The following is a 136,902-nucleotide window of genomic DNA, read 5'->3' as shown; positions in this document are numbered from 1 at the left end:
GTAACGTATGAAGACATCTTACTTCTAAGAAAAGATCTTTGAGATTAGCTGATCTCTTAAGACCCTCGGCTAGCAATTCGGCATAGTAGCAATCACAAAGAACCAACTTCAATTGCTTGAGATCAGAGCCATAGCAACCATTCTCTGTAGTATTAAAATCTTCGTCGTTGAAGTCTAAAGAGGTAACAGAAGTCCATACGTTCTTCCATCTTCGAGACAAAACGGTGGTCCTCACTCCCCACAGCATATTTTGTTCGTAGGAACGAAAGGATGTGACAGAGGACTGCACCTGGTAATGCGCCGATCCTCTCTTTAACCATTGCTTGATGCTTTGATACCGAACCCATTCGTACCCCTAATCCCTTGTTAACAAAAAATGACCTAATTAATTGCAAAAACTGGTTAAAAGAGGCTTTTATACCCAAGCACATGATGGAAAACTATCATTCATCTCTATTTTAGTTACACACCATCTAAAGTGGAGAAAGAGAAATAATTTCCGCATACTCATTTTCATCTTTTGCAATGTTCACTAGAAACATGGCGTGCAGACAGAAAACTGGTGTGTGGAAATTACTTTCCTTGGAGAAATACATAAATTTTTTAATACCTTTATGTATGAGGTATCAATCAATAGTGGAAAAACAAATATAAACTCACCTTCAGAGATAAAATGGAACAAAATCAAAGAAAATATATTCCTTGTTTTACACTTCTCATAGATGGAATTCAAAACATTAGGGTTTAGTAAGAGAAAGTACATGATGACTGAGCCCAGAAAAACACTAATGTTATCAGTAAAAGCTGTGATTAGTTGCTCAAAAATGGTGGGAAAAGCTATGAAAACGACAACCACGGCCTCAGTCTTAACGACGGCGGCTTCACCATCTCTGCCACTTTGCAATAACCGCCGGGTTTTTTATATTAGATTTATAGGAAAGGGATCATTTCCTCCCTCCTAATCCACAAAATTAAGGGATTCGTACAGTTAAAATTTGGTTAAATGACTACAAATGGGGGTACATTTTAAAAGTTATAATAACTTTAACTATTGAATCAAATTTCAACGGTACAGATCTTTCGATTTGATAGATTAGGAGGAAGAGATTAAAAAATGATCTATTTTTCTTTGGCATTAGATGTTAAATTAAACACTAAAAAATTTGAATTCACAACATCATGCAAATACTCTATCCCTTTTCACCGTTATAATAAATGGTCACTTGCTTCTCGCTCCAGTTGAGTGAGAGAGGGGGAGAGAGAAAGTTGGAGCGGAAGTCTTTTACTGTTTATAATTAGAGTCTGAGTTGTCAAACGGGCCGGTTCGATCTGGCCCATTGAAAGTTGGTACGTGTTGGTTTGGGTTGTTTTTGAGGTAGCCCACTTGATAAACCAATCCCGGTCCTAGCCCATAAAGACCAGGGCCGTGTGGGGCCGAATCATTAAACGGGCTGACTTTTGCAAAACAAAATTTAATTATTTTAAAATAAATAAAAAAACTTATTTGAACATGTTATAAAATACCCGAAATTTTGGCACTATCAAAACACCCGATTTCCGTCGTCACTCTCAGTGGCGACTGTGACTTTCTCCGCCACTGCGCGCTTCCACCATGGCCTCTGCAACTGCAATCCGAACTTCTTATCTCACTCTCTCCCGAGACCGAAACGTTCCAAAACCTGAATCGCCGAAATTCCAGCTCCCTCCGCGTTTCGTCGACTCGCAGAACCGAAACACCCGATTCCGAGACTTTTCGTCGGCGAGCTCACTGCAGAGAATTCGACTGCAGCATGGCTCAGCCGAGCTCCGCCTCGTTCTCCCGCACCGATTTAGGGTTTCTTCCAACGACGCTCAGTTCGGCTCGTTTTCGGAGGAGAACGAAGTTCAGGCGCCGAGTTTCGCCGAGTTTATCACCTCGGAGCGGGTCAAAGTTGTGGCGATGCTTGCTTTGGCTCTGGCTCTCTGTAATGCCGACCGTGTTGTGATGTCGGTGGCGATTGTGCCGTTATCGCTTTCTAATGGCTGGAGCCGATCGTTTGCTGGTATTGTTCAGGTAGTTTTCTCTCCTCATCTCTCTTTTCTTTTTATTTTTGTATTTTAATTTCGGTTGAATTAATTTTCTTTGAATTTAAGAAGTTTATGACCGCATAAATTTTTGAAATTTGTAATGCCTTCAGCTGAGGGAATGCTCCCAAACACCAAAGAGTTGAACTTGATCCAAATAATTGGTGATTATATTGAAATTTTTTTTTTTTTTTTTTATAAATATTTTAGCAAGTCCTATAAATAGGTCTCTTATGAAGAAGCAGTTTAGATGTATAACTCGTTTGGAATTGTTTTTAAAAGCACTTAAACTGCTTCATGCAAAAGCACCAAGTGTCATAGTGGTGTGCTTCTTGCATGAAGCACTTTAAGTACTTGTCTGGCCTGACGATTGATTCCAAAAACAAAATGAGCCCGTGAATGTTCAATCTATGGACTCCATTTCTCATTATTACTATGGAAAGTGATTTCCGCAAGCGCATTTTCTCCCCTTGCACACCCATGTTTATTTTTGCCTGGACTGAATAAATCAATTGAGAATCAAGGGACGTAATAAACATGGTGTGCAAAAGGAGGGAACGGATGTGCAGAAATGATTTCTTTATTATTATTTTTTTAAGCTAAAACAGTTGAACTCCTGGGTTTTCAACAAAATCGCTCTAGAAATTGTTTTTGTTGATAGTAGGGAATCTGAAATACTCATTTGAAAAAACATTTGGCAGTCATCTTTCCTTTGGGGTTACCTCGTTTCTCCCATAGCTGGAGGGACTCTTGTGGACTATTATGGTGGTAAGGTAGTCATGGCCTGGGGAGTGGCTTTGTGGTCTTTAGCAACCTTTCTTACTCCGTGGGCTGCGGAAAATTCTCTATGGGCCCTCCTTGCGATGCGTGCTCTCCTTGGAATTGCAGAAGGAGTGGCTCTTCCATGCATGAACAACATGGTAGCGAGGTGACGGTGGTCTCCAAACTTCCTTTATGGATTTACCAATCACATTAAAGCCACTTTAATGATGTTCTTACTGGTGTTTTTTGGTTAAATTGTTGGTGGAGCTAAAATGTTGACCACGGTATGAACTTTTTGTTTCAGGTGGTTTCCTCAAACAGAACGAGCCAGGGCTGTTGGACTTGCAATGGCCGGATTTCAGCTTGGAAGTGCAGTAGGACTCATGCTTTCTCCAATCCTCATGTCACAAGGTGGTATATTTGTACCATTCGCGATATTTGGTTTATCTGGATTTCTTTAGGTTTTGGTGTGGTTATCTGCAACATCAAGTACTCCTGACCGAAATCCTCAAATATCAAAATATGAATTGGATTACATATCAAACAAGCGGCAGAAGTCCTTTTTCGTGGAGAATAAACCTAAGACAGCCAAAGTGATCCCTCCATTCAGGCGCTTGCTCTCTAAAATGCCAACCTGGTCCATAATAGTTGCAAATGCCATGCACAGTTGGGTAATGCATATACATCTCATGCCAGGTTATTCTACTCTGAGAATCATATTGTTAATGTCCTTTAAATGCGTTGAATATAACAAGATCTAACGGGCAAAATCCCTATAGATAGCTTTTTGTGAATTCATATTTACTTTGTATCCTTGTATGGAAATTGTATATGTCAGCACAGACTGATTATTTTTATTTCATTTTTCAAATTTCGCAGGGTTTTTTCATATTTCTTTCCTGGATGCCCATTTACTTCAACTCTGTAAGGCCTAATGTTTGGCTATAATTTCATTTTCGCTTCCTATCGTGAGTGTTGTGTAGCTTATGTATGATTCTTGATCTACTTCAGGTGTACCATGTTGACCTCAGACAGGCAGCTTGGTTTAGTGCTGTTCCATGGAGTGTCATGGCAGTCATGGGATATGTTGGTGGTTTGTGGTCAGATATATTGATACGAAATGGTACGAGTGTCACTTTGACTCAAAAGATCATGCAGGTATGTGCTGCAGTTCTGTATACTAGTTTTTTACTGTTTCGAGGCCTTAAACTAAGATGGGTAATCCATAATCTGGAGATCCTCACTTCAAATATGGTTTGAATGATCAATAAAATAGATGGGAAGGAAACGTCTATATTTTGAGCTTATTTGCAGAAGTTGTACTGTATACTTGTAATCTTGAAGTTTAGTACTACCAAAAGTTTCTCACCACCAGGGATGGTTAAATTTCTAGTCAAAGTGGATCTTTGTTAAAGAAAAATTTATATCCTATATGAATTGAATTTCTAGTCGCTTATTGAATGTGAATATTGTTCCTTCTCTGCAGTCAATCGGTTTCATTGGTCCTGGGATAGCTCTTATGGGTTTAATTACAGCAAAAAGTCCAGCAGTTGCATCTGCTTGGCTTACGTTAGCAGTCGGGCTGAAATCTTTTAGTCACTCTGGTTTTCTTGTGAATCTCCAGGTTGGCATTAGAGAATGTTATTAAAGTCAACTATTTGATGGTAGTTAGTACCTCGAATTAATTCTTTATTTGTTTGGTGTGACTTAATTAATATTTTTTTCTTTAACCAGGAGATCGCTCCACAGTACTCCGGTGTTTTACATGGTATGTAAAATTAGAATAAATTTTCAGTATATTAATGCTTCCAAGGCGTAGTGAAATAACTTGTTGATTTGGTAAAATTTGATGATATCCCGTTATTTATTGTGTTAGGAATTTCAAATACTGCTGGAACATTTGCTGCCATTTTGGGAACAGTTGGAGCTGGTTTCTTTGTTGAACTCGCGGGTTCTTTCCAAGGATTTCTATTGCTTACATCGCTCTTATATATTCTTGCTGCCCTTTTCTACGTCGTCTTTTCTACTGGAGAGAGAGTAAATTTCGATGAACCTGGTAAGTATCATCGTTATCGATTCTTCAAATTTGATTTTCCTTCCAAGCCCCTGCCCCGCTTTTAAACTTCCATTAGGAATTGTGGAGATTTGACATAATGACCAATTTGTTGCTTTGTTATACTGTTTAAACATTTACACGGTTTTAAATTCCTAACGTGTTGGCAGTTTTATATCCCTAATGAAATTGGATTGTGCATTGACGTTTGCTTGACAGTTCATGAATGATATTTAAAGGCTGCTGGCGAAAGCATCGATTGATGATGACGATGATGATGCGTTTTCAACTGTAACTAACGGAGCAGTCATGGAATTGGACAGAACGTTGGAAGGCGGACTTGACGAATTGTACAGATCGTTCGGAGTCATCCGTTGTATTAATAAATATCCTGTTTGTTCATCGTATGAATCTGAAGTGTGTACAGTGGATTTTCTGGTAGTGTTCCTTTTCCTCCTGCATCAATAGTTTGTTTCAGGCGCATATGGGGATCCTGATTACCAAATTTTGTAAAAGATATGTGTAAATACGTTCCAGAGGTACGATGCCAGATTCTTTGTTCTTGCTTCCTCATTGATTGATTGCGGTTCATACGATTCATACATGCATGAGCGACTAGCGGAAGCATTTCCGTCAGGTAATAGCCAAATGTAAGTCAATATCATTCTTTGTCTTTTTGATATAAAGTAAAAAGTTGAAAGGTCAGAAGCACATGCTGAAAATGAAGAGTTGAGCAAAAGGAAAATGATTTTAAGTAAGGACCCGGCTTCTCTGCTTTCTCAGTTCTCATACACTTTTATCCTCTTCTATTTTGTGCGATCACGGTTAAGCTACGTTAACATTTTATATTGATTTTTTTATACAAATAATAAGACAAAAAGTAATAGTGATATAAAATGTTGATGTAATTTATCCGTGACCGCATAAATAGGAGAGGATGATAGTGTATGAGAATTGGAAAGGCAGAGTAGCCGGGTCCTTTTAAGTAAATCCCATTTTCCCCTTTTTGCATTCAGTCCATTTATTTATATCTCTTAATCCTTTTTTAATTTATTTAATCCTGCAATTAGAAAAAGAAAGGACAGTACATAAGAGGAGAAAAAGGAAGTGCGGAAATAACTTCTTTGGATCGAAAGAGGGATGCAATCATGCAACAAGGCAAAAGCTCTCAATCAATTCATGTGATGTAACCCGCCCTGCAACTTGGCTTGCCACTATAATCTGCAGCCTATTAAAATATCCTCCAATTTTGACCAAATATTATTTTCTTCTTCTTTTTTAGGATTAACACATACAATTTTTCTACTGACCAAATCATAACATTTGATTAGGAGCAAATTCTAGACACGTATCGCATCTTGAATTAAATTTTTAACATTGGTGAATTACACGATGGTAGTTAAAGTGAGGCTTTTTGTGTGAGTCTTTTCGATCTCTGGAAGAGTGAATTGTAATGATGAAGCCACTAACGAATTCCTTTTTAAAATATTTAACTGAAAATGCTGTTGCTGATTTGTCCTCCATCAAAACTTGGGATGGCGACTAATCCACAAAATCACTTGAATTAGTCTTACAAAACATAAACATTAGTGGGAAAATCCAAAATTTAAGACTTTAGTAAACATTCAATTATTTTATTAAATAAAAATATTATAGGTAAGAATCATAAATGCAAGAAAGCTACTTGTAAACAACAAAGCCAAATGTTGATCAAAATTGCATCAGACGGCCAAAAACTCCATATCTTCTGGCAATGAAGAGAACACCAAGTCCTCATAATCCGCAGGCAAATCAGAGAAAGCAAATCGCCAGTTTCCGGTATGAAGATGGTAACAAGAACAAAGCTGAGCACAAAAGTCTTCCTGTCCTGAGGCATATCAAGGTTGCCATGAAGAAAGTTGCCGGGATTTTCACAGCTCTTTTCGGACAGCGAAAGGCCGCCTCAAAGGCTGCTGCTTTGATTGAAACAAGAAGAAATGATTCTCGAATCCGGGGGATTTCGTGTAAGTTTTTACTTCCATATTGGTTCTGCACAGATCTACAATAAACATGTTCAGAAGTGCTTTTGGAAGAGCTAAAAGCATTTTCGGATACAATTGCATTTTTATTGAAAATTTTGGATGTAATTTGAATAAAAGCGCCTTTGAGTATAAGTGCTTTCCATTGAAGCATTTCCAAATGGACTTATAATCATGTGTTTTGCAGCTTGGTAAATACCATATGCAGATGCATAGAAATTTTCAGCTCGGTAGATACTGGGTTCGTTTGACAAGTTCTTTTTAAACGACTAAAATGCTTTTAGATAAAATATTTTTGAAACCAAACCTTAATAAAAATGCAAGTTAATTCTGGAAAAGCACTCGAAGTGCTTTTAGCATGCTTTTAGTAGGAAGCACTTCAAGGGCTTTTAGAATCCAAAACATTTTCTTCAGTCATTTAAAAGCACTTGCCAAACGAGCAGTGCTTTCAAAAATCAAAGATTGAGAAGTTAGTTTTGTTAATATTTTCCTATGCCCTGCAGCTTCAACTGATCGTTCGTCAGTGAGTGATACTAGGAGTAAGAGCTCGTCAAAGTTAAAGCTCTCTCAGTCCATCAGTTTTTCCAGTGGATTAATTGAGACGACGAACTTCTCTTACGAAGAGATTCTCAAAGCAACCGAAAAATTCTCTCCAGCAAATAAGATTGGTGAGGGTGCATTTGGAACGGTGTACAAGGGAAGGCTTGCAGATGGATCTCTTGTTGCTGTAAAGCGTGCTCGGAAGGTATAGAAATTTATGCCTCGTAATTGATTGTAGTACCTTATACATTGAGAAACAAGCGGAATCCTTTTAATTGGTAAAGCATTGTTCCGACAATAGTTAATCTCATTTTCTATTAGCTTGCATAACGACTTAAAATTTGTGCAGGCTGCATCTGACAAGATCTTAGAAACGGCGTTTAAGAATGAAATACTTACCTTGTCAACGATCGAGCATCTGAATTTGGTAAGGTTATATGGATATCTGGAGCATGGAGATGAGCGGATTATTGTGGTTGAATATGTTGCAAATGGAACGCTTCGCGAGCATTTGGATGGTAAGTCTTATGAAAACTTAGTTATGAAACTCAATAGGGTTAGTCAGTAGAAGTCGGAGAGCATAAACAAATGTCAACTTTAAGTAACAAAAAGAGTTAGATAAATCGAACTAGAATGAAAAGTGATGGAAAATTTATGGTAAAGATATGATTCTGCTATTAAAAGAAGAGAGTATTCGATCTGGTTCGCCTTACCATGACTAGGGAAGGATCATTGGCAGTGTCCTGTTTCCTTTTTCCTTCAGTTGAAAAAATTAGCTTTTTAGTTGTCTGGTTGTGTTTTACATGAAGCTCGGAACACTTTTCCCGCCATGGAAGCTCTGTATTTTTCTTCTTTTCTGTGATAATTAGATAATCCGAATATCATCAGAAATAACATACTACTAATCCAGAAATGTATATAAAAATAGTCCTCTTTTCATGAAGGTACAAATGGAAATGAACTTGAAACCGGAGAACGTTTGGACATTGCTATTGATGTGGCTCATGCAATCACCTATCTTCACATGTATACAGGTGTGTACATCATTTTCAATCCAAATTACTCGACCGATAAAGATGTTTTCATCTTGCTTCCCATTTAATTTGATTAGGCTATTATTGTTAAGGCATTTGACAACCTGAATCGTCTCATGTATTTGACAGATCCTCCGATAATCCACAGAGACGTAAAATCTTTAAACATCCTCATCACAGAGAAACTTCGGGCTAAAGTGGCGGACTTTGGGTTTGCACGATCGTCTGCAGACCCAAATGCAACTCACATTTCAACTCAAATCAAAGGAACGGCAGGATACTTGGACCCCGAGTACCTCAAAACTTATCAACTCACCGTAAAGAGCGATGTTTACTCCTTTGGTGTCGTGCTTGTAGAACTTATGACAGGAAGACGACCCATCGAACCAAAGAAGCCAACCAATGAAAGAATTACAACAAGATGGGTAAGAGTATACTCATTTCAGGGTTATTATACAAAATGGTTCCTGAGATTTGCATGATCAATAGAAATGGTCTCTAAGTGTCCACCATCCATGATTTTGGTCCTTCTGTTAAAAACTCTTTGGGCAATTTTCAAAGTTTCGTAACTCAATCGATTCTTAAACAAATTCGACCCGTAATATATCAAAATGAAGATAAGAAAGTGTAGAACAAGATTATACATATTTGGAAACCCAATGATTGCCGGAGATGGCCGGAAAATAGCCTGAAAGGTGACTAGTCCGAGGGAAAACTGGAAAACTTGCCGGAAACTGGGTAAACTTAAACGTTCATAATTTTTTCAATACTCAATGAAATCGAGTAATTCAAAAACGAAAATCATACCTCTCGATGAGACGAAAAGAATGGTATCTTTCTTTACTGCTAAATCGCCGTGGTTTGGACAGAAAACTGCTCGAAAGTGGCTAACTGGAAAATGGTTAGCCACTTTCGAGCCATTGTCCGACCAAACCACGGCGAGTTAGCCTTCGAAAAAAGGTATCATTCTCTTCGTCTTGTCAAGAAGTATTATTTTCGTTTTGAATCACTTGATTTGGTTGAGTATTGAAGAAGTTATGAACGTTTAAAGTTACCCAGTTTTCGGCAAGTTTTTCAGTTTTCCTGCGGACCATTAACCTTTCCGGCCATCTCCGGCAACCATTGGGCTTCCAAATAAGTATAATCTTATTCTACACTTTCCTATCTTCATTTTGATATATTATGGGTCAAATTTGGTTAAGAAACGATTGAGTTACAAAGTTTTGAACATTGCTCAAAATCGTTTTTAACGGAATGACCAAAATCATGGATGGTGGACAATCTCAGGGACCATTTCTATTGATTTTGAATCTCAGGGACCATTTCTATTGATCATGCAAATTTCAGGGACCATTTTGTATAATAACCCCTCATTTTAAGCATCTTGACATTACTAAACCGACACGAAACTGGAAATTTGTTGGGATGTCTGTTTCTATATGTTGCTTCGCGGTAAAATCTGCCCAGAGTTCCACCTTACATGATTAATTAGTCATTGCTCAAGTTTTGTTTTACTCTAAATCTCCCCGATTTATTGTAGTTCCGACATTCATCACATGTTTCTGTTAAACTTTAGACAATCTGTCACTCATGACATATTTCTATAGAGCATAAAGGCAAACCACATGAGTCTAGCTCTTGTAACATCCACCTTATTCCTCATTGCATTTACATGTGAAACATTCATCAAATGAAACCGCTACAGTTGCGGTGGATCATTTCATCCTTATTCCTCATTGCATTTACATGTGAAACATTCATCAAATGAAACCGCTACAGTTGCGGTAGATCATTTCATCCTCCTCTGCAGATGTCCTGTTCCCATGTGTTATAGACAAACATTCATGAAATGAAACATTAGCCTAACCATGTTTACATCCGCAGGCAATCCAAATGTTGAAACGAGGAGACGCGATACTTGTCATGGATCCAAGGCTACGGAGAAACCCGGCATCAACGATGGTTTTGGAGAAAGTCCTCCTGCTAGCTCAGGAATGCCTTGCACCTCAAAGAAATTCAAGACCCTCCATGAAAAAATGTGCTGAAGTGTTATGGGAAATTCGAAAGGACTTTCGAGAAAAATCCCTCCCTTCTTCCTCTGATGTTCATTTTTCTGCGAATTATCCCGTCAGAGATGCAAAGATGACTCGGCAGACATCGTTTGGGATTCAAGATGATGAATGGCAGAAATTTATCTCTGCCTAACTTATAAGAATTTTGAGTGAAATTATTTACAGAAAATTGTTTTCTTCTTCTATCCAAGTGTTTAGTTAGTACATCTATGTAAAAAAGAAACGTCTTTTTGTATATAACCCAATATTCAAATATTAAATTTCAATGGCAATCGGATTTTATTACGAACCAAAGTTGGCGTCTAACTAACAACTAATGCAAGATAAATTAACTTTTTAAGTTAAATTTATAAACTATATAATATATCATCAATAAAAATAAATACGTTAATCACGGAAAACCACTTTTTATGCTTCCTAAACCGTTGGCGGACTTTTGGAAAAAGCATTTCACATACAACAGTGTTGTATTGTACCACATCATTATTTTTTTTCGGTTACATCATATCATTATTCCATCGTAGTAAAATCATAACAGTGACATAATAAAATAGTGAAACTGTACTATTATCTCATTTTATCTTCTTGACTCTCTTTGTCATCTTGCAATTAAGAAAGTCAATAGCAACCTTTTATTTAAATATAAAAAAATAGTGTACATTATTTTTCATACATAAACTCATTTGAAAGTACATTTAAAATAGTTGAAACCGTTTTTGATGAAAATATTTTTTAGATCAATCCTTAATAAAAATGCAAGTAAATATGGAAAGACACTTGAAGTGCTTCAGACAAGAAGCACCATTTTTATGTGCTTCTTGCAAGAAACACTTCAAGTATTTTTGGAACCCAAATTTTTTTTTTTTCAAAAACTCTTTCATTTTAAAAACATTTCCAAACGAGCTTATAAATGCAAAAGACGTTGCTTTGCTCATTAACATGCAAAAAATCTCATATTACATCAAATACGTGTGCGTGAGCGATTGTCATTAGCATAGCTTAACTTTGTTGAGCTTTGTCCCTAACCTCATGGAAGAGTTCTTATAGGTACCGTTTGGTACGTGGGACGGGACGGAACAGAGTGGGACAAGGCGTTCCGTCCCACGTTTGGTGCGCCTAAAACGGGTGGAACGAGCTGTTCCACGGGACGAGTTTTGGGTGAATTTTCGTTCCACCTCACCCCCCTGGAACGACTCGTTCCACATCCGTGGAACACAAAATTATAACCTCTCCGTCTCCTTCTTCTTCCTCCTTGTTTCCATCCGAGGGCATCTTTGCTCCCGCTCCGTTCCGTTCCGTCCTGTCTCGTCCCGTCCCATTCCGTTCCGTCCCGTCCCGTCTGCATACCAAACGATACCATAATGCACACGTGATCCAAGGCACCTTGGATCAAACGAAGCCACGTGGCGTCCCTAACTCAAGCATAGGAAAGGCAAAAGAAACCATCAAAATCTGATCTCCAATTGAAGCAAAGCTTGTCATGTGATTGTGCACCTTTCACCCGCTGCCACACACACACACACCCGCCCTCTTTTGGCTCCATTTTCATGTGACCGTTCACGTTCACGTTCACTTCACTCCACCAAAACAAATCACGAAAAAGAAAGCAAAATATATGAAAATTTAGGACCTCCCTCCTACAGTCTTCTTCTTCTCCTCCTTCTCCTTCCTCCTCTCTCTCTCTCTCTCTCCTCTCTCCCTCTCTGATATTTTTAGTTTACCTACAAAACACACACACACACACACACTCTCTCTCTCTCTCTCTCACTTTTGGCCTTTATATGAAAATATCTGCTCCCCTACACTCAGATTCTCTTTTAAATTCCTTTATGCTAATAATTTTCAGCTGATCATTTCATCACTCTTAAGAACCTCACACTCCCAAAAACCAAAAACCCACTTCAAAGATGTAATCTTTTCTCTCTTCCTCTTCTGGGTTTCTGTTTACAGTGTGAGTTCGACACTAATTTGGTAATTTTGCTTTGATTTTTCAGATACTATTGAGGATTGAGAAGCTGCTGGAAGCTCAGCCATGGCGCCTACTGCGAAATCGAACGGGAAAACCATCACAGACTCCGCCATTTCATCCAAGATTCCGGCAACCGCAAACCCTTTAGCCGAAGAGCCGTCGCAGATTGCTTCCAACATCAATTACCACGCCAAATTCAGCCCCCACTTCTCGCCGTTCAAGTTCGAGCCGGAGCAAGCCTACTACGCCACCGCCGACAGCGTCCGCGATCGCCTGATCCAAGTACTGTACCGCCGTTTCTCAGCCTCCGGGTTCAATCTTGGTCGATTTCCATTTTTTTAATTTTGTTTGGTTTTCTTTTTTTGTAGCAATGGAACGAGACGTACCTGCATTTCCACAAGGAGAATCCCAAGCAGACTTACTACTTGTCCATGGAATATCTTCAAGGACGAGCCTTGACCAATGCGATTGGGAATTTGAATGTTCAGAGTGCTTATGCTGAGGCTTTGAACAAGTTGGGGCATCAGCTGGAGGAAATAACGGAGCAGGTAATCTCCAAAAGATACTATTTTTGTTCAATTATATTGTAAAGATTGAGTTTTTGTTCTTTCACATAATTAGAATTTGTGCGTGTACTTTTATACTATGTTTGGGTGAAGAAATTTAAGATTACTAAGAAATTTAAAAATGACGGAAATTGAAATGACGAGATTTTATTTTCTAGAATTTGTAAATTTTCTTGTTTGGTTAACCTAAAAGAACAATGGAATTGAATACGGAATTTGTTATTTTTAAACTCTCAATCATAGAAATTGAGAAATGACAGCTATTTACATGGAATTTGAACTTGGGATTTGGAGGTCCCAAATTCCAAGTTTTTTTTCCATGCGGAAATTCTAAATTTCTATGTTTATGAATCCAAACAAGAGAATTGGTGCCTGTCAATTTATAAATTCTAACTTTTAACAAAATTCCATGTTTATTTCCCTCCAAAGGAATGTTAATCATTTGAAATGGATTCTTAATTGGTTTTCGTTATATGAATTCAACGTACAATCTGTTGATGGATGATTTGTAGAAATGAATCTTTGTAGGAGAAAGATGCAGCACTCGGAAATGGTGGGCTGGGAAGGCTTGCTTCGTGCTTTCTAGACTCCATGGCAACATTGAATTTGCCTGCATGGGGGTATGGTTTGAGGTACAGGTACGGGCTGTTCAAGCAACGGATTGCCAAGGATGGCCAGGAAGAAACTGCTGAGGATTGGCTAGAGGTTCTGTATCACCTCAAGTTCTGTAAAATTTTATGTTTTTCATGAGTTCTTACTGATATGTTTTTTGATGGAATTTGTGCAGAAATTTAGTCCTTGGGAAGTTGTCAGGCATGATGTTGTGTACCCTGTCAGATTTTTTGGTCGTGTTCATGTCAATCCTGATGGATCGTAAGTGTCAATACTGATAAAAGAATTGATTATTACACTTTTCTAAAACAAAAAAACAAAAAACTATTTATCAATCATCAATGTCATAAATTCACGTGCAACTTGGTTGGTTGCTTGAAATATAAGTACACTAACTCAGCAATTATTCTTGTGATTGTATTATAGCCGAAAGTGGGTTGAGGGAGAGGTTTTGCAAGCTCTGGCTTATGATGTGCCAATTCCAGGATACAAAACCAAGAACACTATTAGTCTCCGTCTATGGGAAGCCAAAGCATCTGCTGAGGATTTTAACCTATTTCAGTTTAATGATGGACAGTATGAATCTGCTGCGCAGCTTCATTCTCGAGCTCAACAGGTTGGTTATTTATATCCTAATGGCAAGTTAGTCTTGGAACCACTTGCCAGTATTTCAAATCTTCAATAGACATTCAATCAAAAGCCTTTTAAGTTTACTATATCCACATATGTGTATTTGTATTACTGTGTGTGTGTGTGTGTACACACATAATACTAAGCTAAGTCTTTTTCTATAACTACTGTTCTCCCTTTCAATAATGTGTGTCACTACGTCTTCATGTTTTAAATGTTTTCTTGAACCACATTGTGATATGTGCTTTTTGCAGATTTGTGCTGTTCTATATCCTGGAGATGCCACAGAGGAGGGGAAACTTTTAAGGCTGAAGCAACAATTCTTCCTCTGCAGTGCATCGCTTCAGGTTGGTTAATTATCGTCTTATCCTTCATTGTTTTGTTGGTGTAAGCATCACCATTATTTTATTTCTTTCATTTGCTGTTTCAGATGACCATTTAATTTCCACATGTCATTAGAGAAGGTCAAAAGAATCTCACACCTTTAGAAAAATGTTTTCACATTGACATGTCCCCTCAAAGTGATGCTTGGGTTTAGCATTTCAGATTTTTATCTTCAACATGCAAAAATACATATCCAATCTTATCGTAAAGAGGCATTTTCAGTTGCTAATTTTTCATCTCAGTCCTTTTAAGATGTTTTGATCCTCAATCTTATAATCTTGAAATTACAGGACATTATTTTTAGATTCAAGGAGAGGAAACAGGGGACAGACACATTGCAATGGTCAGAGTTCCCAAAAAAGGTTGCTGTCCAAATGAACGATACTCATCCTACGCTGACAATTCCGGAGCTGATGCGACTGCTATTGGATGAGGAAGGTCTTGGGTGGGATGAGGCATGGGAAGTGACAACAAGGTCAATTATATTTCATGTTGTTTTTAGGATTTCTTCCTGAAGTTGGCATACATTCTTTTTTCTTCTATGGCTACTCAGCTCGTTTGTAATGCTTCTTGCACAAGGAGCTATAAAGTACTAACACATAATAATTGAACCAGGACGGTTGCTTATACTAATCACACAGTCCTTCCTGAAGCACTTGAGAAATGGTCACAAGCCCTAATGTGGAAGCTTCTCCCTCGCCATATGCAAATAATAGAAGAAATTGACAAAAGAGTAATATTTCTCACCTTTTTGATTTGTTCTGTTTATGCTAAAGTTGTTATCTTCTAATGTAAATTATTGCATCCTGGCAGTTCATTGCTATGGTACATGCTACACGAAGTGATCTTGAGAGCAAAATTCCCAGCTTGTGCGTCTTGGATAACAATCCCCAAAAGCCTGTAGTGCGAATGGCAAATTTATGTGTGGTGTCTGCACATACGGTAAGACATCTATTTGGGGAAATTTACAAGCATCTCCTATAGCTTATTTTGAGCTGTCTTCAACGTAAACATATGGTAACCTGATATGGTTATTAGAAATCTTCCAGCTTCCTTCAATAAACTATTATGAAAGGCAACTTACTCCGTTTTCCCCAAAGAAAAAGGGGTTAGGAAGAGATTGTATGCAATAGTGAATACAGAGTCTAAGACTGTAAGGTACAGTCCACCATGTACGTTGGTGAGACTTGAACTCAAGCTTTGAACGAGCAAGTTCTTCCCAGGAAGACACCCAATGGCAGTCTGCATAAGTGCATATTTTGACTATTCTATTTTATATCTGAGTCCTATCTTTATTAGTAAAATTTAACAAGGCTTGAATATATATATATGTTCTGCTTTCCTTTTCTTTTTCCCTCCCACAATATAAGAACCCCTTATTTCCACATTTGAGCTGTTGAGTGTTGACTTCGAGAATCTCATTGCTTTCCGTGTCATTGTAGGTTAATGGTGTTGCCCAATTGCACAGTGATATTTTAAAAAATGAGTTATTTGTAGATTATGTCTCCATATGGCCAACAAAGTTCCAAAACAAAACCAATGGGATTACTCCTCGCCGGTGGCTTCGGTTTTGCAGTCCTGAGCTCAGTAATATAATCACCAAATGGTTAAAAACGGATGAATGGGTTACCAACCTGGACCTACTTGTAGGTCTTCGAAAGGTATGCATCTCACATATATATGGAATTGTTTGTCCTTGTCAGATCGTTCCTGCAGTTGAAATATTAAAAGTCAGTATGTTTACTCCAACAGTTTGCTGATGATTCAAAATTACAAGAAGAATGGGCGTCTGCCAAGATGGCCAATAAGAAGCGTTTGGCACAGTACATAGAGCATGTGGCAGGTGTCAAGATTGATCCAAACACTCTATTTGACATACAAGTGAAGCGTATCCATGAATATAAGAGACAGTTGCTGAATATTCTGGGTGCAGTTTATCGGTACAAGAAGTTAAAGGTATAAAAGGCTTCTCCTTGTTACTTGACTATTTAGTTATATGAAACAATCAACATTGCTTAGTGATACTACCCATTAGATGAACCTTCATGCTCCTTGAACTTGGATTTCTGTGTACATCTCTGTCAATTTGTTCGTAATGGTGTTGCACCCGCTAAGTTCATCAAATAAATAATAAATTTTCAATCAATTTCTTTCTGCTTTTGGTTGTTATTCTCGAGCCTTAAAATTATAATTTGCAATTAGTGTTCAACGGATTTCTTTTTTAAGGTTATATATCGTTTTTTCAAGTTTATGCATGATTTTGAGAACTTGCTTGGAACTGAACTGTGGCAGGAGATGAGCCCTGAAGATCGGAAGAAGATAACTCCACGCACTATCATGGTTGGAGGAAAAGCATTTGCAACATATACAAATGCAAAAAGAATAGTCAAGCTGGTAGACGATGTCGGTGCTGTGGTCAACAATGATCCTGATGTCAATAGTTACTTGAAGGTTAGTTAATATTTTTCAAGCGTGCTTGCTTCAATTGGTTGATTCTGGCCTAATAACCATTAATGTTCAGGTTGTATTTGTTCCAAACTACAATGTATCTGTGGCCGAGATACTTATCCCAGGAAGTGAGCTGTCACAACATATCAGTACTGCAGGCATGGAGGCAAGTGGCACAAGCAACATGAAATTTGCTCTGAACGGTTGCCTCATAATCGGCACACTGGATGGGGCTAATGTGGAAATCCGTGAGGAAATTGGGGAGGACAACTTTTTTCTCTTTGGTGCAACAGCTGATGAAGTCCCTAAGCTGCGCAAGGACAGAGAGAACGGCCTGGTATGAGGCTTCATTTTCTCTTTATTATATGTGTCACTTAGATCAATGCAAGTAGTATGAAAGCTCTGCACTCAATGTTCTTAATGGTAGATGGCTTCTTATCGTCGTTACAAAATGCTAATGAATCATGAAGCTTTTTCGGGAGAACTTGCCAAAGCCTGAGCAATATTAGTTCTAAGTTGGAGCAACAGGCTATCAGGATTTCGATAAAAAACTAGTTATAATAAGTTTCTAAATTTATGGATACCAAATAGTTCGATGACTGTTAATTGTCTAATCAAGGTATCCAATATGATAGTTATTAGATCTCCCAGAAAGGGGTTCCTTAAACTAATCAATGATGTGAATTTCTTACATCCAGCTGAAAGTTAAATTTACCTTTTGTGCATACTGGTGAACGAGCACAAGTCTTTCTTATCTGACCTTTTTCTCTTCTTGTAAATCACGCAGTTCAAACCCGATCCTCGGTTTGAAGAAGCCAAGCAGTTTGTTAGGAGTGGAGCATTTGGGAGCTACGATTACAATCCACTTCTTGACTCTCTGGAGGGGAACACTGGTTATGGTCGTGGTGATTATTTTCTTGTTGGCCATGACTTCGCACAGTATATGGATGCTCAGGCAAAAGTAGATGAAGCTTACAAGTAAGATGTCAAACCTTCTAACCTTTACAATATAGATTTCTTGAATTGCAAGTATATACTCCGACTAGAAAAAGAAAATCCGCAACATTTACCCTTGTGTTGACTGTTGTCATGAATCTCGCTGCTTGAAATACTTGAGTCCATCGCCACAATATAACTACTTCCACCTTTGACACGAGGTGCCATTTTTCACCTGCAGGGATAGGAAAAGGTGGCTGAAGATGTCCATACTAAGCACTGCAGGGTCTGGCAAGTTCAGCAGCGACCGGACAATTGCTCAGTACGCCAAGGAAATCTGGAACATAGAGGAGTGCCGCGTACCATAGATCCCTTCACGGTGCTGGTTCTGATGCTTATTTGAGTGTCATGACTATGCCACGAAAAGCTTAAGGTAAAGAATAAAAGAAGCCAACAGAAGTAGCAACCGCTGTTATATGTTCCATTTTATTTCTTCACTTTTTTGTTCAATTATATGCTTCCTTCTAGAATTATTCTGCACACATTTGTTTTTGTACCTCGATTGGCCTTTGATTTATAGGATCCAAAAATATACTACATAAACCGAGGAGTTTTCTCAACTCTTTCACAAAGAGTGGGCCAAGACCGCGGCATGTGAGGGAGTTGAGATAAGAGTTTGGACAACTCTTGAAGCTTGTTATTGGGTTGGATTTTATAACTCACTAGATTCTTCAAACTTGTACGATAACAAAATTTAAAAGAAACATCCATTTCTCCATTCACAATTCGGTAAGTTATTAAATAAAATCCAATCATAGACACCAAACGAGTGCTTGGCATCTTGCGGTTGAATGAGATTAACATGAATTGATAGACACCAGACACTGCCTCCTGTAACTCCTCCCACGCCTGGGAGTGTGTGTAGCTCCTCCTTGAGCTCCTCCCGTCTCACTGGCGACCTGCTGTTGGGGGAGCGAGACGGAGAGTAAGATCTACCCCGACTGCACTCAGGAGAGTATGACCTCCTTGTACGGTAGGGCGGAGAGTACGCCCTGCTCCTGCTTCGGTCAGATGAATGGGGGCGACCGGCCATAGCTCCTCCGATGAGTAGGTAGGAGATCGACGAGGGGGGGAGTAGATTGGGGATGTGGTGAGCCTAAAAATCAAGGGGGCGGTGTTTTGTGTCTCTAGAGTCTCCAAGGACATGTGATTCAAATGCCGAACCTCAAAATTTCTCGTTAAAGTGGCAGTGTTCCTTCCATGTAGACAGTGGCGAAGCCAGGAATTGTCGGAGAGCGGGGCGAAATTTTTTTTTTTTTTTTTGAACAAACGATATTATCTACACTAAGGGGGTAGAAAAATGGATAATGTGGTTCAAATTTGACTTTAGCGATAATCAAACTTAAGTCCTTTCACTTACAAGTAAGGAGAAATACCACTAGACCATAGGACTAAGTGGCAGGTTAGGGCAAACTTAAAGAGTGCAAGGTTAAAAAAGATTAGCCAATATTTCATCCAACTCAACTCAGTGTCATCACTTTGTTGGGAACTACCCGGAATAGTCGAAGATGACTACCTGAAATATTTGAAGGATGATCACTTGGAATATTTGGAGGAAGGTTTAAGCATTGTTTCATATAGTATCATTTCATTACGTAATTGTATACTATGGCAAAAAAAAGTCTTCGATTCTTAATCAATACCAATATCATATAAATGATTCATTAAACAAAATTCAATTCAATTAATCAATATCAATGAAAATAATCAAGAATTCAATTTTTACTTTAAATAACAAGTTTATTCATCAATAATTATGAGATTTCATATTCATATTCAATAATTAATAACCATATTGATTAATTACTCTATGATTCTATGTCAAATAAACAAAATTTTAAATTAAATAAGCAATTAGGGTTAAGGCTAACATAAATTTGGAAATTAAAAACTTCATCTAAGAGAAAAGGGGCCAAGAATGGCGGCTGGAGGCTGGCTGCTTGCGGCTTGGATGGCTTAAAAGCTTGAAGTTGAAGCCTTAATGTCTGGTAGTAGGGGAATGAGGGGGCCAATGAGATCTGTTCTGCTGCCATCTGATTAATTTTATTTTTCAATTCTATACCTAAACAACGTCGTTGCATTAAAGAAAATTTTTTAACTAGGACTAAACGGTGTCGTTTGGCCTGGCTTTTGAAAAAAAAATATAAAACCAAACGCAGCGAAGCTGCACACAAGCAACAAACCTAGATCTAGATGAACACAGACGGAACCACCGCACTAACATGCACTTTTGACAGGACCAGAGGGGCGAAACCACCGCTCCTAGACTTGTTTTCCGATGAGGGGAGTGGTGGCCGCCACTCCTCGCCCTCACGTGGCTTCGCCATTGCATGTAGATATGTACAAACTTATCAAAAATTAGAAAGAATATATTTATCTTATATAAATCGATGACCATAAAGTTATAATATTTTGAACTAATCATGTGACACTATTAGAAAAACCAAAAACATGAAGGCCGTGTAGGTATGTCCCAAGAGTTGTTCGCTCGTTAAAACGGTGCGTGAGCTGAGTTCAATATCGTGAGATAGTTCGGTGCATATCGGGATGTCACAGTGGCATCTATAACGGAGGTCTTTTTGTTTGGGCTTAAAGAACAAACAGTTGGGTCTAAATAGACTAGATACGGTAAATATGATAAATTGCGTAATCTCTATTAATTAATAAAACTCTCTTTGCCAACTAAAAGATGATGAAATGACAACTTTATCTTCTATCACATAAAAAATGATGAGCAATAATGTAATTTCACATATCCAAATTTTATTATTTTTTATTGAAGCCTCACGGTAATGTTAAAATAATAAAATTAAAAAAAAAAACCAAAAACAAAAACCTCCCTCCCCGTGTTCTCTCTCTCCCTCTCTTCTTCTCATTTTCTAAAAAAAATATGTTCATTAAATGAGTTAGTAATAATGTGATTCAAATTATTTTAACGAGAATCAAACATAAAATTTCCCACTTATAAATTGTGTAATTAAAAACAACGCACAACGAAATCAAATTAAATTATAATAAAAACTAAAAAAAAAATTACAACCTCTGGATTAATAACTCGGATTCCCCGACTGGTAATCCGAGTTGATAGCAAGGGCAGTGAAGCAGTGACAACGACGGCACTTCTTTCCACAACCCATCAAACAAAACCCGCGAAAATCAAACACTCGGAATCGGAATAAAAAACCAAGGGTGTTCGAAAGGTTTCTGAACCCCTGAAACGCTCCAATCCTGGAGCCCGAAAAATGGATCCCGTAGAAGCCGCGAACGGGCTCTCGTTCCGGGTCGGGGTCTCCGGCCACAGTGGCCACCTCCGGCTCGAGCCCCTCTCCACCGTCGAGAGCTCCGACCCCGTCAAGTCTCTCCCTGATTTCATTCTGGTCAGTTCTCTCTTTCCACTTTGCAATTCCGCTGCAAATTTTATTAATTTGGATTCTAGGGTTTGGCTTCGCAAAGTCCCTCCCGTTTTCTTCTTAATTGTCTTCCATTATGTCAAGTGTCGAATTGCTGTGTTGGTTTTTTAGTTTAAGTGCATTTGGGAGCTGAATTGTTGTGTAGGGAGTGTAAATTTGAAAGCTTGAATGCTTCATTGGCAAGCAAACGAGATTGGTTTCGAAATTGCTCAACATGAATGTGACTCGTAATTCAAGTATTAATGTTTGCATTGTTATGTGTGTATCAGCCGCCTGCATTTCCTAGGGAGACGCCCGAATCAATAAAAGAGTATATAGAGGAGAAGTATCTATCGCCAAGATTGGACGACGAAGTATTTGCACCTGAAAATGTTGGGAGGCAGTGGGATTTCGACTGGTTTGATAAGGCAAATGTACCCTTGGAGCCATCACTGCCGCGCTGCGTTGTGGTTCCCATGTGGGAATTGCCGTTTCGGCGCCAGAAGAGTGGGTCAGCCGAATGTCAATGGGAACCTAAATCTGTGGAGGTATGTGGTTCACTCAGTGTTTGTGTTTGCCCACACATGTTGATTAGCTTAGCATGTGAAGTCAAAAACACAATGAGGTGATATGATTCTTTTATCGTTCTAGATGCTATTAGCATATAGATCACCAGTAGTTTTTGTTCTTTAGGGATTTTTGCGTATTTTAGTGCTGCATTTGTTATCATTGTGTTTCTAAGTGTGTCCCAGAGTTTGCTTTTATATTGGTTTAGGTGGATGTCTCAGAACTTATAGTAGGAGCTCAAGAGTCTGGTTCATTGCCACGTTTGGCTGGACCAGCTAAGGATTTTGTACGGGGAAGCATCAACAACCGCCCTTTTCGTCCGGGAGGCTTGGATGATTCCCAATCTCTAGAAAGAGTTCTTCCTGTTGGTGCTTCTAATGGCGAATGGGTACGCGAACTTCTTGTTGGTGGCTCTCCTCAGGCTGTACCTCCAAGCTTTAAGCAAGGAATGGACCTTGGTGATCTGAAGGTTAATTTAATTGTCATCTAGATTGAAAGTTGTAAAAATATATATTGTGCAAAACATAATATTGATGGAATAGCTTTTTTGGAAGGCCTATCCATGCTCGTGGAATGTATATAAGGATCAAAGTTCCCTGGAGAGCGCATCAGATGAAAAACCGGTCAGTTTTGCTTCTCTCTCTCTCTCTCTCTCTCTCTCTCTCTCTCTCTCTCTCTCTCTCTATCTCTACTGAGTCATTGTTTAAAAACTCAGTGGTTCTTCCTATAGTTTTTATACTTCTATCCTGTATGTATAATAATTGTCTCTTATCTTAAGTTGACAAATGATTTGTTTTTATTTGTATGTGTTGCTAGTCTTTGCAGAGTGGGTTGTCTGTACAGTTTGATGACCTGTTCAAGAAGGCTTGGGAAGAGGATGTTGTTGAATTTGAAGGAGATGGTATGTATAAACTGCTAACTGGATACAATTTGTTTATAGTTTTTATAGTTTTATGGATTAAGAGCTGTAACTTAATTCACTGGGCCTTGATGCTTAGGCTTATAAAATTGGGGCAGTCATAGGTCAGATTTAGAATATGTCTGCTTTCAAATCAGCGGCAGATAAGTTGGCTCTATTAGGTTGAGATTGCTTTGATGTTTGTTCTTGACTAAGCATAGAAAGTAGATTTATGCAGAACTATGATACATTCCAAGGTCATGTATCCACATTGGATTTCAGCTTCTAATAGTTGCAGGGTTAATAAACCATGCATCTATAATAATTCATAAAGTGAAAAGTTAACTCTTTTGTCCCCTGCCTATCAAACATTAACTAGGTTTATGAATCATGTTGGATGAATGAATGTGTAATAGGGATGAGAGCCCATATTGTTGTCAACTATTCACTGAGTAACTTTGAACAAAGGACAAAATTTCTGTGAGCAGTCTCTCAGAGTCTTAAGTGTTTTGCTTTCACTATTTTTGGGCTAATCTGGATGCCATCCACAAAGGTCAATTATCAGGATCAGAATCTGTTAAGTCAGAGGATGAAGCAAAGGAGGTTGATGTTGCCATCGATACTTCTGAGCCTGAATTGTCTTTGTTGGATGAGATTTTGTCGGTTGCGGCAGGAGAATCAAAGTCAAGATCTAATGGACTTGGTGAAGATGATGAACAAAATCCGAAGAAGGTATTTATTTGTGAAGTAACTGTTTACAGAAACTTTCTAACATTTGCACATGTCATGTTTCGTGCTTTTAACTGAATTTTGCTCACTGCTGTATTTTTATTTTTTAACTAGTTCGCCATTGGCAGGCTTGGGCTATTAGTGGAGGTACTGAATATATTGCAGAGAACTTTGGTGATCTTGTTCCCGACAAAGCACTTGATTTTCCTTTTGAATTGGACAAATTCCAGAAGGAGGTATCGGTCAATCCAAACTCTCTTCTACTATGTTTCCATTAGAAGATTGATTTCTTTTTAGTTACTAAGCTTGGTTTTCCTTGGCTTGTAGTTGGGTTTGTATCCCTTTAACTAATATAATTTAATTATATGATGAAAAAAATTAAGATCAGTAGTTGATTTATGCACATACATAGTACACTCTCAGTCATTTTCAAGAGTGGGATGTTGCTGATGTCCCACAGACATTGTTTGTATTGACTACATAACGAAGTCAACATGGGTAAGTTTGTTGTACATTGTTGTCATGCAGAGAACAGGGCTAGATATATGTTGTTGTTGGGTGAGTTATACTTTTAGCGCTCTTGAGAAGGTTAAAAGTTTATTAGTTGTGTAGCTACTTAATTTATTATCCAACTTGTCTTGTTGAAACAGTCATTAGACTTTTCATGTGACAGTAAATTGCAGGATTCATGGACAAAAAAAATGACACTTAGAAATTCTTAATGTAATTTATTTGACTTTCCTCCTTTTCTCTCACTATTATAGATTACAAATTATTTAACATTTGTTATCTTTAGGATTGCTTTGAGAATTCTGTTTTTAATATCCTAAATAAACTTTCCTCTGCATTGTGATGTTTACAGGCTATTTATTATCTTGAAAAGGGGGACTCAGTATTTGTGGCTGCTCACACATCAGCTGGAAAGACAGTTGTTGCAGAATATGCATTTGCTTTAGCATCAAAAGTACAGCTTGAATCCTTGAGCTCGCAGTTACTTCTAATCATATATATTTAATTTTTCGTCAATTCTGACCCTTATGTTAATTTTGTGCAGCATTGCACCAGAGCTGTGTATACTGCTCCTATCAAAACCATTAGCAATCAAAAATATAGAGATTTGTGTGGAAAATTTGATGTTGGACTTCTCACTGGTGATGTTAGCTTGAGGCCAGAGGCTTCTTGTCTTATTATGACCACCGAAATATTAAGGTCAATGCTTTATCGTGGTGCTGACATAATACGTGATATTGAATGGGTAAAAGGCTCATTTTTTTGTGATATTCTTTTGAACATTAATTTCCCACTATTTTCTTGGTTAATATTGTATTTGTTTTCCCCAGTTTTTTTACAAGTAAGTTATTAATATATTTTTGTTACTCTTTCTGCATGTTTGTGGATATAGGTTATCTTTGATGAAGTGCACTATGTCAATGATGTTGAAAGAGGTGTTGTTTGGGAAGAAGTTATTATAATGCTTCCAAGACACATCAATATTGTTCTCCTTTCAGCTACGGTATTTACTTTTTGCTGGTACCATTGCCAATGTCCACATGAAACAAATATGAAAATATGAAGTATGATTATCTATAAAAAGAAAGGTATGAGGATTTAGGTTTGTTGACCACTATTTTTTTTTTTTTTTGACAAAATAATTTTTTTTTTAGTAGAAACAAGAGAATTTTATTAAAACAATAAGGAATTACAACAAGTGGATAAGAAATCCACCAACTTGCCAAACTAGCTAAGGCCTCTCAAGTATGACTACCTTACAAGTAACTAAGGCTGAACCAAATACATTTTACTGCTGCTAACATATCCATCAGGACCATCACCATATAAGAAAGATAACCCCTGAACTAATTCGAAACTGATGCCCAGTATCTTACTCTACCCATAATTCCTCAACTCCCACTCCCTTATAATCCTCAAAAATTCTTCCATCACGCTCCAACCAAATGTTCCAAAAATCTGCCAACACCAAACTGCCCCACAAAGCTTTAGCTTTCTTCCCCTTTCCTAAAGCCTTGAACTTGGTGCTTAGAAGCTCGAAACAATCCTTTGGAATAACCCAACTAGCTCTAACTTCCGTGAACAATGTCAACCCCAGCTGTATCAAGTAAGAGCAATGGTGAAAAACATGATTAACCATGCAAGAACTTTTGACTTTTGGAGGAGATTTTGTTTTTCAAATCCGAGAATAGGGTGGATATGTTGCACAGTTCCAATGTTGCACAAGAAAGACTGAAAGAGCTATAGGATTTGCAAGTGAACAATCGTGACCCATCTAGTTTCCACCTATTATCATCAAACAAACATTTTCCACCTTCTCTAACAACCCAGCTGCCTTTGCTATCGCCAACTCATTCAAATTTCTTCTGAAATCAAAATTCCAACTCATTGACTGAAGAGAAGAATCCACAAAACTTGAAATTCTCTGGTCGTGCATTCCCCTGCCTCTGTATTATTATTTTTGTTTGCGGCACAAGATGCATTGCATTACAAATTAGTTATGAATTTGTAGGTACCAAACAAAGTTGAGTTTGCTGACTGGATTGGACGGACAAAGCAAAAGCAAATCCGTGTTACTGGGTAAGCATGAATCTTTGTGGCATATGGATTTATTTTATAGTTATGTCATCTTGGTTTTCTTGTGACAGTTCATATTATTTAAAACTCTCTTTGTCTCTTTTTGTCATTGCTCATTCTTATTTTTATAAGGATGTGGCTTAAAGGAAGTTTGAATTACATTGTTGTGAACTTATTTACACTATTTTCACATTTGAGAATATAATTGTGATATCAGGACTACAAAAAGACCAGTCCCATTGGAGCACTGTCTATTTTACTCCGGAGAACTTTACAAAATATGTGAAAGCGAAATCTTCATTCCCCAGGGGTTCAAAGCTGCAAAAGATGCATTTAAGAAAAAGAATATGAGTGCCACTACTGGTGGTAGTGGATCACAGGCACCAGCTTCCGCTTCTCACGATGGGACTCGATCTCAAAAACAAAGTTCAAACTGGGGCGGAAAACAGAAGAAGCAATCTGGTTCCCAAAATTCAGGGATTTTCTCCCGAACTGGAGGAGCAAATCAAAACAATGGAAATGGCATGAACAGTTGGGGTTTAAGAAGATCAGATGCTTATTTGTGGTTGTCACTTATTAACAAGCTCTCAAAGATGTCGCTGTTACCTGTATGTTTGAATATAACCCCTGTGCCACACGTCCGTTGCTTTAAATTCATTTGATTCTAGTCAATCATGGAAAGAATACAACCACCACCTGTGAGGATTGTGTAGTGTTTTTTTTCTTTATATGGAACAAAATATGTGGAAATGTCAAAATATAAAAATAAGAAATAGTTTTTTTCTACTGAAATAGAGTAGTTTTAGATAAATAAGAGGAAGGCACCACGAAATGTGTTTTCTGCATCAGTTTCTTATTTAACAGGGCAAAAAACGTTGATTCCCTCCATGGCAAGATTGGAATTTCTACTCAGTATGTAGGAACCAGAGAGTTGTTGCATTATTCTTGTTAATGCCTGTGTTAGGAACTTAGAGTTACCTTCTCTTATAGTAAATAATAATTTACCTTCTCTTATAGTAATTAATAATTATGTAATATTGGTGTCAATGTGTGCCTAGGTGGTTGTATTTTGTTTCTCAAAGAATCGCTGTGATAAGTCAGCTGATAGTATGTATGGGACTGACCTTACAAGTAGTTCTGAGAAAAGTGAGATTCGTGTTTTCTGTGACAAAGCATTTTCCCGCCTAAAGGGATCTGACAGGACTTTACCACAGGTTCAGTTGCACGCTAATTATTTCTTTATACTTAACCGGAAAACCTTGAGACTTGGACATAATATGTTTGATATACAGGTTGTCAGAGTTCAAAGCCTTCTCCATAGAGGAATTGGCGTCCATCATGCTGGACTACTTCCAATTGTTAAGGAAGTAGTGGAAATGCTTTTTTGTCGTGGAGTGATCAAGGTATTTTACTTCTGTGTCGTGGCATTCGTGTTTCGATTTTCAAAATGATACACCAGTTACCTTTGATGATCTTTAGAGGTTAACAAAAATATTGCAAATAGTTTGTATGTGTGTTAATAAGGACCATTTGAGTTCAGGTTTCACCATTGTTTCCCATTTGATTGAGTTGTCAGGGTCATATTTTATCTGTAGTGTTTTAGTGCTTTATCTCTGTTGTTGTAGGTTTTGTTCTCAACAGAGACATTTGCAATGGGGGTTAATGCACCAGCTAGAACGGTGAGTTGTGTTTATGTGGTTTTCTCAAAATGGGAAGTATAATTCTGCTACACATATAAAAATAATAATTTAATTTATGTTATTTTTTCCTTTCACACATATTCTTTATATCTGACTTCCTTTGTTGAATTGATTTTCTACTTTTTAATTTTGAATTGATTAACATCAATCAATCTTACAAACCTTCAATGAAATAGTTGTACAAGTTTACAAATAGTCCTGTTGGCACAATAGTTTACAAATTTGTTGACTGAACTAATTATTTTCATAATTTGAGGCTACTTCTGTAAGATTTTCTATTTTTTACATCTTATAACGTGGTCATGTAGAAGAGTCTTTGATTCAATTCCACCATTAAACTGATTCGCTTGATGGTTTTGACTTCATAATTGAGTTCTATAGTCTTAATCATTACTTCATTAAAACAAGAAAGAACATAGTCTCTGACACCTAAATGTATTTTAATTTTCTGCAGAGCCACTTCATGTCCTGTACTAGTTCTGGTTTATCTGTATTGATGAAACTTCAATTTTGACAAACATTTCTGATTTGCCAATAGAATATCTTGAGTTCTATACCTGTTTGCTTTTTGTTGGTTGCATTCTAACATTCTTCAAGGTGTTTTGCAGGTTGTTTTTGATACGTTAAGGAAATTTGATGGCAAGGAATTTAGACAATTACTTCCAGGAGAATACACTCAAATGGCAGGCCGTGCGGGCAGAAGAGGACTTGATAAAATTGGTACAGTTATTGTAATGTGCCGTGATGAAATCCTAGAAGAGAGTGATTTGAAGCATGTCATAGTTGGAAGTGCAACCAGGCTTGAATCTCAGTTTCGGCTTACCTATATCATGATCCTGCATCTCCTTCGTGTTGAGGAACTGAAGGTACCTGGTTACTTAATTCATACAAAAAGGGAAGGAAAAGGATTGCAGATCAGTATTTTACCAAAATTGAAGTAACATTCCAAGTTCTAGGTGCTAAAGATAAAGCCTGCATCTTGGTACATCTAGCTTTGCATAAATATAGAGACATGCTTCCCATAACTTATGCAACTTTATGGGGGTAAACAAATATGTGCCTCTTATAAATAGAGTGGCCCAGAATCACTAATATTTCATTGAGGCTCTCTAGGAGGGGAAAGAAAACCTGGTAGGTGTGTCTCAGGCTGCGTTTAAAGTAACGCCCATTGTGGCCCCACTGGGTGAAGGAATAGCTTCTGGATTTAACCTCATTCTCACAGTATTTTATCAGCAAAAGCTTATTTTTCGTAAAGTTATAATGATTGTCCCTTTCAGTTAATTCTTTGTTTATGGAGAATACAAGTCTTCTTTTCATATCATAAGTCCGTAATGTTTTAGCTCAGGCTGCACTTAAAGTAGAACCATCTTTGGTCTATTGGGTAAAGGAATGGCTTCTGCATGTTAACCCGAGTCTCACAGTATTCTATCACCTCATATGGATTGTCCCTTCTAATTAATTCTGTGTTTTTGAAGAATACAAGTCTGGTTTCCATATCTTTTAGTGACTCCATTTTACTACTATTGGTTGGGACTATCACTGCAGGTGGAGGACATGCTGAAAAGAAGTTTTGCTGAGTTCCATGCTCAGAAGAAACTACCAGAACAGCAGCAACTTCTGATGCGAAAGCTTGCTCAGCCTACAAAAACTATTGAGTATGTTTATGGCAGAGTCATTGTTACTTATTTGTATAATCTTTACATGGGCATGTACAGGTTTTGTATGTGACGTCATATGCTACTTCTTACATGATATTTATGCTTGTTTTACTCAATTCAGTGGTAACCTACTAAATGTGGGTGCAGTTCATTCCCATGCATGTAAGCTTTAAAAGATTAAAAGACTGCTAGACAAGTGATATGTAAAAATGGTTATGTATAAATCTTGGTGATTTCAGCTTAGGCTTATATGTCATTATCTCATAATGACCACATTTTCTGCTATTAGTAAGCATATTAATCTAATTTGTGGACTTGTAATGGCATATCATTTAACAATATGAAAAAATGATTCTTTTTTAAAACAATGGTCGATGGGTTGTCCTTATTAATCAGTCTAGTAAATGTGTAAGGTGGGCATCTCTATGATACTAATCGTCAAAGCTTCATCTATGCAATATGAGCAACTTAGATGCTGCAGTTCATTTCTTCATGTTTTTTTTTTTTGCCTTTCATCACGTACAAACCTTTATGTGAGTGTCACTTGGTTATTTTGCATGTAGATGTATAAAATGTGAATCAGCTATTGAGGAGTATTATGACATGTACTCAGAAGCTGCGAAGTATAGCAAGGAAATATCGGAGGCCGTTATGCAGTCTTCTATTGCCAAACAATTTCTTACAACTGGGAGAGTGGTAGTCATGGGATCACACTCAGTGAGTTCCTTACATATCTATTCCTTACATAGTTACACATCTATTACGGTCATAACCTAAACCTCTTTTTTTTTTTTCTTTTTTTTTTTCTTTTTTTTTCTTTCATAAATTCCCCTTGTCCTCCCTCAGGATCAAATTGTAGTATTACTCTTCTGAGTAGTGCATGCAATATGTTACTAGATATGATTCTTTTCATGCATGACTTTTGGTGATTCTTAAAGTGATTTGTGGTTACTGATATTATGCTGACATCTGATGTATATCTATCAAAAAATAATTTAAAAGAAGAAAGAGTGCTGTCTTCTGGTGGTGAGTTGGTTGGAAATGTGTTTTAGAAGAATGAAATATTTGTAATTAGAATAAGATTTGGACTTAATTATTTTCTATCTCTGAGTATAATTTAGCTGTGACTTAAATAAACAACCCAATTTAACTCCCTTAAACACCCCAAAGCTGGAGTCTTCACGGACCACTCTTTTGCAAAAGTTGGGAGACATGATCCTACATCCTGGAGGGAAGATCAACATAGATTCTAGGGAGTTTGAGTTACCTTACCTTAAACCTAAAAAAAAAATTGGTAATCGAGTTTCAGAACTTATTATTTTTACTCTGGAAATGATTGATAATAGAAAATGGCATGTATTAAACCTCGAAGGTCAATTGATAATCTGAGATATTGCTCTGTGATATCTCACTCTCCCTTCCTTCGCCTTTGAAACTGAAGTCAAAGGGGATCATGTTTGTTCATATCATTTTCCCTGATCATATGGTTGATTGCATCTATTCTGCTGTTTCTCTTTCTCATATTAAACTGCATTAGTAAACTCTTCTGATTTGCCATTGATATTTCTTTATTTCTATCTGGTTCTTTGTTAGATAGTGATTGGTATGCTAATACTGTATCATGCTTTACCAACAGGCACAGGACCACTTGCTTGGAGTCGTCGTGAAAGCACCTAGTGCTAATAATAAACAGTACATCGTTTTGGTGCTGAAACCTGAATTATTGCCCCAGACTCCACTGGGTAGTGGTAACTTGCAAGACAGTAAAAACACAAATTTTCCACAAGGTTATTTTGTGGTACCAAAATCTAAACGTGCTCTTGATGAAGAGTATCGTTCTGGTGTCACACCTCGGAAAGCATCGGGTGTCATCAAGATAAAATTACCACACCAGGGTTCTGCTGCTGGGGTGAGCTTTGAGGTTAAAGAAGTTGACAGCAAAGATTTTCTATGCATATGCAATTGCAAGATAAAAATTGACCAAGTTGGGCTTCTTGAAGACAATAGCAATGCTGCTTACTCCAAGACAGTTCAACAGCTGTTGGACACAAAATCCGACGGAAAGACGTACCCTCCAGCCTTGGATCCATATAAAGGTACATATTTGTCAATTTTTTTTTTTTTTTGAACAATCAATATTATCTACACTAAGGGGAGGGGGTGGGCTTATCCTCACACATATTTGTCGATTTTAAATAAGAAATAAGATCAAGTAAATGCAGTTGTATCATTACAAAGTTGCATTCATCCCAGATATATATACACTTTAATGTAACTATAGAATTGTGATGCATGCCTTTTTGGTTTTATGTCGTTGGAAATCTGAATTCCCGACTATGCACTCCTTGGTTTGATATTCGTTTGTCCCCTTTGCTTTCTCTTTTCTGTTCAATTGTTTCTGTTTGGTTCAAAATTCAATTGTTGAGAAAGCCTACTAGCCTGCTTATATAATATCTGGCATGTGCTCATTAAAACGTGCCTAACACTTGGGATAAATTGAGAATTTTTAGAGCTTAACTCGCCCTTAAAGCTGACTTTCATGGTGGTGACTCTGGTTCAGATCTGAATTTGAGAGATGTAAATCTTGTCGGAACATACCATAAGTGGATTAACTTATTGCAAAAGATGGCAATGAACAAGTGCCATGGGTGTATAAAGTTGGACGAGCACATTAAGTTGGCAAGAGAGATAAAGAGACACAGTGAGGAAGTCGATGCTCTTAAGTTTCAAATGTCAGATGAAGCACTTCAACAAATGCCAGACTTTCAAGGCCGGGTACTTTTCTACGATCCACATATTTTTTTCTTAGTTGCTGTGGCTTGTGCTAATTGTCTCAACACTTGTGATTCATCTTCGTAGTTTAATTTTGTATTTTCACTATTTTCAGATAGATGTTCTGAAGGAAATTGGATGTATAGATGCTGATCTTGTGGTTCAAATAAAAGGCCGTGTAGCATGCGAAATGAATTCTGGGGAGGAGTTGATATCCACAGAGTGTTTGTTTGAAAACCAACTGGATGACCTGGAACCAGAAGAAGCGGTGGCGTTGATGTCTGCCTTTGTGTTTCAGCAGAGGAATACTTCAGAACCTTCTCTTACTCCAAAACTGTCTCAGGCCAAACAGAGGTCATTCACTCCCATCATCTGCATACAAATTTTCTTCTGTGCCAAGTTCCATGCTTAAATATCGTGTTTAATACAAAATATATGCATAAGGTTTTGGTAGTATACTTTATACTTACATTTAGAGGCTGCAATCGACCACCAGATCTGGCCGGATTTGTTACATAGAATTCTTACTTCTCGGTGTCCTTAAGCAGAGACTTGTTACCAGATATGAGATGCTTATGAAGTTCTGGCTTGTGTACTGATAATCAAAACTTCGATTACATCATGCTGCATATACCTTAATTTCCATCGAAAATTGTGTTCTGTATTATTCCCGTTCCCGAGTAAACTCATTTTATATAATTATTCATTTCAGATTGTACGATACAGCAATAAGACTTGGCCAGCTTCAAGCCCACTTCAATGTTCAAATAAATCCAGAGGAGTATGCTCGAGAGAATCTCAAGTTTGGTCTTGTTGAAGTCGTTTATGAGTGGGCAAAGGTATTTATCTGAGAATTTCATCAACTCCTCGTATGATTTTAGAGTGGTTGGTCTTACATGCCCTTGTTATCGCAGGGCACTCCGTTTGCAGACATTTGCGAACTTACAGATGTTCCCGAAGGCATGATAGTTCGAACCATTGTCAGACTTGATGAGACGTGCCGTGAGTTCAAAAATGCTGCATCTATTATGGGCAATTCTGCTCTGTACAAGAAAATGGAAACAGCATCAAATGCGATAAAGCGTGACATTGTATTTGCCGCTAGCTTATATGTCACCGGAGTCTAACTGCGTCGCAACCTGAAGGTGTACCACTCCAGTTCATCCCTGTAAGTACTGAGTGGGAGGATCTGGAGAAGCATACCGCATTCATACCCGTTTGCTGTATATTACCATACGCTCAATTTCCGCAAAGTTCCTCAATCTTCGGTCATAGAATTTGTTTATTGTACCGTAATAGATTCGTTCTGCTAACAATTTTAGATGTAGAACAACAGCAGGATTTCAATGTGCAATTTTAGTTCAGAAACAGAAAGCTAACAAGTGACATTTTCTTTTTTCGCTCGAGCCAAATTTTTCACCGAAGAAGAGATTTCATTAGCATCGAAAGCCGTAATCTTAGGATTAGTTTTGGTCATTTATCTTCCTCACCATTCATGTAAATCGAACCTGAGACTTCCATCCTCTCCAAGACAAATACAACCGAAGGCTAGTTGGCAGCTAACATGCAATTTGTGCAGCAGATAGAGTTTGCTCAAGTGGAATAATAAAGATTGAACTTCCTTTCATAGAAGCAACATATTTATTTTTATTTTTAAAAATTTATTATAAATAAGGGCATGAGAGAGTTCGAAGTTATTACATTAATTTAGAGAGGAGGAATTTCGAACCCAAAACTCATACATTGAAATTCTCAAATTGCAGAGAAACAATAATATGCAGACAAAAATCTGCAATGTAATTACTTCTCGTTTAATCCTAACTTTCACTCCTCCTTGGCTTCCCTGAATCAAAACCCACCTGGAACAAAAGCAAATCAAATCAAATAACCAAATTTTAAAAACATTAGCAAATCTCTGAATCAAAAGACAGTAGCACGTAATGCCATTTTTGAAGCGCCAGTAACAGTTCCCTCGTAAAAAACGAGCGGTTAAGTTTAACCTACAGCATTGCCAGCAGAAGCGTCTGGGATCCAGTCATTAGTTGCTGGGTTGCACTGGCAAGAAGCGTGGACGTCGGTGTCGGAATCCGGTGCTAAATTGTAACTGTTGTTACCTTTGTTTTGCACTTTGATGAACCCAGTTCCTGTGGTGTGGTGTTGCTTGTCAATGTCGTTCAGGTCCTTGTAGTAGTCTGTCTCCACAAACTCCTCACCAACCTCACTTCCATTCACCACTATTTTCTGCTCAAAAAAATAAATAAATAATAAGAGGAAATAAAATAAACAAGCAAGCGTTTGTAGTCCAACGGTTAGGATAATTGCCTTCCAAGCAATAGACCCGGGTTCGACTCCCGGCAAACGCATTTTATTTTTATTTTTAAGAGAACTTTAATGAAAAACTTTATTTTAACAAAAAAAATAAAAAACCATATTTTTATACTACTCAATTTTCAAACTATTTTCATTATTTTTCTTATTTTTAAACTACAAAAGTTAAGTGCAGAAACTACATGGATCAAAACCATCAAAGACCAAAACCATCATAAAACTAACCTGCGAATCGTTTTCGAGACGATGGAACTCAACGAGTTCAGGAATTTGGTCTTCATTTTTCAAATCATCCACATACTTTGACGAATACTCACTGCGTTGAGGTTTGGAGTGACGCTTGGGAGTCACTCCGTCGAAGTACTCTCTCGTCTTCGACTCGATCTCTGCCTCTTCCTCGCTCGACAAATGAACGTCACTCCTGTTTGGCCTCCCACAGCACTCCATTTTCTTCTTCTTCCTCTTCTCTAATCTCTTCTGTATTTTCCTACAAACTCTCTCTGTTAATTGGGTTTTATACAAGAGAGAGAGAGAGAGATTTTTTCTTACCTAATTAGTTGTTGACTTTATGACATTGTGGTGGGAAGTTTTGGGATCCATAAGTATTCAACTTTTTTGAGAGAAAATATCTCAGTGATCTTATCCATTTGTCCTTTGCTTACCTGGCATGGTTTGATGGCAAAATCAACAGAAATGTCCCTGAGATTGTTCATCATCCATCATTTTGGTTATTCCGTTAAAAACTCTTTGGGTAATTTTCAAAGCTTCTTAACTCAATCGTTTCTTAACCAAATTGCCCAAATAGTTTTTAATGGAATGACCAAAATGATGGATGGTGGACAACCATTTGTAACATTCCACATCGTCCAGGGGAGTGGATCATATAAGCCTTATATGTATATTCTAATCTCCACCTAGCACAGCTCACTGGCTTCAAGTTCCATTGGAACTCTGAAGTTAAGCGGTTCGCGCGAGAGCAATCCCAGGATGGGTGACCCATTGGGAAGTTCTCGTGTTCCCAGACACAAAACCGTGAGGGCGTAGTAAGGGCCCAAAGCGAACAATATCGTGCTACGGTGGAGTCAAACCCGAGATGTAGTGGGGGCCCGGGCCGGGATGTGACACCATTTCTATTGATTTTCAATCTTATGGACCAAAGTGATATGTTATGCAAATGCTAAAGTCTATTTTGACTATTTAGCCTTTCAAGTTGGGTTCTCTTTTTTTCCTAGATTTTTATAAATCTTTTATTATTATCAAGGAGATGTAAGAGGATTTAAAATTATTATAATACTTTAGAGTAGGAGTTTCGAACTCGGAATACATGAATATAAACCAAACGTTCTATCAACTAAGATATTGGACTATCTCTTCTAGATTTTGATTATTTGATGTTCTATTGTCTTTAATTTTATTTACATAAACATTTGGGGTGGGCTAGAGAGCTTATACGCTCACAATTTTTATGCAAATTTGAACTAGTTTTATGGTGCAATGGTAATGCGAATCATTTAGATTGTCTTTATATTGCCAAGGTGAAAGCAAGAATTCTTACAACTCAACGACATTTGTTACATATGTACTAAAATTAGTGAGAAATGAGAGATTTGAACTCCTACTGTGAATCTAAGAGTAAACTACTTTATAATTGAAACTGTAAGCCTACAGAAAGTTAGTTGGGAAAGAGAAAAAAGAAGAAACGTGTTTGGTTTCTACCTAAGTTATAATGTGTTTCACGTTGTTTAGTTTGGGCCAGTGGCAAAGTCAGAAATAGTCGGGGGAGGGACGAACTATAAAAGGGTAAAAGGTTCCAAAAAAATATGGACATCCAGGTTTGCAAGAAGATTATGTGAACTACCCAGAATATTCGAAGGAGAATTTGGATAACCGAAATATCTGAAGGAGGATTTGAACTACCCCAAATATTCGAAGAAGGATTTGAACTAACATCATTATTTAAATGAGGATTTAAGCATTGTTTCTTGTTGTATCATTCCATTACATAATTGTATAATGAGCAAAGTTCTAAAAGACGCTAAACGCTAGTTGGGCGGCAACATGGCCTAATGCTCAGGCGAGAATCTAGATGGATTTAAATAAATTTATTACATATCGTATAAATAAGTGCCCATTTATTATATAGCATATAACATCTAAAAATATTAATAAATTTTATGTATTACTTTGTTGAATTTGGTTGTAAAAGAAACAAATTCAAATGATTACGAGTTTGTAACACTTTACGGAATATTTTTTGAAGCTTGTAAGGGTTTATAATGAATTTTAAGAGAAATAATGGTGTCAAACACGTGGCTTAAAAAACATTGGAGAATAATTAAAAAACAAAACAAATCCAATATAAATCAGCACATCTAACTAGTAAACTAGGTGACGCAAATTGATTGGACAATAGTTCAAAAACCAAAACAAATTGGGTGAATTTTGAAAGGGCATGTGGGGTGAGATGGGGGAGAGAGAAAGTCTCTCTTCTTGTTGGTTGGAACCCAAAACATAAGCTCTATTTCCAGAAGCTACAAAATGTAGCTCTCTATTCCTCCTTTCTTTGGCCGGAGTATTTTAAAAAAAAAAAAAAAAAAAGAGAGCGCAGCAACCTACGATGCGCAGTAGCAGGGACTTCTCACGGAGTTACAAGCTTTCCGACGAGATCAGAGGGGCTGACCAATGCTCCTTGACATGCTTTTTAACGAGGGAAGGTACGGCCGCACCTCTTTGCACCTCTATAGCTTCGCCGCAGGCTCGGGCATACTCATCTTGCAAGAAAGAAATATGGTGATGATGCCCAAAAAAATGTTAAATGGGCTCAGGCCCACAACTTGGTGCAAATCGAATCAAACTGGAACCAGACCAATCTAGTTTGGGTCCAATTTGGTTCGATTTTCATGACATTTTTTGGATTTGTTGCATTAGTCGGCAACCGTCAAAAATCAATTTGGAGCATTCTTCTATCTATATTCTTTGTACTTTAATTCTTGTTCGATCTTTTCTTTTCGATTTGTTGAAATACTTTAGTACAAAACTGGATCCTCGCCTGAGCTCATGATGGGGATCCTCCTGAGCAGCCCATTTGGGCTATTGAAATTTGATCCAACGGCTCCAAACATGGGGCCTTTCTAAAAGTTATAATAATTGCAGCCGTTGGATCAAGTTTGAACGCCCTGGATAGGCTGCTCATGAAGATCTCCATCCTGAGCTCATGAGAGGATCCAGTTCCCTCTAGTACTTCCTGTGACATCCCACATCGTTCAGGGGAGTGATCCTTATATGTATATTCTCATCTCTACCTAGCACGAGGCCTTTTGGGAGCTCACTGGCTTCGGGTTCCGTAGGAACTCCGAAGTTAAGCGAGAAGGGGGCTAGAGCAATCCTATGATGGGTGACCCACTGGGAAGTTGCTTGTGAGTTCCCAAAAACAAACCGTGAGGGAATGGTAAGCCCAAAGCGAACAATATCGTGCTACGGTGGTGGAGCGGGCCCGGCAAGTGATTCGCCCCGGGCCGGGATGTGACACTTCCAACCCAAGAGTAAAAAAAAGGGTCTCGTAACAAATATAATGCATGTGCAAGGACTGTAGCAATGAGATTACAACTTATAAGTAAAATCCTTGTGAGGATCCTCTCCGGATCCTCGAGGATGAGGATCCTAGGGATCCTCAAATCGTGTCCATTTATCATATATCGTGTGGTCAGAAATTATTTAAATATTTATATTTAAAATTAAACATGAACAATACATGACGAAAACTGGCTACACGATATACGATGAATGGACATGATTTGAGGATTCCCAGAATACTCATAAAGAGGATCTAGAGAGGATCGTCATTCCTAAAATCCATCATACCATCAAGTCTCTAAAATCACATACCACTTTGCCGGGGTACATATTACAACTTATAACTAAAATCCACCAATAACTTCGTCAATTACGTCACTTGATTTGAGTGGTCTTACAATCGTAATATGACTAAAACAATACGGTTTGAACTTTGATTAACCAATTACATAATTCTTATTTGGTAAGACATATCATGATGCGGTATAAAATATATAATTGTTATTATGAGCATCTCTCATTTAATAATAGGCTTGATCGAGAGATGTTCTGGCAACTATATAAGGACTGTTCCTGTTCTCACAATATATACGTTCCATTCTGAACAAACCCTATTATTACTATAACACTTTCATCTATTGAGAGTAAAAAACTTTATTGCCATCCCCAAGAGCCATGTCATCCTCTTCATACGTATTTCGTGCACATTGATCTTTGAGAATCAAGTCAAAGTGCCTATGATCTATTATTGATGTTGGTTCCAGCTTTTATACTATCACATGCATAACATGATAGAAATGGGGTATACAACCCAAAGCTAACTTATAACACCAGAGGCAACAAAGCCAGTTCAAAAGACTCCAACAGTATCGTCCATGAGCGATGGTCCAATCCAAACAGGAGGAATTTTTTCTCCACTTTGACATCTTTTCAAGTTTATTGTCTACTTGATATGTCAAATTAAATTATTACATTAAACTATTAAAATAAATGTTTTTAAAACAAAAAACAAAAATAAGATTAATAAAATACATTTAATAATTAATTTAAAAAAAAATTCAAGCTACTGTTAATTTTAATAACAAAAGTAAAAACTGCTAATTCATGTCATGTCACGTTAAATTTGACTTTTCGATTGAAAATCATTGTTGTTGGATAAAATAAAATAACATGAACATGGGCAAAAAGAAGAAATGGAACCCCCCCCCCCCCCCCCCCCCCCCCCCCCCCCCGAAAAAGAAAAAAATAATAAAAATCCCCTATACGCTATTAACCCCTAGACCGACAACTAACATATGCTCATGGCTCCACATCATAATATTATATTCTCATGATTAAATTTTTTAATTTCTGAGTCGGAAGTCTGTAATTACCAACGCACTTGCACTCGTTCATCAACATATCTCATCTATCCATCTTCCAACTTAGAACTAAATACTTGAGCTCTCAGCTCTCTCTGGGATTGAAACCATCATCATCATGTTCCTTCATATGTTTACTTGTTGCACCAATGAAGCAAGGTAACCTACCTACATACATACATACATACATACATACATCGTATCAAACCCTTTAAGAGAAGAGATTCATATGTTATTTAAAAAATGGGGTTAGTTATGAGATCCACTCTACATCGAACTTCAACGATCTGAATGTTTATTTTGTAAGTTTCAATTCATAGATCATCCTTACAAAAATTCAATTAAATCAAAAAAATTTAAAGTTTTTCTTAGAACAAAGTGTTCGTCAATTTCTTTGACCTGAATTAAATGCTTCAAATATTTTCGGTTTGGCTAATATTTTGCAATGATAGTTTATGAGGTACAACTAGAAAAATAAATAATTCAGATCGTTAAAGTTTGATTTGGTGTGAACTCTATAACTACTCCTCATTTAAAAAAAAAAAAATAGAAATCCCTCCCATGAAATTAAGGCCTCATATTTCATAAGTTACAATTTCTTGGTTACATTTTGAGCTGTTTTAGGCTGCATATGAGTCTCATTCAATAGAATTATTGTCAACCATCATAATTAGTCGACGGTGAGCATCACCATCACATATGTATAATTTACCAGTTAACAAAATTATAAAATTAAACTCATTCAACGATTAATGTATTGGCAGTGGTTCTTAGCATGAACCGAGTGTTTTGCCGAACATGATTGATATGACCGACATTTTTTTTCATTGTCCGCACACGCTTATTGTTGCCTCTCTATTCAAGACGATAAAATTGTGTATGAAAATAAATTTCTTTGTGCATTGTCAGATGAGTTTAATTTAAATTACTATTCTTGTTCGACAGCTAATCCGGTGGTGATCACGGATCTTAGCAGTGAGCAAATCTTTTGCTCAAGTCCAAGATCTTGCATAAAGTTTTGGAAACTCTTTTTTCGCATTCTGCAAATTCTCATTTATTTTTTACCTTGTTTATCTTTCTTTTCATTTTCAAACTTTAATTTATATTTCCCATTTTTGGACTAACCATGACTCGATGTCAGTCACCTCTTTATAAAATTATGGTTTATTTTTAATTACGTCTTTTGAAACTCAATTTTGATTTCATTTTACCATCTATAACTTAAAAGGCATTACTTTACTTTCTGGAACTTAAAATTTGTTCTATTTTGACTTGTGGACTTTCTCTTCTTTCTGAAACTTATAGGTCACCTCCTAAAACATATGTGGGATCTAACACCCAATAAAACTATGCCACATCTGCAATAAAATTTGATTATAAATCTTCATTATGCATTAACATCGAATAATCAAAGAAATTGATTAGCCTGGCGTACCCAAATCAAACTCATATAAGAAATTAACAAATCTAAGAAAATATGAAGTGAGTTTTGAGTTTTATAGAAATGACTTTCAAGTTTCAAATGATAAAATGAGATCAAAATCAAATTTTAAGGCTAAAATGAAACAAACTTTGAGTTTCAAAGTAAAATAAAAACTTTTGAATTACTAAGAGAAAATAAGGATTAAAATCGAGTTTGAAAAAAATGTAGCTAAAAATATGCCTAGAATTAGAAAGTGAATCTTTCCATTGTCAACTGTAACTCCAAATCCTGAACGTACACGTGTAGGATAAGCAGACATATCAGCCTTTACACTCTCTTTCTTCACATGCACATGCCCTCCCCGTAGGATCAGGATCCTCTCCTGATCTAAGGATGAGGATTCTCATGATTAAGGAGTGTGGATCGTTGGATGAAAATCCAACGGCTACAAATAGAGGAATTTTTTAAAGTTATAATAATTATAACCGTTAGATTTTCATCCAACGGTCCATACTCTTTGATCATGAGGATGCTCATCCTTAGATCAGGAGAGGATCCTGATCCCTCCCCGTCCTCCACAGTCCACTCACTAGTCACTACTGTGCCCATAACTCCAGATAGCCTTCCACCTTTGAGGCCGTAACACCAACTAACCCCGTTAATTTTCCGCTCACTCAGAAAGAAGAAGGTCGCTGCCGTCAACGGCAGCCGGGTCAACCCGTTCACCGTTCCGTACCACGGTAATCCGTTGCCATTTGGGAAGCTTCAGCAAACACGATTGTCTCTTGAGCTCCGAGGTCAGTCTAACTCAGAATTTTCATTTATTTTATTTTAATAATTCATCAATTAATTTAATATGCTATCTTAAACGGTAAATTTTCTTATCCTGCGCACCCACCCCTCACTCAAAGATCAAAGCCACTGGTCTGCGAATCTGATCTACCTTGTTTTTCTCAGAGGCGGAGAAGTACTCGAGGCAAAGAAGAAAGGGGAGAAAATGGCGGGAAAGGTTTCGAATTTCTCGGATCTGATTCAACGAGTGGCAGCTTCTTGCTTGCTCCACCCACTCGCCGCCGGGCGCCACGATTCCTGCGATTCCCCCGTGCATCGACGCACCGGCGACGAGGACGACGAATTGTACGAGCACGAGACCGGCGATGAGCATGACGAGGACGATGGAGATGAGGAAGACGAAGACGATGAAGTGATCGACGGTGGAGGTTTAAGGTTTAAGGCTGGGGAGGATCGGGGGTCGACGAAGACGAATAAGGAGGTTGTGGAGATGGAGATGGCAATGCGGGAGGTTTTCGACGCCGTTGGGGCGATGAAGAAGGCGTACGTCAGCCTCCAGGAGGCCCACATCCCGTGGGACCCGGAGAAGCTCAGGGTGGCTGACGCTGCCGTGGTCGGTGAGCTGAGAAAAATCGGGGTGCTGAGAGAGAGGTTTCGAAGAAGGCATTTTACCGGCGGGGGAGAGCGAGTGATGGCGGGGAGTACGTTGAGAGAGGTAGTGGCGCCGTACGAAGCGGCAGTGGACGAGCTGAAGAGAGAGGTGAAGTGCAGAGAGTTCGAGATCCAGAACCTCAAGGAGAAGCTAAACGGCGTCGCTAACGTGTCCCACTCGAAGAAGGGCAGGTCCGTGTCCAGAAGAAAAGTCGGTTCCATAGGTCTGACTGAAGGTAAACATTAAAGTCTCTCTCCCAACTTTGTCTTACACTACGTAATGACAATTCTACCCCTTAATGGCTTCTAATTACAGTTGCAGCGGCTCCAGCGCCGGAGCTGTTCGAGGCGACGATGAGCCAGGTGAGAGAGGCATCCAAGTCTTTCACGTCGCTCCTCCTCTCCCTAATGCGCGCAGCCCACTGGGACATCGCCGCCGCAGTCCGGTCAATTGAAGCCGCCACCGCGACCACCGTCGGGACCAACACGACGTCTTCGACCATCGCTACACAGAACGGCGACGCCAAGTACGCGCTGCAGTCCTACATTTCGCGGAAGCTCTTCCAGGGATTCGATCACGAGACGTTCTACATGGACGGCAGCCTCTCGTCGCTGCTCAACCCGGACCAGCACCGCCGCGACTGTTTCGCCCGGTACCGCGACTTCAAGGCCATGGACCCCACCGAGCTGCTCGGGATTCTGCCCACGTGTCAGTTCGGGAAGTTCTGCTCCGCCAAGTACCTGGCCGTCGTCCATCCCAAGATGGAGGAGTCGTTGTTTGGGCACTTGGAGCAGCGACGACATGTCGTAGAAGGGGGGCACCCGAGGAGCGAGTTTTACGGGGAGTTTTTGGGGCTGGCGAAGGCGGTGTGGCTGCTGCACTTGCTGGCTTTTTCGCTTGACCCGCCGCCGAGTCAGTTCGAGGCGAGTCGAGGAGCGGAGTTTCATCCGGGTTATATGGAGAGTGTTGTGAGGTTTGCGGGCGGGCGAGTTCCGATGGGTCAGATTGTCGGGTTTCCGGTTTTTCCCGGGTTTAAGCTTGGGAATGGGTCGGTTATTAAGGCCAGGGTTTATCTGGTAAATAGGAATTAGAGGGGTTTATGCGGTGGGTTTGCTAGTGAGTAGTCTGCCTAATGTTACTAGACTTGTAGGCCTCCTATACTTTTGAGGATAATTTTTTAGAATATGGAACATAGGGCGCACCGCCAGTATTTCGGGCACACTGAAATTTCTTAGTTTTGAGACTGTAAACGTTATTGCACTGTTTAATTTAAACAATAAATCTCTCATTAAATTAGAAATGGTTTAGCCCCTTGATCATTGTTGTGACTATTTTATTGTTTATCGACAATTGGCAACAGTCAATATGTTTCTCTATTTATCATGTCATATTTAGATACCTAAGCATCTTTTGATTTTGGCGAATTATTGTAAAGATGATTTCTCAATAGTAGCCTAAAATGGTCAGTTCAGATTACGAGAGATACTGTGAAGCTGACTCAAACGACTGCAATAATTAACATATAAACGTTTTAGGCAGTTCAATCAACAGCACCTCCATTTAGCTGATGCCACAAGAAAAATAATTAAGAATAAGATATCCGAGATAAAGTGGAAGCAACTACAACTAGAGAAAAGATGAGAGAAATGTTGAGAATGAGTCCGACATTGATGAGAGGAGAAATCTTGCATGGACGTATAAGTAGCTATGCTACTTTCTATATTACCAATTGGTTTTATGGTAGAACATCAACTTTCTTTAAGAAATTCGGTTACGGTGGTTTTGACATATGAACCGAAGATCTATAGATGCGATTATAAGACAGAGGCTCAAAGAGGTGGAAAAAAACTTGAAAAGATAGTTTAAGAAAAGACATGGAATACTTGGAGTTAATATAAGACTTGACGCAAAACTGAGCGCAATAACGTTCTAAAATTCATACAGCTGACCTCACTTAGTAGGATAATGTTTTATTATTGTTGTTGTATATTAATTCAAATGGCAATGCAAATATAAATAACAATATTTATATAGTTGTCTAGTATAGTTGAAGGGAAGTAGCTTCCCAAAGAAGGGTACAAAGATATGATTCCCTTTCAAACTCTCTCCAACGATACAAAGATATAAGGATTTTATGCCTAAAATGGAAAAGCGGAAGAAATTTGGGGGAAAAAAAATTGAATCTTTAAATGCCATTCCAAAGCAAAAGCTGCGTCTTCGTGCTTTGTGGTGACTGAAATCCGAAGAGCGTATTTATACCCGAAAAACATTTTTCGCCTGCCATGGAAAACATACAAAGCGAAAAGGAATCGTTACGATTTACAAGCAGGTTACTGGAATTAAACATGAACTGCCTGTGCAATTGAAAATCCCACATTAATGCAAATCTTACTTGCTCTAGCATTAGAAACATAAGCACATTCCATGATCCTAGCCGACCGAAGTTTGGGAGGAACCCTTTATAGAAGGCCAAAAATCCCTGCAGTATGTCATGAGTTGCAAAACAATGGAGTCACAAAAACCCATTTAGATATTGGCCTTTTAGTATTCAAAAACTTCGAAGGCGAATGGCTTACAGAATCAGAGTGCACGCACAGATTAAAACTGATTATAAAGCATACCTCATACTTCAACGTTTTGACGAAGCAATCCAACGTGTTTTTGTAAGTTGAATCTCCCATCATTCTGGATTTCACCTAGAACATAACAAGGAAGGCATCCAAGCCAACATTTTCCTTACTAACTCATCCACTCAAAAACTAAATAAAATTGTTTTGTACAATTAGAAAATGTCATCACAATCTTTCACTGGCACACCGTTGTTACAGCCTGCAACGAATAATATGCAATGCAGGTCGGTGCTACCATCACAAAACCAGCATTCAATGATGATTAAAATTTGTGAACAAATATAGCAAGCGCTTATCATTTCTGTTTTACTTTCTTAGGTTGGAATATAGCACACCGAGAAGGCATATGGTTATCATATGATCACTTTTCTTTAAATTTTGTTTAATGTTTACAGATCTGTTGGAGTTTCCATATGTTGCAAGCATGCAACCTAGAAAACCACGGAACTTAATGTCACAACTAAAAGGTTGCAGAGTGCATACCATGTCAACAGGAGAGCCAATCGAAACTGCAAAGAAACCGGCACCCAGACCAGCTAGGATATGAGTTAAAATATTGTCCGTGGACCCTGGAATTTTCAAAATTGTCTGCATAAGTATGAAGAATCAGGAATCACTGGGATAATTATCCTAGTTATAGCAGATTATATCAACTTTCAAATTAGAAAGATAACTGCACTTCCGAGAAGGAATGTTATGAGAATACCTCCTTCACTTGATCATAACTGGCTAGTTCGGCAGCATTTACAATAGCATTCCGTGCTACATTTGGCACCAGCCCAGTCCATAGGGCCCCTAATCCTTCCTAAGTGTTAACAAATATTCAACAACTAAGCTGGTCTGCAAACAATATTTAGGAACGCAGAACAAAGAAAAACACTGTTCTACTTTGAAAAAAAGCTAACCTGTCTTACTATAGTGGAATAAGCATCTAAGGCTCCAGCATATCGCCTAGGAACTCCAGCTGGCAATTTTCCTTCAGATTGAAGTCGAACCTTCACAAGGTCAGTTGGATTAGCCACTATGATTGCCAGAGCACCTGTCAACATAGAAGTTAACAAAAGAGTATGCTGTTAAATTTACTTTTTTAGATCAAACGGCAGGGAAGATAATGGCAATAGTTTCGGCGCCTTCAGATGATAAAATATGTTAGTGAACAGCACAAGTTGCATAAATCTAGTCTCGCAATATAGTTGCCAAGTACACTTACCAGTGAATAGAGCTGCAAGTATTTTGTGGAATAGAGGAATATCTCCAACAATAGCACTGCCAACAAGGAAAATTTTGACCTGTTCAACATTCAGTTTATAGATATACAGAATGTGTCACAAAGAAAGCATTAAATAGGTAATTCATAATTTTATTTATGAAAGAAAACGTATTTAGAACTCACAGGATCATATAATCCAATTCTCAAGCCTCCGTAAATACATTGGCGTTGTAATCCTGGAATTATGCCATTCCAAAGTGCTGCTAAACCTTCTTCCCTAGCGATTGTAGCCATAGTACCCAATAGGCCCCTATATTTTGGTGCACCAGCATCATCCCCCGCGACTGCTTTCTTTTGGAGCTGAAGCCTGACTTTAGCAGTGTCTAAAGGAATGGTACAAAACTGCAGAATATTCATGCATACACCATTATACACCAAGCTTCGATTTTTATGCACACGCACACAAACACACAAATGAAGTTGAGACCTTGTAGTTGTAAGACCGTCAAATCATAATTCAAGTGCTTAAATTGTTCAACACCAAGATAAAATAATTAAACCGTTTCGACTTTAGCCTAGCATTCGCCATTTAACCTAATTTGCTCCAATTTTCGATCCTAACCTATCAGTTTGTTCACATTAAGCCACATTATGCAAATCTCTGAACCATCATACCAGGACCAACTGTCAAGCACAAAAGAGCAGCAGCTACCCTCAAATTTCAACTTCATATATCCACATTCATTCCCACAAACAGGAGATCAAAATTCAGCACTGAACTCAATCAGAAACTTACAAAACCCAAGTAAGAAATTACACTAATTAAGCTAAAAACACAGAAATTAAAGCTAAATTATTATCAAATCCACCGACCCAGTAAACCAAATTTCACAACTAAGCAGTAAAAAACTATCATTTACGCTGAAATTTTGAGCAAGAACACAAACAGATGAAGTATCATCGATTACCTCAGCGAAGCAGGCGGCGAAAGCACTGCAGATGAAAGTTTGCAAGAAGGAGATCTCAGACCTGGGGCTGAGATCTGCCATTGGAAGGCGCAAAACGAAAGCTTCAAAAGCAAGGAATTTGGGGAAATGGGGAGGGAAATTCAGAGGGAATGGGGGGATTAAGGTTATATAAAGAAGGTGGTTAATGATTAGTTACGAAGGAAAGGTACATGGAAAAAGATCAAGAAGAAGGAAGCTTTTGCAATCGCAATCGCCTTTTTATCACAACTTTGCCATTTCTTGTCGGTTGTCGACGTCGACGTCGTCGTCGTTTTTAATTGTTTTAGTTTTGGGGGGTTAGGTTAGGTGGACTTGTATTAGTTAAATTGGGATTTGCTGCTTAATTTGATTTGTTGGCATTGTGATTTTGAAAGTTATAGCCTCTCAACTCGTATAACAAATCATGTTATCTGTAATTCAACTAGTGTGGATGAAAACTCTACTAATCATCTCAATGCGTGTTTAATTGGATCTAAACAACATGTGACGATGATTTTCTCAGCAACATAACTTATCCTCGTGCTGCTAAGCTCGATGACGAACACTTGTGATTTGAGGAGTGAAAGGAAATATGACTTCTATTTTTAGCTTTATTTGCTTAACTTACATTTTACAAGATTTTCACTCTTAGCATTTTATTTAAAAAGGAGTATTTGTTGATTTTTCGACGTTTAGTTTGATGATAAAATGCATTTAAAAGAGAAAATAATTCACTATGATATGTTATTTTCTGTCTAAAAGGGATTGATTGAAGTTCATCAACAGAAAAAAAATGTGGTGGGAGAAGGGTTCGGTGTCAATACTAAATGCAAAAAGTTTGACACCAAATATTCCCAAAAAGAGGTTTCAATTGAATCTTAGATGTTAACTCTAAACATAGAAGAAAATTAATTGGTATGCAAAAGAAAATTAATTGTTACAAATTCTAACGAGAAAATATTGTGATGTATCGTGAGATAAAAGAGGCAACAAATGAGATTGAGCATAATCCATTCACCATATAAAATTTCAGCTTATGTTTGACTTCTTTATACTTTGTGCTACCATGCCATTACTTCAAACAAGAGTTGTGAACAAACTTTGGCTAAAAATTCACTAGAATTACGAAGCTACTTTAACTTACACGGTCTAATTTGTTCAAGTGTCATCAACTTTAACAGTATTGTAAATGTATAACTGAGTGACAAACGCAAGCGTAGAAATTAGTGTTGTTTTTCTTTAACTTAGACGAGAGGCATGCCAATCAAGTGTTTAAGAGTATTTGATTTAACCCACCTTGAGGTCGTGCATTTGATTCTTCCTTCCTCCGTTATCGCTTGTGAAAACATTGTCTGTTAGAAAACTCAAAACGCTTATTATTCAATAAAAAATCGCATTATTTGCAACTCAACTAGTGTGGATGGGGACTCTACTAATCATCTCAATGCGTGTTTAATTGAATCCAAACAACATGTGACAATTATTTTCTCAACGACATGACTTATCCTCGTGTTGCTAAGCTCGATGATGAACACTTGTGATTTGAGGAGTGAAAGGAAATATGGCTTCTATTTTTAGCTTTATTTGGTTAACTTACATTTTACAAGAATTTCACTCTTAGCATTTTATTTAAAAAGGCGTATTTGTTGATTTTTCGACGTTTAGTTAGATGATAAAATGCAATTAAAAGAGAAAATAATTCACTATGATATGTTATTTTCTGTCTAAAAGGGATTGATTGAAGTTCATCAACCGAATAAAATGTGGTGGGAGAAGGGTTTGGTGTCAATACTAAATGCAAAAAGTTCGACACCAAATATTCCCAAAAAGAGGTTTCAATTGAATCATAGATGTTTAACTCTAAAAATAGAAGAAAATTAATTGGTATGCAAAAGAAAATTAATTGTTACAAATTATAACGAGAAAATCTTGCAATATATCGTGAGATAAAAGAGGCGGCAAATGAGATAAAACATAATCCATTCACCATATAAAATTTCAGCTTATGTTTGACTTCTTTATACTTTGTGCTACCATGACATCACTTCAAACAAGAGTTGTGAACAAACTTTGGTTAAAAATTTACTAGAAAAATCCTAAAGACATATTACGAAGATACTTTAACTTACACGGTCTAATTTGTTTCACTGCCATCAACTTTAACATACTGTAAGTGTATAACTGAGTGACAAACCCAATTGTAGAAATTAATGTTGTTTTTCTTTAACTTAGATGAGAGGCATGCCAATCAAGCGGTTAAGAGTATTTGATTTAACCCATCTTGAGGTCCTGCATTTGATTCTTCCTTCCTCCGTTATCACTTGTACATTAAAAAAAAAAAAGCCATAAAAAAAGGAAATTTTAACGAAAAGCCCATGCTACTGTTTACTTTAACGAAAAATCACATTTTTATACTAAAAAGTCAAATATGATACTTTTCACTTTACCCTTTATTTTGTCGTTATCATTAAAACTCAAAGTTTTAAAGTTTTTTTCATTAGTTTTTCTTAAAAAAAAAGGCTTTGGTGGTGTTAGTTTTTTCTTAATGGGCCACCCGGTCATGGGCCTTTAATTTAATTCAGTTTCTGGATCAGAAATAAGTCCAAACAACTGAAGGTGCAGGAATAATTACTCTGTACCCTTACTGCAGCCAATCCCTCCCCGTCAAAGTCCTGCGCGGGAACACGAACCCACCAAATCCCGCCAATCAAACCCCAAAATTCCCAAGTACGCTTCCCATTTCCCCCACTATATAAACCCTAACCCCCACTCCCTCGCTCAAACCCTCCAAATCTCCCCCTCAAAATCTCCAAATCGAACAACCCGCACGCCTCCGACGACCCGGAAACGATGTTGGAGCTCCGACTGGTCCAGGGCTCGCTGCTGAAGAAGGTGCTGGAGTCCATCAAGGACCTGGTGAACGACGCCAACTTCGACTGCTCCTCCTCCGGCTTCTCCCTCCAGGCCATGGACTCCAGCCACGTGGCGCTCGTCGCCCTCCTCCTCAGATCCGAGGGGTTCGAGCACTACCGCTGCGACCGCAACATCTCCATGGGCATGAACCTCGGCAACATGTCCAAGATGCTCAGGTGCGCCGGAAATGATGACATCATCACCATCAAGGCTGACGACGGCAGCGATACCGTCACCTTCATGTTCGAAAGCCCCAGTATGTTCTTTCTTCCCCCCTCCTTTTTTTTATATTAAGGTTTTTTTCCCTAAATAATTTGATTCATTTGGGATTTCGTTAATTTGGGTTTCTTTTTTGCTATTAATTTTGATTACTGGCCATTAATTTTCTTTCTTTATTATTGCTTTTTGTAATTGCTTCTCTTGCATGCAAGAAATTGTAGGAAAGCAAAAAGAAAACAATCTTTTAAATTTATTTTTATGAATTTGAAATTGATACTGGATTTGATAGTCATTTTTCTCTTATTTGGTTATGACCTGCAAATTTGTTAGTAGAATTTAAGCAAAAATGGGGTTTTATCTGATAATTCTGTGTTTGCCGATGTTGATTACTTTGTACCGCATTGAGGTTCTACCGTAGAGATTCATTTATATGAACCTGCAGTGGCTCTTATTCTGTATGGAAATATGTAGAAATGCTGATATTGTGAGAAATTGAATTCAAAGTGACGAAAGTTGTACTGACAGTGATTAAAATTATAGGGAGACATTGTTCTGATAGTTGTAAATGTTAACTGGAAGTTTTGCAAACAAGGTTTTAGTTATGTGATAGTTTATTACCATGCTTCAATGCTAGTTTTGTAGTTGGTGTATTTGTTTGTTGTTTTGATTTTCGGTGTTTTCTATGGGTGACTGATCACAGCACAAGATAAAATTTCTGATTTTGAGATGAAGCTGATGGATATTGATAGCGAGCACCTTGGAATTCCGGAGGCAGAATACCAGTCTATTGTGACAATGCCCTCTGCTGAGTTTGCTAGAATATGTAAAGACCTCAGTGGCATTGGTGATACTGGTACTTTTTACTCTTTATCCCTTTACATGATTCCGCTTTATCCAAATTTCGTGTATTTGTCTTGTGGATATGTGAGTAACGGTTTGATGTTGTTTGCAGTTGTGATATCTGTGACCAAGGAAGGAGTGAAGTTCTCTACAAGAGGGGATATTGGCACTGCTAACATTGTCTGTCGGCAGAACACTACCGTCGACAAGGTTTACTGTCCTTGTGAAAACATTGTCTGTAAGGTTTTTAGCTACTGCAATCCGATGCCTAACTTTATTTTGCTGATTTTCGGGAATTGCAGCCTGACGAAGCAACTGTCATAAATATGAGCGAGCCAGTGTCGTTGACATTTGCTCTGAGGTACATGAACTCGTTCACAAAGGCTACCACATTGTCGAACACGGTCACAATCAGCTTGTCTTCCGAACTTCCAGTTGTGGTTGAGTACAAGATTGCAGAGATGGGCTACATTAGGTTCTACTTGGCTCCCAAGATAGAAGATGACGAAGATGAAACAAAGCCTGAAGCTTGAGTGTTATGCCACATCATCATCAGCATACTCTTTTGCTGATGTAAACTGCTCTGTTTAAAAATCCAGGTAGAGGATTTGTAATAGGGGTCTTTTCTCGCTTTCTCTGTGACAATGAGTGAGCAAATCTGTAGTTTAGGAGTTTTTGAATCCATTAGGTAAAGATGTTGTAGGTTTTCGATTGAAGACAATGTTATTTCTCCCATTTCTTTTCTCTTCATGGGTTCTTGATTGATTTCTGGGTTATTATGTATAGCGAAATCATCACGTTATCTATCATTATCAGCGAAATCAAACAATAATACACAAAATTCGAACTCCCTAAATCGAACAGAAAAATTTTGAGCTAAGCACATCGGGGCGCAAGGTTACAAGGCAAATGACGCACGTTGTTGCTTGAGCTGTCCTCTCTGATTTGGGCAGACAAAAGCCCCTTGTTCCTCTCCTTTGCACAAAAAATTGGAGGGTGCAGTTCAGGAAATCTACTCCATATGTATACCCATAAAAATACTTAATCTACCTCCCTCGTTTCTTGGCTTCGCCGTAGAGGATGACTCCTGTTACTGTGAGACCGTAACCGAGCATTCCGGTCACTGATACCGGATTTCTGAATATCAAAATTGAAACCACCACTGCAACCGCTCCTTTTGCATTTCCCAACACCTGAAAGACACAGGATACCATATTTCAGCAATTACCATCCATGAGATATGTATTTTTTAACATAGCAGAAATTGAGTGTCACTACACCAGATGATCATATTGATTTATTGGCAAACGAGGTTGCATTTGTCCCACATTAAGCCTCGTTTAGATAAATTCACATGGAGAAAGGGTTTGGATGGAACATAACAATATACTAGATTATAGGGTGACCCAAGCCAACAAGGCTCCACGCATTGCGAGGGTCAGGGAAGGGAACGTCTATCGTACGCAGCTTTATCCTTACTTTGGAAAAAGATTGTTTTCACGAGTTGAACCCATAATTGTAGCAATGTTCTCAGATAACACTATTACCGTATAAGATAGTTCGACTGTGTCGACATCATCTCAATATGTTCAAAAAAATATTTAATTACCTGGAGAGTTAAGGCACTGGTGTGTTTGGTTACCACGAAGTTGGTCAAATTGACAAAATATGCAAGAGCAGAGTTGAACACCAGGTACCAGACGATTGACGCGTCATCTCTTGCAAGTGCAATTGTTATTCCAACTACGTTCTCTTCCATCAAAAGAGCTGCAGGGAGAAGGATTGCCACAGCTACAGGAGCCATGTACATGAGCAGGTTCATGGAATTAAGCTTTTCCCTGGGAAATTAAACTGGAATTACAATCTCACTTAATTAACTCATAATTTTGTTTAATTAGTTGGTAATTAGATGTTAAATATTTATGGAGAGGGTTACCCTTCAGAAGAGAGGAGTATCCCTTGAAGCACTGACTTGAGTGCCCTTGCTGCTGTAGCACCAATACACATTATAAATCCAAACAGATGAAAACTTGGCTCTCCCTTCATTCAATTAAAAAAAGAAGAAGAATATGAATAACTTCTCTCATATTTCCTCCAAAGAAAATAACATGAAAAGTTATATTGATCAAATCCTTCTCTTTAATGTTTTTGACATTGATAAAGAGCATACAATGAGAAATCCTTAAAAAATTTTAGCTAGTACAAAGTTCTTTCGGCCAGAATACCTCGCATGAATTTTCAGAAGTTTATGGTGCGGCGAAAATGCCATGAAAATATACTTTATGATTGTGGTAAGAAAAAAATTGTGTATGATGATACGAACACTTGAAATAGCCAAGATCAAATTAAGGTTTGGTAAAATATGTTTCACATTTCAAATCAGGTAAACCAAATATTTAGAAAAGTGAAACCAATGCCCAACCCCAAAAACAAAAAATCAAAATTAATTATCAAAGAAATATAAAAGGTCAGAGGATAATGGCTAAAATTAAGTTCAAGGAAGAAATTGTCAATTATAAAAGTTTTAGGGGTAGAAATTAGCAGCTCCTTATAAGTTCGAAGGAAAATTTGACAAATGCCTAAAAAATAAAGAACTTGATATTACGGTCTTACCCCGCTGGCAATGATAACGCCGGTGACAACCGGAATAAGAGTAACATACGTGACCCAGCCCTCCTTCTTGAGAGTCATAATATACGCAAACACAGCCGTGAAGAACGGCGTGGTGGCGCCAATGGCCTGGTTAAACGACACGGCGAGGTACCGGAGCGAGATGTTCCCGCCAACGACAGACAAACAGAAGATGAGACCGAGGGACGATATCTTGAAGAACTGGACGCGAGACTTGATGCTCTGCATGGGAACGACCTTCATCCACGAAATGGCTACGTAGCTGAGGAGGGAGCACGCGAGCATGTGGCAAAGGGTCAAGAAAATCGGGTACTTGAACCCGTAATTGCTTAGGAGAAACTTGTTCAACAACAAAACTCCGATGTTCGACGAGTACCATGCTGTTATTAATCCGACCGTGACGAACTTCGACATGTTTTCGGGGTTTCGGATTTGTTAAATTTTGTGAAGGGGAAGGTGGAGTGCATGGATTTGTTGAGGTTGTTTTTGAATTGTTGAAGGATGTCGGAGAGACAAAGATTTGATTGGAAATGGGGGATAGTGGGTTGGAGGGATGGAGGAGATCATGTAATGGATCTGGGGAAGGAGATGGCTGGAACGTAGATTTCGAGCTTTAAATTCGGAGGTTTCTTTTGTTTCTTAATTTACGTTGTTCCAATGTTTTAATTTTTGTTTTGGATTATAATTTTGTGTAAATGAGTGGGATGTTATCTTTGAAATAATTGTAATTAGTCATGTAAATTTTTTGCACGACCCGGCAACCTAACTCGGAACAATACAACAATAACAGGTTTTAGATCAACTTGTTAATGAATCGGATTGTTATTGTGTCACCCATTAATGAGTTGGGTTGTTCCCGGATCACTCCGTTGATAACCCGATAAAATATCGTTTGCCAGATCCAAACTTAGCATGACAACTTTTGTATGACTCATTAACTCGATCGAAACGACACGACTTATTAACGAATCAGGTTATTATTGGGTAACCTGTATGAAACACATTAAGATAATAGAGTTGACACGACACAACCTATTAAGATAACATATATGACATGATAAACACAACTCGTTTGCTAGGCCTAATTATGGTACGGGGAATGTTAGCCTGATAATGCAAATTGCAGATTAATCAATGGTTGTTAGACGTCCACGCGAGTGGAAACCACTACTTGCAATTTATTTCATGTTAAAAATGTGAAGTCCAATTAATTTTTGGTAACAGACAATTGCAAATCAATTAATGTTGTGCATTTTCTGTTGTTTTATTTCACCCGACTCTACGAGGGTAGTTTTATCAATGACATTCTTAATTTTGATTCATTTCACCTTAGTCACATGAGATCAAGGTGAAAGCACTTTTCTATAGTTAAAAAGCACTTTTGAACAAAAAAACGTTTTTTTTTCCAAAAGCATTCATTTACAAGTCTCAAGTTGATTGGCTGACATTTGATTAATTTTGAGCTAGGGTTCTGCTCACATTTTTCCAGTGTTTCAAAAAACATGCCCCGAGGCACGCCTAGGCAGGCTTTGGAGGCCAAGCAGGAGTGATAACGCTTCTGCCCAGCGGGAGTAAGCCAAAACTTGCCTAGACGTGATCGAAGCGTGTCTGAAAACGGTTAATTGGGCGTTCCCAGATCCATCAGTAACTCCTCATAGTAGTCTTATATCAACTGCATACAAATGCATTTTGACAAGGCAAGTACAAAGGCATGCGTCGGAGCCAGTTCTTTGTTATCTTCCAAAATCCTAAGGGCAAGCTACAAGTTCCGAAAATTTACTCAAAAAGTGTTTTTCCTTTCTGCAATGTGTATCTGAAAATTTCATTACGCGAACCGCCAATGTCTGGAACACCTTAACAAACTTAATTACACATCATATTGAGAAAACAAAGAAAACACTCTGATAACAAAAGCAATGAAGCAGAAGGATCGGCGAGCCCCGGACATTAGATGAAGAATATAAAAAGAGAACTGTGGGGAAACCTGAGAAAAATGATCAGGATGGTTGCCTCCAATCTTCTCCAGCATAAAATGCATCGTCCCCAAGTTCTTCCTCAATTCGAAGTAACTGCAAGAAAATTTGGCCCATGAGTTTCGAATCATGTATTCATTTGTACCCGGACATATGGTCGCATAAGAGAAATTGAGAAAATAAAAGCATGGAAGACCATAAAAAGAAAACTTGCTTTATTTATTACGGAAGCCCATCGGTTTCAAATCATGTATTCGTTTGAGTTATATGTAATGCAGACATAATTCTGTTGCACCAACACTTGTCCTTGGACGATTCCAATTGCAATTACTTGTCTCTATAACATAAGCTATGAAAAAGGGAACTCCGCATGGGGATGGAATATCAAATATGGAACTGCAAAGAAGCAGTACTTTCCATGCAGAATTGCACCATAATATCCGATACCAAGAACTTGTTAAGCAGCTGGTAACACAAGAACGGTGGACATGGTAATGGAGTATAAAAGTTTACCTGGTTATACTTGGCCAGCCGTTCGCCTCTGCAAGGAGCACCAGCTTTGATCTGACCAGTTGAGAGACCAACAGCTAAGTCGGCAATGAAGGAATCTTCAGTTTCACCACATCTATGAGACATGACCACTCCCCAGTGGGCATCCTTCGCCAGCTTCATCACTTCAATGGCCTCGGTCACTGTTCCAATCTGGTTTATCTGATTTTGAATTGTAAAATTATCAGTTGCCTCTATCTTATCTCTCATCCAAAAAAAAAAAAAGCATAACAGTAATATAGTATTCAAAGTATCTCAAAACCGTAGAACAAAAACAGACTAAACAACTAAATTAAAAACATCACATATCATCCAAATATAGCTAAATACCTTTACGAGTAGAGCATTGCAGGTGGACTCCTCTATAGCTCTCTTAATACGCTTTAGACTTGACGTTATCAAGTCATCTCCAACTACCTGAAAAACCATACAGCCTTTAAGTTAAGACATCTCACCATATCTCAGGTCTTCTAAAGGAGAAAACCTTGAGGCATCCGATAAAAGACTAACTAATTTATACAGGCAGGATTCTAAATTGCTCAGCAACCACCAACTGAATTATTCTTATAAGTTACTGACAGACGAGGTCAGATATTTACGATAATATCTAATAGAATTTGCAGTGTACTACGGCCTTAAACATTCACAAGGATGTTAAACAAAAACAGTTGAAGGCCCATATCTATCTAGTTACTTGCTACATAGTTTTCCGTATACTATGGAGGGACAAAACAAAAACTATCAATCCCTTTTCTGGTCAAGGCTAATTCGGCAAAGAATGAAAGCACCACCAACAAAAGAAAAGTAAACACACCTGACAAATTCCAAGACTAGAAAAGCGTTTAGTGTGTTCCCAGTCCTCTTTATCAAACGGATCTTCAATTGACACAATTGGGTACTCTGACATCCCAAACACAGGGAAGGAAGGCAGAAAAGGTAAGTCACAGTGCAAAAGTGCAAATCAAATACATTGAGAAACAGAAAAGGAGAGACTCATGTACCACTACAAAGTTCTTTATACATCTCGATCATATCATCAGCCGACTTGAAATTTTGTCCCTTATCCACTGATTTGTAATCCAGGTCATACTTTGTACCTGTATCATGGGGAAAATCGAAAGGAAAATATTGTCATTAAGGTATACATGAATTCATGTTCTATTTCTAAAAAGAAGATAAATTTTAATCATTACTACATGATAATTTAGCCTTGGATTTCCATCAAAATAACGTAAAATGCAATTATTTTCTCAAACTGCCATGTTACAGATACAACCAATTCTCAAGAAAGATCCATCACCTATGCAAAAGTCAGTAGCAGCAAAATCAAGTGCTAGTTTGATTTGCTCATTATAACCTGTTCTACTGATCGCCTCTTTTACAAGATCCAAGACTTCTCTAACGCTGCCAAGAGATATAGAAAATAATTAAAATAATTGGCACATCATCTAATTAGTTCAGAGGTTTCTCATAAGGCACAAAGTAACAACCATAGTAAACAGTTCAGAAAAACCTAAAACAATGTGTTTATGCATTTTAGGAGCATCTAAGATGATTGTTCTCTTCCAAAGACTTCTTTCAGGGGGATTAATGAGGCAAAGAACTTAAAGAACACTACACATCACACAATAAATACTTGCCTCGAGATGTTGGGAGCAAAACCACCATCTTCACCAACATTACATCCATGTGCGCCATATTTTTCTGTAATAACAGCCTGCTCTTTTTGTGAACAATAATAGCTATCAATAAAAATGAGAGACAAAACTATCAAAACAAAATGGGACATAATGGCATCGCCTTGTTCACATGTACATAGAAAAGTCCTTTTCCAATTTCTTACGCACATGTGATGCTGAGCTATTGACTTTATTATTTAAGCCAAATAAATTACATGCATAATCATAGATTGGCCACTTAAGAGCAGCTATGAAGAGCCACAAGGATTAGCATAATGGCATGAGAAAGCTGAAATCAGTCCATACTCTGATATTTAAGATTTGGAAAGGCACAAGTCACTTAATATTTAGATGAATTTTCCTTTTCAGAGCTAATTTTCATTGTCATTAATCGAGCTGAATATTTGTTGAAAAGTTTGGCACTAAATAAAGCTTTAATTGAAACAATTTTTTGTAAAGAAATTTTTCATCCTAAGATGTGATCTTGATAGGTTATCAAATGTGGTCAAAGACTTTGGTGACAAAAGAACACGTGGTCAAATGAATACTTATTAAAATGCAAAGTGAAAAAAGTTGCATTCAGGTCCATTGCAGTTTAATACACAAAATGGGCTATATTCTTTACCACATAAAATAAGGTGATTGCTTGTACGAATGAGCAACTCATCAGGTCTCGTAAAATGGAAAAATATTTTTTTCACATCAGTAAAGGCAATACACAGAATGTAATCTCCAAAGTCAACAGTTGAGATGAAAAGTACCTTCAGGTGATGATAGGTTTCAGATCCCATTTGCAATGCCTCCTCAAACTTGCTAGCTCCAATTGGGAGAATCATAATTTCCTAAAAAATTCAAGTCAAGTTTAATTAGAAGGACATGCCACACAAAAGTTTGAAGCGTCCATGCCAAAAAAAATTGTATTGAAATCTATAAAGCAACTTCAGCAGGCATATAAACAATGTTATAGGAGGAACCAAGGAGAGCATTAAGCAGTCGTTACTGACACACTCAAATTCATGTAGAAGTGTTTGACCAGTGAGCTCCACTGTAGTTTCCCACAAGCCAATTTCAAATATTTAAAATTTTAACTTCATTTTAAGGTAAAATGCCGTACTTTCATGATGTCAATATGTACCCACATTAATAAATGGTCTAAATATTGAAACCCCTCTCCCTACATACATTAAAACGAAAATAAAAGATTTGGTAAGTACATATCTATAGACTCAAGCTTACCAGAGCATACCTGAATGGCCAGATTATTCCCAGCATGCTTTCCTCCACTAATAACAGTAAAAGCAGGGACAGGCAGGGTCAGGTGGCCTTTTCCAGAAAGGTCGGCAATATATTTGTACAGTGGAACCTGATATTAATCTTGACTCAGACATTTTCGAGAAAAAAGTATACAAATTTTAGCAATACCAATACTTAGTAAGCAGTAAAAGAGAAACAGCCATGCCTCCTTTTGAGCAGCTCCAGCTTTGCAAGCAGCGATTGACACAGCCAATATGGCATTTACTCCTAGTTCACTCTGAAAGTATATTTGAGAATAATCATTAATCCAGAATCATAAATAAAAAGTAATATTACAAATGCTTAATAGAGGTATCCTTCGCAGTTAAATTTACGCAGGCAATATAAATTATGACCGATGTCTATTATTTATAATTTTTTATAGCCAGACAAGGAGAGTCATAGCATGAAAGCACCAATATATAGTAGTAACAAATTCTCAAACAGATCATTTACATCAAGCTGCATTGAAAAACGAACAATGTTACCTTCTTTTCTGTTTTATCGAGGTCTATCATTGCCTGATCAATCTGCGACTGAAGCGTAGGATCCATGCCTACCAATGCTTCAGATATTTTCTCATTGACATTCTTAACAGCTTTAGTCACACTATTTCCAAGATATAATCCCTTGTCCCCATCTCGCAGTTCAACAGCCTCGTACCTGGTTTCAACAAACACCTCCTTGATAATTAATCTCAGAATTTATAATTTTGAACGTGATCGAGCTCAAATAGAATTGTTTACAAGAGGCATAATACACAGTTACTCAATAGCAATGCTCTTGACAAATGCAATAACAAATCAATTTCTGAATCATAAAAAGCATTTCCACACGCAAAGAAGAAAAATGCAATTCAATATGAAACAAAAGGTCTATACAAATACAATTATCGGCAGCCAAACAACAGAGAGAGAGAGAGAGAGAGAGAGCTTACATTCCGGAAACATCAGAGCTAGGAGCTGAAGCACGAAACGTTCCTTTGTTAGTGTGGAGGTCGACTTCAACGGTTGGAATTCCTCTGCTATCGAGGATCTGCCGAGCTTTGACCTTTGTTATCACTGAAGGAACCGCTTTCTTCATATGATTCGACTGTGTAATTCAGTTCAAAAACAATATACAACAAAATCATTTCACAGCTCAAACAAAACTAATCAAGAAACTACAATTTCCTTCTCTTTCCAGAAACTTTCCTGCACTTTCATTTTCCGAGTAACCAAACAGAATCACAGACGAGACAGAGAGAGAGCAGAGATTTACAATGAAGAGGACGGGATCAGAGGCCTTAGCCCTAACGGCGGCATTGACGGCGTCTTCGATTTTCCGAGAGAGCATGTGGTTATCCAAGTAATCTTGCACCGACATTTCTTCTTCTTATTGATTTCGGTCGCTGACCAAAACACCGGCGGTTTTCAGATTCGAGCTCGGCGGAGAGAGGCGGAGCGATCCCTAATTGATTCAGAGCTTCACGCACAGTGAGAACAACGACTGAGAGATGCTCGTGACTGGGGCCGAATATTCTTTTTAAATTTTTGAGTGCGTTGTGTTCCGGTTTAGGGTTTAGGTCCGAAGGCGGAGGCTTCTCCAAGCTTTAGGTCACCGGCTCCTGGATGTCAGCCGCAGAGATGTAGCAAAACGCAGCGTTTCCGTGTGTTAGTTTCAAGTGGCTTCTGGTTCTCTCATGCTTTATTACAGCAATTTTAATTGGGTTTGATTTGATGCTAAATTTTAATAATTATTGTGGTAATGATTTTAGTTATGGTCCCTTTTTTTACTTCCTTGATGCAGTTTGGTTTGGTTTAATCTTGTCCGTTATTTTTGTTTAATTTATTTGGTTATGTAAAAAAAATATATTAAAAATTGTATAAAAAGAAAAATGTGGAGTAAAAAATAATAACAAGGCGACATGTGGATTTTTAGATAAAAAAATAAAATTACCCTTGAGGCACACTAGATTTCCTACGCGCGAGTAGTGATCCGTTAATCAAGTCAAAAGTATCCAAAATAGATAACAAATTCAAAGTTATTTCATCCATTCTCTTCCTATATTTTCCACAAGGTAATTATTTCATAACCTTCAAAACATTCCATATAAATTGAGTTAATTGGCTAATTAATGGATTTATTCCTAATTAATCCATTAATTACCAATTAAATCACTAATTTCACACAAAATACCCCAAAGGCCGTCCACCTTTTCTCAAAAGGGAGACCGGCCATGCTCTATATATTGAACCTCATTTTCTCTAAAAAGACAGGTCCACACTCTGGCAAAACTCCAAAAACTCTCTAAATTCTAACTTTGGCATCAGAGGTTCTTCGGGCAAAGCCCTCCCATTCATCGTGGGCGCATGAGGCTCTTGACCTTGACCATAAGGTGTTAATTGTTTTGCAGGTACAATTTTGTCAAAAAAGAAGGAGGCAGAAATTTGCATCCACAAAAAATGCTGTGATTTATCATAAGGAAAACTAATGAAAATGACTTGAAAACTTTAAGTTTTAACAATAAGGACAAAATAAAGGGTAAAGTGAATAGTACCAACATCGACTTTTTAGTGTAAAAATATGGTTTTTTGTTAAAGTAAATAGTATCGGGAGCTTTCGTTAAAGTTCCCTTTATTATATCATTTACTTTTTATTTGTATGAATTTATCCTTATACTTTTGACATCATTTATTTGATTTCGTGGGTAAAAAAAATAAAGGATAATGTTGTTCACATACTCATCTTACCTCTCACACATCTTTGATATTTTTTTACCATTGATCTTCAATTCATTTGATTGGACGACTGAAAATTAAAAGCGGTGTGTGAGAGACAAAAATGAATGTGTAGATAGCCTTCTAGCTCCTCCTTGAAAGCTTTGCGATTAATAATAAGTAATCCAATCTACCCCACGCTCTTTAGTTCATCTCGACAGAGGGACTTGAGTGACTCGTCATAATCAAAAAGCAGGAGAGGGGCAAAGAAGCTCAATCGATTATTATAGACGAACAAGGGCTAGGTACGCATTCGACAAGCAGACGAGGGACGAGTGGTGGGAGCCGACAAATAGTAATGCTGGTTCAGTGAAGTCAAGCATTACCCAAAACAAAATTGAGGTGATTGAGCAAACTGGTTTGGTACAAGCCACACTATTCCCTCATTTTCTTTAGGACATAAACATAAAAATATTTCCAAAAAAAATCTAGAATTTTTTTCCAACTGCAGCAAGAAAGAAAAAAAATTCTTGAGGTCGTCGCGAATGACTATTTGTAACAGAAAGCGCCAAGCCCTCTTTTGACGAAGAAGCACAGCCGTTGTGAGAATCCTCTGCTGTTGTAGTCCTTTCCTTGCTGCTAGAAAGCTCATTAGCGGAGGTGTAAAACAACCGTAGTAAAAGAGAGAAGAATAAAGACTAAACTTGACATAGATCCAATTTTGTGAGCCGTTATTGAGTTTTAGTCCATTTTATTTGGTTAAGTCCATCACTGATTGTCCACTTCATCATTTTTTATTATCTTTTTACTAAATTGTAATGAATAACATCCTTTATTTATAGGTTTATATTTTACTAAATTGTGATGAATAATTAATTTTGGGTTAATCTCAATTTAATACCTTTAAGTTTCTTGGTTCAACATTTGGTACATCAAGTTTTTTTCATCCCAGAGTGGTACCTGAAGTCAAAATTTTTGAACATTTTCATACATCTGTTAAGGTCACTGTTAAGTAAGCCATTAACTGGTAACGTGGCATCCACGTAGACAATGATTGGACGTCATATGTCAATATGGGCCCACGTGGATATTAAAAAATAAAAAAAATTAAAAGAATTAAAAAATCTGGGTCCAAACTGTCGTCTTCATCCCAGAGGAAGAGTTCGACCTCCCCCCTTCCTTCCTCTACGTCCCACACACATCCATCTTCTCCGAAGTGCCCACCTTGTCACCTTTATTTTCTTAGGCCAACATCCCAATCACACCCATTTCTCCTCTCGACAATCCACTTCCAAACTCCCAAAACCGCCATTTTCACCCACACACCAAACCTAGAACCCACACAGAAATCAAACCTTTATTTTCACCCACCACACCCAAAATTTGCCTCTCCACTTCGCCAAAGACACCACTGCTGACCCAATATCGCAGCGCCCAATCGAAGAAGAAATTGAAATAGGTCCACCCTCACATCAAGATCTCCAGCAAAGCCATAAGAATCATGAACAACTTCATCAATGACATCTTCGAGAAGCTTGCCCAAGATTCGTTGAGGCTCGTGAGGTACAACAAGAAGCTGACGATCACTTGCTAAGAAATCTAAACTGCCGCGAGGATCATGCTTCCCAGTAAGCTCACCAAGCAAGCCGTTTTGGAAGGGACCAAAGTCATGACTAAGTTTACTAGCTCTTGAAGGTTTAGGGTTTGTTGGTTACCAGACCCAATTCTCCCGCTCGAAGTGTTCGTCGACTACCGTTAACCCCTTGCTGTCTTTGCACACCACCCTCGCCGAGGAGATTCTAGGCAAGAGTTGCAATAACTTGATCTGGTGTTGGAGAGAAATGATAAGGTGTGTTTTGTGTAGGGACGGAAGAGGGAATTGAGGGTTGGGAGAGTTTTGGGACGGGGGAAGAGGAGGGGAGGAGCGAGAGAGACCATAGAGAGGAATTGAAGGTAGAGGGTTGGGAAAATAGATCATGGAATATGCGAAACAGTCTTAGGGTTTTAGTTTTTCTTAATTTTATAAATTTGTAACTTTTAACAATTAAGTTTTTTGAATTTTGAATTTCAATTTTTTAAAATTTTTTAATATCCACATAGGCCCATATTGACACGTGACACCCAGTCATTGTTCACATGAGTGCCACGTCACCAGTTAACGACTGACTTAACAACAACCTTAACGAATGCATGTCTCAAAATTTTGACTTCAAGTATCACTCTAAGATAAAAAAAAAAATTGATGTACCAAATATTGAATCAAGAAACTTGAGGACAACAAACTAAGATTAACCCATTATCACATGTTAAATGTATTTTAATAATTTGTGGAATAGATATTTAATAGTTTATGGTATACACATATCATGCATAAAACAAATTATAAATAGAGTAGACATATGAAATCAAGAAATTTTACTAAATTTGATAAAATAGGAAAACTCCAATTTGAAAAAATTAAGCGCAACGACGTTCTAGGATTTACAACCAACTGCACTTGTTATTTTAATTTTGGAAAGATACGAAAACTGGATCAATCAACAATTGTTATGTAGGGGGCTTTCTTACTAAAGTTTATATTGTTGCATCAATCAATATGATTTTCCACACATGATGAGTAGAACTAAAATATATCTTCCAAACTTCCTTATTATCTGGAAGGAAACTTTACAAACAAAGGTCTCGCTGAACAATTTTTTTTATGTAGGTTGGACTCGAAAAAATTATGGAAGAGAACCTTAAAACCCTAAAGCCAGTTTTGTTGGGGCTGGACGCCGTTGGGTTTGGCTGAACCTTGTTGGGTTGTGCCGAACCATAATTGGGTTGAGCCGAACCACGATTAGGTTGGGTCAGAGCTAGTTGGGTTAGACCAAGTTGGATTGGTATAGCCCTATTTTGTTGAATCGGCCCTGTTCAATTGTGGACAAACCCTGTTCGGTTATGTATCGACCCTGTTTGATTAATAGACAAGGTCTGTTTGGTTGTATACTTGTATATGATTGCCTTGGCTAGGACCAAGTTAGCCTCTTTCCATTTGCACAGACCCCATTTAGTTGTTGGGCCGACCTTGTTTGGTTCTTGGGCTAGCCCAATTCGATTATTGGACCGATCCTGTTTGATTGTTGAGCTGACCTTGTTCGATTGTGGACTGACCCCCGTTCAATTGTTAGACCGGGTTTGTTTGGCTGTATCCGATCGCCTCGACTAGGACCAGGTTAGCCTTTTTCCGTTTGCGCAGGCCTCGTTCAGTTGTTGGGCCAAACTCGTTCGATTGTTGGGCCAACCCTGTTTAATTGTTGGATCAACCTCATTCAATTGTGGACGGACCCTGTTTGATTGTTGGAACGACTCTGTTCGATTATTGGACCGACCCCGTTCGATTGTTAGATCGCATCTGCTTTGCTGTGTCTGATTGCCTAGGTTGGGACCAGGTTAGCCTCTTTCCGTTTGCACATGTTAGACTCTGTTCGGTTGTTGGACCAACCCTATTCGATTGTTAGACCGGCTTCTTTTGATTGTTGGACCGACCTCGTTCGATTGTGGATCAACCCTATTCGATTGTTAGACCGATCCCTGTTCGATTATTAGACTGAGTTTGTTTAGCTCTTTCCATTTAAGAGGCCTTGTTCAATTGTTGGGCCAACTTTGTTCAATTGTTGGACCGATCCTATTCAATTGTGGACCGACCCCGTTCGATTGTTGAACTCACCCTGTTTGATTGTTGGACCAACCCCGTTTGATTGTTAGACCATGTCTGCTTCGCTGTGTCCGATCGCCTCGGCTAGGGACTAGGTATTTCTGTTGTTGTTGAACTCACCTTGTTTGGTTGTTGGATCGACGCAGTTTGGTTGTTGGACCAGCCTCGTTCAATTGTTGGAACAACCCCGTTTGGCTGTTAGACTAACCTCATTAGGTTGTTAAACCAACCTCGTTGGGTTCGATTGTTGAACCGACCACATTCGATTATTGAACCGACCTCGTTCGACAGTTGGACCAACCCCATTCGATTGTTGGACCGACCCAGTTTGATTGTTAAACCAACCCTATTCAATTAGACTGAATCCGATCGCCTTAACTAGGCCCACATTAAACTCTTTTCGTTTACATCGACCCCCCTTTCGATTATTGGACCGGCCCCGTTCAATTGTTAGACAAACCTCGTTCAATTGGACCAAGTTTGTTTAGCTATATTCGATTGCCTTAACTAGGGCCTCATCAAACTCTTTCTGTTTGCATCAGCCCTGTTTTGTTGTTGGACCAGCCGCGTTCAGTTGTTACACTTGCCTCGTTCAATTGGATCAGATTTGTCTGGCTGTATCCAATCACCTAACTAGGCACACATTAAACTCTTTCCGTTTGCACTAGCCCTAGATCTATTTGGCTATATCCAATCGCCTCGACTATGACCAAGTCAGACTCTTTACAAAAAAAAAAAAAAAAAAAAAAAAAGTGAAAATTTGAAAAATCCAAAAACATTTTGTTTATTTATTTCTCTTTCATATTTTACTTGTAGATTTCGAAATCTTTGTGTTACAATTTTTAACCTGCATATTTGCTTGCAGAAAATAAATCTTGATTGGAAAAGGGTTTGTCAAACATGCTTCTCATGCAAAAATTGGTGAATATGCAGGTTGATTTCAAAACATATGGCAAACGAGATCGCCCCGGACGGATAATATAGGCTGGATCCTGCATCCAGCAGCAATTCTACATTGACATCAACCACAACAGTTCTAGTACTATCATATGGCAGAAATTAAAGGCGAAAATCCAAAGCAGACGAGCAGATATGAGGTCCTAACCTATCATTGCATGACTAAGTTTCCTGCCATCCCTAATCATGCACATCTAACAGATATAACCCTAAGCATGTTTCTAAGCAGTCAAAGCAGACATCAGTTAACAAGCGGGGTTTTCAGAGATCATACCATGGCGATTCTGATGAAGCTTCTGCACTCAGACCCACTAACTCCCACCCCATAAATTAATTACATACCATTTCGAAATTCCTAATACATTTTCTAAAGTTCGGGTCCAAGTGCAGAAGGGTCCACATTGCTTAATCCAGTTTGGTCCAAGAGTTCATTTCCATTTTTCTCTTACTGGAAACAAGCACATAAATTAAACTCAGAGTTCAAAAAAATTTAAAAAAAAAAAAAAAAATCACCAGCAGATTCATACATTTACAGATGAGTTATTTACAGTGAAGGACAGTGAAAATTTATATGCATCCGAATATACCATGGACTTGCAAACACAAACATGGCACATGAGATGCAAACTTCACAGATTCAATTTATTCAAGAATTCAAGTTTGGGGTCCTTAGGGCTCTACAGATTGCACATTCAAAGACAAGACACAGATCAAACTTTACTCAGTGCAGGGATTCACGTTTTGTACCTTTCAAAAATGATGGATCTACGATTTCCAGTTTTCCATCGTCGCTTTTTTTTTTACGGATCTCAGGTCCATGCAAAAGAAACAACACAAGCATTAGCATTTGACGATTTTTCTTGTATGGCATATTTCAATCGGTGAACCTGAGAGCATGAATCGACAAGGGAGGGCGAGAAGTTTACCTCTGAATGCGTCGGCACCAAGATCGGTGCTGCTACCCTTCTGGTGTTGCAGCAAATCCATGGCTGCGAGGTCTTATGGGGTTGATGATGGAAGATTAAGGTTTGGTTTGCAGAGACGGAGGTTAGGGTTTGAGAAAATGTGGAGAGAGAAGCTGCGGTTTTAGGGTTTGCTTGGAAGAAATGAGAGAGAAATGAGGGAGGTGAGGACTTTAGAGAGGGAGAGCTCACAAACGGCTAGAATTTGAAAATTTGGAGAGATGAGCTGCTAAATGCGTTTATATAGCTTTGTTCGACTTCAAATCCAAAGAGCATGCCGTTTATCCATCTTTCTTTGCCGTTTTGGTTTTATTTCTGTTTTGCGCCGAAGACAGGAATGGAAAGGCCACACGTTCCAGATTTGGATCCAAGAATCCTCACGTCTTAACCGTTTATCGTAATCGTACGATCAAAAATCATTTTGAATTTATTTTGAATTTTTTTATTTAAAATCAAACACAGATAGTATCTAACGAAAACTGACCGCATTGTAAAATTTACTGCCATGATGCGAGGATCCCTAAAATTCCTGCAAAGAGCATCGGACGAGAATCCCCATCCCACACGTTCCCACAAAGAGAATAAAAATTGTTGGATTCTCAAACGGCATTTCACATTTGCATACCAAATTTCGAGATTTAGCAAACAGCAAGAAAGTAGTATAAAATTTACGTTGCACAAACAACGTCGTCATTACACAGCAACATAGTACAAACTACAAAGGAAGGAATACAAGATGCTCTCTGTACACGCAAGATATAAAGAGTCCATTGTAACTACTCGGTTGTATAATCAGCACAAAATACTACCAAGTATTTGCGTATGAAGTTACAGATAATATACGCCGCACAAACAACGTCATCATTACACGGCAACATAGTACAAACTACAAAGGAAGGAATACGAGATGCTCTCTGTACACGCAAGAGATAAAGAGTCCATGGTAACTACTCGGTCGTATAATCAGCACAAAATACTACCAAGTATTCGCGTATGAAGTTACAGATAATATACGCCATCTTATGCTACCACAAAGGCACTAGATGAACCTGTAAAATGGCGAATGGATCCCACTAAACTCTTTGAGGCACCAAAATGTCTAATTCTGTATACACCGGGAGTTGCAGACTGAGGAATTCTCCATTCTATGGTTGCCTGACTTCTGGTACTAAGTTTGGCGGGTCTTGACCACTTAAACCGCAGGCAGAAATCATCGTCGTCATAAGCTGGAACCCAAGTATCTTCTCCATGGAGAATTTCCACAAGGGCGAATGTACCTTCAGTCATAAGGTCATTCCGAGGGCAAGCAGACCAGAAGGTAACTGTCACCATGTCATGGCCTCTCTTGAAGGTGGAGTTTTGAGGAACATCGGAGCTGCAGTCCCCAAAACTAACACCACGAGGGGTTGCATCCATCACAACTGGTGTAAGTAAGCTTATTTGTTTATCAAGGAGATCTGGGGGTTGTGGACCTTCTGCAATGGATTTGCCACTGGTGAGAGCGGTAGCAAGCTTCTTGAACTCCTGAATGTAGGCACTGAGCGTGTGTGGCCCATACAGAGTGGAGGCACCCTGGGAAGCACAACAGGTTAAATAGTGAACATATATTAAAATATGACATTCCCAACACAAATACAGCAATTTATGAATTTTGATTCATAACGCTACAATAGAAGTTATAAAAAAACAAAGTTAACGAGAAAAAGGTGAAATCAAATTGTTTTTGGAATTCTGGTTACTAGAAAAACGTTTAGAGTATGAGTTCATTGCTCATTTTATTTAATCTATCCGTGATATTTTCTCAGTTACTCTTTTTAGAATGTATTAGCAATTCATCATTTCAAGAAACTAGGAACTGACCTCGTATCTCTGCACCTGATACTCTTCAAAGGTAGTGATATACTGTGAATATGTATTAGTCAATCCAGCTATAACAACGTGAACATTTTCGCCATTACCACCACTAGTCAGTACTGACTTCACAGCATCACGGAGGCGCCTACCGGCCATTGTTGTAAATTCTAAAACAAAACCATCAGAAACTTTAGGAGCCATATAAAAAGTTGACCAGTTGAAGGAAAGAGAGGAACTTTAGTTTGTCCAGAAGCAACTGTAACTTATGAACAAGGAAAGAATAAATGAATGAGGACAGTGAATGCATAATGTGGTGCTTAGAAAATTACTGCAACAGCATTGTTTAGCCCCTCTACTATTTTCTGAAATATGGGGTATTCATAGGTTGGTTTTAATTATTAATGCAGAAAACTCAGACAACACATTAAAAAATGAAGGTATTTAGGCATGAACCTCAGTTGAAAACGTTAAATACTAATTCCTAGTGTTTGTTTTATAAAAAGATGGACAAGATACTACCTCCAGGTACACTGAGAATGACAAGCTGTCCTACTCGGATGATCTGAATTGGAAGTATTGAAGGCTGCATAAACCAGGGAGAAAGAGTTATTTGAATACACTAAATCATTAATCTCTCACGGCAAATATCATCCAGAAGATATCTACCAAGCATAGTTTTGTAACTCATACAGAATACAACTCAAATGCGCCTATACATTAAAGATAATTTGGATTTATCTTGGCTATGCAGATGATCCAAACAGATAAAACAGGAACTGCCATTTCCTATCTCAAATATAACATGAATCAGATATGATCTTGCATAAGATACGGACCTCAACTATCTAATATAACAGGTGAACTACACAGCTACGGAGGGTTTTAAGAGGTTTTAATGAGATACTATACGATCCAACCATTACGGAGTTTTCATATCTTGCAACATTTTTGTCCAAAGAAGTATGTCCGCAGAAATTGCAACCTACCGCCCAGTCATATGGTTCCTTCATTTCACCAGTATCAAGCAAGATTGGCTTTGGACTCTGACATTCCACTTGTTCCTTGCCTGGCTTTTTAAGTACATTGCGCACCAACCTCCAGAATGGATTTCCCTGATATAACATAATAACCATGGAAGTTAGTTACTTTGAAATTATAAGGGGAGAATAGAACATGCACTACATATGAAATATTGCATTTACATGTTACCTTATCATCGCCTTGCGTGAAATCAAAAGCCCCAGGTCCATCAGTGGTTCCAGCAGCAAATCCAAACCCCATTGCAGCAGGACATGTTTTTACCACCTCCGAACCTCCTCCCTTTTTGGGAAGCGTTACTTCAAGTTGGGAGAAGTCTACATAAGTATGACGATAGTCAACTTTCCCCTTCAACTTCTCAGATGCCTTGTTGAAAAGATCCACAGCTTTTTTGAGTTGCCTCTCACCAATTATACGTGTACTTTCAAATTCATCTGGGTAGCTGTAATGTCATGTACAAGATGCAATTTAGCATTCGCACAGGCGTCATAAACCATAACCATATGTACACATGTCGGTAACTAAAGATATATGTGCGCAGAGGAAGAAATACCCTGGTCCACGGCCATAGCACAACTCATTCTTCCCACCACAGGTACTGTGATTAAATTCACAAGGTAACCCAGTGTCTGTACAGAAAGCGCCTAGAACATTGGGGCTTACATCACCACAGTTCGATTGACAAAATGCAGAAACAAATTGAGGCTTGTCCGCCTGCCTTAGTGCACCCCTGACACGTCTTGCAACACTCAAGGTCCTGGTTGCTGGCTTACCAGGACGAGACTGAAAGGATGCAGCAAGCTCTAGTAACTCATGGTCTGAATCAGAAAGAAAAACAAATAAGCAATTTCTACTCCCTTTCTTATTGTTCTCATGACCAAAGTAATATGATGACTCAACACAATCTTACTTCTACACCTTTGGTAGCAAGTTTCACCATAGTTCTGAATGTACAGTGAAACCAAACATATAACATGTAAATGCGTCAAAGTCTCCTTCAAACTATGTGAAATATGTTTATAACAAGCACAGATAAAAAACATTTAAGGTAGAAAGTTGAAGGGGAAGGGATCCTATTAACACATCAAATGATATCTATGATTTTGAGAGCAACTCCTCTTGCATACTTGGTTTGTTTTGAAAAATCTTCTTATAACACAATTTCAGTTCATTGGTTCTCCTCAATTATAAAGGGAAACATCCACAGGCAACTGGACAAGTCAACCATGCTCAGTTTTCAGTACCATGTGCATCATATATGTATAGGCGGCATCAACCAAACATCAGCATGAAAAACAGTTAGCTTAAAAATCACGCACGTGAAAATCAATATTAACATCCCAAACAAATATCATGACACATTAAAGAGGATGTTAGCATGTATAGTTCAATTCAGCTATTTCAGAATAACCAAAAATCAATTTTATGTTAACATTAGGTAATTAAATGCAACTGAGGAATAACTCACGATTGTCATGACGGTCAAAAAATAAGTTTGAGACTCTTCGAGGGATTCCATCGGCAGCAAATTCATGAGAGTATGCACTTTTAGCACCATTCTCTTCAAACCAGTCTTCCATAAATCGTGCAGCAGCACCCTTGTTATCCCCACTAATCAATGAGTTACTACGGCTCATGGAAGTTCCATGAGTCGCAAACCAATTAAAGCTGCCCACTGGACCCCATTGATCATCAACAAACTTTAGAAGAGTCATATCTTTATCGACATCATACTTGTATTTACTGCGCTCTGCTTCAGGGTTACTGAGATAAGCACTGGGACTGCGATTTACACCAGCGTCCAAAATTTCCCCTGTAAGGAACCAAAACGTACATTAGAATTCAGTCGCTAGTATTTAAAAAGAACCAGAAAAAATGACCAGGACTCTCCAACTTACCCTTATTAACAAAAATTGATCCCGGTGCGAGATTTTCATGAGCTTGAGTAATACTTTTTTCAATTCCATCAACAAGAACATCAAACGACTGACGCACGAATCCAAGAGATGTCACAATATACACCACATATTGGAGATAACCACCCGGGCCAGCGTGGGTGTGAATTCCACTAATAGCTACATTCTTTTCGGTGTATAAATCCCCATACCTGCCAAACAAAAACCCAGTACCATTTCCATCACATACCCGAAAAAGATGAATCGCCCTCGAAACAAACTGCATACACTTGATACCAATTAACAAATTGCAAAAGATTTTATGAGGGATTAGCAACATATCAAATAACATGAATTATAAAATTACCCATCAAATTAATTCTAACTATAAAATTTAATACACTCTGAACAGCTGCAGCTCAGCTCCAAAATTAGTCATACAAATGGCTTACCTTGCTTTCAACCTCTCGACCACCTTCAATTTCACAAGTTGCGACGCCATGCAAGCATCGAGATTCACAAACGCCACCCGGTTCCCTTGCGGCTCCGCCACAATGAACGTCCGAGCCCGCAACCGGAAGTGGACTCCGGCAGCGACCTGCTCCGTGTTCGCGTACCCCATCATGTTGACATCGGCGGCCGGCCCCGTGATGTCGTAGCTCCCGAGACCGATCAAATACTCTGAACCGGAGACTGCTCCTCCGCTACTACACAGAAGGATCAAAATTACGAATTTAGCCCACAAACCTCTGTACTTTCCCGTAACCTTGGAATTGGCGATACCCAAAATCTCCATTGCTGCTCTCTCCTCAAAAGAACCGATTACAGCTCGATCATCTCCTTCCGTTGAAGAAAAACACAAAAAACATCAACTTTTAGCGACGAAAACTCAACGAAATTAGAGAATTGAAAACAAACCCAGTTCTATTTTTTTACTGATGGAGCTCTCAGTGATGAGAGAGAAAGAGAGAGAGGGAGAGAGAGAGAGAGAGAGAGAGAGAGAGAGAGAGAGTGCTTGGGAGCAAACCTGCAGTTTTGTAATGGAGTCAAAGCGAAGGAAGGTGCTGGTAGCGGGGAAGGGAAGACACGGATGCTTAAATATAGATTTTTAGCTTGGAGTTTTCAGCAACTTTTTATAATATTTTTTATTTGACGTTGCGGGAGCGTTCCTTTGGGGTGCATGGAATCTCCGTGCAACGGATCGTTGGATTGTTGTGGATCGTGTGAAGTATTTGACTGGATGGATTTTGATGGGCTTGGATCTCGGGTCTTCTCCGGGGCATGAGGGCTGTTGATTTTCTGATTCAAGTCTTTCAACTTTAACCACGTGGGTATATTTTAATGCAGATTTTCTCTCACGAGGAATAATTTTGTGCGCATGGGTTGTGCATGATCTAGGTTAAATGTAATGACGTTATAACAACATTAAGACTACAATTTGACGTCATAATGACATTGTAACAACGGGTCATGTGCATGACAGTGTCGTTACATTATCGTTGAATTGTTAGAGTATCATTATGATGTCGTTGTGGCATGATAGATTGTTGTTGTTGGAGTGTCCTTATGGCATCATTATATTGACGACCTGGCCATGGACCGTTCATGCACACACGACCCACTGCATAGGAGAGAAAATGTGTATTTTGATGAGTATTTCATCGATTTTCAACTTGAATTTGTACTCTATTGCCAATTTGATTCATAAGCTTTTATTTTGGTCAATTTCTTTTCTTAAATATTGCAAATGGCTAATTTTGCACTTCTATCCTCATATTTACGGTAAATCATTTACCATATTTCATCTAATTTTCCATCAATAAAAGTCACAAGCATGTCACCAAATGTTATTTTCTATTGTCTTTTCTTATTGTTATATGTTTTTTTTTTTTTTTCCTTCTTGATATATGACATTTTTAATGAAGATTAAGTTATATGAAATGTGGAAAAAGACGATGTAGAGGTAAATGCATTTATAATAGTTTAGGAGAAAACTTACTCCAAATAAAAGTTCCAAGGGGTATACGGAGTACAAGTTTAAGAGAAAAATCGACAAAATACTCAATTTTAATATCGCAAAAATGAGTTTGGTTTTTACTTGTGAACGATTCTCTTTGAGCAGGTCACCTGATAAAAAAGGAGTGTCGATATAATATTGCTTATACGTCGATAACATTGATAGATAATATGTCAATGTGCACAAAGAAAACCGTCATATCCACGTGTGGGAAAGAACATGGAAACTTCCATGTTTTGCTGGTGATAGTGATATATAGCTACGTACAAACTTTCTATTTCATACGTGCATCATTCACCACGCCCACTAAGGCACGTCAAAAGCCAGTCCTCTTCATTTCAAACTTGTAAAATATAGAACTTGTAAAGCTAACCCTAGATTATGCCAAAAATGTACTAGCACGACGAATGATCGTTGAAATTCCCGTAGGGCCATCTCGAAGATAAAGGTATCACACTAGGACATAAACCCAGAATCAAGATCCTCTTTGGATCTTGCAGTCTGGAGTTTACAGACCGAGAAATTCTGGCCATTCATTTGAAATTCTACGGCTCCCATTAGCCTATCACACTGACACACCTTACAAAAATCAAGGGCTTGGTTCTCTCTCCCTCTCTTGAATGATTTTCTCGGTCCGTTGGCTCCAAACTGCGAGATTTGAAGAGAATTTGAATGCAAGTACTCTTAATACTTAATCAAGTCATTTTTCATTGCTTGCTGTAAAAGCCACATAATATAGTGTAACCGTGTAAACCATTTTGGCAAAACACGCACCGGTAAATAATAATCTTGGCTGATTCTCTTAAGGAATTGAAAGTAGTCACATAAATCTGTTTGCATGATTCTGTATAAAGGGTTGTTGTGTCACTTGTGTTGTATTAGGGTAAAAAAGATTATTCAAGTGACTTGACGATCATATCATCCACATAAACTTTGACTTTTTTATGTATATACTTTTTATTTTGATAGAAAATAAAATAATCACACTGAATTCATTTAAACTACGTGAAAGGGTAATCGAACTTTTGGGAGCATTGTGCTCTAGTCAATTTGGCTAAACCCAGACATGCGTATTTAGCTAATTGATAGATAATAGGGAAATTATGAAGTTATCGATGGCACGGTAGGATTCAATTACCTATTATTATGGCTAGCTCATTATGTAACTTAGCTGAATTCATTCTCTCACCCCTTATGAACATGACTTGTTTCATGTTCTTTGAGGCTGAATATCAACATCTTCGTTATCATTTAATTGTTCAAGATCATCTTGTTGTTCATTGTACCGTGTTGGCTCATCATTGTCAATTTTAAATTTGAGGTTTGTAATGACATTCAAAGGCATTGCAGGAAGCAACAATATGTCTCTATATGCATTTGATCTCAAGTCACGTACGCATTTGAATTTAGGATATTGAAAACGATGGGTTTTTTTTTTTTTTTTTAATACAGAAAACTCAAAACATTAGGGTTTTCTACAGAAAAACTCAAAAGGACCATCACCATATGGGTTCACAGATCACAGCACATCTTTTAGTTGGAAATTCAACCTTAATTCTACAACAAAATCAAACTTTTATTCGTATAACCAAAATCCCTTCTCATTGTTCTTGCTTCGGCTCCCCACGATTCCTCAGGAAGACATTGGATAGAGCAGATTCACCAACAAAAGATGCTACCAAAAGAGACAAAGCCTGCAACAAGAAACAAATTCAAGAGACGATCAACAGATGACTTGAAACTTAAGAACTAATAGACACACAGATAGTGTATGCACGCAGTTCAGCTAAGGACAGTCAATAGAGGATTAGAGTTGAATGTTTCAAGATGGAAATGTTGTGCTTTGGCCGGTCAGTGCAAAACCAAATTTAGATTATCTCATCAAATTACAAACCCACAGTTGAACAGTTTAAAATACAAGAAATTTAGACACCGAGAGAATTACGAGGTTCAGCAAAAATCCTACCTACGTTCTCGGCGCGATATTACTCTTCACTAAAAGAATACCTAGTACAAGATACAGTTTGAGTTAAATCGACATAACCCAAACCCCAATCCCTTGTACACTCACATAATTTTCCCCAGAGCCTCACTCCACCCCAAGAGTTTCTCACTCTCACTCTGTTTTCTATCCTTTGTGTTCTCCTCCGGATGCTCACTCAATGCATAACTATTTCCCTTACATATAGTCATGCACTGACAATTATGCCAACAACCAAGACCAAGAAAATCTTAAGCTCAAACGGCAACACCCTTTCCTATACCTAGCTTATAGAGTACAACTTTTTGTCCATTTGCCATTTAATGCATAGAAAATAAACCATGCACAATTGCGTGCAAGCCAACACAAAGTCAAGACTTGCTTGCTTCCAACTTTGCTTGTGGCAGTCACCATGTCTTCTCTTGAAACAAGACTTCCATGCCACAACCGAAAGCCAAACACAAAGTGGCTGCTGCCATTTCCCTGTAGCACTCAGAAAGTTACACTATCAAAATTGTTGCCAACTCATAAGTATTTGAGCCAAACACAACAGGAAAACCATTCATTCAACAATATATGAAGCTAAAAGGTGTTTCTTAGAAGACGTGATTGAACCTAAGTGATTGAACCGACATTTTAAAACCAATAATTGCTTTAGTGGAATGAACGATATGATAACTCACCTCCTTCGTACCAACATGCACAGTTTGATACTCAATACCTGTCAAAGGCACATTAGAAGATTTAAGAACATGCAGTAGAAAGATCCACGATCACTACTTCGATTCTGATTGAAATAGGGTTTCGGATTAACAACTGTGAGTTTATATGACTCCGGTGATGAACAATTAGAACGCAGAAGGGATCTATTATTAATCAACTTGTCATCCACATAGGAATACGAGATCTCCTCAGTTCCTAAAAGACTCATCCAAGCAAAAACGAGGAACAAGTTTGGGATCGAGCAGCATTTCCTTGTGGTAAATTGAGTTCATGTACTGAACATCAAAATCATGGATAGATTTGTACAACCGACCAATGCAACCGTTCAAGGAGCCCTCTTTCATGTTTTTCACTATAAACGCAAGTGGCAGAGATAGGAAATTGAACAGTAAATCAACAAAATCTTCCCCTGCTTCTGCGTAACACACAGTCTTCTTTGATTTGCTGATGGCAAGCTTAACAGAAACCTTGCCTAGTTCATACCACTTCGTGTCACCAAATAAAATTTGAGATTCAATAGGTATTGCTTGATTGGGAATGCTACTGCTCAGTTTTGGTTCTTGTTTATGCTTTAGAAGGGTTTCAATCAAAGGTGCTTTTGATACTAAAGAGGTCATAAGCAAGTTCAAAATCTGGAAAAGAAAAACCAGGTCAGAAACAACCACAAAAAACAGCTAGCAATTTTGACACTCCTCTTCCCTTCATATACACTCTAACCGAATAGTGATAAAATCAGTAGCGTAAACATAAGTCGTAGTGAACAATTAATTAATACCTCATCACTTCCGATATTAAAAGTGAACTCCGTAGCATTCACGTCGATGGCTCCAAGCTGAGTAAACACTGAATCGTTTGATGCACTTGGGGAAAACACTTGTAAATCATCAGTAATTGTAAGCAAGAGTCGCCCTTTTATAAAGTCACTTCCATCTTGAGAAGCCCCCACTGAAAGACTCTTCTCCCGGTACATGATTGGTTGATTATGGAAGAAATAATGATGGCACTTGACACCCGATTCATAACTCAAGAACTTGCATGGTCCGGAATCAAAACACATAGTAGCGCAGCGGCCTAACATTATGAATGTACAAGTCCTTAAATATGTTACCCAAAATTTCCTCTTCCCCAATACTCTCAACACTTGCGTACAAGTTTTTCATGCAGCCAATGACCGCAGGATCTGAATGTATACGAGCAAGCTCGATAACTGTTCCCATGGGGATTATCAAGTAACTGAAGAGAGTCTCAACCAAATCATTACCAGACTCTACGAAAATAACCTCGTTACTTCCCTTGTCCACCAAGGCCTTCACGCAAATAGTAGGATTAGTAGCCATGGATTCTAAGGATAAGACCTACAACGAATGTTGGCTAAACGAAAATGGAGTCTATTTATAAAACAATAGGTTTCTTTGGCAGATGAAAAGTTTATAGGTGATTTCATTAAGTTCTCTTGATTTATTGTAGATCATTTAAATCATGTTGGAAGACGAAGCATCAGGTGAACCAAATAAATACATTTACCATCGTAAATGTGGAATTTTGAAAAGGAAGTCGTTTGGGTAGAAATTGCAAACCCGAACGATGACTTGAAGACTTTTCAAAGTTCTGACAGCATCTCCAATAGGAGAAATTCTTCAGCACACTGAGAACAAGTCTTGGTACACAAGCGTCAACGTCCCGATACACTAACTATCTCTCTAATAAAAGTAGGATCTACAATACGTACAATATTAGTACAGAGCTGAACATTATCACAAGGTTCGCCTAGATACAACTGATCTTTATCATAATAGTTCGGCAGCCTTTTACCATACAAATTCGACAGAAACAAACCGAAACTGGCTAAAGCCAACCAGGTCCAAACACCCTTCGCAACCAGATCTCAAAATTTTCATTTTATCTCAAACCCAAATGTTACCATGTAAATAAAATTTAATCTCATAAATAGGAATACTGTGGAGTTCTTATGCAGTAACAACAAAAGCAAGCTCTTCTTTGTGTGACCAATCCTTCCTTATTGTTCTTGCTTTGGCTCCCCAAGCCCTCTAATGAAGGTATTGGTAAGAGCAGAATCACCTACAAACGAGGCCACCAAAAGAAGCAACGCCTGCAAAAAGTAACGAACTTTGAAGTTAAAAGAAATTTAAACAGATGACTAATGTTACATGTCCACAAAATGGGATGCCTTCAATTTTGAAGGTGGACATACGGATTGACTCAAGTAAGTATTCGATTACTTGTTTGGGATTATGGTATCATTTTCCAACAATTGACTACCCTTGTTGGTTAGAGCAATCAATAACATAACATTGTGGACTGATGCAAATCAACAACCGTAACAAGGGAAGTCTACTGACAGATTAGAGATGTTGGATAAGATGACGAATCAGTCAAGGTGATCTGTGTTGCCGATGATTCATAAAGAAATCTCAGAGGGACATGAAATCTGGTAACAAAGATTCCACATAAACTAATAAAGCATAACATTAGTGGATGAACATCAAACATTATAAATGACAACTCACCTCCCTCTTGCCCACATGCACGATATGGTCCTCGATGTCGGTGAAAGGTACCTTCAATTCTTGAAGAACAGACATTTCAAGGATTAGAGATAACGGTCTTACAACTAGATTGTCAGTCACTGTGAAGGTAGCAGGTCCTTTCAGAAATCCCTGAGCACTTTCATCTCTATCTTCATAAGATTTGGGATCCACAACATTAAGTTTAACTGACTCCGCTGAAGTATTATCAGGAATACAGGACTTATCAGTAGTTAACTTAGACTTAACATAATAAAAGGACGTCTCCTCGATTCCTAACAGAGTTTTCTCGTATCGAAAACCAGGTGCAAGCTTTGGATTAACCAACAATTCCTTGTGGAAATTTGACTTCAAGTATTGCTCATCAAAATCTTCGACACTCTTGTACAACTGACCGAGACAGCCCTTCCATGAAACATTCTGCATCTTTTCTAATATGAACCCAAGTGGGAGAGTCAAGAAACTGCAGAGTAGATTAACAAAATCCTCTTGTGCTTCTGCATAACAAACAATCTTTTTAGACTTGCTAACTACAAGCTTAAGAGAAATGTTTTTCTCTTCCTCATCGATTGTGTCGCCATGCATCTGAGAATGAATCGATATTCCTTGACTGGAATGTACATCTCCCAAACTTGGTATTTGTTCGTTTTTCAGAAGAATTTCAGTCAACGGTGTCTTTGATACAAACGAATGCATAAGCAAATTCAAAGCCTGGAAAAAAAACATCAAGCTAGTTAGAAACCACTTGTATTGTTGTTGATAAAAAAAAAAAATATTGAAGGCACACCCCACAAGAAAGAAATACCTCCTGAACTCCCATATTGAACGTCAACTCCTCCGTAAATTTAGAATCTGTGACCCCTAGCTTCGAAAACAAACAAATGCTTAATGCACTTACTGGGGATATGACCTGTAAATCATCGGTAATTATCAGCCGGGGTTGCCCTTTCACAAAGACGCCTCCAACTTGAGTATTATCCACTGGAAAATCTGTCCCCCGACTAAAAAGAGATCCACAGGAAGGACAACGGATATCTCTATAATAACTTAAGAAGCAATCATCAGAGCACAAAAGGTACCGTGTCGGCACATCCTTGTCAATTTTCAACTTGAGGTTCTTGCACTGACAATCAGCAGCATTGCAGGGAAGTAACAACATAAGTCCACTTGCCACTGACCGGAACTTATGCACATTAAATTGCTGAATACTCTGATACAAATTTCTCATACAACCTATTTCCACCGGTACCGAAGATTTACAGGCAAGCCTGACAATTCTTCCCATGGGCATTGTCAAGAAACTGAAGATAACATCAATAAAATCACCGTCGGACTCTACGAAGATAACTTTGTTATTTCCCATGTCCACCAAGGCCTTCAAGGTAATAACATTTTCGAGATCCTCATTCAACGCAGCCTTTTTTTCAGCCATGATTGAAAGAAAGCATAAAGTCGGCTAGCTATCCTGTTGTTGAACAAATTCAGTAAGCAATTGTCACAAATATTTGTTGTAGGATAATGACAACCGAAATAAAGCCTGTGTAGTCCGTGCCGATGTTAATTTATTTCCCTCCTCAAACACGAAAGAAGCTTCAAAATACAAATCAACTACTGGGAAAGAGATAAAATCTTGCGGAAAAAATAGCTTAAGCTATAGGAAACAGATTATCGAAAACCGGCAGACCGTATTTTTATCTGAAAATCTTCTAGCAGATAACAAATATGATACTAAAAGATTGAAAAAAAAAACCATCTTATTGAATTCTCTGGAAAAAAAAAATGTTAAAAAAAAAAAAAATTCACAAATCCTTCTCAGAAGATTTCCAATAATCTTTTTTAGAATTGTGACCGTTTGATAACCATGTTATTTTTGGTTTTTGGTTTCAGTTAGTGATAGAAGGGATATATTTCGGGAGAGTTGAAACAAAAAGCATTTCATTTTCATTTTGAAGATTTTATTTTCATCTTTTCTTTCTTATTTCTTCCCCTCTCGCGTCACTTTCCCTATATATTTTCCTCATGTCTCAAGCAATCAAGACCTAAAAACCAAACCAAAAGGCCCGCAATATGACGTTATTTTCTTTTTCATTTTATGTAATATGAAATTTGAAGTATCAACCTTCCTGATAAAGGGAACAATTTTGCGTAGAAAAGCTTGGATTGATCACAAGAAACGGTATAAGTACTAGTAATATAGGATCCAACATGTTAAAAAGTAAATAAGACAACAAATAAGAGGTTCTTAATTACCTTAGTTCAAAAACTCCTTCAACCTTCCAACATGCAAAATCTGAATATGTAACCCACAAACATTAATGAGAATCCTAACTCAACATCTCAAGTACACTTAACCGTACCAGGAAAAAAAAAAAAAACATGAAACTTGAAGAACAAACCTTTCTGGGTTGAATTGGGCTGAAGTAATGGATGAAATATACGAATGCACACAAGGAAGATCATCGAGTTTGGAGAGAAAATATAGTGATAAAAAGTAAAGTGTGAGGAAGTAAAGTGATTGCTTTGTTTCACAACTTTATCTTTTCATAACAGGAATGCTGCAGTAGATTTGAAATTATTGGTTAATTAAAAAAACAATGCTAAATAGACTCTCTTAAATTGGAATTCTTTATCCTATAAAATAAAAAATGGAATTTTCCATACTCTCTATTAGTTTACAGCTTAACGTCAATTATCATGCCAAGTTTATAAAAATTTGCAAATAAAATATGAGATGACACAGAATTTATAAATAGTCCTACTTTTGAAAAAATTTCATAAACTTTGCATAAGGAGATGTTACCTAAAAGTAATAAAAATTTATATTTAAAATTTCAAAGCATTGGAATCCAACTCACTAGTTTCTTCCTAGTTAAGGATTGAGATTGTTACTTTTAAGTGGGATGTTTTAGGTTAGATTTTTGTTAACGACAAGTTTGATTGTTTAATATGTGGCATAGCGCTCATATTAAAAAAAAGTAGTGCTCTTCACACACTCATTTTGTCACATCCCGGCTCGGGGTCCACCACATCCTGGGCTAGCTCGACTACGCTCTCACGGTTTTGTTTCTAGGAACTCACACAAGAACTTCTCAGTGGGTCATCCATCATGGGAGTGCTCTCGCGCGCTACTCGCTTAACTTCGGAGTTCCCATGGAACCTGAAGCCAGTGAGCTCCTAATAGGCCTCGTGCTAGGTAGGGATGAGAATATACATATAAGGATCACTCCTCTGGGCGATGTGGGATCTTACACATTTTTCTTCGCACACATTTTTGCTAGTTTTTATGTATTGATCTTATTTAATTTATTTGATCTGACGGCCAAAAATTAAGAGGACTGTGTGAGAAGTAAAAATGGGTATGTGAATTGCACCACACAGAAAAAATATATTGACATTGCATGACAAGTGCCCTTTTTGAAAAGCTAAAGCTAAAATTAGACTTGGCAATTGTGGCGTATTTGTCGTGTTCGTGTCGTTTTCGTGATATACATGATATCTTAATGGATCATATTGTGTCAAATCTGTTAAAATGAATGATAATATAATACGACCCAAACTCGATCGGTTAAAATTAATGAGTAATATCACCCGATCCATTCCCATTAAGAAAATATGTTTGACTTTCATTAATAATCGAATGAAAAACGTCATACTAAATTATGTGTTAATATTAAAAAAAAAAAAAAAAAAAAAGAGATATGTCAATGACACTTTTAAAGTGAGACTCTTCGTAGATTTTTTGCCATCTCACGACGTCAATTTATGTGTTAATATTATAAAATATAAGATAACAGACTCTTCGTAAACTCCTACTTTTGAAATATTCTCCCTAGCTTTTGACAAGGAGATGTTACCTGAGAGTGGAAGTAAGAAAATTTTATATTTAAAATTTCAAAGCGTTGGAATCGCACTCACAAATTTCTTCCTAGTTAAGGATTGAGATTGATACTTTTAGGGGCGTGTTTTAAGTTAGATTTTTGTTAACCACAAGTTTGTTTGTTTATTATGTGGCATGTTACTCGTATTAAAAAAAAGTAGGGCTATTTAAACGCTTCTTTTTATGTCTCATACACTATTATTAATTTTTATCTGTTGATTTTTTCAATTCATTCGGTTCAACTGCTAAATATTAGGAAGAGTATGTAAAAGATAAAAGTAGTAAGTGTGGATAATACCCAAAAAAAAATATACTTGACATTGAATGATGGCCCGTAACATGCACCTCTGGACTGATGGTTTTTTCTTTCTTTAAAATGGTGGCCCATAACAGGTACAAAAAGGTTTGATCTTTAATTTCATGGTTTTTCCCTTTCTGAATTGTATATTATTGTGTTGTTGATCTGTTTGAACTGATTCAGTCTGAGTACTCGCTTGACAATTTAGTCTAAGAAACTTACACATTATTACAGCGTTGACACAGAACGAATGTTGGCTAAATGAAAATGGAGTCTATTTATAAAACAATATGTTTCTTTGGCAGATGAAAAGTTTAAAGGTGATTTCAATAAGTTCTATTGATTTATTGTAGATCATTTGAATCATATTGGAAGACGAAGCATCAGGTGAACCAAATAAATACATTTACCATCGTAAACGTGGAATTTTGAAAAGGAAGTCGTTTAGGTGGAAATTGCAAACCCCAACGATGACGACTTGAAGACTTTTCAAAGCTCTGACAGCATCTCCAACAGGAGAAATTCTTTAGCACACTGAGAACACATCTTGGTATACAAGCGTTAACGTCCCGATACACTAATTAACTCTCTAATAAATGTAGGATCTATAATACAATATGGGTGCGTTTGTTTCATCGGACTATCTTGGACTGAACTAGTTTCAGAGACTAAGCTGGACTGACTTGAACTAGACTAAGTAAGATTAATTTAGTGAAACGTTTGATGCAGTGTCGGCCTAAGAAGTAGGATAATAAAAATAATAAAAATAATTCTTCTTTTTTCTTTTTCTATTTCTTTGTCCTGTTCTAGAACACTCCTAAAACCTCTCTTCCCTCTCCTTTTTTTTCCGTCCAAACTACATACATTCCAATCACAGCTTTTCCTTCATTTCAATTGATAAAGCTCTTCGTCCAAATTCCACTACTTGCAACCACATCTTTCTCCTCCATTTGAATCGATAAAGCTCCCAAAACACAAACAATAAAAAATTCAATTTCAATTTCAATTGAAATTGAAATCGCAGCTGCGTTCCTTGTATACCCAACAACGACACTCTGATTTCGATCCTGACTTAAGTCTGGGTCATGAACCAAGACCGACTAGTAAAAAATCTCACCTCCTCGAGGTTGGGTCATGCAGATCGGCGTCAACCCGGGCGAGCTTGAAGGTAAATCGACTGCAGCCAGAGTAGGATCTTCCTCTAAGGTTTTCACCACAGTCGGAGCTCTCTGCAACTGCAATTTGGTTTTTGTTTTGTAGCTGCTGTGGCTGACGATCGAGTTGGCCATCTCTGCAAATTGAGGAGTCAAAGATGACGAGGACGTGATATGAGTTGTCAGTCAGAGATGAAGGACGCGAGAGAGAAGACGAGGATGCAAAAGATGTGGTCTTAGCAGTCCCATGGTTTGCGGGAGGACTAGCTAAGACCGTTTAGAGAGGTCGGTAGTCGGAGTGAGTGAGAGCTAAGCCCATTAAAACTAGTCCCTTCCAATAACAAACATGGGACTTCACTAGCTTTTAATCCAATCCAGTCCAGTGAGACTTAAACAAACGCATCCTATGGCCTCGTTTGGCAGCTCGGACTGTACTTCACCTAAAAGCACTTAAATCGTAAGAAAGTTGGAGAACAAACATATTAATAGCACAACCCAGCTAGCTAAATCCAGCAGAAATCAAAAAACGCATGCAACCACACAAGTCCAACTATTGAAATATCAAAACATTACTGGCAACCCATTTCTCTAAAAGCATCAGAAACTCGATGCCCAATTCACAAAACCCACCAAAATTTGATCCCGGTGGGTGCAAAATCTTAAACATACACAGTAAAAATAAGAACCCATATGAATAAAAATTGGAACTTTATACTCAAAATCGAAGAGGCATACCAGGCAAGCGTTGCGGTTTTTGGCTAGCCGGAAAAAAGCAGCAGCGTAACGATAAAGACGAGGAGAAAGTTGGGGGAGAGTGACGAGGAGAGAGAGAGAGTGAGCTTCTAGAGAGGAAGAGAGATCGTCTGGAGACCGCCGTCTGGAGAGGAAGGAGAGAGTGAGAGAAGCCCGGGAAGAAGAAGAAGAAGAAGAAGAAGAAGAAAAATGAAAAGACAAACTGTGATGCAAACGAAGAAGAAGAATTTGAGAAGACGAACCTGGGATTCAGACGAGAGAGGAGTGTGTCTGGAAAGGACAAGAGCGTCTGGAGAGGAAGGAGGGAGCGAGAGAAGCCCGACTAAATTATACCGTGCTTTTGGACGGTATAAGGAAGAGGGTAAACACCGTATAAAAAGGGTGGGCCCGGATTATTTAATCCGGCGTCTATTTAATCCAAACAGACACCAAACACTGTCCTCCGTATTATTAGTACTATCCAGTGTCTTATATGGTGTGCCAAACAGGGCCTATAAGTACAGAGCTGAACAATATCACAAGGTTTGCCTAGATACAACCAATCTTTATACTCTCAACCATAATGGATTATCGGCACGCCATCCGGGGGTTCTTGGGGTAAGACCCAAACCCGCCTTTGTAGTTAAAAACAGCATAGAATGAAGGGGACGGGGGCGGGAAGTCTCGTCGTAATAGTTCGGCAGCCTTTTACCAAACTAAACCATACAAATTCGACAGAAACTAACCGAAACTGGCTAAAGCCAACCAGGTCCAAACACTTCGCAACCAGATCTCAAAATTTTCACTTTATCGCAAACCCAAATGTTACCATATAAATAAAAATTAATCTCACAAATAGGAATACTGTGGAGTTTTTTTGCAGTAACAACAAAAGCAAGCTCTTCTTTGTGTGACCAATCCTTCCTTATTGTTCTTGCTTTGGCTCCCTAAGCTCTCAATGAAGGTATTGGTAAGAGCAGAATCACCAACAAACGAGGCCACCAAAAGAAGCAACGCCTGCAAAAAGTAACAAACTTTGAAGTTAAAAGAAATTTAAACAGATGACTAATGTGACATGTCCACAACATGGGATGCCTTCAACTTTGAGGGTGGACATACGGATTGACTCAAGTATTCGATTACTTGTTTGGGATTATGGTATCATTTTCCAACAATTGACTACCCTTGTTGGTTAGAGCAATCAATAACATAACATTGTGGACTGATGCAAATCAACAACCCTAACAAGGGAAGTCCACTGACAGATTAGAGATGTTGGATAAGATGACGAATCAGTCAAGGTGATATGTGTTGCCGATGATTCATAAGGAAATCTCAGAGGGGCATGAAATCTGGTAAACAAAGATTCAACGTAAACTAATAAAGCATAACATTAGTGGATGAACATCAAACATTATAAATGACAACTCACCTCCCTCTTGCCCACATGTACAATATGGTTCTCGATGTCGGTGAAAGGTACCTTCAATTCTTGAAGAACAGACATTTCAAGGATTAGAGATAACGGTCTTACAACTAGATTGTCAGTCACTGTGAAGGTAGCAGGTCCTTTCAGAAATCCCTGAGCACTTTTATCTCTATCTTCATGAGATTTGGGATTAAAAACATTAAGTTTAACTGACTCCGCTGAAGCATAATCAGGAACACAGGACTTATCAGTAGTTAACTTAGACTTGACATAATAAAACGAAGCCTCCTTGATTCCTAAAAGAGGGTTCTCATATCGAAAACCAGGTGCAAGCTTTGGATTGACCAACAATTCCTTGTGGAAATTTGACTTCAAGTACTGCTGATCAAGATCTTCGACACTCTTGTACAACTGATCGAGACAGCCTTTCCATGAAACATTCCGCATCTTTTCTAATATGAACCCAAGTGGGAGAGTCAAGAAACTGCAGAGTAGATTAACAAAATCCTCTTGTGCCTCTGCATAACAAACAATCTTCTTAGACTTGCTAACTACAAGCTTAAGAGAAATGTTTTTCTCTTCCTCATTGATTTTGTCCCCATGCATTTGAGAATCAATCGATATTCCTTGACTGGAATGTACATCTCCCAAACTTGGTATTGGTTCATTTTTCAGAAGAATTTCAGTCAACGGTGTCTTTGATACAAACGAATGCATAAGCAAATTCAAAGCCTGGAAAAAAAGACATCAATCTAGTTAGAAACCGCTTCTGTTGTTGCTGATGAAAAAAAAAAAATTTGAAGGCACACCCTACAGGAAAGAAGAAATACCTCCTGAACTCCCATATTGAAAGTCAACTCCTCCGTAGTTTTAGAATCTGTGACCCCTAGCTTCGAAAACAAACAAATGTTTGCTGCACCTACTGGGGAAATGACCTGTAAATCATCGGTAATTATCAGCCTGGGTCGCCCTTTCACAAAGACGCCTCCAAGTTGAGTATTATCCACTGGAATCTCAAAACAAAAGGAATAACCACAGGAAGGACAGATGCCACTTTTATAATAGCTTAAAAAGCATCTAACACACCGAAAGTACCGTGTTGGCCTATCATTGTCAATTTTCAACTTGAGGTTCTTGCATTCAAGATCTGCAGAATTGCAGGGAAGTAACAACATATCTCTACAAGCATTTGATCGGAAGTTATGCACATCAAATTTCTCAATACTTTGAATCAAATTTGTCATACAACCTATTTTCACTGGTACTGAATCTTCAGCAAGCCTGACAATTCTTCCCATGGGCATTGTCAAGAAACTGAAGAGAACATCAATAAAATCGTCGGACTCTACGAAGATAACTTTGTTGCTTCCCCCGTCCACCAAGGCCTTCAAAGTAATAACATTTTTGAGATCCTCATTCAACACAGGCTTTTTTTCAGCCATGATTGAAAGAAAGTATGAAGTCGGATTGCTATCCTGTTGTTGAACAAATTCAGTAAGCAATTGTCATTTGTCACAAATATTTGTTGTAGGATAATGACAACCGAAATAAAGCCTGTCTAGTCCGTGCTGGTGGAGAGTTGAAATGAAAATCGTTTCATTTTCACTTCGAAGATTTTGTTTTCATTTTTTCTTCCTTATTTCTAACCCTCTCGCGTCACTTTCCCTATATATTTTCCTCGTATCTCAAGCACACAAATGAAAATCAAGACCTAAAAACCAAACCAAAGGGCCCGCAACATGACGTTATTTTCTTTTTCATTTTATGTAATATAAACTTTGAAATGTCAACCTTCCTGATAAAGGGAACCATTTTGCGTAGAAAAGCTTGGATTGATCACAAGAAATGGTATAAGTACTACTAATATAGGATCCAACATGTTCAAAAGTAAATAAGACAACAAATAAGAGGTTCTTAATTACCTTGGTTCAAAAACTCCTTCAACCTTCCAACATGCAAAATCTGAATATGTTACCCACAAACATTAATGAGAATCCTAACTCAACATCTCAAGTACACTTAACCGTACCAGGAAATTTAAAAAAAAAACATGAAACTTGAAGAACAAGCCTTTCTGGGTTGAATTGGCTAGCCGAAGTAATGGATGAAATATACGAAAGCACACAAGGAAGATAATCGAGTTTGGAGAGACAATATAGTGCTAAAAAGTCAAGCGAGAGGAAATGCTTCGTTTTTTTTTTTTGGAAACGTAAAGTGATTGCTTTGTTTCACAATATTATCTTTCATAACAGGAATGCTACAGTAGATTTGACATTATTGGTTAATTAAAAACCAAGTGCTAAATAGACTCTCTCAAATTAAAATTCTGCACCCTATAGAAAAAAGAAAAGAAAAAAAGGACTCTTTATAAACTCTATCAGTTCACAGCTTAACGTCAATTATCATGCCAAGTTTATAAAAATTTGCAAATAAAATATAAGATGACACAAAATTTGTAAATAGTCATACTTTTGAAAAAATCTCATTAACTTTCCATAAGGAGATGTTACCTAAAAGTAATAAAATTTTATATTTAAAATTTCAAAGCGTTGGAATCCAACTCCCTAGTTTCTTCATAGTTAAGGATTGAGATTGATACTTTTAAGTGGGATGTTTTAGATTAGATTTTTGTTAATGACGAGTGTGTGATTGTTTAATATGTGGCATAGCACTCGTATTAAAAAATAGTAGTGCTCTTCACACACTCATTTTTACTTTGCACACATTTTTGTTAGTTTTTATCTATTGATCTTATTTAATTTATTTTATCCGACGACCTGAAATTAAGAGAAGTGTGTGAGAAGTAAAAATGGATATGTGGATTGCACCACATAGAAAAAATATATTGACATTGCTTAACAAGTGCCCTTTTTGAAAAGCTAAGGCTAAAATTAGACTTGGCAATCGTGTTGTATTTGTCATATTCGTGTCGTTTTTGTGACATACATGATATCTTAATGGATCGTGTTGTGTCAATGAATTGATAATATGATACGACCCAAACTCGGCCCGTTAAAGTTAACGAGTAATGTCACCCGATCCATTCCCATTAAGAAAATATATTTGATTTCCATTAATAATCAAATGAAAAGCATCATACTAAATTAGTAACTACACAACACATTAACATATTGTTTAATTAAAAAAAAAAGGAGAAATATCAAGGAGACTTTTGAAGTGAGATTGACGTCAATTTATGTGTTAATATTATAAAATACAAGACAGCAGACTCTTCATAGACTCCCGCTTTTGAGATATTCTCCCTAGCTTTTGACAAGGAGATGTTACTTAAGAATGGAAGTAAGAAACTTTTATATTTAAAATTTCAAAGCGTTGGAATCCCACTCACAATTTTCTTCCTAGTTAAGGATTGAGATTGATACTTTTAGGGGGATGTTTTAAGTTAGATTTTTGTTAACGCGAGTTTGATTGTTTATTATGTGGCATAGCACTCGTATTAAAAAAAAAGTAGGGCTATTTAAACACTTCTTTTTATGTCTAGTACACTATTGTTAACTTTTATCTGTTGATTTCTTCAATTTATTCAATTGAATTGCTAAAAATTAAGAAGAGTATGTAAAAAATAAAAATAAATGTTGATACTTGATAATACCCAAAAAAAATATATACAGACATTGAATGACTAGTGCCCTTTTCAAAAAGCTATAGCTAAAATGGTGGCGCATAACCTAGACTCATGGGTATTTTTTCTTTAAAATGGTGGCCCATAACAGATACAAAAAGGTTAGATCTTTAAATTCATGTTTTTGCCCTTTCTAAAATGTATATTCTTGTACTGTTGATCTGTTTGGACTGATTCAGACTGAGTATTTTGCGTGATATGATTTAATTTAGTCTGAGAAACTACACATATTATTATAGCGTTGACACAGAACGTCGCGATAATAGTGTACTCGTATTATTAAAGTTGTTCTTGCCATTACCCCAACAGAAAATAACCCAAACAACAGAAACAGGGGAAATTAAAAGAAAAACCCAAAACCAAGGAACAAAGTCCAAAGTTTAAATTTAACAACAAATGCATCCTCGATCCCTAACGATGGTAAGGGATGATGCTTAATTATAGCAGAGTCGCCATGAAAGAAGCTACCTAAAAGTGGAAGTTTCAACTTTCATATAAGTTTTTCAAGCAACCAATTCCCAATGGAAAAGAATTACGATTGGAAAGCCTGATAATTGTCCCCACTGGAATTGTCAAGAAACTGAAGAGAACATCAACAAAATCTATCAGCTTGTATGTAAATAACTTTGTTCATCACATTGTTCACCAAGGCCTTCAAGCTTATAGTGTTCGAAGATGTATTAGCCATGGATTGTAGCAGAGAACAATTTTGGCTTTGACTTTGTCTTTTGTTCGAACCGCAAGACGTATATTTGTTGCAAAATGAACGGTTCCGATTAGGGCCCATGGGGTAAGTTGTTTACCTGGTTAAACAAGGAAAGAGCTTCAAAATACAAATTATCAACTACAAGAAAAGAAATAAATAAAACTTTGGGACTCTAGCAATGAACAACTCAAACAATAAAAAATGTACTACAAAGACACTAACCAATGTACTTTCAAGTTCATCTTAAAGTTGTCATTTTAACCAAGCTACTACTCAAGGTGTCATTTTAAAGTTATCTCAAGCTGTCCTTCTAAAGTCATTTTAACCAAGCTACTACTCATGGTGTCATTTTTTATTCCAGTTGGCAAAGGAGTGGGCCTTGCTCCTGCCACGTTATCATTTAACAACTAAATTGACAAAAAAGTTAACGGAAGTCTGACATTGCAACGAATTCATAAGTTGAGATATGACATTACAATGCTTAAAATACGAGGTATAAGGTTATGGTTCGATCCATAATTAAGGTAATTTTATGTAATTTAGCCTAAAAATATATATTGACATTCCATGACTGGTGCCCTTTTTGAAAAGCTGAAGCTAAAATGGACTAAAATGGTGACCCGTAACAGGCCCAAAAAGGTTTGATCTTTAATTTCATGTTTTTTTTTTCTTATTTGCCCTTGTTCTGTTGATGTGTTTGTACAGATTCAATCTGAGTATTCTGCTTGATATGTTAATACATTCATCTAATATAGGAATTGTCAAGGATGATGCAAGGAGACCATATTTTGGAGATCACATTTAAATTATTTCTCTAATAAAAGTAGGATCCACGAGTACAGAGCTAAACAATATCACGAAGTTCGCCTAGATACAACCGATCTTCATCACAATACTTATTCGACAGAAACTAACCGGAACTGGCCTAAAACCAACCAGGTCCAAAAGCCCTTCGCAACTAGATCTCAAACCCAAATGTTACCATGTAAATAAAAATTAGTCTCAGACAAACTGGAATACTGTGGATTCCTATGCAGTAACAACAAAAGCAAGCTCTTCTTTGTGTAACCAATCCCTCCTTATTGTTCTTGCTTTGGCTCCCTAAGCTCTGAAATGAAGGTATTGGTAAGAGCAGAATCACCGATACATGAGGCCGCCAAAAGAAGCAATGCCTGCGAGTAACAAACTCTAACGTTAAAAGAATTTAAACAGATGACTAATCTTACATGTCCACAAAATGGGATGTCTTCAACCTCCAAGGCTTCACTAAATCCCAAGGGACATGAAATCTGGTAACAGAGATTCCACATAAACTAATAAAGCATAACATAAGTGGCTGAACATCAACTGCCTGTACTAGCTAGTTTACCTGTCTCGAGTCAAATCTACGATTTTTCAATAGGGATCATTTCACCAATCTGATATTCTGTTGACATTTTCTAAATTGAATGTATGCTCTCGATTTTATGATAAACCAATGGCCTAAATTGTTAAAAGAACTTGCAAATCTGAAACCAACGGATTCTTTCAGTAAGGTTAACCAAACATTATAAATGACAACTCACCTCCCTCTTGCCCACATGCACGGTATGATCCTCGATGTCAGTGAAAGGTACCTTCAATTCTTGAAGAACAGAGATTTTAAGGATTGGAGATATCGGTCTTACAACTAGATTGTCAGTCACTGTGAAGATAGCAGGTCCTCTCAGAAATCCTTGAGCACTTTTATCTTTATCTTCATGAGATTTGGGATCCACAACATCAACTTCAACTAACTCCGCTGAACTATTATCAGGAATACAGGATTTATCAGTAGTTAACTTCTTGTCGACATAATAAAACGAGGTCTCCTCGATTCCTAACAGAGGGTTCTCGCATCGAAAACCAGGTGCAAGTTTTGGATTGACCAACAATTCCTTGTGGTAATTTGACTTCAAGTATTGCTCATCAAGATCTTGGACACTCTTGTACAATTGATCAAGACAGCCTTTCCATGAAACATTCCGCATCTTTTTTAATATAAACCCAAGTGGGAGAGTCAAGAAACTGCAGAGTAGATTAACAAAATCCTCTTGTGCTTCTGCATAACAAACAATCTTTTTAGACTTGCTAACTACAAGCTTAAGAGAAATGTTTTTCTCTTCCTCATTGATTGTGTCGCCATGCATTTGAGGATCAATCGACGTTCCTTGACTGGAATGCACATCTCCCAAATTCGGTATTGGTTTGTTCTTCAGAAGAGTTTCAGTCAAAGGTGTCTTTGATACAAACGAATGCATAAGCAAATTCAAAACCTGGAAAATATAAATCAAGTTAAACACCACTTCTATTGTTGTTGATGAAAAAAAAAATAATTGAAGGCACGAGAAAGAATTACCTCCGGAACTCCCATATTGAAAGTCAACTCCTCCGTAGTTTTAGAATCCGTGACCCCTAACTTCGAAAACAAACAAATGCTTGCTGCACTTACTGGGGATATGACCTGTAAATCATCGGTAATTATCAGCCTGGATCGCCCTTTCACAAAGACTCCTCCAGCTTGAGTATTATCCATCGGAAAATGTATCTCCCTTGTCAAGGGACAAGTACAGGAAGGACAGAGGATATCTCCATAATAGCTTAAGAAACATTTGTCATAGCACAAAAAGTACCGTGTCGGCCTACCATTGTCAATTTTCAACTTGAGGTTCTTGCATTGACAATCAGCAGCATTGCAGGGAAGTAACAACATATCTCTACATGCATTTGACCGGAAGTCATGCACATCAAATTCCTCAATACTCTGATACAAATTTCTCATACAACCTATTTCCATCGGTACTGAAGATGTACAGGCAAGCCTGACAATCCTTCCCATTGGCATTGTCAAGAAACTGAAGAGAACATCAATAAAATCACTGTTGGACTCAACGAAGATAATTTTGTTGCTTCCCGTGTCTATCAAGGCCTTCAAGCTTACATTTTTGCGATTCTTCGCACGCTTTTTTTCAGCCATGATTGAAAGAAAGTATAAGGTTGGCTTGCTATCCTGTTGTTGAACAAATTCAGTAAGCAATTGTCACAAATATTTGTTGTAGTGTTGTAGGATAATGATAACCGAAATAAAGCCTGTGTAGTCCGTGCTGATGTGAAGTTGTTTCCCTCCTTAAACATGAGAGAAGCTTCAAAATACAAATCAACTACTAGGAAAGAGAAAATCTTGCAGCAAAAAGAAACTTAAAAAAAAAAGCAATCATAAAATTTTCTATAATATTTGCAGTAATCTTTTTTGGAGTTGTGCCCGTTTGATAACCATTCCAGTTTTAGTCACTGATAGTGGAGATATTCACCGAAAAAACGTCGGAACGAAAATCATTTCATTTTCACCTTCAAGATTTCTTTTTCATTTTTTCTTCCTATCACTCAGTCATATACTTTCCTCGTCTCTCATGCACAAAAACGAAAATCAAAACCCAACACCAAACCAATTGGCCCGCAATATCACGTTGTTATTTTCTTTTTTTCATTCTATGTAATATGAAATTTGAAGTGTCAACTTTCCTAATAAAGTGAACCATTTTGTGCTTGATTACCAAGAAACATATGATCCAACAAGTTAAAAAGTAAATAAAACAATAAATAAGAGGGTTTTAATTACCTTAATTAGATGCAAAAACTCCTTCAACCTTCCAACATACAAAATCTGAATATTTACCAAGAAACAAAATCAGAATCCTAAAGTCCTCATCATCTCAAGTACACTTGACCATAAAAAAAACATGAAGTTTGAAGATCAAACCTTTCTGGGTAGAACTTGCGAGCCAAAGTAAATGGATGAAATCAATAAAAACACATCATCGAGTTTGGTGGAGAGAAAGTAAAGCGAGTGTGGCCCCACCATTTTCGAAGAAGGTAATGCCCTTGATGAAAAGCTAGGAAAGAGATCTTCTCCAGCGTGATCTGGTCCTTTCAAATTTCATTTACCGATAAAAAATTATTACATATTTTAAGAGATCAAAATAGATGGATTATTAGATGAAATTTCAAAGGCTTAGATCATTTAATCCAATGGTCTTGGTGGAAAAGATGAGGATCTTTGTCCAAAAAGCTAAAGCTAAAATGTTGACCTATAAGAGCAACTCCACCCCTAAAAAAATGAGTTGGTCCAAAGTCCATTTAATCCACTTAAATGAATAATAATTGACTCCATTCAATAGCCGTTATTTTGAATTTCAATTTTTTTTTATAGTTGGAAATCCAACAGACACGGAGGCGCCACGTATCCCTACGCCAGAGTCCCACCTACACAGTGGGCCCCACCTCTGCGACACTGTCGGCAACTCGCGCCCACGCGCTTGTGTTTTCCATGCGCCTGGTGCAAAAAAAAGATTTCACGTGGCTGACGTCAACTTGGCGTCATGTTGGCTGATCTTTTGCTCGGTCCATTATGTGCTGGGCTCAAAGCTGGCCTCCACTTTGGGCCAGCCTATTGGGTGGGGTGGAAGGGGTTTTTGGGAGGGCTGGCCTTAAAAATAGGCTTTGGGATGGCACATTTGTAAGGAGTGGAAGTGCTCTAACATGAACATATTTTTTTAGTGTGCCTAGAACATGAAACGAAATACTACATGCTTTTATATATTGGAGGAATGTTTTTTTGAAGTACCTCTCCAATTGTACAACGAAATGCGATGTTCCGCTCTATATTCTAAGCACACTGAAAAATCTTTTCATAACATGCACCTCTAGACTCATAATCTTCTTATGCTTGTGTATTACTTTAAGTTGAACCTGATTTCTGGTTCACACAAAAAGGTTTGAACTTCCATAATTTTTTTTTCTTTCTGAAATGTATATTGTCCTTGTACTGTTGATCTGTTTGGACTGATCCAGTCCGAGTGTTCTGCTTGATATGTTAATATACGTTCATCTAATATACTATGAAAAACTTACACATAACATTATATCATTAACATATAAAGTCATGGTATCGATGTACCGTGCTATTAAAGTTTTTCTTGCAATTACCCCAACAGATAATAACCCAAACAACAGAAACAGGGGAAATAAAAAGAAAAGAACAGAACTAAGGAACAAAGCAACAAATCCATCCTCGATCCCTAACGAAGGTAAGGGTTGGATGCTTAATTATAGCAGAGTCTCAAACGAAAGAAGCCGCTATAGAATGCCTGCAATAGAATCACATATTCTGGTCCGATCTGCTGAAATATATCCATGGTTTGGAATGCTTGTGTTTGACAACTTCATATGAGCAAGCAATTCTTAATACTACGCACCAATTAACATATTGGCTTTGGTTCAAGTTTGTAGCAAGTCTAGCGACAGAAGCATCGCCTCATCATACTAGCAAACCGAGCAATTCGACTGATACAACCCGCACCATGGTGCATAGGCTCGTAATTATTTGAAATGTAGTTTTGGCCTTATCTGTTTACTACCATGTGTTATCCCGTTAGTGTTTGAAATTGGAATTGGCTCATCCGTTCAAGTTGCAGATTACCGGTACTTAATGACATTCTTTCGTTGATGGCTAAGGAATGCACGAGTGAGAGCAGAATCAGATCGAAAAGATGTCACCAAAAGACGTAAGGCCTGCAGCAAGTAACAATACAGGAGACAACAACAGTTAAAACGACGAGACATATAAACTGAAGCTTTCAAAAAAACAAGCATGGAAGATGCAAGAGCAGTTAAATGGAAGTGTAACCAAATGTTGAGGACTCAAGGTTACCTCCTCCCTGCCAACCTTCAAATTTTGCACCTTCATTTCGTTCAAAACAGAAATTCCAAAGAGAGGAGATATAGGCCTTACGATAAGACCATCAGTTATGTTGAACATCATCGGTCCATTTAAAGATCCTTGAGCACTTAAAGCACCTTGAGATTCTTGCAATGAGACTCGGCCCCATTGCAGGGATGTAGCAACATCTCTCTACATGCTTCAGTTTGAAAGTGACGAGCATCAGCATTCTCAAAGCTTTCATACAAATTGCTCCCTTAGGAATTGTCAAGAAACTAAAGGGAAAGGCATGAAATGACAAAGGCAAACACTTGAGATCATTAACTTGAAATTACCAACAATCTAAATAGACAAGAACTAGTATCTGCACGCTCCCCACGTGGAAAAAAAATTTGGGTATGACCTAAACACCAAAACCGCTACCTGCATTAAATACTATTTTCCAAAGTATAAAATTACTGTTCACCTCATGTTATAACACGTGGATTAAATACCAACTCCTGGTATTAAGATGAAACTAGTACGTTCGAACTTGCACACACACACACACACGCAAACACCAATCTCAAGTCTGCATAATCATGAAAACATTACAGTCCTGTTTTGAAACAAAATCATCGTATCCTCTTCATCAAATGTAACCAAGCTCAGGTTATTCTTGATATGGCTCGCTAATGAAGGCATTCGTTAGGGCAGTGTCCGAAGCAAAAGAAGCTACCAAAAGACTCGGAGCCTGCAAACAAATAAGGAATGTTTCAGGAGTCTTTAGCAAGCTTTTTAATTAGTTTCCGAAATTCGTTAAAACTTTGATTAGAATAAATCAACTGTCTTTGCCAAATGGCCTAAAGTGCTTAAAAGATCATGCTAATTAAAACCCAGAATTCTGTTGGTAGAGGTAATTGAAAAATATAACTGATAACTCACCAACTTCTTGCCCATAAGCACAACTCTTTCTTCAATGTCAGTGAAAGGTACATTCAATTCGTCAAGAACAGACAACTCAAAGATTGTAGATATTGGTCTTATGACCAGATTGTGAGTTACTGTGAAAATTGCCGGTCCTTTTAAAAATCCTCGAGCACTGGAGTTGTGATCTGTGGGTTCAATTTTAAACGACTCTGATGACCTATTAGAAGGGATAAGGGAACTATCGGTAGTTAGCCCACTGCCGAGATAATAATATGAGGCTTCCTCAATTTCTAAAAGACTGTTGTGGCAAAAACCAGGAACAAGCTTCGGATTGAGTAGCATTTCCTTGTGATGATTTGACTTCAAGTATTGTGCATCGAGATCTTGGACACTCCAGTACAACTGATCAATGCATCCCTTCAGAGACCCATCCTTTATCTGCTTTGTTACAAACCCAAGTGGCAGAGTTAGAAAACTGAAGAGTAAATTAACAAAATCCTCCCCGGCTTCTGCTTAGCAAACAATGTTCTTAGATTTGCTAATTATAAGCTTAATAGAAATGTTGTCTTCTTCCATCAGCACTGTCCCTCCTTCTGTTTGCGGATCAATGTGTACAACTTGATAATTGTTGTCATGGTTCAGTTCGGCCACAGGTTTATGATTCAGTAGAGTTTCGGTCAATGGCGTCTTTGATACCAAGGAGCTTATAAGCAAATTCATAACCTGGGAAAAAAATCGCTTCAGAAATTGCGATCGCAATTTTAACGAAAAGTTAATTAAGGTACGCATAAATCAACAACTGAGTACCTCATCAACTCCAATATTCAAATTCAACTCCTCCGTAGTATTCCTATTGGTGACTCCAAGCTTGGTAAATAAAGAAACGATTGATGTGCAAAAAGGGGAGATCAGTTGTAAATCATCGGTAATTAGAAGCCTGGCTCGCTCTTTTACAAAGGCGCTTGCAACATCCACCGAAAGTGAAATCTCCCGATGCCTGGTATCCATGCACCCTACACACAAGAGACCTGGGTAGTAACTAAAGAACTTACTTGTGGCTGTGTCCAGGCAATAACGAGAGCATACAAAGTACTGTGTTGGCTTGGCATTGTGATCAATTTGCAATACAAGGTTCTTGCAATGAGATTCAGCCGCGTTGCGGGGAAGTAACAACATTTCTCTACATGCATCTGACCGCAACTCACGTGCGTCAATTTCCTCCACACTTGAATACAAATTGTTAATGCAGCCGATTTCCACTGGTACTGAATGCTCACGACCAAGCTTGATTATTGTTCCCAAGGGGATTGTCAAGAAACTTAGGAGAACATCGACAAAAGCATGGTCGGACTCAATGAAGATAACTTTGTTGCTCCGTTTATCCACCAAAGCCTTCAAGTTTATCTTGTTCTCCATAGTTGGACTAGCTATGAATTGTTAAGAGGTTGCTTTTTTTTTTATCCCTTCTCTGAAGAATTTCAGTAAGTAAAGCGGCAGAAGCTATTTCCTGCTGAACACGACAGGAGCTAATGAGAAATAAAAATTTGTGGTATTAAGTTTCATAAGTAGGCAGAGGTTACGCGGATAACAAACATGATTCATATCTAAACAACCCGAATGCAGCACTTAATTGTAAACTCCACCTCCTACAACTGATAAATGATGAACTGGAACGTAGAACAAAAATAATACGATTTCTAGAAGCAGTTATGACAGAGACTACTAAATTCCAGGTCGGTATTAACATAATACGTATCAAGCAGATTGAATCAGTCCAGACAGATCAACATTGCAAGTACAATTAAAAGTTAAAAACATGGAATTCAAATATCAACCTTTTTGTGTAAAACTGTGAATCTGAAGTAATGGGTGAAGGTAATGAGAAGACAAATACTTATAAAACAAGCTCAGCTTAAAGTAATACACAAGCGGAAACACATTACTAGCGTAGAATGCGTAAAGAGACAGTAAAGCGACGATTACTGAAGTTTGGGGGCAAGAGGTGCATGTTATGGCCCAGCATTTTAGCCTTTTGCTTTTGAAAAAGAGAATTACTCAAGTGTTAATAGCATCTCTAAACTTAATATAAGATTAATTACTTCCAATTCCAGCTAACGAGGTGTTGATAGCAACTCTAAACAAGATATCAAAGGCGAGAACTTGTCTGCCTCGCCCTCATGGAAGTTTTATGGTGATGCTACTAGGCTGTGTTACTAACCAACGTGTTATAACATGAGTGAATTGGTAAGAAAATGTGAAAGTGTGATGGTACCAGCTAAAAATTACTCAGCATCGTCGTAAATTTTCACTGACTGTGCCTCTAATCAGGGTGGACCAGAAAGTTCGTGGCTTCTTAAAAGAAACCCGCCCAGAATAAAACAAGGATTGCAATTCTACGTGGTCACTGATTCTCAATTAACTGAACTCACACTCACAGTGATGAAAATGAAAAAAGTCCTTGCATTTTCTTCACCATCAGGTTGATCGCATCACTGATGCTCAAATAAAAAAAGGACCATTGATCTCGCAGTGATGAAATTGCAGTGTGGTGCATCACAGTGACCTTCTAATTGAACAACAAACTGATGAGATCGATCAAACAAATGAATAATACAATCCGTATAAATTAATAAAAAAACCGCATTAGATACTGAGAGTCAATAATCAAATAAAACTTCATTAAAATATCCTTAAGTAATATCTTTAAGCAACTAGTAATGGTATGCTGCTGCCATTAATATACATAGCACACCGACATAAGAAGTGCAGACGCTGTACTATCCATCCAGTTCCAGTTTATAGAAACAGAAGAAGCATCGCCATCATGTATTAGATAACCAAGCTCTGTTTAATTATAGACATTGTATATGATTAATCGTTCTTCGGCTGCCTGAGAAAGACGTCAGTTAGAGCAGATTCGCCTAGAAAAGAAGCCACCAAAAGATGCAAAGCCTGTAACAAGGAACAACATAAGAACCGTTGCCAAATTAAGTTGACAAATTAAGGTACCTTTGTCAATAACTAATGACCAAAATTGGAACCATGTGTAAGAATTTCTGATCTGAATAAATAATTCCCTTATCTAGGCCTTGCGGGAAGGCTTTGTTATATACACTACAACATACAAACTTTACAATTTAAAATACAAGGACTGCACTCCACACATGCAGCAGCACAGCAACAGCACACCACAACACTCAGAGCAATAACACAGCAATAATAAAATGTCCTCCCTGCTGTCCATGAGTCAGCAATCACATGTCCTCTTGCTGTCATTCCTTTATGGCAATGATGACTCTAGTTGTAATGATGGCAGGCACTTAGCATACTGATCTCGTCTAACACTCGGACTTGGTCTAACAATCACAACCTCTTGAATTTGAGGAAGCCACCACCAGACTCGGACTTGGTCTAACAGCCCCCCGCAAGCTGACAGGAGGAGAAACAACTGGAAGCTTGGAAACAAGATGCTTGAACCGTGAAAAGGACAATCCTTTTGTAAACAGATCAGCAATCTGGTCTTGAGAACATATGAAATTCACAAATAACTCTTGACGAACCACTTTCTCACGAACATAATGATAATCCACCTCCAAGTGTTTGGTACGGGAGTGAAAAACTGGATTTGAAGCAAGGGCAATGGAGGAAACATTGTCACACCAGATTGTTGGTCGATCAAGATGCAAGTGTAAGTCACGAAATAAAGAGCGGAACCATGATACTTCTGCACCAGTATAAGCAAGCTGCCGATATTCAGCTTCGGAACTTGACCTACTGACAGTTTTCTGCTTTTTCGAACTCCAAGACACGAGATTGGACCCTAAGTAAATGCAAAAACCACCTGTGGAATGCCGTGTATCAGGATTCCCAGCGTAATCAGCATCAGAATATGCTGTAAGTTGTGCAGTACCAGGTTTATACACAAGACCATGATTGTATGTGGCTTTAACATATCGAAGGATCCGCTTAACTGCCATCCAGTGAGTAGTCTTTGGAGAGTGCATGAACTGACAAACCTGGTTTACGGCATAGGAGAGATCTGGTCGCGTGATAGTTAAATACTGAAGTGCTCCGACAACAGTTCGATACATCTCGGAATTGTCATGTGGCTCACCAGTGTAAGCACTGAGTTTCTGTCCGCAGGAAACAGGAGTGGATATTGGTTTAGCATCCAAAAACTTTGTACGCTGAAGCAAGTCCACAGCATACTTGGCCTGATTCAAATGCATTTGATCACCACAATAGGTTACTTCGACACCCAGAAAATAATGAAGAGGCCCCAAGTCCTTCATTGAAAACAAAGTGCCCAGTTTACATATCAAGCTAGACATGTGGCGAGTACTGTTCCCTGTCAACAATATATCATCGACGTAGATCAATAAAATCAAGTAGACACCAGAGTTATTGAAAACAAATAAACTGTAATCACACGTGGATGCCTGAAACCCTAATTGAAGCAAAAACTCTGAAAAACGTTGAAACCAGGCTCTCGGAGCTTGTTTCAACCCGTATATACTCCTTTGCAATTTGCAGACATGTGTTGGATGCTGCTCATCAATGAAACCTATAGGTTGTCGCATATAGACTTCCTCCTTCAGAAATCCATGCAAGAAAGCATTTTGTACATCCAATTGCCTGATATGCCATTTTTTCGAAACTGCCAAACTAAGAACCAGGCGTATGGTGTTGTGCTTGACCACAGGACTAAAGGTCTCGGTGTAATCAAGTCCAGGCTGTTGATGAAACCCATTTGCGACTAACCTCGCCTTGTGTCTTTCTACAGAGCCATCCGCCCGTCGTTTGATCTTAAAGACCCATTTGTTTGGCAGCACATTCATTTTTGAATGATAAGGAACAAGCTCCCACGTGCCACAGCGCTGCAGTGCATTAAATTCGTGAACCATGGCCTCCCTCCATTTGTGGTGCTTGACTGCCTGACTAAAACAGGTTGGTTCAACTAAAGAAAGATCAGTAGAGACATGCATAACATATTTAGGATTAGGTTTTTGTATTCCAGACTGTGAGCGAGTCATCATGCGCGGCCTTATGGAAGCACGATCATGGTCTGAAGGTGGCAGAGAATGAGGCGGGAGTGACACAACAACTGGGACTTGCTCATTTAAAGTTTGGTTCGTGGAACTAGGGTCAGGGGGAGATAAGGTGGTTTGAGGATTGGAATGAGCGGATAACATGGGAGGGTGAGGAAGGGTAGGGTGTTCAGGATTTTGCGAGTTGGTCGTGGTGATGTTTGGCTGGGATGGGGACGCTAAAGGAGGGATAGGATTCAGCAAAGAGGGAGAAGTATCTGGCGAAAGTATAGGAAATGTGAACAAAAGATCAGGAGAAGCAAAACTACTTGTGTTATCAACGTTTTCCCGCAAGGATGTGAGTTCCTTAAATGGAAATGAGTCCTCATCGAATAGAACATGGCGAGACAAATAAATTTGTCTCGTGGACAGGTCCAAACATTTATACCCTTGATGATTCAGTGAGTAGCCTAAAAATACACACGGTTTGGACTTGGGTTGAAGTTTATTTTGTGCATAAGGTACAAGCCACGGAAAACACTTACAACCAAACACCTTTAAGGTCTCATAGTTTGGAGGTTTTTCAAATAATGTCTCATAGGGCGAGTTATGAGACAGAACTCGAGTTGGCAATCGATTAATTAAATAAGTTGCTGTTGAACATGCATCAAACCAATATTTGTTTGGAAGGGAAGAGTGAGAAAGCAAGACAATACTCGTTTCGACAATATGTCGATGTTTTCTTTCTGCTAGGCCATTTTGCTCGTGGTGTTTTGGACACGAAAACCGTTGAGAAATGCCATTTGTTGCAAGAAACTATTGAAAACTTCGACTTTTGTACTCACCTCCTTCATCACATTGAAGGGTTTTTATTGAAGTATTAAACAAATTTTCGACCTTAGCTTTAAATTGAACAAATATTTCAAACACTTCAGACTTATTTTTCATGGGAAAAATCCAAGAGTACTTGGAATAATCATCCACAAACAAAACAAAACATAATATCGAAAACCTTCAATGGAAATAACTGGAGAACACCAAACATCGGAATGTAAAAGTTGTAAGGGAAATTGGGAAACAGACTCAGAAGTACTAAACGGTAACTTAGTACTTTTTCCTAAAGGACACGAATGACAAAACGTTACATCCGCAGTACCATGAATTGGTACTTGTTTATTGGAAATTAAAAACTTGATAACAGACGACGCAGGATGACCAAGACGTGAATGCCATTTCTTAGCCGAGACTCGAATGCCTAGACACACTGAAATAGGGTTATGGAACTGTCCACTGCCACCAAAAAATGGGTATAAGCCATTCTCACATCGCCCGCGGAAAAGCGTCCTCCGGGTCTTGAGGTCCTTAACAAGAAAAAAATGAGGAAAGATGAGTAAATAGCAATTATTGTCTAGGGTAAAACGGTGTGCAGAAATAATGTTTGTAGAGGCAGTGGGGCAGCGTAAAATATTTTGCAATTTAAATGAGCAAGATTGTGTTTGTAGTTGATTCGAACCCATGTGAGAGATAGAAATGCCAGTATCATTACCTACACCACCCACATTCTGATTACCATTATACTCTTGTGGGTTTACCAGATTCTGGATGTCTGGAGTCACATGAGCATTAGCACCGGTGTCCAAAAGCCACTGTCCATTATTCTGCCGATTGAGAGGAACCGAAGATGTTGCCATGGCAGTAAGCTGTTTTGCTGGAATTCTCCCTTCATAGGCTGCATTCATTCTTTGATAGCAATCTAGGGCAGGATGCCCTTGTTTTCCACATATCTGGCATGTGAGTCGTTCTCCTGTGGGAGTGATTTTCTCACCATTGCATGCCGAGTTTGCCCTTTGATTATTGGTGCGAGGAAAGAACCCCCGCGGATTGATCGCACCACCACCACGTGCGGTCTGAAAAGCACCACGTCCAGTTCCACGAAGTCGTCCACCACGACCTTTGGTAGTGACAAAAGCATTCACTGGAGCAGCCTCCACAGACGGAGCATTCTGTGCAGCCATGCGTCTCTCGGTAGTTAGAAGGAGGGCCTCAAGTGTAGAATACGCGATTGGAGTATCACGTGCTTGAGCAGCACTCACTGTCATTTCATAGGCAGGGCCCAAATTGTTCAAGATAATCTGGACCAGTTCATCATCAGTCACGGGGTTGCCAGCTAGGGCAAGGTTATCAGCAATCGAGTTCATTCGATCAAGATAATCAGCAATAGACATGTCACCTTTCTTAGTTTGCATCAGTTCATTGCGAAGAAACAAAATACGATTTTGGGACGTAGAAGCATACCGTTGCTCTAGAGCCTCCCAGGTATCATGAGAGGACCTCTTGCTGGCGACAACGGACAACACAGAGGGTGTGAGAGAGCCATTGATCCAGCTTAGTATCAGTTGATCATGCTGCACCCAGGTTGTGTAGGCAGGGTTGACAGCAGCAGCACCAGGAAGATGTTTGGGTGGACAGACGATGGACCCATCAACATATCCCATCAGGTTACGACTCTTGAGGATTGGAAGGATCTGAGCCAACCACAAAGGATAGTTGGTTCGATCTAGTTTTATGTTGACAAGCGTAGTCATGGAGGAGAAAGGATTCATAGTAGGGTTGGAAGTTGCAGCGCCGTTTGTGGTATCAGCCATGGAGAAAAAAAAAGAAAAAAAAAAAGAAACAGGATCTAAGTCGTTAGACTGCTAGGGCTCGTATACCATGTAAGAATTTCTGATCTGAATAAATAATTCCCTTATCTAGGCCTTACGGGAAGGCTTTGTTATATACACTACAACATACAAACTTTACAATTTAAAATACAAGGACTGCACTCCACACATGCAGCAGCATAGCAACAGCACACCACAGCACTCAGAGCAATATCACAGCAATAATAAAATGTCCTCCCTGCTGTCCATGAGTCAGCAATCACATGTCCTCTTGCTGTCATTCCTTTATAGCAATGATGACTCTAGTTGTAATGATGGCAGGCACTTAGCATACTGATCTCGTCTAACACTCGGACTTGGTCTAACAATCACAACCTCTTGAATTTGAGGAAGCCACCACCAGACTCGGACTTGGTCTAACACCATGAACTCACCTCTTTCTTGCCAACCTGAACACTTTCCTCCTTAATGTCAGTCAAGGGTACAGTTAACTCGTTCAAAACCGAAAAGCCAAAGAGAGGGGATATAGGCCTTATGATCAGCTTGTCAGTTATCATGAATGCTGACGGTCCTTTCAAATACCCATGAGGATTTTTACTGTCCAGCAATTTGAGTGGAACTGTCACTGCATTGGAAGGGATTAGGCTTTTATCAGTTGTTAATATATCCTTCAAACTTCCCTCTTGAAGCCAAAATGCATATGAGGCAACTGAGCCATCCTCGACTCCCAAAAGATGGTTCTCATAGCAAAAACCAGGATAAAGCTTGGGATTCAGTAGAATATCCTTGTGGTACTTTGACTTCAAGTACTGCTCATCAAGATCTTGGACGCTCTTGTACAGCTGATCAATGCACCCCTTTGAAGAGGCTTCTCTCATGTGTTTGACTATAAATCCAAGCGGAACAGTCAAGAAACCGAAGAGTAAATTGACAAAATTTTCTTCTGCTTCTGCATAACAAACAATATTTCTCGACCTGCTAACTGTTAACTTAACAGAAATCTTTTTTTCTTCTTCCTCAATGAGGATCATGTCTCCTCCAAGCATTAGAGATTCACTATGTATTCGTTGATTAAGATTTGCATTACTTAATAACTCTGGTTTGGGATTGTGACCCAATAGAGTTTCTGTCAATGGTTTCTTTGATACGAATGAGCGCTTAATCAAATTCAGAACCTGGAGAAAAAGACATGAGGTGAGAAACACAAAACTACAGGTATAACAAAAATAAAATAAGTGCCAACAACGCTCAATTACCTCATTAACTCCTACATTCAAAGTCAGTTCTTCGGTAGTACTATTCTCACTCAAGACTCCGAGCTCCATAAACAAGGGATTGCTTGCTACAGATAATGGGGATATCACATGTAAACCATCAGTTACTATGAGACCACCAAATTCGTTGACAAAGATGCCCCCATTTTTCTCACAAGTGGATGAACCTGAAAGTCTGCACTTCACATTCATGTATGCTCCACACTGACAACGGACACCTTTGTAGTGACTTAATAACTTATTGTCAAAGGTGCATTGCCACACAGAAAGTACCCCGTCGGCTCATCATCATCAATCTTCAGTTTGAGATTTTTGCAATGATGTTCAACCCCACTGTGGGGACATAGCAACATCCTTCTACATGCTTCAGTTTGGTGATGCTGAACATCAATTTTTTCAACACTGGCATACAAATTGCTCATGCAACCTATTTCCATTGGTACTGAATGCTTTCTGGTATTTCTGACAATTGTTCCCATTGGTATTGTTAAGAAACTAAATAGAACGTCGATAAAATCATTGTCAGACTCTATGAAGATAACATTGTTCCTCTCCTTGTCCACCAATGCCTTCAAGCTTATGATATTCCTTGCAGTTTCATCAGCCATGGATTGTAAGAAAGGATATATACTCTCGTCTTTTTTATCCTTTCTTGGTACAATGGCAGTAAGCAACTGGAACAAATAAGCTACATACGGTGAAAGATTAAAGGTTACAGAATAAATCATTCAATAATTACACCCTTAAGGTACGTTCCAGCATACAATTTTCGAATTACTACCGATACGTGTGATGAAATATGTACAATACAAAGATGAGTAACAATTAATTTTCAGATGAATATATTAAATATCAAGCAGAGTATGCACAAACACAGTGCAACAGCTCAATTCCAAATTACATTAGAACAAAAAATAAAGTATGGAATTCATTGTACAAACCTTTTTCGGCAAAATCGCCAAAGAAAGGACGAGGGTAATGAAAACAGACTTAAGAAAAGGGTATGCTGAAAGTACTATAAGTAGAAAATGGTCACGACTCTGGAGAGACCGTAATTAAAGTGAGGATCACTTGAGGGGGAGTGCATACAAAGGGCCAGCATCTTTAGCTTTCGAAAAGAAGTATTCATTACTTGACTAGGAAGAAATTTATGGTTTCATCGGACCTGCAGATTCGAAACTCTAAAATTAAGTATAACATTATGGCTTTAACCTCCAGCTAATCAGGTGTTAACAGAATCTCCAAAGGAGACATCGAAGGCAACCAAATTTTGGTTAAATTGGGTATGTAAAGAGATATTGATGCATTTGATAGCTGACTGTGACTACAGCTGACAAGGTCTACTGAATTACGAAAAATACAATTGAAAAAAAGAAGAAGAAACCTGCATTAGATATAGAAAGTTAATAACGAACAAACGTTCATTAAATATGTATTATACATACAAGGAAAGTTCAACCTCTTCTAGATATTGAACCCATGATTTCTAATTAAGCTACTACTAGCATTGATATCCATATCACTAACATAAGAAAATGGAGACAGAAGAAGCACTAGATAACAAAACTATCTTTGTAGACTTTATTGCTAATTGGCGCCTGCCTGATGAAGGCATCGGTTAGAGCAGAATCACCAAGAAAAGAAGCCACCAAAAGATGCAACGCCTGCAATAAGGAACAACACGAGAATCGTCACCATTGAAATGGACAAGGGTGCAGTGGAAGTGGCAAGACTAGATCGCATCCGATGGCCAGAATCAGAAAGACAACAAAAAGTACGATAACTCACCTCCTTTTTGCCAACCTGAACAGTTTCCTCCTTTATGTCGTTCGAGGGAACCTTCAATTTTTTCAAAACATAAAAGCCAAAGACAGGAGATATAGGCTTTATGGCTGATCAGTTTGTCAGTTACCATGAATACTGAAGATCCTCTCGAAAACCTCTGAGATACAGGCTTCACTGCATTCGAAGGGATGAGGGACTTACCAGTAGTCGAAATATAACTGATGAATGCACCCCGGAAAGAAGTATCCTTCGCATGTTTAACTAGCAGACCAAATAGAAGAGCCAAGAAGCTGAAGAGTAAATTTAAAAAAATTCTCCCCTGCCACATGTTTAACATGCCATTTCCCGAATTAAACATCAATTACTCCCTCTGCATCCGTGGCCCAACGGAATATGATTTTCTACCCTCCTACACATTATTTTTTGTCTTATTGTTTCTATTAAAAAACAACATAAAATATTATTGTGATTTCACCGTAACCATGGAAGAGAAGGGAAGAGGAGAGAATCCTCCTCCTGACCCGACCTTGATCTCCAACACTCTCGGCGGCGTTGTTACACTACTGATGTGTGTCAAAACAATAGAAAAGAAAGAAAAAAAAAGCGCTACACATGCCACTATCTCGTAATAAAATACATGTAAAAATAAAGGCCTTTTGGCTGAAATAATTTAATTTCAGCTCATAATTGCTTAACTGATCAGTTTCAGGCATGTTTGGTATCTTATTTGAAATTTTTTATCATTTCTCAAAACTTCTCTTGAAAATAATTTTCTTTAAGACTAAAAAACTTAATTGGTTTGCGATTTAAAAATTTTAAATCTTATGACTTTAGACAAAAAGATCTAAAAAGAAAGGGTTGCAAGAGAGGTAGAAAGATGAGAGAAAGACGGAAAGAAAGTAAGAGATGATTGAATGAAAGAGAAAGAAGAGAGAGGATCAGACGAGATAGAGAGGAAGATGAGAGAGAAATAATCGAGAGAATGAAGATAATGGATTGGAGGAGAGACGAAAAAAGTAAAAAAAAAAAGAGGAGAGAGAAAGAAGAAAAGAAAGAGATAGATTTGGAGGAAGAGAGGAGGAGGGAGAAAAAAAGAAAGGAATAAGTTTATGTTTAAAAACTCACTTTTTATATTTTTAGAGAATATACTATATGTTTTAATTAATTTTGAGTTCATCTTTTGAAAATAGTTATATCAAACAACTTTTTAAAGTCTAAAACTTGAAAATTGTTTTTGAGTTTAAAAAATAGGATTCAAATAAAATACCAAACATATTATTATTATTATTTTTTTCCATCAACTAATATATCCTTGTTATTTCATAGAAATTTGCTCGATAGCCGAAATTTGATTCGGATCAATTCATTAATTGAGATTTGATTTTAGTAAAATAAAATAAAAATAAAAATTTTGAGAACAAAAGAAAAAATATAAATAAAAGGAATATAACATGGCCTCAAACAAGTACTCAAGCATACACTTGTTTTTTGACAGAAAAAAAAAAAAAAAAAAAACACACACTTGTTTTATAAGCACCGTGGTCTTCTTGCGCCGGTCTTCCGTTCGCCATTAGCATCTCTCCTGTGCCGAGAGACTTTTTGCGTTTCTCTACCAATCCGCGCCAACTGTAACTTTTTCACACTCGATTTACTCGTCACGCACAACAATTTCGTTCATGAAAGCCCTAAGATTTATTCAATTTTTCCATTTTTTTTACAGGTTTAAGCTGGGCTAGGGTTTTAGGGTCGCGAATCGGATTGGCAGACAGTAGAGAATCTCCAAGGTACCGAAATTCTCTTACTTTAACATGTTTGGCTGCTGAGAAAGTTTGGGAATAGAAATTTGGGAAGGAAAAGTTTAAATCATTTGATATAATTGTTGTATTTAATCAGTTTGGACTTGGGAAAGTTGAAACCGCACTCATCTGAATCTGAAAACGAACGAAAAACTTGATTTGATTATATTATAAGCCTGCCTTGTTCTTCGCATCGGAAAGTTTGGGATTCTCATTGTTTTTGTTTTAATGTGATTTTCTGGTTATTACCAAATGCTAATCGACTGATGGGTACATTTTGGATTTTCATGTATCCACTTGCATATCACTGGCTGTGTTCCCTGTTTTGTAAAAATGGCAAATTGCTTTAATGAGTTTGGTCAGTTTATTATGATTTGTTTTATAATTTTGAACCAAGTAATGCTGATGGAAAAATGAATGGTTCTTTTTCTTCACCAAGGGCTCAATTTTTTTGCTTATTCGGGTTGATAGCATTGATGCACTAGGACTTGAAGCTGAATTGATAGGGCAGCATGGGATTTGATAATGAGTGCATATTGAACATCCAGTCTCTTGCCGGAGAGTACTTTTGTCCGGTTTGTCGTCTGCTTGTTTACCCAAATGAAGCACTACAGTCGCAATGTACTCATCTATATTGCAAGCCATGTTTGACATACGTTGTGAGCACCACCCAGGCTTGCCCATATGACGGCTACTTAGTGACAGAAGCAGATGCCAAGGTCCTTCCTTATACAACCTTGGTTGTAGCAAAACCTTTATTCCTTGTTGTCTATTTATTGATAAACCTTGATACTAATCAATGCAGCCACTCACGGAGTCAAATAAGGCCCTCTCTGATACCATTGGCAAAATACTAGTTCATTGCTTATTTCACAGGAGCGGATGCACATGGCAGGGACCATTATCCGAGTGCACACCTCATTGTTCTGGATGTGCCTTTGGCAATTCTCCTGTAGTATGCAACCGGTGTGGAGTCCAAATTGTGCATCGTCACGTGCAGGAACATGCACAAACATGTCCTGTAAGTATTTTAGTTTATTTTTTGTTTTAATTTTCAATCCTTTGACTACTAGACTTAGTTGGTTTTTATGGTTATCTTTCAATAACAGGGTGTGCAGCCTCAAGCGCAGCAGGCAGAGGGTGCTCTACACACTTCAGCTTCTGGCACATCAGCAGCTACTGCTGATCAAACCCAGGCTGCAATTCAAACAGGAACAACTACATCTCAGGCCCCGGTTTCTCAAACTACAAGTGCCACTGCACCTGGATCTGATCCAAATCAGAAAGCAAACTCAAGTTCTCAAGCTCAAGCGGCCGTGCCAACTGCTGATCAATGGTACCAGCAGCAGCAACAATATCAACAGTACTACCAGCAGTACCCTGGGTATGACCCATATCAACAGCAATATCAGAACTACTATCCCTATCAACAGCCAGCAGTTCCACAACAACAGCAGGCTCAGCCACCATATGGGACCATCCAGAATCAACCTCAGACATATTTGCAACCTCAGCCCCAAACTCAAGCTCTGCCACAGCCCCAAACTCAACCTCCGCCACAGCCCCAAACTCAACCTCCGCTACAGCCCCAAATTTCTCAAGCTCAAACTCAACCCCAAATTCAGCTTCCAAATGGCCAGGCTCCTGTTGTTGCTCAAACGCAAAATCAGGTACAAGCCAACCAACTGCAGCAACTCCACCCGACAGTGCAGACTTACCCAGCAGCTCATGGGCAGACACAGCCATATTTCCAAGCTCCATCTCAGTCACAGCCTCATTCTCAACATGTGCAAGTGCTTCCGTATCAGCAGCCCCAAATTCAGCAACATACCCAGGCCCATCTTCAACCGCAGCACCATCCCCTTTCTCAACCCCAATCTCAGTCACAACCTCAGCAACAGGCACAGGTTCAACACCATCCCCAACTTCACCCTTCTCAGCCCATGAATGCTGCTGTCCAGCCTCAGGCACAGCATCCACCATCTCATCCCGTGTCTGGCAATAACTCATATCCTCAACCTCACCTTCACCAACCAGTGCAACACAATATGTACGTGCAATCTCAAGGTGTGCCTCACTCTCAGTTGCAGACTCCTGTTCAAATGCAGAATCAGTTCCCTCAACAACCCCCACTCATGCGTCCGCCTTCATCTCATACAACAATTCCAAACCAGCAGCAGCCAGCTTTGTTGCCTTCACCCGGTCAAGTCCAAAATATCAATCCTGCACAGCAGCAGCCAGTTCCCTCTTATGCTCAGCAACCTGGAAATTCAGTCTACCAGCGCCCTATTATGCAAGCAGTTCAACAACCGATGCCTCAGCAGTATTTCCACCATCAGCCATATGTACAGCAGCAACCATCTACACAGTTACGTCCCCAGAGCCAATCTCATCCGTTCCCTCAACATATTCATGCCTCTACACAGTCTCAGCAGAACATTGCATTGTCTCAGGGCATTCAACATACTCAGTCTAATCTTGTCGGAAGACCTATGATGCCAAGTCATGGAGTACAACCTCAGCCTTATGGACAAACTGCTGTTCAGGTGAGGCCAATACATTCTTCTGTAAACCATCCATCTACAAATCAGAATAATATGGTCAGATCAAACAACCCAGTGCAATCTGGAGCAAACTCGAGACCAACTATGTCTGAGAGGCAAGCGGAGAAAGAATCTGAGTCATCAGGTCAGAATGTTGCACATGATGCCGAATTTAAATCTGTGAAATCTGAGATGGGTATGAAGTCCGTTGATGATGAGCATAAACCTAGTGGTGAAGTTAAACCTAATCAGGGGGATACATCTTTCAAGGAGATTCCAGAGTCTAGGGGCTTGCCGGGGCCAGATCCAGATTTACATGCACTTGATAATGGAGATTCTGTAAATATCCCAATGTTGAAGGAAGAGGGTGTGGATAGTGCTATGGAGCACTCAAGTAATGGTAAATTGGGTGAAGTAGCTGAGGGCGCACAAGAAATCCCATCGGAAGAAGCTCAACTTCATGAAGAACAGGGTCGAAGGTTGCAGAAGAATGCTAGTGGCATTCTGCAGCCTTCCAATGTACAAGTACAAGCTGGCGGGGGTTCTCAAGCTGTATCTACTTCAGTTCCAACTGTTCAAGTACAAGCTGGTGGCTCTACACAACCTTCACATCTTGTACCAATAAATCATGGACCTACCATACTCCCCCAAAGGCCTGGTGCACCTCCACATCATACACAGGGGCCTGGGCACCCCTTGGCTCATTTAAGACCTCAGGGACCTGCACATGTGCCTGGACAGCCTTTTCATCCATCTGAGCATTTGCAACCACCTGGTCCCAACCCGGGTTTTGGACCATCCTCTGGAAGGGGAGGTCAGTATGGTCCTCAAGGTGTACTACCTCCTTCCCATACAGGGGTTCCCAGGATGCAAGATGAACCTGTTGGAGGCCATCCATTTAGTGGAATGATGGCACCATATGGCCCTGAAGGTCATAGGAGTTACCAGCGGCCTGCCTTTCAGATTGATCAAGGAGCAATTGGACAGCCATCTGGTATCCCCCCAAATATGTTGAGAATGAATGGAACTCCAGGCCTCGACTCCTCATCAGTTCATGGGTTGAGGGATGAAAGGTTCAAGGCTTTTCCGGACGAACAAATGAATCCCTTCCCAGTAGATCCAACTTATCGTGGAATTGACCGGGTAGCGTTTGAAGACGATCTCAAGCAATTCCCTAGGCCTTCATATCTGGATTCTGATCCTGTTTCTAAATTTGGGAATTATTCATCAAGGCCCTTTGATAAGGGACCTCATGGGCTCAAGTATGACATGGGTCTGAATACAGATCCTGCTGCTGGAGATATTGGGAGAATGGAGCCTTCTCACGGTCATCCAGATTTTGTTGGACGACGCCATATGGATGTTTTGGCTCCCCGAAGCCCAGTTAGAGATTACCCTGCTATCCCATCTCATGGGTTTAGAGGCTTTGGCCCTGATGATTTTGAAAGAAGAGACTTTCATCGATTTGGTGATCCACATGGAAATTCATTCCACGAGGGTAGGCTTTCTAATTTTCCTGGTCATTTTCGACGGGGTGAGTTTGAGGGTCCTGGTAATATGCGAATTGTTGATGGGCACCCTGGTCATCTTCGGAGGGGAGATCATTTGGGTCCTCAGAATGTTCATAATCATTTGCATTTGCGAGAACCTATGGGTTTTGGTGATCGTCGTCCACGGATTGGAGACATGACTGGGCCTGGGAACTTTGAATCATTTCGAGGCAAGAGGACAAGCCATCCACGTCTTGGTGAGCCTGGATTTAGGAGCAGCTTTTCACTTCAGAGATTTCCAACTGATGGAGCTTACACAGTTAAGTATTACTTCAAGTATCTGTGTGTGTTAAGTGATGCTCTTCTGTTCTCATATTACTACAGCTTCCATTCTGATATTCTATTGTATTTGATTTTTAGTTCAATTTTTGATGCTGTTGATATCTTCAGGGAGATCTAGAGTCTTTTGATCACTCAAGGAAAAGGAAACCAGCTAGTATGGGATGGTGCCGGATATGTAAAGTTGATTGTGAAACAGTTGAAGGTTTGGACTTGCATTCACAAACAAGGGAACACCAGAAGATGGCTATGGATATGGTGCGAACCATCAAGCAAAATGCCAAAAAGCAGAAACTGTAAGTTCTCTGAGCACATAGTTACTAATTGGCTATTGACCAAAATCATTATCATTATTTTCAAACTTTGTCTTAAAAAGTCTGATGCTTCCTTCTGTTCTTTTTTCTTCATTTTGTAGAACCTCTGGTGATCAGTCCGTGGTAGAGGATGAAAATAAGTCAAAAAATCCAGCTTTGAAGCCCGGGGAGAAAAGCATTGATGGATGATTGTGTGCTGCAATGTGGATCTCTTTGGTTGCATTTCACTTGGGGTCCAATTGTTTCTTTGGTATTATTGCGTTAGCAATATAGGTGATGCACCCTTCCATGCCTCTTTTTCTAGATTCGGGGTGGTTTATGCTAGTTTTGTCATTTCAGGTTGCTGCCATGTTAATGGAGATGGTATTTGGAACTGGAGTTCAATGGCAGTTAAGTTTGTTGTTTTTGATTCTCATGTTTTCTACTTTCACTAGGATTGTTTTTCGTTGGCATTGTCATTATCGGTTCAAAAGTGGTATATTGCTATCACTTCCTTTTGCATTTGGTACTATTGAGATGGCATTGGTTTATAGCATTTTCGAATGTATGCTTGACTCTTTTAATCTTATTTATTAAGTTTATTCAACTGCTTCCAGAAAATTATGGTGACCAGCAATGTATTAAGTTTAGTTTTACTGCTCTCAGATATGTATTTATGGTTATAAAATATATCATTGCTAAAAATGGACATTTACTTTGAATGTTGAAGCTATAAGCATTTTCCTTTATGCTGTATGTAACTTTGTGAATTTTACATTATCGTCAATTTTGTCACTACGGTCGACAAGAATATCTGTTTTTAAGTGTAGGGAGACTGCTGCTGTCTGACTTGCTTCATCATTTCTATTTTAGGCAGAGATAATTTTATGTAATCAACCTGATCCTTGGCCTTCAGTTGGTAGAGATTGGACTGACCACATTAAGCAGATTAGTTATAACTAACATTTCATCAGAATTTTACCCAATTAGTTGGAAGTGTTAAAGTAGTGTGTTCTAAAAGATGAGGATTTCTGCAAAACGAATGAACTTTGTGAGAAATAATTGTTAATCACTACTACCACAGTAGGCTTCAAAACTAAATATTTGAGGTGTATAGGCTTATAGAAGGCAGTCACTGGAGTACATATTAATATAGATTACACAGAATTTTGCACGCTGACTCTTAAGAAAAAGTGAGAGAGTTTAAGGAATTAGGTATCTTAGAGACCATGAAATCATAAATTATTTTGTTATCTGTTTTTAGTAGCTTTTAGTAGCTAGCAGAGACGGCTTCATGATTTTGCTTGTTGGACTGCAGCATCTATTATATTGTTATCTGTTTTGATGGCTTGCAGATTGACATATACTTGAAGGGTATTTTGTTTTGCTGATAAATTAAACAAATGAGACCAATATTAGGTGTACTGGCTGTATGGGTTGGAATGTTGTGAACCTAATTGAACAACTTGGTCTCCACAATTCAGCTGTATATTCTGCAGCTTGGTCGTCATCTGATTGGTCTTGTGCTAATTTGTGTAGGACAGAAGCGGAAGCTACTGTATGTTTGTTTATCCTGCATGAAACAACATCAAAACAAGAGAGAACAATGAAATTCTTAAAAAGAAAGAGTCCAGTATCTAATTTTCTGGAATAACAGACCTGCATAAAAAGTCTCATAATGACATATATACTAGGGTTACATCCTTAGCATCCTAGCCTTGATTACTTCAATAACTATTCAATTAGGCCTCCATAAGTTACTTACAAACACGCAAAACTATCGTCTGACTATAAATATATAAAAAATAAAACGACTAGGAGTAGAAGCAATACTATCATCTACAAAGCAACATAAGACATAAAGATAAAACAAGTCAAATAAAAGGTAATCTGAATACCTAAACCAAGGTGGCTAGCCTTTTAATCTTGGAAAGCCTTGTAGATCTTCTCTTATTAGTTTTACATACGGGGAAAGGCTTGAACCATTTCATAAGTTGGGTTTTATCTTTATTGCTATTTGTTTTACTACAGACTTGATGATTTTATTCTAACACTGTCATGTTATTTTTAGCTCCTAAGGTCGATTTGTTGTTGATTTTTCTTTTTGGTGGAATTTCTCTTTTTCTATTCTAGATCTTTTCAATTCGACCCGTCATTTTTTGGCAAGGAGACTCATATGGACTGAAAGTTTAGCGGAAAAAGGTTTACTCTGTCATCTGTTTTTGATGTGGTAAGGTTGTGTTCAATGTACAGATTTTATTTAGTTGTGGCAAAATTAGCTTCTGAGTGTTGATTATATGACCTGCTTACTTGTTGGGATTCATCTGCTTCTACATTTTTACGAAGAGTATATTTACATCTTTTGAAGCGCTAGGAGACATGTAGTTTTGATTACTCTGTCATCTTAGGAAACCTTAGGAGACATGTAGTTTTGATTACCTTCCATCCATCAGGTATATATATTAGATACGAACTTTAAGGGGCCATGGGGCTTACATTTTAAGATGTCTACTTGGATTGTTAGGGTTAGGGATCATGATTTATCTAGGACAGTTTGATGGCTAGTTTTATTTATTTTTATATTATCACCGCCCATGGTGGTTGCGGTTGTGGCCATCGCCCTTGCCGCCCTCAACATGGGTGGGCAGCACCCCAAGCACACATCCTTAATGCTTTGTCATATGCGTTCTGTAACAACAAATTCAATTTTGTTTGTATGCTGACTTTTGAATGGATTTTGCAATTACTCTCCTTCAAGTATAGCAATCACTTCCTATCAAATTTCCATGTGCATAGATTCGGGTTCATGTTGATGTTTTGAGGCAGACTTGCCGGTTGAACTCTATTTTTTATTTTTATTTTTAATATAGGTAGCAATATTTTTATCTATTTCAACAGCTGATAAGTCGCTCTCTCTCTCTCTGTCTCTCACACACACGCACACAAAACATATCCTTTCACCATCACCTACCACTGTAATTTTCTTTAGAAAAGTTCGGGTGGTCAAGGAAGGGAAAAAACTGGTTTTCTTGTTTTCCATCAGAGTTTTGGTGGTGAGAAATGCTAAGGGGACTCTCTCAAAAGCAGATCTCTTTATGGACTCTCTGCCACCTCATGTTTTTGGCATAATGTTTAATAATATTGGCACGGAAATTGGCATTAAACACTGAGGTGTCAGAGAGTCCATCTTTGAGAGAGTTTCCTTAGCATTTCTCTTTGGTGGTTTAGGAAGGGAAGAAGTGGCGTTCTTTCGATTGTGGATGCAGTACACCAAATCTTAGTTTTGTTCAACAGTATTACCATAATTTCTATGGATAACTCTGGACATGATTCATGCCATGAAAATTCTTTGTAAGATTGCATCTAGTGATATCTGGCGTGTGCTAAAGCATCCCTTGAGCAACTTAAATATTAACACACAACCTGAGAAGTTTTCGTCGCTTCGAAAATTTATCCTTGTTTTTAAACACTGTCCTTGCCATAAATGTTTTAGCCTTTTACATGAACCAAGTACTGTAATATTTGAATTTGATTGTTTTAGTGTGTTTTGAATATAATCGCGTTTGAACTAATACTAGCCTCGGAATTACGCGTATTTGTTCAAAAATCCATAATGTAGGCTTACGAAGGAACGAGAATAATGCAGGGTTCCAGTTCGAAGAAAAAAGAATACAACATAGTAAGGCGAACGCTAGGATGTTTTTTCGGAGAAAATTGCTAACGAAGTAAAGTGTTTGATAAAGATTGCAGTGTGGTGCAGGGACTGATAGCATGATTGCACAGTGAGACAATGTAGGATGGTTGCTTTGCTTATTGTTTCTCCTAGTGCTACCTTATTCTCAAAGCGTGTCTGTGGGTCTCGCGAAGCTGTAGATCGGAAGGTTATTTGGCGATGGAGGCTCCTTACCTTGCCAACTTAATGCCTTTCAAGGCCTTTGTTTAACTGCGTTATGTTTTGCAACTTTGGGTATACGTGGTTGTAAACGAATGATTGGTAGGCTAATATTTACGAGAGACGTTTAGTGAATATCACTTCTATTTACTTATTTTCGTTGTCCTTTTAAGACCGGCTGAAGATTAATAATATTTTATATATGTTTTCTTGTAAAAGAAAAAAAGAACTGACGAAATAAAATACGTTATGTTCCGATTTGCTTTTATACATAATGAGAGAGAAAATATTTAAAGTGCGTATTATTATGGGTGGGCACAGTTTGGTCCAATTTGTTTGCTTTGCGCATGCTGTTGTGGCCTTTTGGTTAAATAATACAATGTTATAATTTATATGTAAGTTTCTCTTCACGCGATATTGTATTATTGGACCATAACATCATGTAACGCTGAATCCTTGTAAGTTTTTCTTGCTATCCAGATATATTTCGGATGTAAAAGTAAAGCTTCTTCATAGTAATCAAACTCAAAACATTTTGGCATATGTGAAAGACTTTAAAACATAAAACATCTTAATTACAAATAAAAAAAAATATCATTAAACCGTAATGTTAAATTGATAAGTTGATATTTCTTAGTTGCTTAAAATATCTTTAGCAAGCCAAAAATGGTTTTTATCAGAGGTTTAAAAATTGGGGTCAGGATTCGACCGCAAGCAATGCCAGATCACGAATAACCTTTTTACCCCACGGAGCTCGAGGCTGTACAGCCTCACATCACGTGACATCGAACCGGCACCAGATCGGAGAGGGGTAATGCCGTCATTTTACAATTTCAGGGATCCTGGAATCGTAAATAAACCAGTGGGCCACACCGTATCCAGCTGTATCCCTAATTCTAAAATTCAAAATCTTCGTTTAGGCTCTAAAAATTTAAAACCGTTTCTGCACCCATCAAATTAGGTGGCGCAAATCCAGCCGTTGATTCTCCCTATCCCAGTTGATTTAAACAGCCAATGAAAAATCCGAAAATTAAATAATTAAATAAATTAGTAAAGAGCCGTTGTAGGGTTACAGCTCACTCCCTCTATATATCCGCCCTCTCACTCCCTCGCTGCCCCTCATCCTTGCCGTTCCTCCTCTTTCTCTCTCTAAAACTTCATCGTTCTCTCTCGTTCTCTCTCCCCCTAGATCTCAGCGACTCAACCCTAGAACCGAAAATGCGTGAGATCCTTCACATCCAGGGAGGCCAATGCGGCAACCAGATCGGGGCCAAGTTCTGGGAGGTGGTGTGCGCCGAGCACGGCATCGACTCCACCGGACGCTACCACGGTGACTCCGAGCTCCAGCTTGAGAGGGTTAATGTCTACTACAATGAGGCCAGCGGCGGCCGCTATGTTCCTCGCGCCGTGCTCATGGATCTGGAGCCTGGCACCATGGACAGTATCAGATCTGGGCCGTACGGCCAGATCTTCCGCCCTGACAACTTCGTTTTCGGTCAATCGGGTGCTGGGAACAACTGGGCCAAGGGTCATTACACTGAGGGTGCAGAGTTGATCGATTCCGTTCTCGATGTGGTTCGCAAGGAGGCGGAGAATTGCGACTGCTTGCAAGGTATGTGTGAACTCGGACGAAATCCTAATTGTAATTTGTGAGATTTTGAGATTGGGTATTTCATTTCTGTGTCGATTAAACCCTAGTTTACTGAAATGATGAAACCCTAACTGCATTTTGTGAGATTCTGAGATTTGGGGGTTTACATTTCTGGATCGGTTAAACCCTAATATTGGCTTGTGATTTGGTGGTGCAGGGTTTCAGGTGTGCCATTCGTTGGGAGGTGGTACTGGATCTGGGATGGGAACGCTTCTGATCTCGAAGATCAGGGAGGAATACCCAGATCGGATGATGATGACGTTCTCCGTGTTCCCATCTCCCAAGGTCTCAGATACTGTTGTGGAGCCTTACAATGCTACTCTTTCGGTTCATCAGCTTGTGGAGAATGCTGATGAGTGCATGGTTCTGGACAATGAGGCCCTCTACGATATTTGCTTCCGCACACTTAAGCTCACCACCCCCAGCTGTAAGTTTGCTCAGATCTATCTTCTTTGTTGTTTGGTTGAATCAATTTTGTACAAGTGTTTGTATGTTTATAGATCTTGATTTACGCTTTATCTAAATATCAAGTTGTTTGACCATGTTAATTACTCTCTGTTGGATGATTAATTGTTGCATGATTTGAATGTCCATCGTGTTTCGCTTTTGAGTTTGTCGGTCATGTGAAGTGTTCGGTGTTTTGTTATTGATTGTTGAGTAATGGGTTGCCATTCATTTCTTTAGAAAAGTAAGTTTTGGCAATGAATGAAAGTTTGAATGTCTAAGTTTAGCTGGGTTTTTAAGTCATGATGTCTCTGTTCTGATGTTACGTTTTGTGGTGAGTTATGGTAATTACTGTGAAAGTAAATGAGGTGTCATTTGATTTCGAAGTCGAAAAACGTTTTGGCTAGCAATGAATTATTGAATGTTCTTTGCTTGTACTATCTTTTATATTGTTGCTTTCGGAAAGCATGAATTGATTTCTTGGAAAATAAGGTTTGGTGAGCAATGGATGATTGATTTTTCTGTACTTGTTTATTTTTTACTGTTGGGGTTTGAAAGCGTGATTTGTTGATTATGTGTGGTTGCGATGAAACATATACTAAGTTGAACTACATGCTCCTTGATTGATTTCTGCTTCCTCATAGGACTATGATTGCTGATGATGTCTCTGTTTCTTCTTTTATGTTTACAGTTGGTGATTTGAATCATTTGATCTCTGCAACAATGTCTGGAGTTACTTGCTGCCTGAGGTTCCCTGGTCAGCTCAACTCTGATCTGCGCAAGCTTGCTGTTAACCTGATCCCCTTCCCCCGTCTCCACTTTTTCATGGTGGGCTTTGCTCCCCTTACTTCACGTGGATCTCAGCAGTACCGAGCCCTGACTGTTCCAGAGCTCACTCAGCAAATGTGGGACTCCAAGAACATGATGTGTGCTGCTGATCCCCGACATGGACGTTACCTAACAGCATCAGCCATGTTCCGTGGTAAGATGAGCACCAAGGAAGTTGATGACCAGATGATGAATGTGCAGAACAAGAACTCTTCCTACTTTGTTGAGTGGATCCCCAACAATGTCAAGTCAACTGTCTGTGACATCCCACCAACCGGGCTTAAGATGGCATCGACCTTCATCGGGAACTCTACATCCATCCAGGAGATGTTCAGGAGAGTGAGCGAGCAGTTCACTGCCATGTTCAGGAGGAAGGCTTTCTTGCATTGGTACACTGGTGAAGGCATGGACGAGATGGAGTTCACTGAAGCCGAGAGCAACATGAACGATCTGGTTTCTGAGTACCAGCAGTACCAAGATGCAACAGCCGATGAGGATGAGTACGAGGATGAGCAGCAAGAGTATGAGGAGGAAATGTAATTCTATCGTCAAAGCAGTATCGCTTCTTTTAATATCGACTTTCCAGTTTAGTGCGTTTGTGTAGCATGTGAATGAATGAATTTCCGGTTGAGAGAGGGATCAAGGGACAAGTTTTAAAATCAACTTCCAGTTGCTGCTTTGTGCTGTAACTTTGCTTATTTTCGACATTATGTATTTGCAGTAGTGATATATTCGCTTGCTTTCTAGCATTGATCTTTTTATTGTCTTATCTACTTTCTGTTCTCGGTAGCGTTATCGAACTTCCGGTTATCCCTACTTTTGGTTCCCTTTCTCTATGTTGAGCATTGTCGAATGAGTTGCCGATGTTAGAAGAGGTTTAAAGTTCGAATTTACCCTCTTTTACGTTGAGCTCGCAAGGCATATCGACGGCCTTTTCTCATTTACGAGCCATTGATCTCCAAAATATCAAAACTTGAGTTGCGCAAGATTTTTTAGAATTTTATTAATTTAGGAATTTACTTGAGTTGCGCAAAATCTCAAGTACTGTAGTCCTAAAAAAATTGCATTTTAATACTTATTTGAATTAAAGGAATTAAAATTCTTGCCCTTTTAAAAGTGTCTCCTCATATGCTAGTCACTTTACCACTGTTGCAAAAAGCAACATTTTGTATACTTTATATCTTCTCATATGACTGATTACTGTAAGATAGAACATTGTCTACACTAAACACTCCTTTAGTGTGAGAATTTACTGTAATGCCAAAGGTGCGATCAATTTTATTTTAAAATGTTTGATCTCGAGCGGTTGATTTAGTGCAAAGAGACAAAAAGTTTGAAACTGAAACGCAAAAAGCAACATTTTGTATACTTTATATCTTCTCACATGACCGATTACTGTAAGATAGAACATTTTCTACACTAAACACTCCTTTAGTGTAAGAATTTACTGCAATGCCAAAGGTGCGATCAATTGTGTCTTAAAATGTTTGATCTCGAGCGGTTGATTTAGTGCAAAGAGACAAAAAGTTTGAAACTAAAACCCAAGTTTGAACTCCCATGATTGCATTTATTAGGATCACCAGCGCTGCTTTAGTGTACAAGTTAACCCGAGGACCACAAATACGATGATGATGCCTCATGTGGTACCGGAATGGTAGAACTGAATGAGAAGGGACCAATCTTCTTCAAAAATAAAAATCTCAAGAGTAATAATTTCAAGGAATAGGGGTCATTTACCAATTCGAGAAAACTCACGAGGTCATTCCGTAAATAACACAAACCTCTCAAACGAGTTCCGCCTCCCCGCAAAAACACAATTTACACAAACGAAGCTCGTTACAGAGAGAAAGGAGAGAGTGAGAAAGCCGAACCGGAAAATGGCGAGCAGTCTCGCAAGCAGAGCATTAACGGATCGAACCGGAAGCCTCTGGAGGCTCACATCGAACTTCCTCCGAAGCTTCAGCACCGCTTCCCAAAACCCACCCGCCGGCGCCGGCGCCGCTTCTTCTTCGGCATCAAAGAAACCCAAGCGGAAGAAGAAGAAGAACCTGTTCGAGGTGGCCCAGTTTCTGCCCGACTGGGGATTGGGGTACCAAATGGCTAAGACCCACTGGGTCGGCGTCTCTTACCAGATTACAAAAATCAATCTTTACAAGGTATTGGTTGCTACCAAATTTTCCCAGATTTTGTTGGGGGTTTTGCTCTGTTTGGCTAGTGGGAAAATGTGGAAAAATGATTACAAAGTTGGGAGCTTTCGCCTAGAACTGTCGCATTTAATTGCTTGCATTAGATGTGGGAATTTCATCCATTTTTCCTTTTTATTGTTACTGTTATTAGGGGTTTAATGGTTTAGGGTTTATGCGGTTTTTAATTTTTCAGGATGGTAGACATGGCAAGGCATGGGGAATCGTTCATAAGGAAGGTCAGTTAACCTTTACATTTCCTGGAATTTGAATTTTTTCTTGTTTGAGTTTCATTTGTATTGGCAGTATAAGGATTTTATGACATTGCTAGCACAAATGATAAATGCTAGATAATTGTGATTGTTTTCGATAGCCCAAAAGTCATAGAACCCTGATCTGATTGATATTTGCGTTCTCAAAGTTGTTTGATATCGTTGTTATGTACTCCGGTGATCCAAAACGTGTAACTTTTTTGTTCAGCTTTCATGATTTTGGTTGCATTTGTATATTCCACTTGTGATATCTGGTAAGAATTATACTCGTCATGTTCGTTTGCAAGTGAAACATCCTGAATGGTTGGGAAATAATGCATTATCGAGTTTTTCTATTGAGCGCTCCCCTTGTCATGTTATTTTTATTTCTGACAGTGAAACATGCATCCTAGTTTCAGTTATAAGTTACAAGTGAGAAGTATATTAGGGGTATTGACACTCTTTACACCTCCACTATGCGCATACATATACATATGTAATACCTGTGCACTTGCATGGATCATGTAAGGCTTCCTTTTTGTTAGTCTCGATTCTCTAATTGTTTGTCATTTTTGTTTAGTAATGACTAATTCTTTAGAGTTCTGAGTCAGATTTGTAGTTGTAACACTAATGAAGAACTGTTAAAATAATGTTTGATCATTTTCTGTGTTAGGTTTGTCGATTTTAAGTTACTCTCTTATATGAAAATGAATATAATTGAATTTGTTTCAGGCTTGCCAGCCGCAGATGCCCCCAAGAAAATAAGCGGAGTCCACAAGCGTGGTTGGAGGTACATTCCAAACTCGAAGACTGAAATTGTTCCTAATATGACTAAACCTACGGAAAGTGCTCCAGCAGCTGAAGTTCAAGCAGCTTGATACGGTTTCCTCCAATTTTAGGGAATTTAGCCTGATCTGTTATACTTGGATTTTTTTTTCAGTTACTCAGTTCTATCCTCCATCGGTACAATTTTTTGTTAGACAAGGTAGTGTATTTTTTTTTTAAATCAGTTTGTTATGATGATCCACTGTAGCATCCTCCCTTGTGCACTGAAACTAGAATAATATCTCGGAACTGCAAAATCGGAAGGGAATTGTTATTGGCATTCCAAATTTCTCATTTTACACTCCAAAATTTTTATATTTAGAAAGAAAAATACATTTGTAAGGAGTGTAGAATGAGATTTTTGAAGTGCTAATAACATTTCCCAATCGGAAATGGCTTATAAAAAGGGATTGAGCATGTTTGAGTTTGGTTATTGTAATGTTTTCTTTTGTCTGGTTTGGCGCCTGGTCCTGTTTCTTCTGATTGTATGAATGCAATCGGCATGGTGTCCGATTTAGGTTTAAAAACTATGCTAATTGAACTGATGGTTGTACTTCATACGGAGCAAGATTTTCATGGCAATATAGGGTTTTATGTGTTGTGTTGCAGTGTCTCTTGTATCTGGTGTGAGTGCTTGTTTCTACATTTATGTTTCGTTACAATTGCCAGGGTCCTATCCCGAGTTGGTATACAATACAGCGCCTACAACGCCCCTCACATTTAATTGGTCACTTGGCTAACATGTGAGGGGATTATTGTAGGCGCTGTATACAAATGTGGTAAATAATTTTCACAACTGAGATCCCCTTGAAAGATGTCATGAAACCCATTTTGCCCCAAGTTGCTTTTAAGAATTCCGTTGAATTTGTGGGCGTGTCATAAGGAGTAATTTGATCAATGGGTTGGGGGATTTGAATTTAGATCTTGATAGGATTTTTACCACTTGCAAAAGTAGGAATAAAAACACTTAAAAATACTTGCAACAGTACAAGGTTGTTGTAATATAACAGCTTAAGCAAGGTTGTTTTCCACAAGAATTGAATGAATAATTTGTGTTTAAACTAATTCTTAATTAATTATTTGAAACAAGGTTTGGAAAAAATTGATTTTGAAATTTTAAATAATAAAAACGAATTTTAAATAAAAAAAATTAAAGAAATTAGCAAAGTAAAGAAAACAAAAGACGTTTTTGAAAATTAAGGTTGTGAAAACTTAGGGTTCCGCCGTCACCATTAACAATCCTACGTAATTTTACCAATTATTTATGAATTTCTACATACATGCTTTGAAGATTAGGTTTTCCTAATGCATATTTTCCATGCGATGTTCAAGCGAAAACGTATATCTAACATGCAACCCGTCTGTGATGTTCATATCAAATATAAATATGCAAGATTCATTAAGCTTTGTGAAAACCCTTTGAAAAATCATGTTACCCTTAAGAGCGTGATGTTCGCCTTAAGTGAATTTACAATTACTAATCACAAGAAGCCTTCTTCAATTTCAGGGTGATGTTCCAACAGAAATTGCATCAAATTACTTGTCTAAAAACCCTAATAGTCTCGAATCACTAAGACAATTAGATAGTTTAATTATGATGATTAATAATTCAAAGCAAACATGCATCCATTCACAAGTAAATTAATAAAATCACATATTCATGCTAAGGCTTGTGCCTTCGCCCTAGCAAAAGAACTAGTTACGAACAACTATAAAAACTAAAGAAAATATATTAGCTAGAAAAATGATTGAAAACACATTGTAGGTAAAAAGTCTGAAGTTCTCCAAAATAATGTGTGCCTTCTCCCCCAAACCCTAATGGCTAAAAAGCCTTATTTATACTACTCCAAATTAAAACCTTCATAGAAAAGGTTTTCTAAAAACTAGGGAATAAAATAATAAAATGATAACTAGGAATTACATTCCTGTCATGACTAGGAAATCTGTCTAGCACAGTGATAGCCGCGTTTATAGACCTTCAGGATCCAATACAGGCCCAAAATAACTCAAATTAAAGATTAGGACCTCCTCTTCAAGTTCCATGAAGAGCCCAAGTCCAAAATCCATCATCTTCCAGTCCAAAAGTTGCAAATAAGCTCTACAGCTAGGCCTGGCAAACGGGTCGTGTCTATCGTGTTCGTGTCGTTTTCGTGTAACACCTGTTATCTTAACGGGTCGTGTCGTGTCACACCCGTTATCTTAACGGGTCCTTAACAGGTCGTGTCACTTTACCCAACAGGTAAAGTGACTCGACCCGTTATGACCCGTTATGATCCGTTAAGAAAAAATATATATTTTTAAAAAATTTGCACATACCACACATTGCCACATAAATATTACTTCAAAACATTAAAACATTTCTCGTTCAAGTACTATATCTACACTCGAAAATCCAAGCATATACAAACAATTTTGACGGTTTGGATCATTGAAATTAGTTTTGGAGAATTTGTAAAACGATAGATTGACTAACACTTAGAGTTTATTTATACTTTCATTAAGTATAACATAAGATTTTGTGGTATCCACTTGTGTAAATATTTTAAATTGAAGATCGAATTCATTCATTGTATTCATATAGGGTCAAGGAGTGTAGTTATAAAAAATCATCAAAATCGGAGTTAAAATAACCGTTAAATCGTGATTTTTCGTTTATAACCGTTGAAAAGCTTTGTCCCGTTACTTGATCTCTGAATGTTTTTTTTTTGTGATTTTTTGCTGATGTGATCTCCAAGCATATACAAACAATTTTGACGGTTTGGATCGTTGAAATTAGTTTTGGAGAATTCGTAAAACGATAGATTGACTAACACTTAGAGTTTATTTATACTTTCATTAAGTATAACATAAGATTTTGTGGTATCCACTTGTGTAAATATTTTAAATTGAAGATCGAATTCATTCATTGTATTCATATAGGGTCAATGAGTGTAGTTATAAAAAATCATCAAAATCGGAGTTAAAATAACCGTTAAATCGTGATTTTTCGTTTATAACCGTTGAAAAGCTTTGTCCCGTTACTTTATCTCTGAATGTTTTTTTTTTGTGATTTTTTGCTGATGTGATCTCCAAGCATATACAAGCAATTTTGACGGTTTGGATCGTTGAAATTAGTTTTGGAGAATTCGTAAAACGATAGATTGACTAACACTTAGAGTTTATTTATACTTTCATTAAGTATAACATAAGATTTTGTGGTATCCACTTGTGTAAATATTTTAAATTGAAGATCAAATTCATTCATTGTATTCATATAGGGTCAAGGAGTGTAGTTATAAAAAAATCATCAAAATCGGAGTTACAATAACCGTTAAATCGTGATTTTTCGTTTATAACCGTTGAAAAGCTTTGTCCCGTTACTTGATCTCTAAATGTTTTTTTTTTGTGATTTTTTGCTGATGTGATCTCCAAGCATATACAAACAATTTTGACGGTTTGGATCGTTGAAATTAGTTTTGGAGAATTCGTAAAATGATAGATTGACTAACACTTAGAGTTTATTTATACTTTTATTAAGTATAACATAAGATTGTGTGGTATCCACTTGTGTAAATATTTTAAATTGAAGATCGAATTCATTCATTGTATTCATATAGGGTCAAGGAGTGTAGTTATAAAAAATCATCAAAATCGGAGTTAAAATAACCGTTAAATCGTGATTTTTTGTTTATAACCGTTGAAAAGCTTTGTCCCGTTACTTGATCTTTGAATGTTTTTTTTTTTTTTGTGATTTTTTGCTGATGTGATCTCCAAGCATATACAAACAATTTTGACGGTTTGGATCATTGAAATTAGTTTTGGAGAATTCGTAAAACGATAGATTGACTAACACTTAGAGTTTATTTATACTTTCATTAAGTATAACATAGGATTTTGTGGTATCCACTTGTGTAAATATTTTAAATTGAAGATTGAATTCATTCATTGTATTCATATAGGGTCAATGAGTGTAGTTATAAAAAATCATCAAAATCGGAGTTAAAATAACTGTTAAATCGTGATTTTTCGTTTATAACCGTTGAAAAGCTTTGTCCCGTTACTTTATCTCTGAATGTTTTTTTTTTGTGATTTTTTGCTGATGTGATCTCCAAGCATATACAAACAATTTTGACGGTTTGGATCGTTGAAATTAGTTTTGGAGAATTCGTAAAACGATAGATTGACTAACACTTAGTGTTTATTTATACTTTCATTAAGTATAACATAAGATTTTGTGGTATCCACTTGTGTAAATATTTTAAATTGAAGATCGAATTCATTCATTGTATTCATATAGGGTCCAGGAGTGTAGTTATAAAAAAATCATCAAAATCGGAGTTACAATAACCGTTAAATCGTGATTTTTCGTTTATAACCGTTGAAAAGCTTTGTCCCGTTACTTGATCTCTGAATGTTTTTTTTTTGTGATTTTTTGCTGATGTGATCTCCAAGCATATACAAACAATTTTGACGGTTTGGATCGTTGAAATTAGTTTTGGAGAATTCGTAAAATGATAGATTGACTAACACTTAGAGTTTATTTATACTTTTATTAAGTATAACATAAGATTTTGTGGTATCCACTTGTGTAAATATTTTAAATTGAAGATCGAATTCATTCATTGTATTCATATAGGGTCAAGGAGTGTAGTTATAAAAAATCATCAAAATCGGAGTTAAAATAACCGTTAAATCGTGATTTTTCGTTTATAACCGTTGAAAAGCTTTGTCCTGTTACTTGATCTCTGAATGTTTTTTTTTTGTGATTTTTTGCTGATGTGATCTCCAAGCATATACAAACAATTTTGACGGTTTGAATCGTTGAAATTAGTTTTGGAGAATTCGTAAAACGATAGATTGACTAACACTTAGAGTTTATTTATACTTTCATTAAGTATAACATAAGATTTTGTGGTATCCACTTGTGTAAATATTTTAAATTGAAGATCGAATTCATTCATTGTATTCATATAGGGTCAATGAGTGTAGTTATAAAAAATCATCAAAATCGGAGTTAAAATAACCGTTAAATCGTGATTTTTCGTTTATAACCGTTGAAAAGCTTTGTCCCGTTACTTTATCTCTGAATGTTTTTTTTTTGTGATTTTTTGCTGATGTGATCTCCAAGCATATACAAACAATTTTGACGGTTTGGATCGTTGAAATTAGTTTTGGAGAATTCGTAAAACGATAGATTGACTAACACTTAGAGTTTATTTATACTTTCATTAAGTATAACATAAGATTTTGTGGTATCCACTTGTGTAAATATTTTAAATTGAAGATCGAATTCATTCATTGTATACATATAGGGTCAAGGAGTGTAGTTATAAAAAATCATCAAAATCGGAGTTAAAATAACCTTTAAATCGTGATTTTTCGTTTATAACTGTTGAAAAGCTTTGTCCCTTTACTTGATCTCTGAATGTTTATTTTTTATGATTTTTTGTTGATGTGATCTCAAAGCATATACAAACAAGTTTGACGGTTGGGATCGTTGAAATTAGTTTTGGAGAATTCGTATGCCATCAATCAAGTTCTCTGTGTGTGTGTGTGTGTGTGTGTATATTTATTAAGTAGATTTAAATCTATTTATTTTGTATGTATAAATTATAATTGACTGGTTCACGGAATAGTACATACATCACGTGTTACGTGTGTCATTATAAAAATAATGAGATATGTCATGACAGTCATGTGTGTGATAAAAAGTTAATAACTTAAAAAAAAAAAAAAAAATTTCTCACTACTTCTATTAATTTTCATTTTTCCCTCTATTTTTTGTTTCCTTTTCAACTTTTTCTTATCATTTTCACTTTTCCCTCCAACATTTTTCCCTAATTCCCTCTCTTTTTTGTTTTATTTTCAACTTTTCTTAACATTTTCATTTTCCCTCCATTTTTTTTTTTCAAAAAGGGCGGCAAGTTGGCAAAGGCAAGAAATTGATTATTGAAATTTGAATGGAAAGAAATCACATCAAATTTCAATGGATGCAAAATCATGCAATGCATCATGCATATTAAATTATTAATTAATAATTATTATAGTTTTTATAAAATTTAATATATATATATATATATATATATATAAAATTATTATAGATAGACTTAATATTTTGGGGGTATAATTATTATAGTATATATAATTATTATAATTATTATAAATTTTATAGTTAATTTAATATATATATATATATATTTATTATAATTTTTAGGGGTATAAAATTGTAAAATTAATGTATATAATTATTACAGTATTTTTTTAGGGTTATAAAATTATAAAAATAATATTCTGCTTATCGTGTATCGTGTTACCCACGTGTATACTCGAACCAACCCGTTATCTTAACAGGTGCTTATCGGGTTACCCGATAACGACCCGATTCATTATCGTGTCGACCCAAACACCTGTTAATTTCGTGTCGTGTCGTGTCGGGTTATCGGGTCGTGTCAGAAATTGCCAGGCCTATCTACAACCCAATCTGCCAGCACTGCACGCTGGGCATAAATTAATTCGCCACGATCAGATGCTTCGAGATAAAATTATGAAATTTTGAGAAAACTTTCTTGACAGATTCACGAACCCACTCCAATTGAAATCACTAAAAAATTCCACGGTTTGATTACTTTATGCTTAGAACAAGTTTGCATGTCCTACATTAAAAATGCATAACCAAGCATCAAAATATCACCAAAATAATAACCAAAATATACCAAGAATAGGGAAATAATATATAATATAAAATCGACTCATCAGATCTCTTCCAGCAATCATAAGATGTTTCCTTAGCTTTTTGTATGCCTGTTTGGGCCCAAATTTACACAATCGGCCCGAGTAATCGAGACCGTTGAGTAAGCATGCTTCTACACCGTCGATCAAAGAGTGAAGATAGTTTTGTTATTGTTGAGGGATAATAGTATGATTTTTATCATAATAATTATCTTTCAATATGATTCATCTTTACAGTTATACGACTGGATAAATGAGATTCTCATTACCTCTAATGGAAGCAACAACAACAGAGTTCGAATTAATTAGGGTTTGTTGACAGAACGTGCAGAGATCAGCGCTTGGCGTGATCAGATGAGTCTTGGATGATGGGATGGCATGATCAGATGGGTCTTGAAGGGATAATGAAAGAATATTATTTTGTTTTCCTATATGCTCAAAACAACAATATACATTGAATGTTGCCAATAATCTAGTCAAAACAAGATTGCATCAGGATAAATCTTTGAAAGCCGAATTTGATGGAAGGTTAGTTCTCAAGATGATAGCATGTTTTGATTGATGTGATAAGGTATGGGGTTAGCAATAAATAAAGACTTAGAGTCACAGTGCAATTGGGATTGGTTTCCACGACTAGAGCATGCGGGTCTCTATAAATACCAAGCGGCAAATGACTAATTAGCCTTCTCGGAGAAGTAAGGTGTTACAAGTTACTACATTCGGCACATTGAACGTTGAGTGATTTTATGATTGGATACTCACAAATGAGTTTTAGAGTTCAGCATTCTGACATCCGAACCACATTTACTATCAAGACATACATCTCTTTTGAGTACCTGTGTCCGTATAGTTTGGAGCCAGTTCGACGTGCTTATACTCTTACGAATATAATCACCGTGACTGAACCCGGTGCCGACGATTCGTGAACTTTGTAGAACTAGCAGCCTTGTCTTCAGGCTCGAGAACCCAAAGGCCGAGACGTGTTCCTTCCTCGATCACAGTTGTAAGATCAAGAAGTTAGTAACGCACTCAACGCAACATCAACAAATTTTACTCCTCGGCTGAGCTCAGCCGAGGAGTTGGCACGCCTCACATCAACCGAATAACGTAGTTAGCTCATTAGTTACTTGGCATGCGCGCCACGTAGGCTTGGTAGTTTTTATGGTCAACATTTTGGCATGCCCAGTGGGACATGTGCTAAAACTATGGACTTCACATGATAAATCAAGATCTCAGAGAGGGTGAGATTTGGCGCTTATTCAAGGAAATTGTCGAGCAATAAAAACGCCTTGACCGGATCATCGAAGCAAAGGAAGAAAGGCAAAAATCTTTCTCTCAAATGAGAAAGGTGAAGGTTCATCACAGCTTACAAGATCAATGGTTAAATGAAGATAGAGCTTGATATTATAAGTGGCTCAATAAGAAAATGCCTATTGGGTTCAAATCAATTCCATTTGAAGAATGGTTGGATCAAAAGGCCGGGGGGGGGGGGGGGGGGGAGGGAGATGGGGGGCAATTTTTGCTTCGGCCACAATTAAAATTCTGCCAAAGAAGATTGTCGAGACGGTCAAAGAAGAACCTAGGCCACCTGTTGTTTCAGTCAAGACTGAAATTGTGGTAGGCCTAGAAGAAAAAGTTCCAGTTTCTGAGCCACAATTCAGCTTCGAAAATTATTCATTAAAGGAGTACTCCAATGATGAACAGGGCCAAGACATGGTCTTAGATGCCGAAACCATGACAGTTCATATGGTTATTGGTGATAAAGCCGATATGGCGAAATCCCATTCGGCTAAGTTGTTCGAGTTAAAAGCCGAAATTAACAAAGTAATTATGCCCGAGGGGCATAATAATTGTTCAATGCATTCGGCGGTTGAAAATGAAACTTTTTTTTTGCCAAAGTACAAATATTTGGAGAAAATCCTTTATTCAGCCTAGAGCGAAATCAATTTGAAAATTTTAATACAAACAGGTCTCGGCTTAGAATAAAGCATCGTTAGCCTCCTCCTAATTATGGTTCGGCCACTTTTCATTTTCTTTTGCGAAAAATAAAAAGGGAGAGTGAATAAATTATTTTCTTCATCATTCAATCGTGTAGGCCGATGCTTAAGAAAATAAAGGGGCCCGAGGAACATCCCATGCAGCACAGTGGAGAGTTTACGTGATTGACGGCCTGGTAGTTTAATTCACACTAGGCTTGTTTAAATAAAGGTTGTTCTAATGAGCTGAGGACCATCTTGTGCTCTGCCTATGTATATATCACACATGCCGAGCTCGGCAAGCTGGTACTCGGCATAGGCTCGTTTTATATATATATATATATATGGGTGCTTGGCACAGAACGGTTTACATATATATATATTTATATATTTATATAAATAGGCAGGCTGAGGCAATCATGTTATATATATATATATATATGCAGGCCGAGCTTGGCCAAAGTTTGATTATCATGCCGAGCCAATATAAAACATATCATTTGCTCGACCCCAATTCTTCTCGGCCTCGCCCAGTTTTACAACAGTGGTAGAACGGAGGTGATTTTAATGCCGAGGAACAAACTTTGTTTCAGCAATATGACGAAATGTTGTTGGCTACGAACAGTTAATTTCCTTAAACATTCGGCTTACGAGCTGAAGTTCAAGGAAATTGGGGGGCAATGTTTGGGCCTAAATCTACACCATCGGCCTGAGTAATTGAGACCGTTGAGTAAGCATGCTTCTACACCGTCGATCGAAGAGTGAAAATAATTTTGTTATTGTTGAGGGATAATAATATGATTTTTATCATAATAATTATCTTTCAATATGATTCATCTTTATAGTTATACAACGAGATAAATGAGATTCTCATTACCTCTAATGGAAGCAACAACAATAGAGTTCGAATTAATTGGGGTTTGTTGACAGAACGTGCAGAGATAGCACTTGGTGTGATCAGATGAGTCTTGGATGATGGGATGGCGTGATCAGATGGGTCTTGAAGGGATAATGAAATAATATTATTTTGTTTTCCTATATGCTCAAAACAACAATATACATTGAATGTTGCCAATAATCTAGTCAAAACAAGATTGCATCAGGATAAATCTTTGAAAGTCGAATTTGATGGAAGGTCAGGTTCTCAAGATGATAGCAGGTTTTGATTTATGTGATAAGGTATGGGGTTAGCAATAGATAAAGACTCAGAGTCACAATGCAATTGGGATTGGTTTCCACGACTTGAGCATACGGATCTTTATAAATACCAAGCGGCAAACGACTAAAAAGGCCCCTCCAATTCAACACACAAATTGCCCTGCGCAAACCTCTCAAACATCTTGAGATTTTTTATTTTCTTTTTCTGCCAACACACCTTCAGTTTGGATAAACAACACTGTAAAGGCAATCGGCGAACATCTTCAGTTTGGATAAACATCATTGTTGCCGTAGAATCAGCTGATCGAGGAGCACTTTCAGTTTGGATAAACAGCACTACGTCGGGTTCGACTGGTTACCTATCCAAGTCTAGGTCGAGAAGGGTTTCTGAATCCTTATTGGCAGAGTTCATCTTATTAGCCTTCCCGGCGAAGTAAGGTGTTACAAGTTACTACATTCGGCACATTGAACGCCGAGTGATTTTATGATTGGATACTCACAAGTGAGTTTCAGAGTTCGGCATTTTGACGGCCGAACCACATTTACTATCAAGACATACATCTCTTTTGAGTACCTGTGTCTGTATAGTTTGGAGCCGGTTCGACGTGCTTATACTCTTACGAATATAATCACCGTAATCGAACCCGACGCCGACGATTCGTGAACTTCGCAGAACTAGTAGCCTTGTCTTTAGGCTCGAGAACCCAAAGGCCGAGATGTGTTCCTTCCTCGGTCGCAGTTGCAAGATCGAGAAGTCAGTAGCGCACTTAACGCAACATCAACAAATTTTACTCCTCGGCCGACAAGTTGGCACGCCCTGCATAACCGAAGGACGTAGTTAGTTCATTAGTGACTCGGCCTGCACGCCACATAGGCTTGGTAGTTTTTAAGGTCAACAATGCCCTACAGCAATATAGACATTGGAGAAAATCCTAAATTGTCAACATACATCACCTCGGAACATTGGGCATATGATAATTTGTCCATCACTATGTTTTCTAACATGGAGCAAACGAAAAACGTGCTCCATAGTTCTCCTCTAGTCAATCCCTCACTAGATAGTCACCATATCCTTAGGATTTTGACAGGCGAAAACCATAGGGCAACTCGCATAGTAACGCTAGCAATGTGAGGACTAATGACCGCCGCTTGTCATTACTAGCCTCCTCTCCCCACAAAGTTTGTGCTTGTCCAAACAGAAGTGTATCTGTGGCCTGTCGGTGGTCTATGGCCATACAAAAGGTTGGGGAAAACGTCAATCATTCAACACAAACGCCATAAGAAAGGCCCACTTATTAAAGGAAGGACCACTTATTTAAGGAAGGACCAGTTGTCTAGCTCCTGTCTCTGGGCATGGAAAACTACAGGTGCAGAAGTGTGGAGCATTTCGCAAACATCAAAAGTTGTAACTACCAAGCACTTG

At 38.1% G+C, this 136,902-nt stretch overlaps 16 protein-coding genes, 1 long non-coding RNA gene, 1 other non-coding gene and 4 pseudogenes across 43 annotated transcripts; 10 read left to right on the top strand and 12 right to left on the bottom strand.

Annotated features, from left to right (window-relative positions):
- The first annotated feature begins 1,548 nt into the window (after positions 1–1,548).
- Positions 1,549–5,452, top strand: LOC137716222 (putative anion transporter 4, chloroplastic; annotated as a pseudogene). Its single transcript, XR_015960972.1, has 9 exons — positions 1,549–2,053; positions 2,766–2,992; positions 3,131–3,497; positions 3,706–3,750; positions 3,838–3,984; positions 4,313–4,450; positions 4,561–4,594; positions 4,703–4,882; positions 5,099–5,452. The product of XR_015960972.1 is annotated as a putative anion transporter 4, chloroplastic (transcript).
- Positions 5,453–6,470: 1,018 nt separating this feature from the next.
- On the top strand, positions 6,471–10,837 carry LOC137715868 (calmodulin-binding receptor-like cytoplasmic kinase 2). The gene is made up of 6 exons (XM_068455220.2): positions 6,471–6,882; positions 7,401–7,642; positions 7,787–7,955; positions 8,382–8,471; positions 8,601–8,896; positions 10,356–10,837. Exons 1-6 carry the CDS (start codon positions 6,633–6,635, stop codon positions 10,674–10,676), a joined length of 1,368 nt encoding a protein of 455 aa, XP_068311321.1. The 5' UTR covers positions 6,471–6,632; the 3' UTR covers positions 10,677–10,837.
- Positions 10,838–11,997: 1,160 nt separating this feature from the next.
- Positions 11,998–18,691, top strand: LOC137715807 (alpha-glucan phosphorylase, H isozyme). The gene is made up of 16 exons (XM_068455156.2): positions 11,998–12,452; positions 12,538–12,794; positions 12,881–13,060; positions 13,607–13,783; positions 13,866–13,951; positions 14,117–14,306; positions 14,575–14,667; positions 14,995–15,179; positions 15,320–15,437; positions 15,518–15,646; positions 16,147–16,365; positions 16,457–16,660; positions 16,997–17,155; positions 17,226–17,489; positions 17,940–18,130; positions 18,330–18,691. Exons 2-16 carry the CDS (start codon positions 12,576–12,578, stop codon positions 18,454–18,456), a joined length of 2,541 nt encoding a protein of 846 aa, XP_068311257.2. The 5' UTR covers positions 11,998–12,452; positions 12,538–12,575; the 3' UTR covers positions 18,457–18,691.
- Positions 18,692–21,188: 2,497 nt separating this feature from the next.
- Positions 21,189–33,843, top strand: LOC137716491 (DExH-box ATP-dependent RNA helicase DExH11). 2 transcript variants are annotated; one of them, XM_068455948.2, is made up of 23 exons: positions 21,189–21,525; positions 21,828–22,085; positions 22,313–22,573; positions 22,659–22,727; positions 22,930–23,005; positions 23,556–23,734; positions 23,860–23,967; positions 24,594–24,695; positions 24,786–24,986; positions 25,134–25,244; positions 26,253–26,320; positions 26,535–26,925; positions 27,376–27,531; positions 27,610–27,720; positions 27,943–27,996; positions 28,626–28,883; positions 29,563–29,672; positions 30,239–30,392; positions 31,312–31,771; positions 32,236–32,450; positions 32,563–32,801; positions 33,160–33,286; positions 33,362–33,843. In XM_068455948.2, exons 1-23 carry the CDS (start codon positions 21,391–21,393, stop codon positions 33,572–33,574), a joined length of 4,056 nt encoding a protein of 1,351 aa, XP_068312049.2. In that variant the 5' UTR covers positions 21,189–21,390; the 3' UTR covers positions 33,575–33,843. The 2 variants fall into 2 exon arrangements, with proteins under 2 accessions (XP_068312049.2, XP_068312048.2); XM_068455947.2 differs by having other exon boundaries at positions 22,921–23,005.
- Positions 33,844–34,069: 226 nt separating this feature from the next.
- On the bottom strand, positions 34,070–35,343 carry LOC137716492 (uncharacterized). Its single transcript, XM_068455949.2, has 3 exons — positions 35,001–35,343; positions 34,452–34,688; positions 34,070–34,306 (listed from the first exon to the last, which is right to left on the bottom strand). Exons 1-3 carry the CDS (start codon positions 35,220–35,222, stop codon positions 34,265–34,267), a joined length of 501 nt encoding a protein of 166 aa, XP_068312050.2. The 5' UTR covers positions 35,223–35,343; the 3' UTR covers positions 34,070–34,264.
- Positions 34,739–34,810, top strand: TRNAG-UCC (transfer RNA glycine (anticodon UCC)). Its single transcript has one exon. It is a non-coding gene; the product is annotated as a tRNA-Gly (tRNA).
- A 6,301-nt stretch (positions 35,344–41,644) lies between the features above and the next one.
- LOC137716445 (protein GRAVITROPIC IN THE LIGHT 1) lies at positions 41,645–43,876 on the top strand. Its single transcript, XM_068455906.2, has 3 exons — positions 41,645–41,929; positions 42,090–42,811; positions 42,892–43,876. Exons 2-3 carry the CDS (start codon positions 42,130–42,132, stop codon positions 43,665–43,667), a joined length of 1,458 nt encoding a protein of 485 aa, XP_068312007.1. The 5' UTR covers positions 41,645–41,929; positions 42,090–42,129; the 3' UTR covers positions 43,668–43,876.
- Positions 43,877–44,530: 654 nt separating this feature from the next.
- On the bottom strand, positions 44,531–47,668 carry LOC137715797 (mitochondrial uncoupling protein 2). Its single transcript, XM_068455146.2, has 9 exons — positions 47,385–47,668; positions 46,600–46,818; positions 46,417–46,495; positions 46,112–46,245; positions 45,913–46,011; positions 45,690–45,794; positions 45,198–45,272; positions 44,969–45,055; positions 44,531–44,853 (listed from the first exon to the last, which is right to left on the bottom strand). The coding sequence occupies exons 1-9, from the start codon at positions 47,463–47,465 to the stop codon at positions 44,830–44,832; spliced, it is 903 nt and encodes a 300-aa protein (XP_068311247.1). The 5' UTR covers positions 47,466–47,668; the 3' UTR covers positions 44,531–44,829.
- A 2,477-nt stretch (positions 47,669–50,145) lies between these two features.
- LOC137715396 (DNA sliding clamp PCNA) lies at positions 50,146–52,118 on the top strand. The gene is made up of 4 exons (XM_068454714.2): positions 50,146–50,571; positions 51,235–51,387; positions 51,487–51,584; positions 51,677–52,118. Exons 1-4 carry the CDS (start codon positions 50,253–50,255, stop codon positions 51,905–51,907), a joined length of 801 nt encoding a protein of 266 aa, XP_068310815.1. The 5' UTR covers positions 50,146–50,252; the 3' UTR covers positions 51,908–52,118.
- LOC137715395 (putative sugar phosphate/phosphate translocator At3g11320) lies at positions 50,448–54,591 on the bottom strand. The gene is made up of 4 exons (XM_068454713.2): positions 53,988–54,591; positions 53,311–53,414; positions 52,984–53,212; positions 50,448–52,567 (listed from the first exon to the last, which is right to left on the bottom strand). Exons 1-4 carry the CDS (start codon positions 54,417–54,419, stop codon positions 52,421–52,423), a joined length of 912 nt encoding a protein of 303 aa, XP_068310814.2. The 5' UTR covers positions 54,420–54,591; the 3' UTR covers positions 50,448–52,420.
- Positions 54,592–55,780: 1,189 nt separating this feature from the next.
- On the bottom strand, positions 55,781–61,219 carry LOC137715295 (cytosolic enolase 3). The gene is made up of 13 exons (XM_068454570.2): positions 60,760–61,219; positions 60,437–60,591; positions 59,988–60,162; positions 59,666–59,737; positions 59,453–59,569; positions 58,968–59,048; positions 58,168–58,244; positions 57,828–57,931; positions 57,529–57,624; positions 57,342–57,427; positions 56,858–56,944; positions 56,492–56,689; positions 55,781–56,074 (listed from the first exon to the last, which is right to left on the bottom strand). Exons 1-13 carry the CDS (start codon positions 60,862–60,864, stop codon positions 56,003–56,005), a joined length of 1,425 nt encoding a protein of 474 aa, XP_068310671.2. The 5' UTR covers positions 60,865–61,219; the 3' UTR covers positions 55,781–56,002.
- Positions 61,220–66,988: 5,769 nt separating this feature from the next.
- Positions 66,989–68,046, bottom strand: LOC148698214 (uncharacterized). The gene is made up of 2 exons (XR_015960971.1): positions 67,600–68,046; positions 66,989–67,300 (listed from the first exon to the last, which is right to left on the bottom strand). It is a non-coding gene; the product is annotated as an uncharacterized LOC148698214 (long non-coding RNA).
- Positions 68,047–68,451: 405 nt separating this feature from the next.
- LOC137715455 (neutral ceramidase 1) lies at positions 68,452–73,738 on the bottom strand. Of its 4 annotated transcripts, none has more exons than XR_015960969.1 (11): positions 73,629–73,726; positions 73,054–73,441; positions 72,605–72,813; positions 72,175–72,519; positions 71,260–71,524; positions 70,878–71,148; positions 70,655–70,780; positions 70,188–70,251; positions 69,675–69,835; positions 68,698–69,386; positions 68,452–68,529 (listed from the first exon to the last, which is right to left on the bottom strand). XR_015960969.1 is itself a non-coding variant. In XM_068454793.2 (10 exons), exons 2-10 carry the CDS (start codon positions 73,395–73,397, stop codon positions 68,835–68,837), a joined length of 2,337 nt encoding a protein of 778 aa, XP_068310894.2. In that variant the 5' UTR covers positions 73,398–73,441; positions 73,629–73,738; the 3' UTR covers positions 68,452–68,834. The 4 variants fall into 4 exon arrangements, 2 of the variants coding, with proteins under 2 accessions (XP_068310894.2, XP_068310895.2); XR_015960970.1 differs by having other exon boundaries at positions 73,054–73,438; positions 73,629–73,716; XM_068454793.2 differs by having other exon boundaries at positions 68,452–69,386; positions 73,629–73,738.
- A 2,396-nt stretch (positions 73,739–76,134) lies between these two features.
- LOC148698213 (uncharacterized) lies at positions 76,135–78,762 on the bottom strand (annotated as a pseudogene).
- Positions 78,763–79,039: 277 nt separating this feature from the next.
- LOC137716476 (uncharacterized) lies at positions 79,040–82,477 on the bottom strand. Its single transcript, XM_068455935.2, has 5 exons — positions 82,265–82,477; positions 82,119–82,158; positions 80,674–81,333; positions 79,851–80,579; positions 79,040–79,432 (listed from the first exon to the last, which is right to left on the bottom strand). The coding sequence occupies exons 3-5, from the start codon at positions 81,298–81,300 to the stop codon at positions 79,340–79,342; spliced, it is 1,449 nt and encodes a 482-aa protein (XP_068312036.2). The 5' UTR covers positions 81,301–81,333; positions 82,119–82,158; positions 82,265–82,477; the 3' UTR covers positions 79,040–79,339.
- A 4,243-nt stretch (positions 82,478–86,720) lies between these two features.
- On the bottom strand, positions 86,721–89,483 carry LOC148698212 (uncharacterized; annotated as a pseudogene). The gene is made up of 4 exons (XR_015960968.1): positions 89,281–89,483; positions 88,189–88,833; positions 87,362–88,090; positions 86,721–86,946 (listed from the first exon to the last, which is right to left on the bottom strand). The product of XR_015960968.1 is annotated as an uncharacterized LOC148698212 (transcript).
- A 3,010-nt stretch (positions 89,484–92,493) lies between these two features.
- LOC137716294 (uncharacterized) lies at positions 92,494–95,658 on the bottom strand. 3 transcript variants are annotated; one of them, XM_068455731.2, is made up of 5 exons: positions 95,486–95,658; positions 95,345–95,389; positions 94,085–94,735; positions 93,273–94,001; positions 92,494–92,879 (listed from the first exon to the last, which is right to left on the bottom strand). In XM_068455731.2, exons 1-5 carry the CDS (start codon positions 95,585–95,587, stop codon positions 92,787–92,789), a joined length of 1,620 nt encoding a protein of 539 aa, XP_068311832.2. In that variant the 5' UTR covers positions 95,588–95,658; the 3' UTR covers positions 92,494–92,786. The 3 variants fall into 3 exon arrangements, with proteins under 3 accessions (XP_068311832.2, XP_088547600.1, XP_088547599.1); XM_088691474.1 differs by having other exon boundaries at positions 94,085–94,851; positions 95,486–95,579; XM_088691473.1 differs by lacking the exon at positions 95,486–95,658 and having other exon boundaries at positions 94,085–94,851; positions 95,345–95,478.
- A 977-nt stretch (positions 95,659–96,635) lies between these two features.
- LOC137714248 (uncharacterized) lies at positions 96,636–100,550 on the bottom strand. 2 transcript variants are annotated; one of them, XM_088691472.1, is made up of 4 exons: positions 99,161–100,550; positions 98,369–99,076; positions 97,436–98,177; positions 96,636–97,296 (listed from the first exon to the last, which is right to left on the bottom strand). In XM_088691472.1, the coding sequence occupies exons 1-2, from the start codon at positions 99,767–99,769 to the stop codon at positions 98,867–98,869; spliced, it is 819 nt and encodes a 272-aa protein (XP_088547598.1). In that variant the 5' UTR covers positions 99,770–100,550; the 3' UTR covers positions 96,636–97,296; positions 97,436–98,177; positions 98,369–98,866. The 2 variants fall into 2 exon arrangements, with proteins under 2 accessions (XP_088547598.1, XP_088547597.1); XM_088691471.1 differs by having other exon boundaries at positions 96,636–98,177.
- A 535-nt stretch (positions 100,551–101,085) lies between these two features.
- On the bottom strand, positions 101,086–108,021 carry LOC148698211 (uncharacterized; annotated as a pseudogene). Its single transcript, XR_015960967.1, has 3 exons — positions 107,300–108,021; positions 106,478–107,218; positions 101,086–101,305 (listed from the first exon to the last, which is right to left on the bottom strand). The product of XR_015960967.1 is annotated as an uncharacterized LOC148698211 (transcript).
- Positions 108,022–110,565: 2,544 nt separating this feature from the next.
- Positions 110,566–119,590, top strand: LOC137715037 (uncharacterized). 16 transcript variants are annotated; one of them, XR_015960962.1, is made up of 11 exons: positions 110,570–110,730; positions 110,823–110,886; positions 111,384–111,617; positions 111,704–111,919; positions 112,008–115,250; positions 115,382–115,566; positions 115,686–115,834; positions 115,924–115,973; positions 117,697–117,793; positions 119,183–119,242; positions 119,324–119,590. XR_015960962.1 is itself a non-coding variant. In XM_068454251.2 (7 exons), the coding sequence occupies exons 3-7, from the start codon at positions 111,411–111,413 to the stop codon at positions 115,771–115,773; spliced, it is 3,939 nt and encodes a 1,312-aa protein (XP_068310352.2). In that variant the 5' UTR covers positions 110,566–110,730; positions 110,823–110,886; positions 111,384–111,410; the 3' UTR covers positions 115,774–116,184. The 16 variants fall into 16 exon arrangements, 3 of the variants coding, with proteins under 3 accessions (XP_068310352.2, XP_068310351.2, XP_068310353.2); XR_015960961.1 differs by having other exon boundaries at positions 119,314–119,590; XR_015960958.1 differs by having other exon boundaries at positions 111,370–111,617.
- A 935-nt stretch (positions 119,591–120,525) lies between these two features.
- On the top strand, positions 120,526–123,127 carry LOC137715110 (tubulin beta-1 chain). The gene is made up of 3 exons (XM_068454335.2): positions 120,526–121,067; positions 121,264–121,533; positions 122,242–123,127. The coding sequence occupies exons 1-3, from the start codon at positions 120,674–120,676 to the stop codon at positions 122,916–122,918; spliced, it is 1,341 nt and encodes a 446-aa protein (XP_068310436.1). The 5' UTR covers positions 120,526–120,673; the 3' UTR covers positions 122,919–123,127.
- Positions 123,128–124,158: 1,031 nt separating this feature from the next.
- LOC137716474 (uncharacterized) lies at positions 124,159–126,245 on the top strand. The gene is made up of 3 exons (XM_068455934.2): positions 124,159–124,534; positions 124,758–124,800; positions 125,545–126,245. The coding sequence occupies exons 1-3, from the start codon at positions 124,256–124,258 to the stop codon at positions 125,688–125,690; spliced, it is 468 nt and encodes a 155-aa protein (XP_068312035.2). The 5' UTR covers positions 124,159–124,255; the 3' UTR covers positions 125,691–126,245.
- Positions 126,246–136,902: the final 10,657 nt, after the last annotated feature.

Source organism: Pyrus communis, chromosome 3 (assembly GCF_041283825.1).
Source record: "Pyrus communis isolate YQ-2024b chromosome 3, ASM4128382v1, whole genome shotgun sequence".
NCBI classification, from domain to species: Eukaryota; Viridiplantae; Streptophyta; class Magnoliopsida; order Rosales; family Rosaceae; genus Pyrus; species Pyrus communis.
Note: the sequence above shows the minus strand (reverse complement) of the source record. Positions and strands in the feature narration are given on the sequence as shown.

Excerpts from the sequence above, each read along its gene's own strand:
- LOC137715868 (XM_068455220.2), top strand. The coding sequence starts at position 6,633 with ATGAAGAGAACACCAAGTCCTCATAATCCGCAGGCAAATCAGAGAAAG. Across the intron at positions 6,883-7,400 it reads TCGAATCCGGGGGATTTCGT|CTTCAACTGATCGTTCGTCA; the intron begins GTAAGTTTTTAC and ends TATGCCCTGCAG. Across the intron at positions 8,472-8,600 it reads CTATCTTCACATGTATACAG|ATCCTCCGATAATCCACAGA; the intron begins GTGTGTACATCA and ends TGTATTTGACAG.
- LOC137715807 (XM_068455156.2), top strand. The coding sequence starts at position 12,576 with ATGGCGCCTACTGCGAAATCGAACGGGAAAACCATCACAGACTCCGCC. Across the intron at positions 13,784-13,865 it reads CTGCTGAGGATTGGCTAGAG|AAATTTAGTCCTTGGGAAGT; the intron begins GTTCTGTATCAC and ends GAATTTGTGCAG. Across the intron at positions 18,131-18,329 it reads AAAGTAGATGAAGCTTACAA|GGATAGGAAAAGGTGGCTGA; the intron begins GTAAGATGTCAA and ends TTTCACCTGCAG.
- LOC137716491 (XM_068455947.2), top strand. The coding sequence starts at position 21,391 with ATGGATCCCGTAGAAGCCGCGAACGGGCTCTCGTTCCGGGTCGGGGTC. Across the intron at positions 26,321-26,534 it reads AAGCAAATCCGTGTTACTGG|GACTACAAAAAGACCAGTCC; the intron begins GTAAGCATGAAT and ends TTGTGATATCAG. Across the intron at positions 28,884-29,562 it reads TTCGTGTTGAGGAACTGAAG|GTGGAGGACATGCTGAAAAG; the intron begins GTACCTGGTTAC and ends CTATCACTGCAG.
- LOC137716492 (XM_068455949.2), bottom strand. The coding sequence starts at position 35,222 with ATGGAGTGCTGTGGGAGGCCAAACAGGAGTGACGTTCATTTGTCGAGC. Across the intron at positions 34,689-35,000 it reads GTCTCGAAAACGATTCGCAG|AAAATAGTGGTGAATGGAAG; the intron begins GTTAGTTTTATG and ends TTTTTTGAGCAG. Across the intron at positions 34,307-34,451 it reads ACGCTTCTGCTGGCAATGCT|GTGGGTTTTGATTCAGGGAA; the intron begins GTAGGTTAAACT and ends CTTTTGTTCCAG.
- LOC137716445 (XM_068455906.2), top strand. The coding sequence starts at position 42,130 with ATGGCGGGAAAGGTTTCGAATTTCTCGGATCTGATTCAACGAGTGGCA. Across the intron at positions 42,812-42,891 it reads TTCCATAGGTCTGACTGAAG|TTGCAGCGGCTCCAGCGCCG; the intron begins GTAAACATTAAA and ends TTCTAATTACAG.
- LOC137715797 (XM_068455146.2), bottom strand. The coding sequence starts at position 47,465 with ATGGCAGATCTCAGCCCCAGGTCTGAGATCTCCTTCTTGCAAACTTTC. Across the intron at positions 46,246-46,416 it reads ACTTGCAGCTCTATTCACTG|GTGCTCTGGCAATCATAGTG; the intron begins GTAAGTGTACTT and ends CTATGTTGACAG. Across the intron at positions 46,012-46,111 it reads ATTCCACTATAGTAAGACAG|GAAGGATTAGGGGCCCTATG; the intron begins GTTAGCTTTTTT and ends GTTAACACTTAG.
- LOC137715396 (XM_068454714.2), top strand. The coding sequence starts at position 50,253 with ATGTTGGAGCTCCGACTGGTCCAGGGCTCGCTGCTGAAGAAGGTGCTG. Across the intron at positions 51,388-51,486 it reads CAGTGGCATTGGTGATACTG|TTGTGATATCTGTGACCAAG; the intron begins GTACTTTTTACT and ends TGTTGTTTGCAG. Across the intron at positions 51,585-51,676 it reads AGAACACTACCGTCGACAAG|CCTGACGAAGCAACTGTCAT; the intron begins GTTTACTGTCCT and ends CGGGAATTGCAG.
- LOC137715395 (XM_068454713.2), bottom strand. The coding sequence starts at position 54,419 with ATGTCGAAGTTCGTCACGGTCGGATTAATAACAGCATGGTACTCGTCG. Across the intron at positions 53,415-53,987 it reads GCGTTATCATTGCCAGCGGG|GGAGAGCCAAGTTTTCATCT; the intron begins GTAAGACCGTAA and ends AATTGAATGAAG. Across the intron at positions 53,213-53,310 it reads ATACTCCTCTCTTCTGAAGG|GGAAAAGCTTAATTCCATGA; the intron begins GTAACCCTCTCC and ends TTAATTTCCCAG.
- LOC137715295 (XM_068454570.2), bottom strand. The coding sequence starts at position 60,864 with ATGTCGGTGCAAGATTACTTGGATAACCACATGCTCTCTCGGAAAATC. Across the intron at positions 59,738-59,987 it reads TCGATAAAACAGAAAAGAAG|AGTGAACTAGGAGTAAATGC; the intron begins GTAACATTGTTC and ends ATATACTTTCAG. Across the intron at positions 59,049-59,452 it reads GGAATAATCTGGCCATTCAG|GAAATTATGATTCTCCCAAT; the intron begins GTATGCTCTGGT and ends TGAATTTTTTAG.
- LOC137715455 (XM_068454793.2), bottom strand. The coding sequence starts at position 73,397 with ATGGAGATTTTGGGTATCGCCAATTCCAAGGTTACGGGAAAGTACAGA. Across the intron at positions 70,781-70,877 it reads TCACGCAAGGCGATGATAAG|GGAAATCCATTCTGGAGGTT; the intron begins GTAACATGTAAA and ends ATGTTATATCAG. Across the intron at positions 69,387-69,674 it reads ATCAGGTGCAGAGATACGAG|GGTGCCTCCACTCTGTATGG; the intron begins GTCAGTTCCTAG and ends TGTGCTTCCCAG.
- LOC137716476 (XM_068455935.2), bottom strand. The coding sequence starts at position 81,300 with ATGGCTGAAAAAAAGGCTGCGTTGAATGAGGATCTCGAAAATGTTATT. Across the intron at positions 80,580-80,673 it reads TCAATATGGGAGTTCAGGAG|GCTTTGAATTTGCTTATGCA; the intron begins GTATTTCTTTCT and ends TTTTTTTTCCAG. Across the intron at positions 79,433-79,850 it reads TGCATGTGGGCAAGAGGGAG|GCGTTGCTTCTTTTGGTGGC; the intron begins GTGAGTTGTCAT and ends TACTTTTTGCAG.
- LOC137716294 (XM_068455731.2), bottom strand. The coding sequence starts at position 95,587 with ATGGTGGGGCCACACTCGCTTTACTTTCTCTCCACCAAACTCGATGAT. Across the intron at positions 95,390-95,485 it reads CGCAAGTTCTACCCAGAAAG|ATTTTGTATGTTGGAAGGTT; the intron begins GTTTGATCTTCA and ends GTAAATATTCAG. Across the intron at positions 94,736-95,344 it reads AGTTTTTGCATCTAATTAAG|GATAGCAAGCCAACCTTATA; the intron begins GTAATTAAAACC and ends GTTCAACAACAG.
- LOC137714248 (XM_088691471.1), bottom strand. The coding sequence starts at position 99,769 with ATGGAGAACAAGATAAACTTGAAGGCTTTGGTGGATAAACGGAGCAAC. Across the intron at positions 99,077-99,160 it reads TGAATATTGGAGTTGATGAG|GTTATGAATTTGCTTATAAG; the intron begins GTACTCAGTTGT and ends TTTTTTTCCCAG.
- LOC137715037 (XM_068454251.2), top strand. The coding sequence starts at position 111,411 with ATGGGATTTGATAATGAGTGCATATTGAACATCCAGTCTCTTGCCGGA. Across the intron at positions 111,618-111,703 it reads TGACAGAAGCAGATGCCAAG|CCACTCACGGAGTCAAATAA; the intron begins GTCCTTCCTTAT and ends TAATCAATGCAG. Across the intron at positions 115,251-115,381 it reads CAACTGATGGAGCTTACACA|GGAGATCTAGAGTCTTTTGA; the intron begins GTTAAGTATTAC and ends TGATATCTTCAG.
- LOC137715110 (XM_068454335.2), top strand. The coding sequence starts at position 120,674 with ATGCGTGAGATCCTTCACATCCAGGGAGGCCAATGCGGCAACCAGATC. Across the intron at positions 121,068-121,263 it reads GAATTGCGACTGCTTGCAAG|GGTTTCAGGTGTGCCATTCG; the intron begins GTATGTGTGAAC and ends TTGGTGGTGCAG. Across the intron at positions 121,534-122,241 it reads TAAGCTCACCACCCCCAGCT|TTGGTGATTTGAATCATTTG; the intron begins GTAAGTTTGCTC and ends TTATGTTTACAG.
- LOC137716474 (XM_068455934.2), top strand. The coding sequence starts at position 124,256 with ATGGCGAGCAGTCTCGCAAGCAGAGCATTAACGGATCGAACCGGAAGC. Across the intron at positions 124,535-124,757 it reads CAAAAATCAATCTTTACAAG|GATGGTAGACATGGCAAGGC; the intron begins GTATTGGTTGCT and ends TTAATTTTTCAG. Across the intron at positions 124,801-125,544 it reads GGGAATCGTTCATAAGGAAG|GCTTGCCAGCCGCAGATGCC; the intron begins GTCAGTTAACCT and ends AATTTGTTTCAG.